We start from the raw sequence: 121,896 nt of genomic DNA, 5'->3' as shown, positions 1-121,896 counted from the left end.
GATTCTACATGCTTTTGTCAGAGTTAATGACCCAGGGGGCTCCCTTGACCAAAGTGTTTTGTAGGTCAGTGAGATATAGAAGACTTGAACTATTAACCAACTTTATGTAATTGACATTCATGGAACACTCAACACAATAATAGTAGAATTACCCACCTCCCCCCCTTTTTCAATGCTCAGGTAACATTTACTAAGATTGACCATATTCTAGGTCACAAAACAAGTCTCAATACCTTTAAGATGATTCAGATCATGATGTTCTCTGACCACAGTGAAATTAAATTAGATATCAATAACAGATATCTGGGAATCTCCAAAATTAGAAAGTTATATAATACCTATCTAAATAATCCATGGATCAAAGAAAAAAAATAAAGGACTCAAAGTATGTTTAACTGAATGAAAATGAAAACACAACAATATCTGTGTGATTCAGCTAAAATAGTACTTATAGGAAAATTCATAGTACCAAATGCTATATCAGAAAAGGAAGATCTCAAGTAACCTCAGTTTTCACCTTAAGTAAGCAGAAAAAGGGCAAATGAAAACCAAAATAATTAGGAAAAAGGGAATAGTAAAGACTAGAGCAGAAATGGGAAACAGAAAGGCAATAGAGAAAATTAATAAAACAAAACACTGTTTCAGAAGACCAGTAAAATTGGTATAGCTAGACTCATCAGAAAAGGATAGAGAGAACACACAAATCACCAATATTAGGAATGAGAGTGATGACATCACTATATGTATAATAAGAATATTAGACGTACAACAAGGGAATATTATAAACAACTTTATGCCAACGAATTTTTAAAAAAGATTTTATTTATTCATGAGAGACAGACAGAGAGAGAGGCAGAGACACAGGCAGAAGGAGAAGCAGGCTCCTCGCAAGGAGCTTGATGTGGGACTAGATCCCCAGACCGGGATCACACCCTGAGCTAAAGGGAGACGCTCAACCGCTGAGCCACTCAGGTATCCCTATGCCAATGAATTTGACAGATTGAAATAAATTCCTTGAAATACAAAAACTGAAGCTCATTCAATAATAAATAGATAACCCGATTAGCTCTATATTATATACCATTAGCTCATATATCAAATAAAGAAATTAATTTGTACTTAAAAACCTTCCCACAAAGAAAATTCAGGCTGCACTGTGAATTTTACCAAATATTTAAGGAGTAAAGATTACTAATTCTATGTAGCCTTTTCTAGAAAATTGAACTTGGGAATTCTTTACAACTTATTCTATGTGGCCAGCATTACTCAAACATGAAAACAAAACAAAGACATCACAAGGAAACAAAGTTTCAGGCTAATTCCTCTCAAATACATATGTAAAAATTCTTAACAATTTTAGCAAATATAATACAAGAATAGGGGCACCTGAGTGGCTCAGTTGGTTAGTTGTCTGCCTTCGGCTGAGGTCATGATCCTAGTTTCCTGGGATTGAGCCCTATGTCAGGCTCCCTGCTCAGGTGGGAGTCTGCTTCTCCCTCTCCCTCTGCTTCTTTCCTTGCTGGTGCTCGTGCTCTCTCTCTCAAATAAATAAAAAAATATTTAAAAAAATATGAGAATATATAAAAAGGAAACACATCATAATCAAGTGGTATAATCCAAGGGATGGAAGCTTGGCTTAACATTTGAAAATTAATTAATGTAATTCATCATATTAACAAACTAAAAAAGAACCACTTGATCACCTCAATAGATGTACACGCATTTCACAAAATTCAAGACACATTCAAGACATTAATTCAAGAAGTAAAGCAATTTCTTCAATCCGATAAAGGCTATTTACTAAAAACTGACAGTTAACATCATACCTAATGCTGAAAGCCAAATGCTTTCCTCCTAAGATTAGGAACTTGGTAAGGATGACTGTCCTCAGCACTTCTATTCCACATAGTGGAGGTTCTAGCCACTGCAATAAAGAAAGATAAATAAAAGATCTGGATAGATTGGAAGGAAAAAGTAAGTCTTTATTTGAATATGACATTATATAGGTAGATAATTCTGTTAAATATATTTTAAAGACTCACTAGAAATAAATGACTTTAGCAAGGGTGCAGAAGATAAGATCAATATGCAAAAATTATATTACTATATACTAACAATAAGACAACTAAAAATTGAAATTAAAATAATACCATTTACAATAGTATAAAAATTGTTAGGGATAAATTAGACAAAAGATGTAAAATAATTTTACATTGAAAAATACAAAACATTGCTCATTTATCTAAATAAATGGGGATATATAGAATGTTCTTAGATCATAAGACTCCATATTAAGATGTCAATTCTCAAACATGTATAAATTCAATGTAATTTCAATAAAAAACTCAGCAGACTTTGTGTATGTAGACATTGACAAGTTAATTCTAAAATTCACATAGAATTGTAAAGCTAAAACAACTTTGAGAAAGAACAAGATTGGAAGGCTTTCAGTACCTATCTTTAAGACTTATTATAAAACTGCTGTAATATAAAATTACTATAAAAGACTTATTATAATCAAGATGATGTGGTATTAGACTAAAGAAAGCAAACAGATCAGTATAACAGAATAGAGAATCCAGAAATAGTCCTACACAAATACAGTCCATTGATTTTTGACACTGACGTCAAGGCAATTCAATGGAAGAATAAAGGTATTTTCAACAAATGGTGCGGGAAAAACTAGACTTCCAAATGTAGAAATACAAACTTCTCATGCTTTGCATCTTATACAGAAAATGAACTCAAAAAGGATTATAGATCTTAAAAAAAAGAGGCTAAATTAAACATATAAAACTTCTAGAAGGAAATATAGAAAACGTTTGTAAATTGGGTTAGCTAGTGATTTCTTAAATACAACACAAAAGTATGCTCCATTAAAGACAAAACATAGATTGGATTTCATCAAAACTAAGAACTTTTGCTCTTTGAAATACCCTTTTTATTTTATTTTATTTTTTTAAAGATTTTAAAAATTTATTTATTCAGGAGAGACACAGAGGGAGAGAGAGGCAGAGACACAGGCAGAGGGAGAAGCAGGCTCCATGCAGGGAGCCCGACGTGCTTGATCCCGTGTCTCCAGGGTCACGCCCTGGGCCGCAGGCGGCGCTAAACCACCGAGCCACCCAGGCTGCCCCAATACCCTTTTTAGAGAATGAAAAGATAAGCTACAAACTGGGAGAAAATATCTGCAAATTTGAAGGTTACCATTAACATCAAATTCTAGAAAATGCAAACTCATGTAGGACGACAGAAAGCAGAACCTGTCACATAGGGTAGGTGCGGGGAGCCACGTACTTTAGAGGCGCATGAGGAAAACTTTGGGGGGCGGGCGAAGGAAATGATTGTTACCTTGTGAGGATGTGTGCACATATGTTCACTTACCAATTGTGCACTGTTAATACCTGCAGCTTACGGAGTGTCAATCACACCTTAATCAAGCCGGAGACAATTTTTAACTGTTGAGCAAGGTTTGCCACGAAGTGTTAAGATCTGCATATAAACCGCAGAGCCAAGCTGTATTAATTTTTGTCCTTTAGTGTCGTGAAAAGGCTGCAGCATGAGAATGATCTGGTGCCAACGTGGGGCTAAGAAATGCTTGTAAAGCCACTAATCTAGAAATCACGTTCTCATTTACCAAACTCACTTTCCATCGTGTAAAATGAATGTTTGGGATACTTCTAATTTGGCTCTTTTAAATTTTTATGATAGTCACAGAGAGAGAGAGAGAGAGAGGCAGAGACACAGGCAGAGGGAGAAGCAGGCTCCATGCACCGGGAGCCCGACGTGGGATTCGATCCCGGGTCTCCAGGATCGCGCCCTGGGCCAAAGGCAGGGGCTAAACCGCTGCGCCACCCAGGGATCCCAATTTGGCCCTTTTAAAATTGAAATCACTGTGAGCAAATTAGCAAAGACTATGGAATCCAAACCACGATCTATCGTCCTTATTTGAAGCCTTGTAGAATGAATCGCCATCAAGACACCCAGCGAGGGGTGCAGAGGCCCAGATACAATCCCAGAGACACGGCCTCGGTGCGCAGCTCCCCGCATGCGCGGCCCCGCCCCCGCGCGCCCCGCCCCAGGCTTGTTGTCACGTGGACGAAGCAGCCACTCCCAGCAAGCTTGGCAGAAGGCGCAGCGTCGTGCGCGCAAGCGCAGTGCGAAGCCGGAGCGGCCTCTGCACGCGCTGTAAGCGTCTGCACGTGCGCGACGGCGGGCTGACGGCTGGCTGCGGTGGCGCGTGGAGGGCCGAGGGCCCAGCATGTGGGGCCAAGGACACTTTTCTAAAACTTCTGTGGCGGAAAGTGTGAGGTCAGTAGTAGATACTTTGGTAGGTTCGGTAGTGGCCACCTACGGGACCGTCTTTTCACCCGTCGTTGCGGTTTCGGTGCCCCACGTATGGGGCGAGGCCCGTTTCCTGGCCTGCCTTCGCCTTGGCATCGCCGCGTACTTCTGAGGGTGAGGACACCCCAGCTTTTGCGGGTGGTGCTGGGCGGCGAACCCGGCTTGCAGGTACTCGGGCCTGAGTGTTCTCGGTGGAGATGGGGTCTCTCGGGCCCGTAGTGGGGTGGAATTTTCCCTGCCCGCAAGTTCTGTGCCATTGAAACTTCAAAATACCTCATAAAGTGAGTGTCCGGGAGCTGCCCATTCCAGATTCTTGCCATGAATTCGAGTTTGGGAAGTGCCGACCCGTAATCCAGTTCCGTCGGAAGCGGGCGCGGCGTCCGTTTCTTCATAGTCGTCGTGGGTGAAGTCTTGACCGCCTTTAAAATAAGGTCTTAAGGATGAACTTGGGATTTCTGACATTTTCAGTTTGGATCGGTGGCTTCTAGAGAAATGAGCCTCTTCAAACAGATTCCAACTTGGTATTACGACTTTTTGCTCAGTTAAAAATTTTATTATTTTTTTACCCATTGGCGGAGAACAGTGCTTGTGAAGATCTATTCATGCCACTTAATGTACGGGAAACGTTTTCAGGTGTAACAAATCAGAAGAAATGAAACTTTTTATTTTATTTTATTTTTTCCCTTGTGACAGCTAATTTATCTCTTTCCAGAGTTGAGAGAGAGCATATGAAACTTTAGTGTTGACTTTTAAAGCTCTTAGAGTCTAAAGTGCAGTAGTCTAGTGCATTAATGATGAAACGATAAACGGGTAGACATTTGTTTTGAAATATTTTGGAGTTGGAAAGTATATTCTGTAATGAAAATTAGTTTTGATGTAATGGGCAAAATTTGATTCATTTTGCAGTCTTTGGCTGCGGGGGGTATCTTCAGAAGTAGAGACCACTGTACCTTTTAAGTAAGATTGATTACCAGTCTGAAGCATTCCTTCTCTGTATATTTGTAGTGTTTCTTTTTGTTTGAACTCTAGAATCCATACTCTCCTTCTGGGAGGGCATCGGTTACTTTGAAACAATATGCACATTGTTCTGAAGTATTGATTTATGTAACTGATCTGAATATGCCTAGATATCCACTACAGTGTAAATTTGTTAACGCTTAGGGGAAGAGAGAATTTCAAAGATAGATTGTATATGGTGAAATGCAGAATACAATATTCTCAGATAAAAGAATTAAATATTGAAGAAAATCCCTGAGGTCTTTTTTGGTAAGAGTTTGAATTTTGATTATTTAGGAAAAAAAAAGATACCTGTATGAATTTGAACATTATATAGTCGTTATTCATTGTAAATGCACAGATTTTTAGGACTAAATTCAAGGTATTGTTTTAGTTTTTCAGGAATTGTCCAGATGGAGGAAGATAAGCATTACAATAAAGGTACTGACCCCAAATTATTTTTCGATGTAAGAGCTACATGGTTTTGATTAACTTCTAATTTTCATTGCATTTTGATTTGGTTTTAGTTGAAGATGTGGTTGGAAGTCATGTGGAAGATGCAGTAACATTTTGGGCCCAGGTAAATAGCCTGATTGATTTCCTCCTCCCTCTCCTTCCTCCGCTAACCCACGTTCTGCCCAACAAAAACAAAAATAAAACCCCCCAAATACAGATATCCTTGTCATTCTCAGTGCCTCATTATTCTTTGCATTAACACAAGAAATTAGAAGACAAGTGGCTACAGCTGAGACTTACTACCTGCCTTATGAGTAGTATGCTTATAATACACTGAGTTAAAAAAGAAAGCAAGATTATAATTGTGGTTTCAGTATTACACTCAATTGAACACCAAAAAGCTAGGCTGCAAAATTACTGAATGTGCTAAGAAACTTGTATTTGTGAAGTTACAGCCCCATCTAGGGGTATTTTATAAAATTGTTTCTTAAAAGATTACGTTTTTAAGTGTCTTTTTTTTTTTTTTTTTTTTTTTTAAATGGCTTGGTTTTGAATTTGAGATAGAATAACTTTTTCATCATCAAATTGGAAGCACTAGTGGAACATTTATAATTTTCTATTGTCAGACTTCAAGTCAGATAAGTTTTCTTAGTTTTAAATATAATAGCACCAAAATGCTTATGTTCCAGAATTTAAGGTAAATCCCCCTAGTGCACATAATTACTTGCTAATTTTTAACTTTGCAAACTGCGTATGATGTGAGAGGGAAGAGAATGACATTTTTCTATACTTCCTGCAGTATGAGAACTCTTTTGTGGAGGGTAGAGTGAATTGGCAATGTGGGAAATAGAATTTATGAGAAGAAAACTTGTAGAAGAATGTGATTAGCCCAGAGTTTTAAAATCAATATAGAAAACATTGTAGAAGGGTGATATTCATAGAAAACTGTGGTAATTTGTGTCTCTTGCTTATGCAGATATTTTCTAAAGGACGCCCATATATTCTATGCCAGTTGTCTCTGTATTAGTAACAGCTGTGTCACTCTCAACAGTGTCCCAGTTTAGGTGATAAATATGCTTAAGCTGATAGCATAAAGAAGATTTTCTAGGAGCACCTGGGTGGCTCAGTCAGTTAAGCATCCAGCTCTTGATTTTGGCCCAGGTCATGATCTTAGGGTTGTGAGATCTAGCCCCACATTGGCTTCTGTACTGGATGTGGAGTCTGCTTAAAATTCTCTCCCTAACCCTTGCCTCCCCAACATCTCTTAAAAAAGTATATAAATAAAGATTTTTAGATCATCACTGCCCAGTGGAAATATGTGAGCCGCATAAATAATTTGAAATTTAGCAGGCACTTTAAAGAGAGAAACAGGTGAAATACATTATATTAAATATATTTTATTTAACTTAGTGTATCTAAAATATTTCAAAATGCAGTCCACACAGATATATTTATAGGTATTTCATTTCCCTTTTTCATATTAAGTTTTGAAATCTGGTATGTATTTTAGACTTAGGGTATATCTCCGATCAGACTAGCTACATTTCAAGTGGGTATTGGCTATTGTATATGGTCAGTGCAGCTGTAGACTTTGATTTCAGTTGACCATTATGTGAAGCTGTTGATTGAATTTGGAGGTATTACTTAAACCAGGAGTCAGCAAATTTATCCTGTAAAAGATAAGATAGTAAATATTTTAAGGATAGTAGACCATATAGTCTATAGAAACTATTCAACCCTATCAGCTCTTCTATAGTGTTTCTGGTCAGTTTAAGTTCAGTTTCCTTTTTTTTCCTTTTTTCCTTTGTAGTAATACTGATACTCATCATGATGTCTTTGGAATGGCTCTTTCCGAGTTTTTTTTCAGTAATCAGAGATAATCATGTTCTTTCTAGCCTTACTGAATATTTTGCTGATGTATTTTTTAAGAACATATGTATATGTTTATTTTGAAATAACACTTATAGGAAGGTCATAAAATTAGTACAGCCTTTTTAAAGAATATTTTAATTTAAATTCATTTTAGTTAACTTATAGTGTATTATTAGTTTCAGAGGTAGAATTCAGTGACTTAATTGCGTAGAACACCCAGGGTTCATAACATAAAGTGCCCTCCTTAATGTCCATCTCCTAGGTACCCCATCTCCCTCAGTTTGTTTCCTATGATTAAGAGTCTCTTATGGTTTGCCTCCCTCTATTTTTTCTTTGTTTTTGTTTTAAAGATGTTATTTATTTGAGAGAGCAAGCACAAGTGGGCTGAGGAGCAGAGGGAGAAGCAGGCTCCCTGCTGAGCAAGGAGCCCGATGTGGCGCTTGATCACAGAATCCCGGGATTGTGATCTGAGTTGAAGGCAGACACTTAACTGACTGAGCCACCCAAGCACCTCCCTCTCTGTTTTTATCTTATTCTGTTTTTCCTTCCCTTCCCCTGTGTTCATCTGTTTTACTTCTTAAAATCCACATATGAGTGAAATCATATGATATTTGTCTTTTTTGACTTATTTGGTTTAGTATAGTATCCTCTGGTTCTATCCACATCATTGCAAATGGCAAGATTTCATGTTTTGATGGCTGAGTAATATTCCGGTGTGTGTGTGTGTGTAGGTATGTGTATGTATGTGTATCACATCATATTAATCCATTCATCTGTTGATGTACGTCTGGGCTCTTTACGTATTTTGGCTTTTGTGACATTGCTTCTATAAACAGGGGTGCATATGTCCCTTTGAATCTGTATTTTTATACCCTTTGGGTAAATACCTAGTAGTGCAATTGCTGGGTCATAGGGTAGTTCTATTTTTAACTTTTTAAGGAACCTCGTTGCTGTTTTTCAGCTTGACTGCACCAGTTTGTATTCCCACCAACAGTGTAGAAGGTTCCCCTTTCTCTGTATCCTTGCCAACGTCTCTTGTTTCCTGACTTGTTAACTTTTGCCATTCTGACTGGCATGAGATGGTATCTTATTGTGGTTTTGATTTATAGTTCTCTAATGCTGAGTAATTTTGAGCATTTTTTCATGGATCTGTTAGCCATTAGTACAGTCTTTCTTTATGCCCTTCATCTAGCTTTGGTTATTGCTAACATTTTACATAACCACAATATAATTATCAAAGCCAGGAAACTAACATTGGTATCATGCTATTAACTGCAGCCCTTACTCAAATTTCAGGAATTTTTTCATTGCGTTTTTTTTCTCTTCCAAGATCCCACATTGTATTTAGTTGTCCTGTATTTTTAGTCTTCTCTGACATTAAGAAAAAAAAATTTTTTTTAGGATTTTATTTATTTATTCATGAGAGATACAGAGAGAAAGGCAGAGACACAGGCAGAGGGAGAAGCAGGCTCCATGCAGGAAGCTGGATACACGACTCGATCCTGGGACTTCAGGGTCACACCCTGGTCCGAAGGCAGGCGCTAAACCGCTGAGCCAAGGGATCCCCTCCTCTGACTTTTGATAGTTCTTTTATTTATTTTTGTCTTTCATGACTGACATTTTTGATGAGTACTGGTTATTTAATAGAATATTCCTCAGTTTAGATTTATTTGATAGTTTTTCATAAATAGATTGGCAATAATATTACAGAAATGATACCGTGTCCTTGTTAGTGTATCATATTGGGGATTCATGGTATTGCTATGTCATTATTGAAAATGAGGTAGCTTCACTTGTTTAAGGTGTTCGTTCACTGCTGAGTTTCTTCACTTTAAAGTTCTTTTTTAATTGATGTTTTAGAGGGAGATGCATTGAAATTATCTAATCTTGTTTTTCTTCCACCTTTTCATCCACAAATTTTATTATTTATTACTGTGGTCTTTGCCTAAAGATTTTCTGTTTCTCCCAGCTGCATTTATTAATTGGAATTTTTCTGTAAGGAAGAACTCTATCTGCTTCAGTCATTTATTCAATTATTTAAAGAAATATGGGCTCATGGTTATTTATTCCATGGGTTATAAACCAATTCTGTCACTATTTTGTTTGAATTGTTCCAGCTTTAGGCATCAAGAGGTTGTTTACATTGGCTGCTATGCCTTTTAAACATGCCTCCATTTCTTTTTTGAGTATTTCTTTACTTTCTGGCACCACCAGAAGTTCCAGGATCATCGTTTACTTTCCTAACTCCTGAAATCTATCACTTTCCAAGGAACCCTGATTCTTTTTATTGGAGAATGATGTTTAGAAATCAAGATCTGGACACTAGGTTTTTGCTTATTGCTACAGGAGTGTCATTGATTTTTAGGCCCTTTCAGCAGAAAGAGCTGGGAAATATATATTTATGAAAACTTACACATATACACATCTATATTTTTGTGTCTTTTCATGTATGCATATACACCTACACAAATACGTATACACATACCGATGCCTACTATGAGTTCATACGAATACCTTCCAGTTTTCATCTAACAGTGCAAGATCATACTAGCCTTCTCCCCTTGTTTGTAATTTCTTCCTCCCTGCTATCATTATGGTATATATACTTATTTGTTCAATTGTAGTATATACTTAAACTATTTTAAAAGAGTTTCAGAATTTTAGCCTATATCCATGAGAAATGAATTTACTACCTAGACTCCAGTATTTGTGTATAGTGAATCATATACATTTTGAAATTTTTAAAAAATTTGTTTATTTGAAAGAGAGCATGAGGCAGAGAGAGCACGACCAGCAGGGGAAGGGGTGTAGAGGGAGAAGCAGGCTCCCTGCTGAACAGGGAGCCCAGTGTGGGACTTGATCCCAGGATGCCGGGATCATGACCTGAGCCAAAGGCAGACACTCAACCGACTGAGCCACCCAGGCACCCCTACATTTTGAAATTTTTTACATTTGTTTCCTTTACCCAGCAACAAATATAAGAGAAAACTCATGTTATTTGACTAAAAAATGCTGTCCATTTTGAGCAATTAGAATTTGATCTGAAGTACAATCCAGAGATAGTTGTTTAAAGTTACCTCTTCTCGGGGATCCCTGGGTGGCTCAGAGGTTTAGCGCCTGCCTTTGGCCCAGGGCGTGATCCTGGAGTCCCGGGATCGAGTCCCATGTGGGGCTCCCAGCATGGAGCCTGCTTCTCACTCCTCCTGTGTCTCTACCCCCCCCCAATCTATCATGAATAAATAAATCTTTAAAAAAATATGAAGTTACCTCTTCTCATGATTTAATAGTATTTGATTTCTTAGTTTGAATTCCAAGTAATTTGAACTCACTGCAAAGTAAAAATTCCTTACCTAGAACCATTTCTTACAAGAATTCATTTGAATTACAAAAAATACTGCTGTAAGAATTTGATTTTTTTTTTTAAGATTTTTATTTTAGAGAGAGAGAGAACATGAATGAGGGGAGGGACAGAGAGGAGAATCAGACTCCCTGCCAAGCAGGGAGTCCCATGCAAGTTCGATCCCAGGACCCCAAGATCACAACCTGAGCTGAAAGTAGACACTTAACCGAGTGAGCCACCTAGACACCCCTAATTTGATTTAATTTCTAATGCTTCAAAATCTTTTAAGTATTAAGCTAATAGAACTCTCAATTATGTAACACTGTCAAATAATAGTTTACCGAATTTTATAATACACTATTCTTCCTTCTAGAGTATTAGTAGAAATAAGGATATTATGAAGATTGGTTGTTCACTCTCTGAAGTTTGTCCCCATGCCAATTCAGTTTTTGGGAATCTTGATCCAAAGAAGGTGAGTCATATTCTTGGATACGATTATTTCATCTCTCTCGATAGCTTTTTTATGTCTTAGATTTTATAATTGTTGGAATTTTTTGAACAGAAAGGGCAGATTTTTAGAACTTATGTCAACTGTAGTCATAGTAAGTTTATTCTTTAAAAAATACTTATGGACTATATGCCATGTACCAGGTAAGCATTGAGTATACAGTGGTGAACAAGATAGAATCCTTGCATTTGTTATGGATTGGCAAAAAAAAAATCTGTAAAAGTTATCTTTATAGAGTAGTTTAATGATTTCTTTTTTTAAATTTGGGTATAACTTAAGACATACAGTAATGTGTTCATGTCTTAGCTGTATAGCTGAATGAATTTTTATGTATCTATGCATCTATATAATCACCCAGATAAATACAGTCCATCGTCCCAGAAAATTCCTGCAGGCACTTTCTCAGTCAATTCTTGGTCAGTAGTCCCTCTGACAAGAGTTAATTATTCTGAATTATGTCATCATAGATTCACTTGACTGTTCTTAAATACAGCATGTACTCTTTTGTGTATGTCTGGCTTCATTCAGCAGTTTCTGAGATTCTTCCATATTGTGCATATTTGTGTCTTGGTAGTTCCTTTTTAAGCTATGCAAATTTCATTGTGTAAATACACCATTATTTATCTGTTCTCCTTTGATGGGCATTTGCATTGTTTGTATTACTGTCAATTAAGCTACTGTGAAATACTTATATAGCTTTTTGTTGGGTGTATTAATTCTTTTGAGTTTATACCTAGGAGTAGAATTGCTAAGTCATACAGTAGGCAAGCCTCACTTTGGTAGATACTAGCCAAATAGTTTGGTGAAATATTGAACTAGTTTTCATTCTTACCAGCAAAGTATGAGAGTGATGAGGAGGTATTTAAATTAAAGGAGGCACTCTAAGGCACAGAGTGAGTGCCTATTTAAATTTTGTGTCATGTGGGATGCCTGGGTGGCTCAGCAGTTGAGTGTCTGCCTTTGGCTCAGGGCATGATCCCGGCATCCCAAGATCGTTCCACATTCGGCTTCATCCATGGAACCTGCTTCTCCCTGTGCCTCTGTCTGTGTGTCTCATGAATAAATAAATAAAATCTTAAAAAAAAAAATTGTGTCATGGATGCCTTGTTTGCATCACCCAGCTCAGAGCTCTGGTTATTTAAATAAGAGGGCTAGACATTATATTTTGATATGGAATTAAGTGTATAGAATAGTGTATGTAAAAGGAGCCCATTTGTGTAAATAAAAAGCATAAACATATTCTAGCACATATGTAAAATTAGTGTAAATGTAAAATTCTTTTCAGGAGGTGCATGGTGAAGAGGGTTGGGAAGGAAGTCTTACTCTTTACCCTTTTTGATGTACTTTGATTTTCTTTTAATAATGTGCTTCTGTTTTATTTTAAAATAATTAACATCCTGATGACATATATAAAAATGTGCAAAAAGAAGAAATTAGAAGGAAAGAATGTAGCTTGGCATGGAACATCAGAATGGATAAGGGAATGCAATTTGTAAATTTTTAGGATTTTTTTGCTTGCTGAAAAATGAAGTAGGATAGTTGGGATAGTGTACCATGCTGCTTGTGCCCTCTCTTGACCTCCAGTTGTTGAATGTTAGCTGAGGGAATCAGAATTAGTGCTTATTGAACACATCTATCATTTGTAACATTTGCTGTTAGATATCTGTTGTGTGTCTGAATTGGTTGTACTTTGTTGCTTTGGGGAGTTAAGGATTTTTGTATTTCATACTGTATATGTCTTTTGCTTCAGAATCTGAGTTTGTCCTACCTCAGAGTGATATACCTAAAAGTAATTTTCTATTTCACTTAAAGCATTGTTCCTCAACTTTTCATTATGCCCTTCTAAGGCATTTTTTCCCCTAATGATTCTCCTTACTTCAAGGAGATTGACATCTTGACAATCATATTGTATGTTTATGTTTTCAGGTAGGTTTGAACTTTGGAACGATATAAACCATTGTAAATTTGAAGACACCCCCTACCCCTGAACCAGTTTTCATTCCCTTGGGAATAAAATTTCCTGCATTGAAAATGTTTGATTTAAAGTGGTTATCAACCTGGACGATTTTGTATTCTTCACTCCCACCCTCAGGTGATACTTGGCAATATCTGGAGACATTTTTGGTTGCTACAACTGGAGGGTATGCTCCTGGCATCTTGTAGGTAGAGGCCAAGGGGGATGCTGCTAATCCTGCAGTGCACAGGACAGAGAGCCTGTGACCCATTTCCTTGCCAAAGAATTATTCTGTTTGAGATGTCAATAGTGCTGAGGTCTTGAAGTATGTAAATTTTCCTTTGTTTTTAAAAATTAAACATAATTAAATTAACATATAAACTTATATGAAAATTCAGTATTAAGGATATCTAATTTAATTTTATTCATTTAATAGCACTAGAGTCTTTTATAAAAAGTAAAAAGTCTAAAAATCTTTCTTGGCTGGTAGGACACATGGATTCCCCACATGGTTGTGAATTAGACTTAAGTGGTATGTACTTGGCATGTTTATATTTTAAGAACAATTAATTGTACCAGTTATGTCTTCAGATATTGAAACAGCATGATTTTAAGACTTTGATGCTTATGCTTCTTTTTGAATTTTGTTTTTATGTCTTTCCTCTTTGTTTTTGGAAGCAGAATAGCATTATGGACTCTGAAGTCAAATTGCCTGACTTTGAATTCTGATTCTGTTGCTTACTGGTTTATGACTTTGGGCCTATAATGGTGAACACAATATATCTGCCTCATACATTTGTGAGAATAAAATAAGTTGTATATAAAGTGCTTATTGCCGTATAGTAAGTACTTAATAAATGCTAACCATTATTCTGATTTATTTAGCATGCTTTGAATCATTAAAATGCCAAGTAATTTCACTTTCTTTTTCTCTTTACAGATTTATGGTGGATTATTTTCTGAAGATAAATGTTGGTACAGATGCAAAGTACTGAAAATCATCAGTGATGAAAAGGCAGGAACAAGTGTTCAGCTTTTTTTTTTTCCCCTGAGTAATGATTATCTTGTTTCAAAATATGCTTATTTAGCCCTTCTTTGCTTATACATAGTAGTAATAAGATCTGGTTCAATTGAACTTATAAATTGATTAAAACATGTTTTTTTTCTAGTGAACAGAAAAGAAATAAATAGCTTAAAAAAAATCCAGGTCAGATTCAGGAATATTCTTCTGAATTTAAATTGTCATATAATCACCACAGATTGTCCAAGAGTAGATTACATAATTTGTAGATGATATTTGCTGACCAGTGGTTCTTAATCATTAATGTTTGATCCTTGCTAAATAACTTTTAAAAGTTCATTCTATTAAGATTGAGTAGGGAAAGAACATTTGATCTATTCTTAAGAAGTTCTTTTTATCTTTTGCTTAGTTGATTTGCATATTATTAATGAAGATTTGCTTGCTGCTTTCTCATGCTTTGGTTGAATGTAATGATTTTTCCTTGTGTATTTGAGTTTTTTACATTATGAACTCAAGGGAGATTTTAAGATTTGTGGAGATGAGATTCAGAATAGCTGGTGGCAGTTGCACATTGCAGCCTGTGTAAAAACATCTCTGTAGGCTTCCCTTTACTGTTTTTTTTTTTTTTTCTTGTATTGCTTTACTGGATTTAAAAATATTTTCTCGTGTATATATTTTATAAATTGTTTTAAGTGTAATAAGGAGATAAGATGAAACAATTTGAATAATGCTCAGAATAACTTTAAAAAAGTTTCTTGATTTATTACCATCCTAGCTAATGGTTTATCTTAGTGAAATAGACCTAATTAGACGTTTTCCTCACTGTTTGACAACTGGAGATATATTGTGTTTGTTTTTGCCTGGGCTTTAACTTTTTTAAAGTAAGGGGCAAGATGGCTTTTGACCTTGTGATATAAACTCTTTTTCTTTTGTTACTTTCTAAATTACATACAGAACTGGAGGTGAGGGTGAATTTGATTCATTTCCTAGGTCTGACACCTGGGGTGGGTTTAATTTTATCCAAGGAAGTTTGATAGTTTGGCCTTTCTTTTCAGATTTTACTGTTTCCAACTTGAATTTAGGAATGTTGATTGATTTTAACATTCGAGTTAGGAGAGTCCATAAGCATCACAGATTTATGTTTATTGAAATACTAGCTGTTTAAAAAAAAAAAGCCAAAATAAGAAATGGTACTGTTGGAAATAGTACTGTTTGGCATTTGTTAACTAGTTAAACAGAAGTTACTGGGATCTCATAGACTATTGATTTTCTTATTTTGAGGATATTGTTGGAGCTCTTGTTTTTGTCAATTTGAGGTAAAATGCTGTTTTGATTTATAGGTAATTAACAGAAAGCAAATTCGTAGTTTCTTTGGAGATGTTTAATCTAAGTTTTGTGTTAGTATTTGTCTCATTTTTTTCCTAGTGTCTGGTGAGATACATTGACTATGGAAATACTGAAATTCTAAATCGATCTGATATAGTTGAGATTCCTTTGGATCTGCAATTTTCTAGTGTTGCCAAAAAATACAGGCTTTGGGGACTGCAGATTCCTTCTGGCCAAGAAGTTACCCAGTTTGATCAGGCAAGTCACAGATTTTAAATATTTTTGTTAATGGAAGTAAAGCTGTATGCTTGAAACAAAATATAAATGTAGTTAAATTTTGCTGATTTTCTTTAAAAAGCTTGTATAAATTAGTGAAAATATGAATTATAGGATAATTCAAAAGTAATTATGTAATAATTATAAAATATGAATTATAGAATAATTCAAAGCAATTATTTGTGTTCCTCTTTGCTAGGTGAATGTTTGTGATTATCAGAGTGATATGTATGTGTATATATTTACATAGTAAGTGTAGATAGTTTCTTCTCTTGTGACTGTTTAAGAGAGTCAATGATGGAGGAAATGATGAATATAATTATTGTTATCTCTTGCTTTTGAGAAAGTATTTATTAAATAAAAGTGATCTTTAACTTAGCCCTGGCCATAAATAACACAAAACTGAAATTAGTGGAGTTGTGAATTAGTCAAATTTTTATCACTTTGGCAAGGGCTCATACTGTTTGGTGTAGTAGTTTTCAGTGGTGTTTTATATAGATTTCAGTTTGTATCCATTTCAATTAAATTTGGGTTAGTAACCTAATTCTGGCAGCCACCTGATAATTTTAGAGGTAGTCTTCTGGGAATTCTTCCTCCTTTCAAATCTCTGGTGCAATAATGATACTCTTTTGGTGGGTATTACTGCTGTTGAGATACTATTGCTAAATAATCAGATTTGTATTTTTTTTTTAGCAGCTCAAATAACTTATGTAAAAATGTTTTAACCAGTACTATATGGAATAGTAAGATTCAGAAACCTTTTTGTTTCCATTTTGTTTTGTTTTGTTTTGAGAATCTTAGGGGTTGTTGGGTATAGTTTTGTCTGCAGTATAGCTACTTATAAGAAACGTTTCTGTTCTTGGAACTCAGACGTTCATAAATACAGAGTAAAGCTTAGATATTACTGTAAAATTATACCCCTGAGTTTATGGTTTAAAAATCTGAAGTTTTTTATGTTTTCCTTTAATATAGATGTTCTGACCAAGGAGAGGTTTGTTTTGAATTTCTTGTATGCCTAAAACCCTAGAATCTTAAATTTGCTGACCTTAGAAATTATCTGCTCTCACTTTGTTATTTTACAAATAAAGAAATTGGGTCTAGAACAATTAGATGACTTTTTTAAAGTCATAAAGCTAATTATAGCTGGATGAGAGCTGGAAATCAAGTCTGTTGCTATTCTTATAGTAAGATGATGTAAAATTTATGTTGATTGAAACAAACCTAAATCAAGGATAAGTCATTTTTAAAAGTTAGTTTTGGGACTGAGGAGTAAACTTTAATTATTGGGAATGTTTTGTATGCTTTATAGATTCTTTACAGTTGATACTATTTGTATTTGCATGGTTAAGTTAGTAAAAAGAGTACTGATTGGAGTTCAGCTGATTAGCAAACTGGACGTTTTCTGGAAAACAAAAAACATGTTTAACCATTCTCAGCTCAAGGCTCAAATATAATTTCCTATATAAAGTCCTTTGCTAATACCCACCATCCATTCCCCTGCATCTGTTTCAGTCACTCAGTAGTAAGGCATGTAGAATTGCATTTTTCCCCTCCCCAAGATAAGTGGGTTTACAGCGATAAGACTTTTTTTTTTTTTTTTAAAGATTTATTTATTTATTCAGAGAGAGTGAGAGAGAGGCAGAGGGAGAAGCAGGCTCCACACAGGAAGCCCGACGTGGGACTTGATCCCAGATCTCCAGGATCACACCTCGGGCTGCAGGCGGCGCTAAACCGCTGCGCCACTGGGGCTACCCAAGACTGTCTTAATAGAGACAATATTTTATTCATTTTTCTATGCCCGTTCTCCTTGCTCTTGCGTGTTGGATGTTAGGTGAGCGTCCAACTTAACCTAGCATTTGAACAAATAAATGAATAGTAGGGAGTTAGTTTAAATAAAAAGAAAGTGAGTGAGAGAAAAGAGAGACTTCCAGAGGGTGACCTAGGCACTGGAATACCTTCAGTATTTTTAAACCAACACTGTCTTTCTTATGTTATAGCACAGTTGAAATTGATAACTCATAATAGTGGTTATAACTGCTGTAGATCAAATGAAGATTTACGTCCTAAATGCCTTCCTTATTTTAAAAAATTTATGTAGAACCAGGGAATGAGATTTAAAGATGGAATTTGGGTTTAACAGATTAAAGGCTTTTTAGTCTTTTTTCTAATATATCCAGACAAGATTAGGTAGACTAAAGTAGCAAGCAAGGGATGCTTTTTTTGTTTCTGAATAAAGCTTACCAGTTTAGAAACACAATGAAATATATCTTAGAAAAATGACATCATTCATCCTTTTTTTAATCGTTGAAAGCTGTGTGTGTGTGTGTGTGTGTGTGTGTGTGTGTGTTTAAAGACTGTTTTATTCATTCATGAGAGACAGAGAGGCAGAGACACAGGCAGAGGGAGAATCAGGCTCTCTGCAAGGAGTGCGATGCTGGACTCAATCCCAGATCCCAGAGATCACGCCCTGATCCAGGCATCCCAAAGGCTTTGTGTTCTAAAACAATCGCCAGGTTTTTTAAAAAGATAAATCTTAGAACTTTTAAGTACCTAAGTGTGTTTTAAAAATAGATAAATATATTTCTTTTTCTTGCAGGATTTAATGGAACTCTAACACATTTCTCACTATAAAAACTAAATATTTGACATTTAAAAAAAGAATATGTAGAATATGTATGGCAAAGTATAATATTAAAAAACCTGTGTAATCCTCTATTTGGTTATTTTTTTTTTTTTGTTAGATTTTAGGAGGAGAAGTTAGATTTTATTCCAAGTTTAGGGTGTTCTGTCTTTGTAGATTGTATATGATTTGGGAAGAATTTTGTTGAAGAACTAAATGTGATTGGCGACATAATGGAATTTGACCTCAGAGAAAAGTCTAAAAATCAGATTTTTGCATAAAATATTTAAAGTAGGAGGGATCCCTGGGTGGCGCAGCGGTTTGGCACCTGCCTTTGGCCCAGGGCGCGATCCTGGAGACCCGGGATCGAATCCCACGTCGGGCTCCTGGTGCATGGAGCCTGCTTCTCCCTCTGCCCCGTCTCTGCCTCTCTCTCTCTCTGTGTGACTATCATAAATAAATAAAAATTAAAAAAAAAAAAAAAGTAGGAGTAGTATACCTTTAGAGCATTCAGCTTTATGTGATTGGAACTCTTGTAGAAAATAGATTATTTGCATTTAAATCTGTTGCCCAAAGACAGAGTTTCTTGAAGTATTAAGAATTTTGCATATTCCAATAATAATTCTCAGACACTGTCACTCCCATTATAACATTGGTTAGGAATGGAAGTCATACTTGATTTTACATAGACCTCCAGCATAAAGGTGATGATGTGAACAAAAGCAAAAGAAAAAAAATTAAATTTCCTTAAAATTTACAGCCATTGACAAGTCCTTGAGACAGGCAGAGTGACCTTCCTCTAGGAACTTAACTGTCTCCTTGTTAATACTTTGCTAAAAGCAAAAGGCAGCCTTAGCTTCATATTAGCTCGACCTCCAAGATCCTCTAAGTCTCCTTTAACATGTAAAAATTCCTTTGGAGATTTCCTTTATCTCTGCTCACCTCTCACCCCCAAGATATATGCTAGCAGTCATCCTCAAAGCAAATGGCCCACTGATAAACACCTGAAGGATCTCATGACTAAGGTTTTACTAGACAGTAGTAAGTTACCTTTTCCTAACAACAGCTAGCCCCTCAAGGCCCTGGAAACCTTGCTTCCGAATTCCTTAGGGACTTAATGCTGTCATGCTATCCCTGACCTCCTCCCAACCTGAAAGTCTGTAATGGGCCACTCCTCCTGACCCCAGTGCAGCATTCTGCCCACGGATCCTGTCCCCGTGCTTTAATAAAACCACCTTTTTGCACCCAAGATGTCTCAGGAATTCTTTCTTGATCATTCCTGAACCCCAGCATTTTCACATCAGTTGAAACCAAAGTTTCTGTGTGAAAGAGATTAACCAAAACCACATTCTGATTGATCGGAATCTTAATCTGATACATTTTTATGAATTATATTTTGAGTTTGTTAATTTTGCTTGCTTGATCTCATTTGTTGGTGATGCCTTCTGAATCATCTTTGCTATCTATATTAGTATTCTTGGAAAATTCAAGCCTCTCAGGATGTATGTATTTTAAAATTTTATGATTGGAAAATTTGTAAAACCCATGTTTTTGTAAACCTAAAATACTTTTGTCATTTTGGTTTGTGGATTAAAAAAACTTTTTTTTTTTTTTTTTTTTGGATGGTTGATGATCCTTGAGCATTTACAGTTTGCTGCCTTCTCCCTTCCAGGTGCACCCTTCCAGATCCAGGGGTTCTTAAATTGGGGTTAAAATGTATCATAGATAATTTTTTCTGTAATGCTATGTTTTTTATTTTATGCATTTAAAAACATTTTTCTGTGTGAGATTCCAAAGATTTCACCAGCCTGATAAGGGAGCCCATGGCATAGAAAAGCTTAAGAACTCTTACATAGGTCTCATTTCTACTCTTTATAATATTGTGTAGTTAAAAAAGAGAATATAGTAGTTACTCCATACCAATGTTTTTTAGTTTTTTAGACTTTGAAATTTTTTTTCTTTCTGTTCTTCCTTCTCCTCCACGGACTTTGAAATTTTTTCTTTACTCTCTCTTCTTCATCTTCTTCCTTCTCTTCCTCTTTAGTTTAAATGTGGCCAGCTTGTATTTTCTAGTTTTTAGTTTGGTCTGTCTCTCTTTTTTTTTTTTTTTTTTAAGATTTTATTTATTTGAGACAGAGCATGTGTGTACAGGATGTGACAGAGTTTGAGCAGGGGTGGGGAGGGCCAGAGGGAGAGGGAGAAGCAGGCTCCCCCCTGAGCAGGGAGCCTGACTCAGACTCAGTCCCAAGACCTCCCCCACTCCATTATGACCTGAGTGGAAGGCAAGGCAGAGACACCCAGGTGCTGTTAGTTTGGTCTTTATGCTCTTTTTACTTGGATTATCGTTGGTATGATTTCCTTTTTTTTTTTTTTTTTCTCTCTCCTACCCTTGTCTTACTTTAAAGCCAGAGTACCTAACTCTTTTTTTCCTTTTCATTTTTTAAAAAAATGTATTTTTAAGTAATCTCCACACCCATCATGGGGCTCAAACCCAGAACCCCAGGATCAAGAGCCAGCCAGGCACCCCTATCCGGAGTACATAATTCTGCCTATAAAACTATTTTTAAAGCTTTCTTGACTTTGAGTACCTTTTCTAGATACTAGAATTCATTTTTATGTGCTGTACTCCTCAGGGCCATTTTATTTCATTGGGCCAAAATGGTCAACACAATCTGCTTGGTTTAAAACAATTATTCTAGGAAAAAACCCCAAACAGTTATTCTAGGATGTTTAATTGGTACACATTTAAGAATTTGTAAATATGGCTGCCTATACAAGTATTAGCTCTACTTCTGGAAAGAAAGATTTTAGTAAATGTGTAATGAAAATATATTCATGCAAGTGGAGAAGTATATTTGTATATAACCAACAACAAGGTAAGACTACTTTTATAGAGTTTTCAGAATGAAGAAGTATGACTATTTAAAAAACTGGGTAGAAACAAAATAAATGAAGAAAAATATGTTGGTGTAGTTGGTTTACATCTCTTTTCCCCCTATCTTTCTTAGGGCAGAACCTTTTTGGGGAGCTTGATTTTTGAAAAGGAGATAAAAATGAGAACTAAAGCAACCTATCAAGATGGAACAGTTATTGCTCAGGCTGAGTATGGCAGTGTGGATATAGGGGAGGAGGTGGCTAAGAAAGGATTTGCAGAAAAATGCAAACTCACTTCCAGCACTAATGCCTGTGAGGAAAAAAAATCAGATCCTGGTCAGCTTGTCCTCAAGAACCTCAAAAGCCCCATTCCCTCATGGGGGCATAGATCAAACCAGTCAGCCTTCACCCGACCAAAGGGGCGCTTAAGTGGGAGGATGACTCTTGACTTGAAGAATGAGAATGATGCAGGAAATCATGTGACATTTCCAAAGTAAGACTGTTGTGGGGTTTTTAGTCTTAACTAGTTTCTAATTCATGGTTAGAAGCTCTTGTCATAGTAGAGGTCAAGGCTTACGGTTTTGGAGTCCTCACCTGTGTCAGTGATTTTGAGAGATGATACTCATTTCTGCTTGTCTCAAACATGTATTCCTTTCTGCTTTAGCAGGAAAATTTTCATTAAAAGCCATTTTGTAAGAAAAATCGTTCCTCAATGGTCTAAAGTTCATATATCAGCTCTTCATAGTAATTCTTTTGAATATGTTTATCAAAAATAAAAATATACCCCTAAATCTGAAATATTCAGGCAGAACCAGAATTTCAAATAAACTCTGAAGTTTTCCCATGGCTTTAAGACTATTTTAATGAATGTCAGGGAATCACCTTTTCTTTGTAACGAAAGAGAAAGTCTTTGTTGTTCCTCCTGTGATGACTTATTATGATGAAATTTGATTATTAAAAAGGGAATTCACTTTTTAGATAATTTTGAATTATAAAGTTGAAGCAGAAACCCAGGTTTAATAAGTACCAAACCTAAGTACCAAACCATTTATAAGCTTCTGTATCATGATCCAAGCCATGATGCCATGTCTTGGGTGATGTAGTTTTTTTTGGGATCTTGGAAACAAAACTAACAACTGTCAAATGGAGTGGGGTTGATGGGGAGGGGGAGGAGGAACTGGAAGAAACTGATAAAGGTCGCTTTTTACTCTATGTGCTGGAGTTGATTTTGCTGCAGTTTGGATTATATTTGAGCGTTGGTAGCATTGTTTTTGAAATATGACTTCAGTTATAAAATTTAGCTTGCATTAAAATATTTTTTAGTGTTAGATAAAGGCTTTAGATTAGTTTTCAAAATAAACTTAAGATATATTACGGTATAAAAAGCTCCAAATGATTTAGTTTAGATTTATGATCTCTGTCAGCCTTATACAGTTTGGTTTTTAAAATGAGTGAATTTGTTTTTAATAGGGAAAATTTGGCTGTTGGAGACTTTAATTTAGGGTCTAATGTCAGCCTGGCAAAAATTAAGCAGGACCAGAAACTGATTGAAGAAAATGAAAGACTTAAAACAGAGAAGGAAGTTCTTCTTGAAAGTTACAAAGCTTTAGAGTCCAAAGTAGAACAGACTGCCCAGGAACTGCAGGTATAGTATGTTTGCTGGTATAAAGTAAAGAATGGCCATCTGGGAAATCTGTACACTCATCTGCTCTTTTTTGTTTAATTTGCTATCACTTTTTGTTTTCTTCCCTTTCTTTCCCCCTTTTCTCATTTTCTCCTTTCTTTATATTTGTTTACAGATGAAGTTTTTTCTTATACTTCCAATTTACCATCGTTGGATTTCACTTAATGTTTGCAAGATTAGTAATTTCTCATTTACGTTTCCTTTTATGTTCTTTTAACAACTTTTAACTGTGGGAAATGTCAAACATTCTAGAAGGAGAGTTGAATAATTAATCCTTATTTACTCATCACTTGATTTTTGCAATTGTTAGATACATGGTCAGTCTTTCTAAAAAAATTACACCTCCTGAGTTACTTTTTTTTTTTTTCCTGAGTTAAAGATTTTTTATCCATTTGTTAGAGTGAGTGAGAGAGAGAGCAAGCGAGTGAGTAGGGGCAGAGGGATAGGGAAAAGCTGACTTCCTACTGTGAGGCTGGATCCTAGGACCGAGGATCATGACCTGAGCTGAAGGGCAGACACTCAACTGATTTAAGCTAGCCCGGTGCCCCAGAATGATTTTAAAACAAATCCCATTCATAATATTCTACTGTATATGTTTTAGTGTGTGCCTCTAGTAGAAAATAACTTCAAAAAAGACAACCATAATACTGTTTATACTTAAAAATTAACAATAGTCCCTTAATATCTTGTTCAGATTTCTGGATTGTTCTATGAATGTCCTTTCATTTCTTCCAGTTGGGATCCCAGTTAGACCTGTGCGTTGCATTTTGCATGATAAATCTCTTAAATTGTTTAATCTGTGAACCTCTGTTGCTTAAGAAGGTCCTTTAACTCCGTATGTTTGCTTTTATGGTAGTTAGGTCTCAAGGTTTGCTCAGATTCAGGGCATTTTTCCCCCCAAGAATACTGTGTATTTTTCAGTTGTGTAAGTTTTGTCTGACACTAATTTGCCATCCCATCACTGTTCTCCAATTCATCATCACCAACTGGATGTCCTACAATTCACTTGTGATACTAAATACCAGCTAGGATTTGCCACAGACCCCACAAGTTAAGGATTCAGTCCCATAAAACTTCTTCCACTTCAGATACCAGCCACAATCAAGTTCCCGGACTACCTATACTTCTGTAAATTTGAGGGTTCCTATGATCCCTACTTCCCTTGTTTAGTAATTCACTAAAACAACTCACAGAACTCAGGGAAGTGCTATAATTATGATTACAGTTTTATTATGAAGGATATAACTCAAGAACAACCAAATAAAAGGAGGTGCATGGAGGAAGTTATGATGGGGGTGGAAGGTCGGTTAGGGGACCTGGGAGAATCTTAGCCACACGTTCTCCCAGTACATAGGTTTGTTCACCAATCTGGAAGCTCCCTAGAACCTAATTATTTGGAGTTGTGGTTTTTTTTTTTAGATGAGAGTTTCATTAGGTCTGATTGATTAAATCATTGACCATTGGTAATTGAACTCAATTGTCAGCCATTAAATCCATATGTGGTATTTTCCAGAGCACATTACCAAAAATGAAGTGGCTTGTTCTATCAGTACCCAGAGAGGAGTGTTGAAATCTCCAGATACTATTATTTTTGTCTGATTCTTCCTTTTTTCTGTTAAGTTTTACTTTGTGAATTTGAAACTTTGTTATTGCGTATACATTTAGAATTTTGTCTTTCTGATGAATTGACTCATCCTTATGTAATAACCCTATTTATTACTGGGGCTCCCTGTATTAAAGCCCACATTGCCTGATATTATTATAACAAGGTTATATCTTTTCCATCCTTTAATTTTTATCTGTTTCTTTGTATCTATGAGCAGCATATAGCTGAATCTAAGCTTTTTCATCCAAAGTGATAATCTCCTAGGCTTTAATTGGAGCATTTAGCTAATTTTTATTTAATGTAATTATTGATTTTCCCACTCCTGTTTCTTAGATTTATGTAATTTTGGAGTAATTATAATAACAATTCCATGTAATATAAACAGAGTTAAGAACAGTCATTACTGATTCTTCATGGTCATCCTGTTCAATGAATGGGAGCAGAATGACATGCGCATACCTGAGTGTAGCATACTAGTAATAAGCATTCAGCTTGTGCTGGTTCTGTCTTATTATTTAACTAAAGAATTGGAGAGAATGTGAGTACTAAAGAGTGTGTTCAAATACTGAGTAAAATTTCTTTTTTTTTTTTTTTAAATACTGAGTAAAATTTCAATGTTTATGTAATAGCTGGTTTGTAGTATGATTAGAATAAAACTGCCAGGTGTTTTTCCATATTACTGCTTGATACGTTATTTTGGGTAATCATGGTACACTTGTATTTGGGATAATACTCAGAATCAGGGAATTTATTCTAGGTTGAGTCAGTGAAGTGATGTTTTTGATTCTTTTGTAATGTAGAATGACACAGGACTTTATAAAAAATAGTCATTAATCTTTTGGTGTCTGTAGGGATCTTTTACTTATCTTTTTAAAATTTAAGTATTAAGAGAGAAAATATGTGAAATTTATTTCTATTTGGCTTCTTTTTAGGATGAAATATAAGTCATCTGTGTGGAGACAGAAAACTAGAATAGACTATCTTTTTCAGATCCCAGCTACTAGGGAAATCAGTTGTCCTGTGGCTTAACATTAAAAAAAGTTTGTTTCAAAGATTTTAAAATTTATTTTAGAGCATGAGTGAGAGAGAGTATGAGTAGAGGGAGTAGTAGGGGGAAGAGGAGGATCTCAGACTCCACACTGAGTGTAGAGCCTGGTGTGGGGCTTGATCTCATAATCTTGAGATCATGACCTGAGCCAAAGACAAGAGTAAAATGCATAACTGACTGAGCTACCCAGGTGCCCCCCAATTTTTTTAAAGTAATCTCTATGCCAAACATGGAGCTTGAACCCATGATCCTGAGATCAAGAGTTGCATGTTTCACCAACTGAGCCAGCCAGGCAACTCTGGTGTTCTTTAACCTTTAAAATTTTAGTTATGGCTTAAGATCATTTAAGTGACAGAAATATAGTTTCTTGTTTGAGACTCACTAGGATGTGCTTGTTTTTTGTTGCAGCAAGAGAAAGCGACCACCATGGATTTGACTAAACATTTAGAAAGCACTCTGAAGACTTGTGTCGGTACCAGAATGGAAAATCTGGCAGTTAAGGTTGAAATATTGAAAGAAATTAGGTAGGTAAAAACATATTTTTGAGAAGGATAATTTGTTTAATTTTGATTTTTTTAACGGTTTTATTTATTTACTTAGAGAGCACAAGAGTAAGGAAAGGGGCAGAGGGAAAAGAGGAGAGAGTCTCAAGCAGACTTCATGTTGAGCATGGAGCTGGACTAGGGCTCTATCTCACAACCCTGAGATCATGACCCTGAGCTGAAACTAGATGCAGGTGCTTAACTGACTGAGACACCCAGGCGCCCCAAGAAGGAGAATTTAAAATAATTGCTAATTAGTACTTTGTTTAAATTATAAGCCCACCATTTTTTGACATTTAATCTATATATTTTTATGCCTTTAAGGAAAGAGACTAAAAACCGTTACTCCTGAGATGAATTTTACAGTGTTTTTGTTAGCATTCCTTTGTCACTACATGGAGTTAGATTGTTCAGTGTCCTATATGAGAGTGAAATTAAAATCAACGCAAGTTCTAAGTAGTAGTTTGATGTGAAACTATTATGCCCAGTTTTGTTGCTTGGTGTTATTTTTAGGCTTATACCCAAACTGAAGACTTCAGTAATTTAAATTACCAACTAATACACTATTTAAAGAAAAAAGTGGTTTTCATACAGTCAGAAGGAAAATGGTCTTCATGGAGTCAGAAAAGAGGAAATTGGTTAGCTAAAGTCTTGTGCAGAGTATATTTAGCATTTCTCTGTATATGGGTTATGTAGATATTTTATATTAATAGATGATTGCCTTATTGTTGGTTAGGGATAATTTGTACCCCTTTCTGGAATGTGGAAAAAAAATAGTTGTCAAGACAGCCTAGTTCTCTTTGCATGCTACACTAAGAACTGAAATCAGGAATTCATTTTTTCAAGTACTTTGAAACAGTTAGAAGATGTTATCTGAATTAATACTGTGTGTTGGTGTTTTATCCAGTGGAAATTTATATTCTCCATTATAAATCTATCAGTTGGCATCTGGTTTATAAGCCTCTAGATTGACTCATTTTATTCTCTAGAGGCTAATTAACTTTTGATGCATTACCAAAAATGAAGTGGCTACACTGGAACAGCTATGAGACAGACTTAGGACCAAAATAATCCAATACATTTTGGTACATCTTTGAGGAAATGATGTGTTATTAGAATGGTGGCAGTCTAGTTGGAAAGTAGAGAAACGAATATGGATGGACCTTGTTGGTTTTGCTAGCTGTCCTGCTTATCCGATTGCTTTTTTTCTTTTCCTTTTCCTTTTTCTTTTTTCTTTTTTCTTTTTTCTTTTTTTTTTTTTTTTTTTTTTAAGATTCTATTTATCTATTCATGAGAGACACACAGAAAGAGAGAGGCAGAGGGAGAAGCAGGCTCCATACAGGGAGCCCAATGTGGGACTCGATCCTGGGTCTCCAGGATCACACCCTGGACCCAAGGCAGTGCTGAACCGCTGAGCCACCGGGGCTGCCCTTCTTTTCCTTTTTCTTTTCTTTCTTTTTTAAGATTTTATTTATTTATTCATGATAGAGAGAGAGAGAGAGAGAGGCAGAGACACAGGCAGAGGGAGAAGCAGGCTCCATACCAGGAGCCCGATGTGGGACTCGATCCCGGGACTGCAGGATCACGTCCTGGGCTGAAGGCAGGTGCTAAACCGCTGAGCCACCCAGGGATCTCCTTTTCCTTTTTCAATGCCACAAAAGCTAGTCTGTGTATTAGGGCTACATAATCTGTACCTGTAGTCTTGGTAAACAAGATTGGCTAAATCTAACATTTTTAAAGAATTGTCCAGAAATCTAACTGTAGACCAAAATTGAAGGTTTATTTGACATCATTTAAAGTTCTGCAGACTTTTGAAATTCTCCTTTACGTAAAAGTTTTTTAATAAAAGTTTTATTTGATTTTTTTTCTTAAATGTATATTTATTTTTAAGAGCACGTGCACGTAAGCATGAGCAGGGGGGGCAGGAGCAGGAGCAGAAGAAGAGAGGGAATAAGAATCTCAAGCATACTTCCTACCTGCATGGGACCCAAAGCAGGGCTTGATTTCATAACCCCAATCTGATGGCCTGAGCTGAAATCGAGTCAAACTTTGACCAACTGAGCCACCCAGGTGCCCATCAATCAAATATATTTTAAATTACAAGTTATACCAGTTAATTTATGATTTTATATAAGGTTTTAACAAGTATCTCTTCATAGCTGTGTTAAAAATAGTAACTTTAGACGATTATTATTTAAGGGTAACTTTTTCTCACATCAACTTACAAATTTCTTGATCTTTTCGTTTTCACTTCTGTTTTTAAATAGACGTGTCAACATCAATGTTCGTTTTGGAAATGACCTTTCAGATGCTATGCAAGTGCTAGAAGAAGAGTCCTTTACCATCCCAGCGTCTTTGACTGAATTAGAGAGAATTTGGGCAGAATACAGTCTTGCTCAGGAGAACATACAAACTTGTCAAAATGTGGTGGGTCAAGACTTTTTCTCTATTATGGTTTTATTTGTTGGACATAAGGGGATATCATTTGGGAAAGCAGAAGGATTGTAGATATTGTAGCAATACTTTGCATGAAATATTTAATTTTTATAGCATATTCATATTAATAATTTGATTCTAATTTTATTACCTTGTTAAAGGTAGAATAGATAAATGGTGATTGTGGATAAAGTGTTAACAAGATCTTTTCCCCTTTTGCATTTGACCATTGGTCAGTTCCTTCTCTCTCCCCTTGGTTATTTGATAAAATGATATTTTAGTCATATTACTAGGCAACAATAGTTAGGTAAATAAAAAGTCCTAGCAAGTAATTTATATCTAGACTTGAGGAACTGTAAACTACAAATACTTGGTGGGGGCTTTTGTAACTGGACATACCATCCTTGAGGAACCTTGGAAACTGTGCCTGTAAAGATGGTGGCTTTTGAGGGGGTTGAACCTTGTAAGCGAGGATGGCTCTGACACCTAATGTATCTTGTTTTTGAATTTGAGTGGTGTGTTTTATGTTGCAGTATTGGACTGGGCCTTACTATTAAGTGCTATTTAAGCTACCCATTACTGAGAGGTGGTTATTTGTGGGTAGGGGAATGTATGAAGAACAGATTATTTCCTATGAAATCTTTATTAGCATAGGTACAAGTATATTGCCTATCACAACTTTCTTTAGATTATTATATTAAGCTGAACAGAACTCCTTATTTTTCAGATAAAGATACCACAATCATAGCTTTCCATAGCGTCTGTGAGTTCTGTACTTGTGTTTGGAGTTGCCCCATCTGAATTATTGGTGGCTTCTGCCCCTGGGGATTATACTCTGAAATTCTTATTGCCAGTTCATGCCTAGGTTGCCCAGTTGGCAACCTTGCTGGCTTTAAGTGAGAAGTGAAACAGAATAACTAGGCCTTTGGAAATGGCAGGAATGTTAAATTTGGAGAAGAGATTATATTTGTGTCATTTTACATGTTAGACCCTAACCATTTACTTCTGATTATGGAAGAAAACAATGTGACAGAAGCAATAAATTTTGTATCTGTATGAAGTACAGGTGATGGGTACTTTATAATCTTTTTCTTATACTTTTAAAATGTTTACAAGAAATTAATAAAAAATTGAGGAAATTGAGACCTACAGGGTTTAAGGAAATTGCTTACATAAGATTACATAGTTCTAAATGTTAATACAGAATTTGAACTCCGGTATGTCTGACTGCAAAGTGTATTCTTTTTCCTTAATTAAACTATGTTGTCAATATTAAAATAATTCATGATGTATTTTTATGTAATAAGATGAAAAAGAACTACATTTTAATTTTTGTTTTTGTGGTTTGATTCAGGAGAAAGAGAAAGAGGGCTTAATGTAGCTGTAAGACTTGGTATTCTAGTAGATTTTAAAAAAATTACTTAAGTAATCTCTACACCCAGTGTGGAGCTCGAACTCATGATCCTTGAGATCAAGAGTCATATCCTTTCCAGACTGAGCCAGCCAGGTGCCTCTGATTTTTATTTTTTAAAGCATTTACTTGTTTCTGCTTACTGCTGACATTTCAGGACTTACTTTTTTTTTTAAAGATTTTATTTATTCATGAGAGAGACACAGAGGCAGAGATGTAGGCAGAGACATAGGCAGAGGGAGAAGCAGGCTCCCATGGGGATCCTATGCGGGACTTGATCCCAGGACCCTAGGATTACAACCGAGCCAAAGGCAGACACTCAACCACTGAGCTAGCCAAGTACCCTGATTTTTAGGCTTCATTGCCCTGATGTTCATTTGATAGATGGAAGACTGGTTTATTGAATTAAATACAGAGTTAGAACTGCTGCTTAAAGTTGCCTTTATTTTTTTAAGAAGGGGTAAAGAGGGGGCAGAGGGAGAGGGAGAATCTTAGGCTCCATGCCAAATGCAAAGCCTGATCTCACAACCAACCCTGAGATCATGACCTGAGGTGAAATCAGGAGTTGGATACTTAATTGAGCCACCCAGGTGCCCCGCCATTTTATATCCCTTACTGAACTTAACTTGTGTCTTAATAATATTATTTTCATTTGTGTATTTTGCACAGTACCTTAAATTGATTGCCATGTATATTTTCGGTGAAGAGATTATTTTTTTTTCCCTGTATACTTATAAAATGGTCTGGTTCAGCTTACACAAAGAATATTCTAAAATTCAAGCTTTTAAGTGTATGTGTCAGAAACTATTATAGTAGCAGAGACACAAATTGATTTAAGACATGATCCTTTCTCTTGAATATGGGATATACATACAGTTTCAATACAGTTTGGTAAGTACTATCTAGAGTTAATGCATAGATTCTTAGATGTCTGTCATATGCTTGTTTCCAAACATAGCCTCTTAGACCTAAAATTGGAGTTTTTACCATGGTGGAGATTAACTGAATCTTGAAGGATAAGTAGATGAAGGAATTGGAGGTGGAATGGGAACAGGAGGGAGTTAGTGTGTAATTAATAATAGGACTTGTATAATTTTTTAAGAAAAAATTCATTGCATATATAATGGGAAAAATTAGAGCAGGATTATTAAAAGTCATTTCTAATTAAGGGAAAGAAAGCTCGGTGAGTTAGGTGATCTCAGGAGAGAGATAACTTGTCTTAAAAGCTACTGTTTGGAGAACGTAATGTTAAATTTTACTCTAAGACATCAGGTTTTTTTTTGTTTTTGTTTTTTAAATAGGTCAATGTATTAAAAAGAAAAAAACACCACAGCCCACTTGATATACTATTAATGATGGTTATTCTTTGTTTTCTTTCTTCAGGATGAAGGGAGTATTTTGATTGCCAAAAGAAACGAAGTGCAACAGAAGCTGAACATGGCAATAGAAGTTTTTATTCTGGAAGTAGATGAGTTACCTCTTAATAAGCGCTTGAAAACATTGCAGGTTAGAATTCAAAAAGATATATTTACATTAAAATGTTTATCATTTGATGGTGAAATTAGCATTTACCTTGAGACTTCACATAGTAATGATGGATGCAAGAATTTTTCTTTGATGAATTCTAATTTCTTAATAGAATTAAAATTTTACATAATTTAATGTTTATGTACGTATGTGTGTCTATCCTGCAAATAAGGCAAAATAGACCTATCAGGCTTGCTAGAGCAGCATTCACTGGGAAAATTCATGAAGATAGAAGTAGTAGCAGGCATGTGAGTCCCTGTTGTCTTTTGGATTCTAGCAGAAAATCTAGTAGGGTCACATGCCAAGAGTTGAGGAGAGGAGTCCTGATCCAGGATCAGGGGCTAGAGTACCATAGCTATAGGATGTTACGGAACCTTTCTTCAGCCTTCTCCTGCCATCTCAGCAATGACTTTAATTTGGCGTGAACAGGCATGACAGTGTTCCATTCCACCTATTAACATAATTTTTCTCTTCACTTATTCAGATATTTTTTTAATGTCCTTTAATGATGTTTAAAATAATTCTCTAAAAGGCCTCGGCATTTCTTCACTTAACTCCAAGATATATATGCTTTTGGTTACTTTTGTGGATACTATCTTACTTTCCATTCCTTAGTTATTTTTAATGGTTGGCAGAATACTGTTGAGATATATATGTGTGTATGTATGTATTTATTTTTACTGTTGATTTTTATATATTGATGTCTCTGGCAACTCTCCTGAACTTTTTAGTTCTCATTTCTCTAATATTCTTTGAGCTTTCTTTGTGGACATACCATTTGAAAGCAGTAACCCTCTTCTCCATTTCCTTTTGATGTATCTTTGAACTTTTACTGCTTTGGTCAATATTTTTAGGACGATGTTAAATAGTGGCTGTGCTAGTTGACAGTCTTGTCTTATTTTGGACTGCAGGGAATGAGCTTGCTAGAGAGTTGGAAAAAAGGATATTTAGGGACATCTGGGCACTCTCTCTGTCTGCCTGGAAGAAGATATAGTTTAGATCATACCATGTAATAGTATAAGTTCTTCAAGAATAGCGAAGTAAACTTTGCAAACAAAAGGGCAGTGAGAATGTACCTATCTACAGTACAATTTTTACTTTACCCTGTGAAGATTTATTTCTTCTCATGAACTGTTAGTAAACATAGGTTTGCAACCAATATCGTTTTAAAAACTCTTTTCTTCTTAAAGTTTAATCTTATGGGACTTTTTGCTATATCTGGTTTGTTTCCCTTCCTACTGTTCACCTAGATCACCAGAATATTCTTTAAACTTCTCTCTGTTTTGGTGAGAAGTTGTTTAATATTTACTTGTATTCTTCAAATACTTAAGAAATAAAACTTAAACTTCAATAATGGAAGTCAAAGAAATTAAAGTTCATGATTTCTGATTTCCTCAACATTTATTGAGACTTCCTTTGTGGTCTAAAATATATGGTTGGTTGTTTATGACTGTTCTTGTAACTTAAAAAAGAAAGTATATTCTGGTTATTCTTGGTGTGAAGTTCCTAATGTATAGCCTTTATTTTTATTTTTTTTATTTTTTATTTTTTTAAATTTTTTTTTTAGGCTTTATTTTTAACCTTTAATCTTCTATATCTTGGGCAGCCCCAGTGGCGCAGCGGTTTGGTGCCGCCTGCAGCCTGAGGTGTGATCCTGGAGACCCAGGATCGAGTCCCACATCGGGCTCCCTGCATGAAGCCTGCGTCTCCCTCTCCCTCTACCTGTGTCTCTGCCTCTCTCTCTGTGTCTATCAATCAATAAATAAAATCTTAAAAAAAAAATCTTCTGTATCTTTGGTTTTGGGTCTGATCAGTTTATCAATTTGAGATATTTTTGTTATATATTCTAGTTAATATATTTTGTGGTATGTTCTAATTCTTTAAATTGTTAAAATTTCACTGTTTTATTGTTGGGTATTAATGTATTTATGATTGTTATGTATCTTAAACTTTTTAACCATTATGTAACCTATTTTTCTTTTATGGTGTTAAAATATTGTTTCCTTTTAAAATTATTTTTCCACCTATTTATTTTCTTTTTGATGGATGACTTGATTAATGTATTTATAATTACTGTTTTATTAGAACTTATTTCTGTAATTATTTCATGTTTCTGTTTATCATGGTTTCTTTTCTTCCCCTTTTTCTACTGTCTACCCCTAGTATCTTAGAACATTTTTTTATAAATTTATTTTTTATTGTTCAATTTACCAACATATAGCATAACACCCAGTGCTCATCCCGTCAAGTGCCCCCCTCAGTGCCCGTCATCCAGTCACCCCCGCCCCCCCCGCCCACCTCCCCTCCCACCACCCCTAGTTTGTTTCCCAGAGTTAAGAGTCTTCCTATGTTCTGTCTCCCTTTCTGATATTTTCCACTAATTTTTTTCTCCTTTCCCCTTTATTCCCTTTCACTATTTTTTATATTCCCCAAATGAATGAGACCATATAATGTTTGTCCTTCTCTGATTGACTTATTTCACTCAGCATCATACCCTCCAGTTCCATCCATGTCGAAGCAAATGGTGGGTATTTGTCGTTTCTAATGGCTGAGTCATATTTCACTGTATACATAAACCACATCGTCTTTATCCACTCATCTTTCGATGGACACCGAGGCTCCTTCCACAGTTTGGCTATTATGGACATTGCTGCTATAAACATCGGGGTGCAGGTGTCCTGGTGTTTCATTGCATCTGTATCTTTGGGGTAAATCCCCAGCAGTGCAGTTGCTGGGTCGTAGGGCAGATCTATTTTTAACTCTTTGAGGAACCTCCACACAGTTTTCCAGAGTGGCTGCACCAGTTCACATTCCCACCAACAGTGTAAGAGGGTTCCCTTTTCTCCGCATCCTCTCCAACATTTGTGGTTTCCTGCCTTGTTAATTTGCCCCATTCTCACTACTGTGAGGTGGTAATCTCATTGTGGTTTTGATTTGTATTTCCCTGATGGCAAGTGATGCGGAGCATTTTCTCATGCACTTGTTGGCCATGTCTATGTCTTCTTTGGTGAAATTTCTGCTCATTTCTTTTGCCCATTTCATGATTGGATTGTTTGTTTCTTGGCTGTTGAGTTTAATAAGTTCTTTATAGATCTTGGAAACTAGCCCTTTATCTGATATATCATTTGCAAATATCTTCTCCCGTTCTGTAGGTTGTCTTTTAGTTTTGTTGACTGTATCCTTTGCTGTGCAAAAGCTTCTTATCTTGATGAAGTCCCAATAGTTCATTTTTGCTTTTGTTTCTTTTGCCTTAGTGGATGTATCTTGCAAGAAGTTACTGTGGCCAAGTTCAAAAAGGGTGTTGCCTGTGTTCTCTTCTAGGATATTGATGGACTCTTGTCTCACATTTAGATCTTCCATCCATTTTGAGTTTATCTTTGTGTATGGTGCAAGAGAGTGGTCTAGTTTCATTCTTCTGCATGTGGATGTCCAATTTTCCCAGCACCATTCTTAGAACATTTTCACTTGCTTTGGGTGTGTTTGTCACCTTTGTATTTCCCATCCCAAAATCAGCTGATCAGACAAGTACAATTGTTTAGGTTTTAGTCACGGAGTGTTATGAATATTGTATATGATAACTCAGATAATAAACTTTAGAGTTATTTGCTCATTCTTCATAAGTTTTTGGATATCTTTTGGTTTTCTCTGTGTATTGGAGTATTTTTTCTAAGAGTATTTTTTTTTTTAAGATTTATTTATTTATCTGAGAGAGCACAAGTATGTGTGAATAGGGAGAGGAGCAGAGGGAGAGAAACTTCAAGCAGACTCTCCACTGAGTGTGGAGCCCAGTGCAAGACTCTGTCTCATGAAATTATGACCTGAACTGAAATTAAGAGTTGGATACTTAACTGACTGAGCCACCTAGGTGCCTCTCTCTAAGCGTACTTTCATTTTTTTTAAAAGATCTTATTTATTCGAGAGAAAGAGAGAGAGAGAGAGAGAGAGAGAGGCAGAGAAGCAGACTCCACATGGGGAACCCCACGTGGGACTTGATCCCGGGACCCCAGGACCATGCCCTGGGCCGAAGGCAGGTGCTAAACTGCTGAGCCACCCAGGGATCCCTTCTAGTAGTACTTTCAAAGAGGTCTTTGTGTGGTTGATTTCATAAAATATTAAATGTCTCAGGTTATCTTTTTTTTAAGATTTTATTTATTTATTTGAGAAAGAGAGCATGACGGGTGGGGGTGGGGTGGAGGAGCGATGAGGAGCAGAGGGAAAAGGAGAAGCAGACTCCTGCTGAGCTGGCCTGATTTGGGGCTCCATCCCAGGATCCTGGGATCATAATCTGCGCCAAAGGCAGACACCTCGCCGACTGAGAAACCCAGGTGCTCTTGTCTCGGGATATTTAAACATTTCGAGGTTTAAACAAATGCTTGCATTTAAGTACTTTTAAACAGTTGTTTAATTGGCTATAAAATAGTAGGTTCAAAGTCCATATTTCTTTCAAACTTTTGACAATAATCCATTGTTTTCTTATTCCCAAAGTTGTTGTCAGTTTGATTTTTACTCATCTGTGACCTTCCCAAAGCCACTGGAAACTTCAGTGTTTTGACTTTGTTCCTAAATTGCACTAACCATATTTAAGTTTAGATTTAATATGAGTTAATTCAGTCTGAAATTTTATATCTTTCATTAACTCTAGAGAATGTTTGATAATTATTTCTTACGATACTATCTTTCTTTTCTCCATCTCCCCACCCCCCCATTTACCTTTTCTCTTATCCTGGGACTTCTATTAGAAGGACATTTAAATTTGTTATATCCTCTTCATGCATATTTTAATTGTTCACCCATTTTTTTCTTTTTTATCCCTTTCTGTGTCTTTTTGGAGGGATCTGAGGCATCCTTGACTTAACCATCTAGTTCACTAATTGATTCTCTAGCTGTATTCTTTTTGCCATTTAGTCAACGTATTGTGTTATTTCAAAGATTATTTCTTTTGTACCAGTTAATTTCAGTTGGTTATTGTTTGTAACTACTTGGTTTTGCTTTGTGTTTTTAATATTCTTTTCGTTGAGAATGTTTGTTATGCTTATTTTGAGTTTTTGATTTTGCTTTTTTTTATAAGTTATATTCATTTCAGAGTTCTTGTATTAGTCATACATTTTATCCTCCTCTGTACCTCCGCTTAAAGATCTCCTATTTCCCTTGGAGAACTCTAAGCTTAGTCCTGTGCTATTATGTAGGTATGAAGTAGGGTGGTAGAGGGGTTCTAGGGAGGGGTGGAAGCTTGGAACGTAACTTCAAAGAGTTCAGGTGGGTTTAGGGAATAGGATGGGGTTGTTTCTCAGAGCTTCTAGGGTTATAGTCTGGACTCAACTACTTCTCCTTGGCTTTTCTTCTAGATGATCTTATTCTTCAGTGGACTTCTCAGTTCCTCTGCCTAAGCTCCTCTTTTCTAGGAGCTACTACCCTTGGGTGTAAATGCTACCAGGTATTCAGGGGAAAAGGGAAGGAAAGAAAATGCTTAGTGGATGGCCAGCATTTTTGTAATGGTTATCAGTTTTTGCCTCATTGAGGTTCCTATACTCTACTTGTATAAACCCTTTGCTGCTTGCTTTGTGCTACTGCTTTCCAATGTGTGAGAGAAGGGCATCTGAAGAAGGTTCTCTTTTCCCACATGATATTTTCTGCTGTGGTGGCAGGCCTTCTGCTTTGCAGTGACTTGCTTATTGCTGAGCATCAACTATCTTCTGTCTTTCCAAGGGTTTCTCAGAGTTTTGTAATAAAAATTTCTGGGATCTTTTAAGTTTTCCTCTTGTCTTGGCAACATTTCTAGACTTTAATTCCTAGGGAGAGCTAGTAGGCTCTCTTGTCTCTTTTAGTTCTCTTCTCTTCTCTTCTCTTCTCTTCTCTTCTCTTCTCTTCTCTTCTCTTCTCTTCTCTTCTCTTCTCTTCTCTTCTCTTCTCTTCTCTTCTCTTCTCTTTCTTCTTTTTTTTTTTCCCCCAAAGACTTTATTTGTTCATGAGAGACACAGAGACAGGGGCAAAGACATCAGGCCACAGGGAGCCTGATGTGGAACTTGATCCCGGGAACACGACCTGAGCCAAAGGTAGATGCCCAACCACTGAGCCACCTAGTCCTTTCCAAAATCCTTATTAAGTACATACATATTTTCAGGGTCTTCCTTAATTGGAATTTTTTGTCTAACTTTTACTGTTGTAACCCAAATAAATCCCCTTCTGGGTAGTTTTATATTTTCATATCTAATTTTTCTAAGTTTTATTTATAAGATGCTTAAGTATAGGGATTCAACGTACTACTTTTTTTGTTTCAGATTTTAGTAAGTGCTTGAATCCTAATATGAAGTTAATAAACTTTAATAAAGAGAAATATATTTCTATAGGATTTGTCAACCTCTTTAGAGGCAGTGTATGGACAGGCCAAAGAAGGGACAAAGTCTGAAGAAATACTTAAGAAGTTTTATGACTGGAAGTGTGATAAAAGAGAGGAATTCATCAGTGTTAGAAGTGAAACAGAAGTTTCTCTACAACGTCTTGTAGCATGGTTCCAGAACACTGTAAAGGTAATAAGAGCTCTTGCCCAGTGGTGGTTTTGGTGTTGTAGTGTAAACCAGGGGATATGGGTTTTTTAAGAATAATTTTCCAAATATAATTTACTTCTTTTCTGAAGGGAAGAAAGGAAGAGGAAGAGAGGGATTAAGGGGAACAGGGCTTGGATGGAGGTGTGGGGGATTTACATAATTGTATTCTCTAGGAACTTAAATGAAAAACAGCTTCATAAACCATTGTAGGTATAAGATAGTATCACTGGAATTTATTACAAGTGTAATGTATATTATTCTGTAGTTAATGGTGTAGAGATAAGGGTCTGTATATACATACAGATAGTAGAGCTTTCCTCTAATTTCTTTTTTAGTAAAACATGTGTTTTAGTATTAGTTGGCTAACTGGTTGTGCTAAAAATATATTAATTATTTGGCAGTGTTTAAGGTTTAAAGTGTTAGGTATCTTAAATATTTCCAACATAAATGGAGAATACTAGTCTCGGTTGATACTAGATATTAGATACAGTGTTTTGTTTATTATTCTTTTTTAGTTCTTAAGAACTAAAAAATTTTCCAAAAGCTCTTGAGGCATGTGGTTTTGCATTAATGTATTTGGAATTCTAATTAAATTTCAGCCTCACTTTATTACTGATTCTGTGTTTTCTCTGTTCTTCTGTCTGCTGTGTGACCTTCTCAGCAAGGGCAAGGACACCCAAGTTGTCATTTATCTGTGTGAATGATTTACATCTATGCATTTCTAGCTTTGTCTTGGGGTGGGGTGGGGGAGTCTTTAATCTCCAGCTACCTCCAGAACTCTTCATTTTGGTAATTTTTAATGGATATATTAACTAATTATTTCTTTGTTGTCTTTTGTTATTGATCAGAATGTCTTTCTGCTTAGGTTAACTATAATGTATCCTTTTCTTTCATTTCCATAGCTTTTCCTAAAAACAAATCTCCGTAATCACATATCTAATGTCTGACATCAAGGTGACTGCTTATGACTTTTATGTTCTATGTTATAATTTGGGCCCTTGATTTTATTCTAATAACATTTGATTATAAAGTCTGTTTCCTGATAGAAAATACCTTTGTTTTCCCAATGAGATGGAAGTCATCTGGGTTAATCTTTAATTTTTAATCTCCAGATTCCTAAATACTTAGCATATCATCACTAAGTAACAGATATAATCATATGCCTCTTTTTTTTTTTTTTTTTTTTTTATTAAAGAGCTGACATCGTCTGCCTACTACCTATCAGATTTAAATTTTTTACCTGAGCGTTTATGGTTCTTACCAGCTTTTAATCAGAGTGCTGCTTTTACTATTCCTCACGGAATCTTGGTCTTATTTCTGTTTTTTTCTTTTCCATACTTTTCCTCTTATGTCTCTTACCCACAGATTATGTTAAAAAAAATCTGTTTTATGTATGTAATATGTGTGTGCCTTTTCTTTTTTGATGTGTAAGTTTCGTGAGGGCAGTACCTTATTGTTTCCTATTTCCTCCACATTGCCCATTGCATAGGCTAATGCTCTGCTCTAGGTCTAAGGATACAATACTAATTGGAATAATTAAATGAATTCCTTTCATGTTTTAATTTTTTTTGCACATGAGGCTTTTGATCTCTCTGTGGAAGAAACACAAACTTCTAAAGACACAATCAATAATGTTGATGAAATCCTAGAGAAGACTGAGTCAAGTGTCTGCAAAGAACTGGAGATATCTCTGATTGTGAGTGTTGATATTCTTTATTACTGTTTCCTTTGAAGCAATATGATTTTTCTTGTTAATTAGAAAGGATGAAGACTGATCTTAGTTCTCCTCTACTGTTTGAAATAGTAACACTGTCAAATTCTAATCCAAACACAATACAAACTCTTACCCTTCCACAGTGATAATTTCAGTTTTTTAAAGTTTTTATTTTAATGCTAGTTAACATACAATGTTTTATTAGTTTCAGGAATACAATACAGCTAATTCAACACTTCCATACGTCATCCTGTGCTCATCTGACAAGTACACTCCTTAATCCCCATCACCTATATATCCCACCCCCTTAGCCCCTTCCCCTCTGATAACCATCACTTTTTTACATATGTACTTTTTTTTCTTCCAAATTTTAATTTAAATTCTGTTTAGTTAACATATAATGTAATACCAGTTTCAGGAGTAGAATTTAGTGATTCATCACTTATATATACCACGCAGTGCTCATCATAAGTGCCCTTCTTAATACTCATCACCTATGTTTTCATTTTAATAGTACATTTCACATTAAAAAAAATAAAACCTAATGTTTAATTCTAGGAAAACTCCTCTTAATCTGAATACATCAGCTTTCTATGTCATTTGATTCTTGAGTCCATCGTACCTAATGACTGTAAGAAAAGACTCTTTAGAATTTGTGAAAAATTAAAATCTGAGAAACCTCTGGAAGTGTGTATGCAAGACTGATTAGTAGCTCCTTTCTGTACCATGTATATTCTCTATTGTACCAAGTTAAAAATTAATGTAGCTCCTCAAAAGCATTTTGTAATATTATTATTGCTCACTGAGATTCTTTCCCAGTCTTTTGGGCTGCTTACCAAAGTCTCATTGATTATATTGTTCATTTTACTCGTTTCTTTTTACTTTTTGCAGTTTTATTCAGGTTAGCATTGAAAAATAAATATATGTTACTATATTTCTCTATTTTTAAATAATATATCTTTAATAGTATTTATATGGTTTATTCAGGCTTTATTTTTCTATTGTTGAAGTATGATTAACATACAGTATTACATTAGTTTCAGGTGTACAGCATAGTAATTTAACAGTTCTCTACATTACTCAGCGCTCGCCAGGATAAGCTTCATCACTGTCACTTTGCAACACTATTAAAATATTATTGACTAGGTTCTCTATGCTGTACTTTTCATCTTCATGACTTATTTTATAGCTGGAAGTTTGTATTTTTTTGTCAGATTTAATTTTATAAGTGGTGTTAATAGATGATTTCTAAAAATAAAGTGTTGGAGTTGTATTTGTTGTTTAGTTCTTAAATTTAGTGTAGTGATATCCCTGATTTCCTTTAACACTGCTCTAGAAATTTGTAGGGATAATGTGTAATGGGAGCAAAATTTTCTATATGAACATCTTTAACATCAGTCTCTCTTCTGTCTAGAAAAAGATATGTTTAAGAAATATTTTGAAATGGAAATAGAATTTTGTTAAAGGCATCATTTTAAAGTTTATTCATTGTTATTGAAAGTTTAAGTTATTTTGGATACTCCATTTTGAATAATTCCATGTGTATGATTTATTTCACTTAGGAGCACGGTGATGCAGACAAGGAGATCATTTTAAATACATACAGTCAAATACTACAGAAGATCCATTCAGAGGAAAGGCTTATTGCTACAGTACAATCCAAGTATAAGGACAGTATTGAGGTTGGATTATGCTTTATTTTTTTGGTCTTCCATATTGATGCCTTGAGTTTTTTAATGCTTAAATTTTTCTCAAGGAGTTTAATACCCATTGTGTAAGTAATTAATTATTATTACTAGAAAAACAGCATAACTATTATTAGGTGGTGTGTAATCAAATTCACCCTATAGTGAAAATAGTGATTTAGTTGATAAAAATATATTGATTTTTTGGATTGTCTTAAATCTTTGCTTTCCTTGTATACTTCAAAACCTAACCTTGACTGGGGCACCTGAGTGGCACAATCTGTTGAGCATCTGACTCTTGGTTTCAGCTCTGGTTATGATTTTGGGGTTGTGGGATGGAGCCTTGCATTGAGCTCCACTCTCAGTGTCGAGTCTGCTTGGAATACTCTCTTAGTTTCTTTCTGACCCTCCTGCTCGTGCTCCCTCTCAAATAAGTCCTTAAAAAAATTATAAAACCTAACCTTTACCATCATTATCTTTATGCCTGTACAGATGTATAGTAGAAAATTTGCTTAATACAGAAAGCTAAGAAGAAATAAAAACATTGATTATAATCTCCTTAGCCTAAGAGGTACTCAGAGCTAACTTCAGAGTGTTTTCTTTATGGATAGTGACTTTTGTATGCATACATATATCATGTACATTGCATTATTTTGTAAACTGTTTTGAAAATGTTTCTTCATTTAATGGTATATTATGAAAACTGCCCCATATGATTCATGATTCCTCTACACTGTCATTTTGAGCAACTAAAGCATCATCACTGCATAGATGTACAACATTATTTAACCTTTCATCTGTGTTAGATGTTTAGGTTACTTCCAGTCATTTTTAACCATAATCAACACTGTACGTAATCTTTGTACTAATCTTCAGATAGTTTCCTAAAAATTCTTAATTACTAAGTCAGAAGGAATCAACATTCTTAAAAATTGATACGTATTGTCACACGACTTTGGGGAAAAGTAATTTTAGTTTATATTCTTACTAGAAGATTCACTTTGCATCATATCTAGCAAAGGTGTCTCATAGTAGTTCTCAGCTTGAAAATATTTCTTTTAACTTTGCTACTCTGATTGCTGGGACTCATGTTCTCCTGAATAGAAATGTGGATAACTAAGAAATCAGTTAGTAGATTATCTTTTTGAAAATTGTGGAATTTATTTCAATCTGAACTCAGTAAATAGTAGTTGAATCTTGATAGAGAAATAAATGGTCAGTAAGTGACTTCAATAAATATTTTTGTCGCTTTTGAAAATAAAATAACTCCTTTTCTTTCTTAGTTTAAGAAGCAGATTACTGAATGTTTAAATAAGAGCTCCAATGTGGATCACTTGCTGTCCATTAAAAAGACACTGAAAAACTTAAAAGCTCGACTGAGATGGAAATTGGTTGAAAAGAATAATTTGGAAGAAGTAAGGAAACACTTGGTTTTTACAAAATTCTGTGTGTACCTTATTTTACTCTGCTATCTGAAAGTCATGCACAAATACATTCCTTAAAATAGAACCATTACTTACATTTTGTTTTATGTATTTTATCTTTTTTCTGTATATGTAAATAAGATTATTACATTAATGATGTCAACATTGTACCATGTCATTAACTGTTCTTTGAAAACATTTTACATGGCTGCCTTTGTTTTTAGTAACAACTATTTTAGAACAATTTAAAAATTATTTTGGTTTAGACTACTATAATACCTATTATAATATAAACCTATTACCTGCAAGGTACTCTCCTACAGGTAGAATTTAAGATCATGATATTTTTGTTGGCTCTGTTTTTAATGGCTGGACATACCATTCCTCGAAAATGCTCTATGTCGTTTTCATATAATAGAACTGGAAGAATTCAGACACTCTAATCTGGACTCACCTTTTGGTTTGAAACTGAATAAGCTGGTAATTATTTGTGTCCCTTCAGGACTGATTTGTGAACTAAAGGGATCTATATTATGTCTTAATCCAACTTGATCTATCTCTTCCTCTTTGGAGAACTTAATTGGACTTGGAGTGAGACTGATTTAATGGTTTAAGATTTTTCTAGTTTTTTGTTCTATTCTGGACTGGGGAGTGGGGGTCTTTTTTAGTTTAATTTTTTTAACTTTTGGAGAAATACGACATTTTTAAGGTGGCTTATTTATTATCATTGGAGTTTTATGGAGTCTTTGTGAGTCCTACATTGTCTTTCCTCTAATAGACACATTTACTTTTTTTTTTTTTTTTTTTAAATAGATCTCATGTAGAAAACAATTCCAGGGAATTTAGTTGTATTCTGGTTCCTCTTCTTGACATTTACTATATGATGGCAGTTGGTCATCTTCTTAGAGAAAATCTACAGCAAATTAAGAGACAAGTAAAATCTGTGTTGATCTTTTTATCCCCCTTTTTGTAGGTTTGGGAAAAGTCTCACTGTTAGAGTAATATATAGTCAGCAAGTGATATGAAGGTCTGTTAGGTGCTAGATACGGAAAGAAACATATAAATCAGTGATTTGCTGTAGAAATTACATTCTTACTAGGAAGATTTGTTTTCAGTCTACTTTAATAAGCTCAAAAGGTCACTTTTTTCTTTTTGATTAAAGTCTGATGACCATGATGGATCTGAAATTGAGAAAATAAAACAAGAAATAACTCAGTTGCGTAATAGTGTCTTTCACGAAATTTATCGTGAGCAGGAGGAATATGTAAGTATTCTTCGAAGTTCTGAATTTTTGTAGAAATTGAATTCACATAGCCATTTTATGAAGTGGACTATAATGACAAGGCTGTGGATTATATTGGCATAGTTATGTTTGCATAGTAATGTTTATGTGAATTTAGAAATTCATTTCTGATGATAATTCACAACCACTGTACCAAATGTGGAAATTACGGAAAATTATAGAGAAGAAAAAATATCACCTGTAATCAGCTGTTCCATTCAGTTATAACAGTAGTAATCACTGTTAACATTTCACTTGTTTTTAGTCATCTTTCTGCCTATTTTTACAAGAGTGGAGATTAGAGCACAAATATATTTTTACATGCTGCTTGATTTCTGTTTCACATAAAGATTTTTTTCCTTTAGTAAAATCTAAGTCAGCACTCTTTTAACCTAATGCTGCAATGAAAACATTAATGGAGCAATGTAATTTAGTTGAAGAATATAGCAATGCAACTGCCTGAATTTTGGGAGTTACATCTTTAAGTCTCCACTCTTATAACTAGTATTTTGTGGCCTTGGGAGAGTCTGTCAGTGTATTTTCTCTTTAAAATGGAAAAAATATGGGGCTCCTGGGTTGCTCAGTCTGTTGAACATTAATTGGACTTATGACTTCAACTTAGGTCATGATCTCAGGGTTGTGAGAATGAGCTCTGTGTCAAGCTCCATACTGGGTGTGGAGCCTGCTTGGGATTCTCTGTCCCTCTCTCCCTCTGCCTTTCCCCTCCTGCTTGAGTGCGTGCTTGTTTCCTTGCTTGCTCGCTCACTCACTTTCATAAATGAATGATGAATGAATGAATAAATAAAAAATAAAATTTTTATGTTTCAGGGATGTAATGGTGGAATAAAGGTAGACACTACTTTGAACAATAAAAATACAATGAAAATAATATTGTATTCCAATATCTATATTAATCAGAGAGGGAGAAAAACCGTTAAGAGACTTTGAACTATAGGAAACAAACTGAGGGTTGCTGGAGGGAAGGTGGGAGGAGGGATGGGGTAACTGGGTGATGGGCATTAAGAAAGGCACTTGGTGTAATGAGCACTGGGTGTTACATTCAACTGATGAATCACTGAATTCTGTGGCTGAAACTAAATACACTATGTTAATGGAGTTTAAATAAAATAAAAAAGAATAATAGACATTTTAAGTGTTATTATGCTTTATTTAGCAAACTCATCTATGTGTGTTTAATTATTCAGCTTATGAACCTTGAATAAAATAGCCATATTCCAGTCATATCACAAGTGCCTAGAAGTTTTACTTAATAAATGTGACAAATGACTTTTCTAAGGAGCCTCAATTTTCATATTTGCTTCAAAGTGGCTTTTGTAGAGCCTCATATTTGTTTCTTCTTTCAAGGCTTTTATGATTTTTTTCCCTTCTAAATAGCTATTATTTTAAAAAGTGTGGTCTTAATATTTTGAGAAATGACAATTTTATGATGCAAATTGGTATTATTAAACACATATTTTCATGTTAGCTTGGAAGTGAATATGTACTTTGATCTTAGGCAAAATACTGTGCCCATATACGTATACCAAGCTTAAAATTGATAATTAAATTTTTCTTCTGTTAGTAAGATGGTAACTTTGACCCAAGATGGCTCTTGGTTTTTATTGGATATTTCTTGTAGTAGAAGGCAAAATCAGTGATTATATATCATTTTAGGTTATACATCTTATTAGGTTGTGTATCTTGTTAGATTTATAATAAAGGAGATGCTTTATTAGATTTTTTTGTTATTTTGTGTTATTTTTTCCTGAAGGGCAACATGTCACAATTAAATATATATTGATTCTTAATAAAAAATATTTTTTGAATTTAGGAGAAGCTGAATTGCTTGGTGCAGAAATGGTTCCCTGAGTTGCCTCTGCTTTATCCTGAAATAGGATTACTTAAGTACATGGTAAGCTTTGTTGCCCCTGAGAATTATTATTCTATAGAAGGTTGAAAAGTGATGATATTAAAATCGTGTGTCAATTATTAAGTTTATGATATCCTTACTATGAAGATGTTCCTGATGAATAACTTCTGGGCATGGTTAGAACTTTTCTTTAAGACTGTCTTTAGTATTGGGGCACCTGGGTGGCTCAGTCTGTTAAGCATCAGCCTTTGGCTCAAATCATGATCTCACGGTCCTGGGATTGAGCCCCACATCAGGCTCCCAGCTCAGCAGGGAGTCTGCTTCTTCCTCTCTGTCTCCTCCCTCCCATGGATGTTCTCTCTCTCTCTCAAATAAGTAAGTCTTAAGAAAAAAAAGGTTAAAAAAAAAAAAAAACAATAGTATTGGCATACTGTATTCTAATGTTTGTATTAATTTGCGTGTTTTTCTCTGTTTCCTCTTTTCCTTGTATCTGTTCAGTACATTGCATGTGTACATTGCATTCAGTACATTGCACTTGTTTGAATTACAGGTGTTTATTTTTTGAGGTGATAAAGCAATTTTAGCTGTTGTTTCAATAGTTAGACTAAAAGGAGGATGCTGACAGTCATGAGGAATTTAAGCAGAATATATCTTTTCAGTTAGAGCAGGTGGGAAAGAATTCTAGAGAATTGGTTAAGTAGAGATGTTGACATGGCCATAGTTTTCTAGGCAGGCAGGATTCAAAGCCTGGATAATCAACATATTTGACAGAAGAGCTGTATGGAGCAGGATTGGTAAACTGGCTCTCAGAGTAGAATCTGTTACCTCTGTGTCTTATATTACCTGCTAAGGATGAGGGACTAGATGGAAACTCTATTCTTTAAGATTGTCATTAAATTCATGATAATAGCTTGACTATAGTATAGAAATGGTTATATAGAGTTTATGAAGTCATGAATATGTAAGATTAAAGTCCCCTTAAATTGTTAAAGCAATTATTGTAAGATTTTTCCAGACTAGACATTAAAATAATGTGAGATTTTCTTCACAGTTATTTAATTTTAGCTTAGACACTCTCTCATGTAGGATAGATGAGTATGTGGTGCTGTGTAGGATTTGACAATTAGTTTTTAAAAGTATGCTAATCTCTTTACTGTGGAAGATTATAAAACTTTTTAGTCGTAGCTGATAGGCTCCTTTAATGATTTTAAGATGTTTGACTGTGATGTTTGTGCAGGAAACTCCTGTAAGTTGATTGTATTTTGTGGTTTACTTAAAAATATTGACAACACATAAAACTAAAAACCAGAAAACAATTTCACAACCCCTTACTAAAACTATACCACAATAATGCTTACCTTGATCTAAAATGTTGATAGATTTTATCCAAAAAAATTATTCCTTTTAAAAAGTGGCAGAAATATCTAATAGAATTAAAATATTTGAAAGCCATTTTCACTTTTGAGAATTCTACTTCAGAGGTAGAAGTGTTAGAATTCATAGTAGTCATAATTTTTAGACTTCTCATTCTACAACTATTTTTGTATCTATCATTTTAATATTTTTAAGAAACACGTGAAGTCTTCCAAGTAAACATCAGGGTTTTCTTGGGTGCATATCTGGTTAATCCCAGTCATATTTGAAATTTGTTCTAGAACAGTAGCAGTCATTAAATGTATTTTGATTACACATAAAGTGAGAGGAGTTCAAGAGCCAGCAACTAGAAAAACTAGGAAGCTTTCAGTATTTTTATTTTATTGGTTTCTCCAGTACAGTTGATGATGTCCAAATCATCTCCTAGCGCGTAGCTAATTATGTTGATGATTTAAAAGTACTGGGATGGTTTGCATTCTTTAACTGTAATACAACTTTGTGCCTAGAACTCTGGTGGTCTTCTTACTATGAGTTTGGAACGGGATCTTCTTGATGCTGAGCCCATGAAGGAACTTAGCAGCAAGCGCCCTTTGGTTTGTTCTGAGGTTAATGGGCAAATAATTCTTTTAAAGGTAAGTTTAAGTTCTGATCTATGGAAGATTCAGAAGTATAACGGGGAGTGGTGGTTATTACTTTTCAGGAAAGTGAAAACCCACTGCTTGTTTTCTAAATTGTATAAGTTGAGGGGCGCCTGACTGGCTCAGTTGATTAAGCATAAGACTCTTGATTTCTGCTCAGATCATGATTGCAGGGTCATGAGATTGAGCCCCATGTCAGGCTCCACTCTGGGCATGGAGCTGGCTTGAGATTCTTTCTCTTTCTCCTCCCCCACATCTCTCTCCTTCCCCCTCTCAAAAAAAAATTATATGTTTTGACTGGCACTATGATGATGTTTCCAGTTTGGCTGCCAGAACTAATTTTGAATTCAGTTTCCCTCATTTCCCTCAATAATACATACCTTTAATAGGATATAGTTGGCTTTTCTTTTTTGGATGAACCCACTACATTCTATAGAAAGGCTTTTTAAAATTCTTCCTTTACTTACACTCTCTTTGAAATTTTAGCTGTTTTACCAATACAGTTTTCTGTTCTTTGATTTCTTTATTGATCTGAGGAAACTTGATCATAGTAGGATAATTAATTTTGCTCAAGTGTCAATGCATTATAGAATGTATATTAAGGTACAGGTAGAATTGTTTTTTCCTTTCTAAATTATAGCATTCAAAGCAGAACAGGTACTTATACAATTAAAAAATAAAATTAGATGTAATTTAACTTCTATAAAAATACTATGTTTAAATTGAAATGGTATATAATTAGAGTAAGATTTTTAATGTTGGAATTACAGTTGCCTCTCTTTTTGGTACCAGGGCTATTCTGTGGATGTGGACACAGAAGCTAGGGTGATTCAGAGAGCAGCCGCCTACCACAGAGCTTGGAGAGAAGCTAAAGAAGGGTCTGGGTTACTACCGTTGATATTCCTATTTTTGTGTAAGGTAAAGTTCTTATGCTTGTGTGTTGCAGAAAACATTTTATTTACAATAAGTTTTAGCTCCAAGCTTTAGAGAGGTGGTTTATTCCTTTTAATGTAAAGAAAAAGTTATCTTGTATAATCAGTGTATACTAAAAATACATTGAAGAATTTTCACTTTGAGTTTTGTTCTGTTTTGCTTTTAGTCTGATCCTATGGTTTATCTGATGGTCCCATACTATCCTAGGGCAAACCTGAGTGCTGTTCAAGCCAGTGTGCCTTTAACTTCAGAAGTAAGTAAAAAACACTATTTTCATGGATATATTAAATGGGAAAGTAACACCGAATGTTAAAGGACATGCTATATGCTTTATGTACTATGTAAAATTTTGACTGGTATTATGCTGTGTAATTGCCACATCAGCCCTGTGATATGACTTATCCCATTATATACAGATGAGAAAAATAAGGCTCACAGAGATTAAGGGACTTGTACATGGTCCTCAACAAAGAGGCAGATATGGGGATTGAAATTACCAAAGCGCTTGCTTATAACCATTAAACTGTGCTGTGTGTAAATTGTGTAGTATGGTGCTTAGTATTATAAATGCTTAACTGGCAGCTTTAATTTGCATTGTAAATTTGGATTAATAGTAAAAATAGAGGATGCCCTGATTCTTCTTACAAACACTAAATTTAGTATTTTCTAGATGCTAATTTTATGCTCATTATTTGTATAAGTCGTCTTCATAGGGACTGCAGTGTTTTAAGTTATATGTATATGATGTTACATAATCTGGGCTTCTGGCCTTTTATTCTTTTTCTATTCTGTATTCTTATTAAAGGTTGATTTGGAAGAAGGTTTACTCACTTCTGGAAAAGTCTTTTAATTAAAAAAAGTTCAAGTATTAAAATGATTTGCCTACTTCCTGACTTCTTTTGTGTGTACTTATCTGTAGGAAGCTTTAAAGGTCATGAAAGGTGTTGCCCAGGGCCTACATACATTGCACAAGGCTGACATAATTCATGGATCACTTCATCAGAACAATGTATTTGCTTTAAATCGTGAACAAGGAATTGTTGGAGATTTTGACTTCACCAAATCTGTGGTAATATATTGTGGTTTTACAAATAGGTTCTAGACTTCATTTAATATTATTAGACATTAATTCAGCTTTTTACATAGTATGGTAATTTATTATAAGATCTTTGTCATGGTTAAGGCATGTAGTGTCATGTAGGGTAAGCAGTTAACTGTTACCAGCTAGGGATTATAATAAGAGTCTCTAAATTTGTGCCTTATATTTTTTAACTTTTTAAATATGAGGAGTAACCTAACATTACAGTCAATGGCACTGACAGCAACAGTTGTTACTTTCTTTTATCATCATCAATAAATATTTAATTGCTTGGAAATACACAAGGAAAACTAGATGGACATTTGTCTCTGCTGGTGCCCTCCCCCACCAGTAGATTAAATATAGATATACATACTTTGCTAATTTTTGATTAATGGAATATTTTTAGAAACTTAGGAACCTTGAATTTTTCCTTTTTTATTCATTCATTCATGATACAGAGAGAGGCAGAGACACAGGAGGAGGGAGAAGCAGGCTCCATGCCGGGAGCCTGACTTTGGACTTGATCCCGGGACTCCAGGATCGCTTCCTGGGCCAAAGGCAGGCAGGCGTTAAACCACTGAGCCACCCAGGGATCCCCCCACCATTTTTTTTTTTTTTTTTAAAAGATTGGAACCTTGAACTTTTCCACTTAGTTTAAGTGATGATTCAATTATGTTAGCTGTTAATTTGGTGTCATAATATTTAGTGCCTCAGAAGAGGAACTTTTTGACGTAGGAGATATCAGACAATGAAAGAGCATATTGTGCTTTTTTTTTTTTTTTTAAATAGAATGGGAAGGCTCAAAATATACACGATCACATGGGAGCAGTTTTCTTTTTCAAAATAACTTTATTGAAATACAATTCACATAATATAAATGTTCACAGTTCAGTACTAGCTTTTAGTGTAGTCACAAAGTTGTATATTGATCACCACTATTTAATTCCAGAACATTTTTAACATCTCCAAAAAGAAACTCTATACAAATTTATAGTCATTCCCCATTTCCTCCTTTACTCAGCCCCTTGGAAAAAACTAATCTTTCTGTCTCTGTAATTTGATATTCTGGATATTTCCTATAAATGGAATCATACAATATATAGTCTTATGAAAAGCTTATTTCATTAACGTAACATTTTCAAGGTTCATGTGTCTTGTAGTATGTATCTGAACTTCATTTCTTTTTAAAAATGCCCAAATAATATTTTGTTGTATGGATGTACCATATTTTGTTTTTATGTGCTTTAGTTGGTGGATATTTGGATAGTTTCTTTTTTTGATCATTATGAATAATGCTGTTGTGAACATTATTATACAAACTTTTGTGTGGACATATGTTTTCATTCCTATTGGGACTGAGATTGTTTTGCTATATGGTAACTCTTTCACTTTTTGAGGAATCAAACTATTTTCCAAAGTGGCTCCATCTTTTTATGTTCTCATCAGCAATGTATGAGGATTTTAATTTCTCTACATTCTTGCTAACATTTTATTGTCTGAGCAGATCCCTTTTGACTAGTAGTAAGTCTTAATGTTTTATATTTTCGTTGTCTGCAAGTCATAGGGTAATGCCACCTGTGTATATGTAGTCTTAATGGTTTTCATATGGTAGCTCAAAAAATGAGAAAATGGAAATGTAAAACTGTAACGAAATGTTGGATTTTAAAAGACTTATACAGAGTAGATGTATTGAAATATTTTTATTAATTTTTCTGAAAATTAAGGTAATGTCCTAAGAAAAATAACTGAATTAGGAGTTTAAAAAAGTTCTCAACTCTTAAGGATCTTGGTTAGTTTACCTTTTGAGCATGCCATTTGAACAACTGTGTATATATATCATGACTACTCCAAGAATTATTCTTCCTCTTTTACTAATCTGTCAACTGTTATTATCTCCCCATTGTTTTAATCTTCATTTAAAATTACTTTTCTGAGATACTGATTAAACTCACCTTTGCTCTACTCTTTTCATACTACTCTCAGATTGAAGTATTAATCAGGAAGAAAAATTTGAAAAGTAGTCTATTGTCAAGATCATTGCTTTTATGGTGCATATGAATCACCTAGGATCTTGTTAATATGCACATTTTTATTCAGCATTTCTAGGATGGAAATTCTGCATTTCTAACAAGATCTCAGGTGATGCCTTAGCTCTAGGTCTTTTTGACCACACTGTGAGAAGGAAAGATAAAGATAGTGGAAGAAGAGATAATTAACACTTAGTGGTATGTACTAGGTATTTATTGTGCTAATTACTTTTATCTTTTTTCAGTATTTTTGTAAGATAGGTATTATTTCCATTTTACAGTTAATTTAGGTTCAAGGGGTTAAAGCCCAAGGTCACACAGCAAGTAAGTGGGAGAGTGGGAATTGCAGCCAAGGTCTGTCTGAATCCAGGGTTCACGTTCTTACCACTCATCATCTTTTGACACATAAGAAATAGTATACTTAGAATATAATCAGTAAGGAAGGAAAGTACTTTGTAGACTTCTAGTTTTTAAAAACGCTGTTTAGAATTTTCAGAATTAAAAAATAGCACTCCTTCTTGCACTTATGTACCTTATATTTAAAAGAAGTTCTAAATGTTTAGGTAATCGGTGTTTCTTTTTTTTTTTTAAAGATTCATTTATTTATTTATGATAGACATAGAAAGAGAGAGAGGCAGAGACACAGGAGGAGGGAGAAGCAGGCTCCATGCAGGGAGCCCAAAGTGGGACTCGATCCCGGGACTCTAGGGTCACGTCCTGGGCCAAAGGCAGGCGCCAAACTGCTGAGCCACCCAGGGATCCCCTGTTTCTTGGTTTTGAATCTACTTGAGTCTGTAATGTGAAATGTAACCAGTGTCTCACTGTTAATTTTATGAAACTGATTTTAAGAGTAATTTACAATAGCAGATATTGAGTAAAAATATTTGAAAGCAAGAGAGAATGAAATATTTCAAATGAATTAGTTTTTTGTGTTGATTAAATGCAGAGGACTTCACAGAAGGCTACCTCATCTGTGTTGCCTCTAAAATATTTAACCTATTGTTTTTATAGAGTCAGCGAACTTCAGTGAACATGATGGTTGGTGACTTGAGTTTGATATCACCTGAACTGAAAATGGGAAAGCCTGCTTCTCCAAGTTCTGACTTGTATGCTTATGGTTGCCTTTTATTATGGGTATGTTATTTTTTATTGAAATAGATCAGTCATATATATAAAAATATATATAAATATGTGCAAATATATTTATATATATTTAAATATGTAAAGTGATGATTTTATAGTGGTTTTCCTCAACATATTGCTCTGGGTAAAAAGCAGTGGTAGATTTTTAGTAGAAAAAGTAGTAGAAAAATTTAGTAGAAAACTTTTTTCCTTTTTTTTTTTTTTATTTAAGATTTTATTTATTTATTCATGAGAGATACAGAGAGAGGGGCAGAGACACAAGCAGAGGGAGAAGCAGGCTCCATGGAGCCCGACGTCAGACTTGATCCAGGGATTCCAGGATCATGCCCTGGGCTGAAGGCAGGTGCTAAACTGCTGAGCCACCCAGGGATTCCGTTTTTTCCCTTTTTAAAAAAATTTTATCGTAAACTATACTTCCTATCTCCTGTTGTGTACTTACTACAAATTAGCTTGATATGTATTTTACATATGCTATTGTTTTAGTTTTATTAAAGTCAAGATTAACAGTAAAGATTTTAGTTTTATTAAAGTCAAGATTAACAGTAAAGATTTTGTCCTATATAAATCTATAAACAGTTCATGCATATGTGGAAAATAAATGAGCCCTGAGTAAGTGTTCTGTTTTCACTATAAACCACGTAGCTGCTTTTTTATCCATGGCTTAAATTTACTCTTCCTACAGATTATGAGGGATTAAGTATTAACAAGGGAAGGATGTCTGTTTTTACTTCTTTTGCTTAACATTGTACTGAAGATTCTAGCCCAGGGGTCCAAAGTTTTTTTTATAAAGGGCCAGATGGTAAATATTTTAGGCTTTGTGAGCCATATGTTCTTTCTTGCTGTAGAAAGTAGCCCTAAACACACACATGTAAATGAATGGCTCTGTTCTATTAAAATTTTATTTATGGACATTGAAATTTGAATTTCATGTAATTTTCATGTGTCATGAAATAGTATGCTTTAATTTTCTTTTAAACATTTAAAAATGTAAAAACCATTCTTGGCTTTTTTTTTTTTTTTTTTTTTTTTGCTGATCCTGGTTTTAGCCAGTATAATAAGGCAACAAAAAGAAATAAAATGCATACAGTTTAAAAGTGAGGAAGAAAAACTGATGATGAGATGACTAATTATATGCCGTCTTTAGGAATGTACTTAAGAGCTACTGGAATTAGTAAGTTTATAAAGGTTGTAAGACGCAAAATTAATAATTAACTATGTTTCTATATACTAGCAACAAATAATAGGGAATTGAGATTAAAAAGTCATTTACATGAGTATCAAAAATACGAAAATAAAATTTTTAGGGATAAATATGACAAAAAATTTGCAAGACCTATACCCTGAAAACTATGATGTATTGTTGAGAGAAACTAAAGAAGACATAAATAAATGGAGAGCCGTATCAGGGTTATGGACTGGAAGACTTAGTATTGTGTGGATGTGAATTACTAAATAGGTCTATGGGGTCAATACAATTTCAACAAAATCCTTCTAGGCCTTTTTTTTTTAAACAGTAATTGACAATCAGATATAATTTATATGAAAATACATAGAACTGAGTTAGCTAAAATAATTTTGAAAATTTAAACTACCTGATTTTAAGACTTAATAAAGTTATAATAAATCAAGATATTGTGGTGTTGGTTTAAAGTTAGATATATAGAGATCAATGGAACAGAATAAAGGCAGTTGAAATAGTAAAAATATATGATTTGATTTTTGACAAAGATTTCAAGGCAATTCTGTGAGGAAAAGGATCATCTTCAAATTGTACTCTAACAGTTGAATATCTGTATATAAAAAAGAAATTTTGATTTAATCCTTGCACAATTTATAAAAATTAAGTCTAAATGTGTTTTAGACCTAAATGTAAAACTGAAGCCTTTATTTTATTTAAAATGAATTAGCATATAGTGTATTATTAGTTTCAGAGGTAGAGTTTAGTGATTCATCAGTTGCATATTCCAGTGCTCATTATATCATGTGCCCTCCTTAATGTCTAACACCCACCTACCTCACCCTCCACCCCCTTCTACTCCAGTAACTCTCAGGAGTCTCTTGTGATTTGTCTTCCACTCTGATTTCATCTTATTTTTCCATCCCCTCTCCAGTGTTCTACTGGTTTGTTTCTTAAGTTCTACATATAAGTGAAATTATATATTTGTCTTTCTCTGGTAGACTTTGTTTAGCACATAATACCCTCTAGTACATCCACGTCATTGTAAATGGTAAGATTTCATCTTTTTGATGGCTGAGTAATACTCCATTTTGTGTATGTATATATACACACACACACCACATCTGCTTTATGCATTCATCTGTTGATGGACATCTGGGCTCTTTCCATATTTTGGCTTTTGTGGACATTGCTGCTATAAACATTGGGGTACATGTGCCCCTTTGAATCATTATTAAAACTGAAGTCTTTAAAATTGGAATAAAACATAGGAGTAAATTTTATTGACTTTGAGTTTGGCAAAGATTTCCTGTAAGAGGATATTTAAAAACGTCAAGTATAAAAGAAAATCAGTAATTTGGATTTGATCAAAATTCAAAACTTTGATTTTCAGAAGACATTGTTACAAAAATGAAAGGCAAGTCACACACAGACTGGGAGAAATATTTGCAAAAGACTTATATTCAGTTTACAAAAAACTTAAAACTCAGTAATAAGACAACTCAGTTTAAAAATGGGCAGAATTGTTTAAATAGACATCTTACCAAATAAGATACCTAGATGGTAAATAAACATGGGAAAAGATGCTCTCAGTATCTTTAATTATTAGACAAAAGCAAATTAAAACCAAAATGATCTACTACTATGCCTCTGCTAGGAAGCCTAAAATTAAAAAGATTGACCATACCAAGTACTGACTAACATGTATAGCAGCTATAACTCTCATATATTGCTGAGAGAAATGTAAGTGGAGCAACCATTCTGGACAACAAAATTTGACAGTTTGTTAAAAGGTTAAACATGTACCTACCATGTGACTCAGCCATTTTTACTCCCAGGTAGTTAGCTAAGAGAAATGAAAGCATATGTCCACACAGAATTGGACACAGATACTCAAAGACATTTTATTTGTAATAGCCCAAAACTGGGATTAAACTGAAATATCTATCTAACTGAATGGTTAAACAGTGCTGTATATCTATTGGAATACTACTAGCAATAAAAAGAAAAGAACTATTAATATAACCAATAATATGGAAGAATCTTGAAGTAATCCTGCCAAGCTAAAGAAGCCAGGGGAAAGAAAAAGTACGTATTTTATGGTTCTATTTATATAAACTTCTAAAAAATATATACTTATCTATAATGACATAAAGGAGATCATTAATGCCCTGGAGTCTTGAGGGTAGAGGGGAAAGGAGGGATGGATTACAAAAGTGGCATGAGGAAATTTCTTGGCATAATCACTATGTTCCATTAGCTTGATTGTGATTTAGTAGATCTGTACATATATCAAAACTAATCATATTACTTTAAATATATGTAGTTTGTTTAACAGCAATTATATCTCAATAAAGCTGTTACCAAAAGAGTGTTTATACCTATGCATGTGGTAATCATTGGGCATCTTGCCTCCCCATTTAATTATTCACAAGTTTTAGCCTTTTGCTGGCTTAGTATTTACACATCATAGTCATAGAAATGATTAAACTGGCATCATTTTAATCTTTGCTTTAGTAATCTATTTCTTCTTCATATCAGAGGGATGGAAATAAAAGTCTTGCATATTTTTATGTTCCTCAGAGCTGTCGTAAAATATCATTTGAGTATGGTAATAGTCTTTATTTCATCTATTTTCTTTCTTCATCGAATGGTAGTAAAGAACTATATGAGTCAGTATACTGTTGTGCTGAATTTCTGCTCTTTATTGTTAAGGTCTTTTTAAAACTTAATTTTATTTTTCTTAAGTAATCCCTTTGCCCAATGTGGGCCTTAAACTCACAACCCTGAGATCAAGAGTTGGATGTTCTACCAACTGAGCCAGCCAGGTGCCCCTAAAACTTTATTTTTTAATTAACGTGTGTAGTACAGTTCACTGTTTTTTGGCATACAGTCCTATGAATTTTAACATGCGTATAGATTAGTGTAACCATCACAATTAGGATACAGAGCGCTTCCATAATTCAAAAAAATCCTATATGCTGTGCCTTTGTAGTCCCTCCCCGTAACTCTTAAGCCTTGGCAACTACTGATGTTTTCTCTATCTCTGTAGTAGTAGTTGGTTTTTTTTTTTTTTTTTTTTTTAAAGAATGTCCTATAAAGGACTCTGGGTGGCTGGGTGGCTCAGTTGGTTGGGTGTCTGCCTTCAGCTTGGGTCATGGTCTCAGGGTGCTGAGATCGAGCCCTGTATCTGCTCCCTGCTTGGCTTCTCTCTCTCCCTCTCCTCACCTTGTGCTCCCTCTCTCTCAAATCTTTTTTTTTTTTTTTTAAAGAATGTCCTATAAATGGTCATTATGGATCTTTTAAGACTAATTTCTTCACTCAGCATGATGCCTTTGAGATTCATCCAAGTTTTTCAGTGTATCAGTAGTCCATTCCTTTTTTATTGCTGAATAGTATTTTATCAATGTACCAAGTTTTATCTGTTTACCTATTAAAGGACATTGGGTTGTTTCCAGTTTTTGGCTATTATAAATATAGCTGCTGTGAACATTTATGTATAGGTTTTATGTGAACATGTATTTTACTTTCTTTAGGATTGAATACCCAAGAGAGAGCTAGTTGGGTGAATTGTAATTATATGTATAACTTTATAAGGATCTACCAGACATTTTCCTATACACAGCAGTGAATGAGAGTTTTAAATGCTCTTCATCATTGTTAACATTATTGCCATTATTTTCTTTTAGCCATTTCTCATAGGTCTATAGTAGTCTCATTGTGGTTTTAATTTACATTTCTCTAATGGATAATGATGCTGAATATCTTATTTGCCTTCACATATCCTCTGTGGTGATGTGTCCATTCAAGTATATTGCCCATTTTCAAATTGGATTTCTTACTATTGAGTGATGAGCATTTAAAAATATATTCTAGATGAGGTGCCTAGGTGGCTCAGTTGGTTAAATGTCTGCCTTTGGGGACACCTGGGTGGCTCAGTGATTGAGCATCTGCCTTTGGCTCAGGGCATGATCCTGGAGTACCAGGATCGAGTCCCACATCAGGCTCTGTGTATGGAGCCTGCTTCTCCCTCTGCCTGTGCCTCTGCCTCTCTCTCTCTCTGTCTCTCTCATGAATAAATACAGAAAATCTTAAAAAAAAAAAAAAAAAAACTGCCTTTGGCTCAGGTCATGATCCCAGGGATTGAGCTCTGCAGTGGGCTCCCTGCTCAGCAGGAAATCTGCTTCTCCTCTGCCCCTCTTCCCACTTGTGTGTGCGCGCAGTCCTCCCCCCCCCGTCTCTCTTTCATAAATAAATAAAATCTTTATAAAAAAATACATTCTAGATGCAAATCCTGTGTATCATTTACAAACATTTTTCCTAGTCTACAGCTTATTTTCATTCTCCTAACAGTGTCTTTTGCAGAGAAAAAGGTTTTAATTTTTTTTAAAGGTTTTAATTTTGATGAAGCTCAATTTGTTATTGTTTTTCTTCTATGGGAGTGTATTTTAGTATTCTAAGAAGTTTTTGCCTAACCCAAGGTCATGATGATTTTCTCTTGTATTTACCTCTGAAAGCTTTGCAGTTACATGCTTTACATTTAGATCTAGGAAAAGTTTTGATGTAATTTTTTTGTAAGGAGTGAGATTTATGTCAATGTGTGTTTTGCATATGGATGTCCAATTGTTCCAACACCATTTGTTAAAAAGACTTATTTTCTACTGACTTTCTTTTACATCTTTGTAAAATATTAATTGGTCATGTTTGTGTTAAGTCTGTTTCTGGACTCTTTATTTGTTCCATTAATACCACACTGTCTTGATTACGGTATCTTTATGGTAAGCCATAAGTACTGGGTAGTAGGTACAGGGTCAGTGGACTGGGACAAGGCCCAATGAAGGCAAGTGTTTGTGGTGCCCTGGCCCAGCCATGGTGCAGACCTGGTAAATGGATGTGTCTGCCAGTGACTCAAGATGGCCCCATCATGCTGAGCCCAGCCACCTGATCAGCCTGGAGCAGCTACATCAGCTTAGGGTTTTTTTTTACTGAAAGCTGGCTGCTGACAAATAGAATGATCTAGAATTAGAGAAAATCTGAAGAGAGAGAAACTACTCCTGAATTGACATAATAACCATATGTGAAGATAAACTACCAAATTATGAAGAAAAGATTAAGATGTTCTATGAGGAGCATTTGCACCTATATGATGAGATCTGGTACATCTTAGATAGCAGTGGGTACTTTGATGTGAGAGATAAAGAGTACCAGTGGATCCGCATTTTCATGGAAAAAGGAAACATGATAAGTCTTCCTGCATGGATTTATCACTGCTTTACCCTGGAGGAAAAGAACTATGTGAAGGCCATAGGGCTATTTGTGGGAGAACCAGTGTGCATGGTGTACAACTGGCCAGCTGACCATTGTGAGGCTCGGGGGAAGAGCAGTACATGGAAATTTTGGCACAGTGTAGAGATGCTTCTGGGCCCAGCTCACCCTTTGCCCTTGTCAATGTTCTGAACATGATCAAAGCAGTGAACCTGTCCTTACTCATTGTTTCTATATTGAAGACTTGAGGCTAGGTGAGCTTTCCTTTACATTATATGGTCAGAGTATGTTTTCATGAAAGGAGCTTTAACATAGAAGTGATTTTTACATGGGAGGAACTGGGAATGTGGACAAATCCATTCATCTTACCTAATGTAAGATCAGTGGTCAGTCACCGTGTGTCAGCACATCTGCTCATCTTCAACTGAATGAAAGTCCCTCTCTCTAAATGTAAGTTCCAAGCTATTCCATCTGGACCTGTTTTTTTTTTTTTTTTTTTACTGTAAGCAGATGTTGGTTGATGACATGCCTGCTTTGTAAGAAGGTATCATAGTAGATGATAGTACTGGCCTGATAGAAGACACTTTTCTCCCAAAACTGGGTAGGGAGTGCTGTTGGGCGTAAGCTCCCATGTTGGTGGGAGGGGAGCAGGATACTCAGAGTTGCTTATGCCACTTTCTTGTTCAAAACAAAATAGCTGCCTTGATTTTATATTCTTAGCTTGGAGTCCTTTATATTCAGGTATGTATTCATTAAAATCCCCTCATTTAGAAAAAAAAAATTGGGCAGTATAGTTAGTGTGAATTCCTTTGTCAGATTTTACATATTTGGATATGTTTGCCTTTCCATATACATTTCAGAAACAGCTTATCTATGAGTACCAAAAACCCTGCTTTGATTTTAGTTGGAATTACATTAACTGTAGGTCAGTTTGGGGGAGAATTGACATCTTTACCAGACTGATCCATGAACTCCATTTATTTAGGTCGTCTTTGATTTTTTTAATCAGCATTTGTTATTTTGAGCTTACAGATTCTATATATGTGTTGTTTCCTTTTTTGGAGCTATTGTGATATTTTAAAAAAAGTTTTTTAGTTCAAGTTCTTTTTTTATTTTTATTTAATTTATTTTTTCAAGTTCTTTTTTTTTTATATTATTTTATTGATAGGAAACTTAGTTTAGCACCAAAGATCACGTATACTTTTATCTTCCTTCTTAAAGAATTAGGCAAGTTACAACAAAAGCACATAGTGCAAAATTTATAAAATGACAGAAAGCCAAGACCCAAGGGCTATGTTTGAAAAGGCAGTATTCAGAGTTCAACTGGAACATCCAGTTCATTATCAAAGGATCTTATTCCAGGGGCATGAATGGATGACTGTCACTCTATGGCTTTAAAAAGTTTTAGAATTAGCAAAATTAAAATAAGTTTATTTGATATTAAAACTCTAAAATAGACTCTGGAATAGATTAGGTATTTTGATGATCATAATAAGATATTTTGGTTTTGTGTAATTTTTTGCTTTATGATACCCCCATTAAATGATAAGAATATTATGAAGACTGCTTTTAACTATAGAAAACTATGTTTGAGTATGCAGGACCCTTTTACCTCCAGTAAACCATAACTTTTCACTGGTACATTTGAAAGGTAATGTTTTATCTTAAAATCATTTATATTCTTCAGATATTTTTTAGGTTATAATGAAATTCTTTTTTTAAAGGTTTTATTTAAGAGAGCATCTGTGCACACGAGTAGGGGGAGGAGAGGTAGAGGGAGAGAATGAATCTTAGGCAGACTTGGAGCTGAGGGTGGAGCCCATCACTGGCGCTCTCTCATAACCCTGAGATCATGGCTTGAGCTGAAACCAGGAGTCAAATGTTTAACTCACTGAGCCACCCAAGTGCCCTGGTTATAATGAAATCTTTAAAGGCTTTGCTGGAAGCCAGTTTTAAAAATTAGAGCAATTTTGACATTGTTATATTGAAAAAAAGTTTTCAAAACACAAAAGTTGGGGCTGCCTGGGTGGCTCAGTTGGTTAAGCATCTGCCTTTGGCTCAGGTCATGATTCTCAGGGTCCTGGGATCAAGCCCTGTATCGATCGGGCTCCTTGTGCAGCATAGAATCTGCTTCTCCCTCTCCCTCTGCCCCTGCCCTGCATGTGCACGCATGTGTGCTCTCTCTCAAATAAATAAAACCACAAAAATTGTGTTTTTGTGTGGGTACTGCTGGGAGGAAACAATAAAAAGAGGTGAATGATATTTTTCTTTTATTCAAATGACACTTTTTCAGCCTTATCTAGCCTTAATCTAAAATGCAGTCCTTTTCTCTGCTTTAGTTTTCTCTTAACATTCTGTGTATTTCTTTTATTTGTGGTTATTATTGTCTGCTTTTGCCAATAGAATGTAAGCTGCTTGGGGGCAGCTTGTGTGTCTTATTTGCTGCTATAACCACAATATGCTGGTGTAGAAGAGGCACTCCTATTAATGAGTGAATGCATGTCTTTATAGTATCAGAATGAATGTTTAAATTTTAGTCACAATTATGTACTGAAATAGTACTCCCTTTTTTTTTTTTAAGTATACCATGTGTTTTGTTGAGCTCATCTACAGATTTCTTATTTATGGCTCCTTGTACATTTCTTTAGAACCTTGTTTGAAGATTTTTAAAAATTCCAACTCCTAACGTAATTCTGGGAGATGTTAGTAGTCATTCGGATCACCCATTGCACAACTAACCTTGGATTTTCTGGACCTTCTTAACTTGAGATGCATACTTTCTTGCAATTTAAGTTATCTTCTAAAACCAGGGTTTTGTGATCCCCTTTAACTTTTTTAATAGAAGTAGTAGAATCCAGTCCAGTGCGTTTTTATCCTGGCAGGATTCTCTAACCTCTTATTTTACAATAACTGCTTTTATATCTCCAATATGTTTTGCCCACTGTCTTTCTTTTCTCCCAGTGTATCAGCAACCTCTTAGCTTTTCTTCTTTCCTTCCTCCGCTTTGAACTCCATCACAGAACATCCAGACTACCCTGAATTCTCTTTTATTCTTTTTCTTCTATGTAAACCTCTTTAAGACCTTAATTCTAGGTATGTTTTATGGCCTACTATATATGCTTAAAATAAAAAGTTTTTGCCCATTTTATTTTTTTTGTTTTTGACCATTTTAAAAGAAGTTTTAGTTTCATGTGAATACATGTTTTATAAAAATCATATATTTGATTTTTTCCCATAGTATGGCCAAATATTATTAAATTAAGGATATTATTATATCTGTTTATAATATGATAACATCCTCACTTGTTAGGAGCACATACTGCATGTTTGGCATTTAACTAAAGTGCTTTAAGAAACTATCTCATTGCATCATCCTAAATAGTCATGTGGTGGAACACATGGTTATCCCAAGTGTGGACATGAGGATTGTGTGACTTAAGAAGTGAAGTCCCATCACAGAATTTCAGTCTTTTGAGGCTCTGTGCAGACCACCTCTTCCTTCACTAAACATATTAAGTCTTGAAGGCATAGTCTCCACTGAAGCCAGTGATAAACAGTTGCAGAAGGGGGTCCAGGGCTTAGAAATAAGTTACCAATAAATGTCATCATACTGATTACTGTGGAGTCCCTTACATTATATAATCTGTTTATCAAGGTATCTCTAACCTTATCTTCTGTGAATGGTTTGGTGAGAAGTCCTCTTCTTAGAAAGTCTTGCGAGGATGTGTTTAACACTTCTTTTTAGAATTTGGATATACTTTTCACACATTATGCATTGTTTTGAGTCTTAATCCAAAAATCAGTGGGGGAAAAATAGTATTCCTTGTTCTATTATTTCTTTAGACCTAGGTCATGTGGCCTGTGATGTGTGCCTCTCAAGAATATTCCAATAAAGAAGAAATCTTACAAAAGGAAAAGGGATGGCAGCCCCCTAAATTCTGGAAGTGATTTTTTAAAAAGTTTGCTGTTGTGATTCCTTCAATTTTGAGCTTTCTTTTTTCTTTTTTTTTCCCTATTCATTTATTTATGTATTTTAAAAGATTCCATCTGTTTGAGAGATAGAGCAGAGCAAGAGAGAGCAGGAACAGTGGGAGGAGCAGAGAGAGGGAGAAGCAGACTCCCCACTGAGCAGAGAGCCTGACTCTGGGCTCTATCCCAAGACCCTGAGGTCATGATCTGAGCTGAAGGCAGATGCTTAATCAACTGAGCCATCCAGGTACCCCTGGAAATGATTCTAGCATCATAAGCAGACTGAGTGGAATTGATCTTACTGTTGTAGAGTTGGATGCAAGAGAATTACGGGTTCTAGACTGAATGGATCCACTGACATTTCTAGTGTTCTCTGTACAGGAATTTCTTGTTTCTGAACCTGCTTTGAGGACCCAATCAAGAGCCTGAGACTCATTATTCTTTTTTTCTTATTAGATCCAAGTGCAGAGAGCTTGGAGGAGTTTCTCAAAATGTTAATTTTGAGGATAGTTTATTCTCTTTACCCATATTTTTACTCTTGTAATCTTTTTTCCTTCCTGATATTTCAGTATTTCTTGTTTTGTCATTTGCTTTGCTTGAATTTCTTTTCACCATTCCTTTAAGATAAATCTGCCAATGACAGATTCTTAGTTTTCCTTCATCTGGGAGCACGTTGATTTCATCTTCATTTCTGAAGAATACTTTTTGATGTGTGTAGAATCCTGGGTTTATATTTCTTTTTGTACTTGAAAAATGTTGTGCCACCTTCTTTGAGCCTTCATGGTTTCTCTCATGAGAAATCCACTGTCATTTGAATCATTATTTGTCTCAGGTAATGTGATGTTTTTCTCTAGTACTTTAACAGTTTTCCTTTGTCTTTAGTTTTCTACAATTTGATTATGATGTGTCTTTGAATGTGTTTTTTGAGTTTACTCTCTTTGAGGCTTGAATTTACAGGTTTATGCTTTTCACCAGATTTGTGAAATTTGGTTCAGCAGTTATTTCTTTACATATTTTGTTGGCCTTGCACTCTTTTTTTCTTTTCTTTCTGAAACTCTGATGACATAAGTTCTGGGTTTTTTTGTTACTATTCCACAGGTCCCTGAGGTTCTGTCCAGTTTTTGGCTGCTGTTCAAGTGAGTGTTTTCTATTTTTTTTTCTTTAATTTCATTGGTGCTTTGCTCTGTCATACTCCTTATGCCATTGACCCAGTCCAGTGAGTTAAAAAATTTACGTTTTTTTTTCAGTTCTAATGTTTTCTTTTGGTTTTCTCTTTTTTCTTTGCTGAGTCTATTATTTTGTTTGTTCCATATGTGTTTGTAATTTGTCTCTAAGCATTGTTATGATGGCTTCTTTAAAATCTTTGTCAGATAATCTCTACATCTGTGTCACCTTGGTATCTGTCGATTGTCTTTTTCTTATGCAGGTTGGGAATTTTTTTTTTTTTTTTTTTTGGATCTTAGTTGACATGTGGTTTTTGATTGTACCCTGAACATTTGGGTATTATGTTTTGAGACTCTGCATCCTATTGAACCTTTATTTTTTGCAGACTGGTCCTCATTTAGGTGTAGTGTTCAGTTTCAGATATGGTTCGATCTTCATCTCCCCAGTGGTCTCTGCTGATCCCAGCAAAAGCAGAATGCTGATTTGCAGTGAGTTCTTGCTGCTTCTCATTGCTGATTGTGGTGGAAATTCATCTCTCCATTGAGTTTTGTTGGCACTGGGGAGCAAGAGCCATACTGAAATAACTGCTTTACCACCACCACCTTATTTTACTTCCTTGTGCTGCCTGGTAAGCATGGAAGTTCTAGTTCCACTGGGTCCTGCTGACACTTGGGGAGTAGAGAAGGAAAAATAGAGTCTCACTAACACTATCACATTGCTTTGTTCCACTTTGTTGCTGCTGAGTAAGGTTAGAAGTTAGCTTCCTTGCTAGGTCCCACTGACAGTATCAGTTGGGTAGAGTGCCAGCTAATGCAGTGTCACATTGCCTTGTTCTGTCTCTTTGTTGATGGTGGGAGTGGATGTCCAGCTTCCCACTCAGCCCTGCTGACACTGTGAGTAGGATGGGATAGTTTTTCATTTGTTACTTGGGTGGAGTAGGGAATGTTACCAAAATTTTTTTCTGCTGCTGGACCACCCTCTTCCCAATTCTTTGGGTAGAGGGAGTTGGCTTTCCCAGGGGCTTTTTTTTTTTTTGGATATATGGCTCTTAGTGTTTCTGAGTTACAGGTTTTTCTGTACTCCCTCTGGGATATAGGAGGATCGAAAGAAAACCCAGGAAATTCACCAATATGTCATTCCTCAAGTTCCAAGGTCCCTAGCGACTTCACCTTCTTTCCGCTTTTCAGAGTCGTCTTATGTTTGTGTGTTGTACTATATCCACACTTTCTTTTTTAAGACTAATGCTAGGGGCATCTGGGTGACTCAGTTGGTTTAGCCTCTGACTCTTGACGTCGGCTCAGGTTATAATCTCAGGATCTTGAGATTGAGTCCCGCATTAGGCTCTACAGTCAGTGTGGAGTCTACTTAAGAATCTTCCTTTCCCTCTGCTCGCTCTCTCCTCCTTTCCTCCTCTCTTGCTCTTTAAGTAAATAAATAAATACATAAATCTAAAAACAACAAGATCACACCTGTTTTCAGAGGTGCTAATATACAATTCATATGTTGTCATTCTTCTTTGTAACAGACACTGCAAAATGATTGTGGTCATGTTTATTGAGCTCAGATATGACCTCAAAATAGCACCTATAAGGAATAGTATTGATTGAAGAACAAGCCTGTTTCCCATCCTGGATGAATATATTTTTTGTGAATAAACCGCTACGATATCTCTAATCTTCTAGCAATTACAGGAAAGGAAATCTAGTCTGTCATGTAAACCATTATCTCTAAGATAAAAGTGGGCCACTTAGGACAAGCAAAACTATTATCTTAATTTTTGTTTTCTTGTGGAAAGTTTTACACAAAAACAAAGAATAAATGATGAAACCCTTTATACTACTCGTCAGCCAGATTCAACTATTGTCAATGTTTAATTACCAAGCTCTTCATAGTGATAAGACTAGGGGCCCTCATAAAGACAGCATTTCATATTGCTAACCCAGATGTCCCAAGTTACCTGAAATTTAAAAAACAAAAATAGGTAATACTTAATTGACTGCTTACTATGTATCAGTTACTTTGCAGGTATTTATCCAACTTAATTCTTTTTTTTTTTTTTTTAAGATTTTATTTACTTAATCATGATAGACATGGTGAGAGAGGCAGAGACACAGGCAGAGGGAGAAGCAGGCCCCATGCATGGAGCCTGATGTGGGACTCGATCCCAAGACTCCAGGATCATGTCCTGGGCCAAAGGCAGGCGCTAAACCCTGAGCCACCCAGGGATCCCTATATTCATCTTAATTCTTGTAGTGGGCTTATAAGTGAGGCAACTGAGGCAAAAAGAAATTAGGTGATTTGTCCAGACCCCATGGCTGCTAAGTGGTGGAAACTAAACCTATCGAGTCTGGCTTCAGAATGTGCACTCTCTACCCCTATCCCATTTCTCCTAGCTTCCTCCAAACAGTCTGGTCATCTGAACCGACAATTTACAGTCATCTTCTGTTCTGCCATTTCTATCGCACCCTTCTAGTTAATCATACTTTAGCATTTTTATTATCTTATGAATTCTTAAGTTCCCTTATATCTCTTAAACCAGTGTGCTGGTTCACTATCTCATTTTTTACGGCTTATTAGTAAGAGGCTTGTTAGAAAAGTAAGAGGCTTATTATTAGGAAGCATGTACTGTGCTCCCTCTGCCTTGGAGAAAACAATCAATTGCCTCAGAATTAATGGAAAGACAGGCATTGGATATAATGAGGTAGAATCACGCACAAAACAAAGTGAAAAGGAATTAAGACTCAATGTGGGCATATGAGAGAAAGAATGAACAGAAAGATAAGCATTATTAGAAGGTAAGACATTGTTAAATTACTAAAAGTCAACTTTAAGTAAATTTTAAAGATCTAATTAGCTTTATTAATCAGTTCACGAATCTGGCAGCATCCCATCTAGTAAGTAGAAGGGAGCTCCAGAGTGTTACAGAATAGGAAAGGTTTTTAAAGGTAAAGAGGGAGTAGAAAAAATTATTTGCAAATAATCCATTGTTTTAGGCAAGATCATCCTATAGGTAATGGAAGAATCTGTCAGTAAATTTCCTGGTGCTGACCAGGAAATTCCTATGTTGGTTATGTGGAGATTACATTTCAGGGAAGGTGATGGGGAGGTTGAAACTGCAGTTAGGTAGTAAGTCTTGGTTTACTGATGTGGGACCTTTACCAAGTGACACCATTTTTGAGCCTGTGGTTTTCTTTTAATGCTTTCTAATTTATAATCTGCAGTTTGCTTTGCTTTGATGCAGGATATGACATAGTTGTGAGGACTCTGTTAGAGTTCAGTCAGGAAAACCGAAGTCACCCTTTACATATTTCAGTTATAAAGGGTTTTAATACAAGACCTTAAAGCTTTCATATACTTTGGAAGTGTAGGATAACAGAGATAAGGGAAATTGTAATCTATTTTGGCATGCAGTGCTCTTTTGTCTGTTTTGTTTTTTAGATTCCACATATAAATGAAATTATATGGTACTTGTCTTTCTCTGACTTATTTCTTATAGTATAATATTTTCTAGGTCCATCCATGTTGTTGCAACACTTAAGGTGATTATTGATATATTGGGGGTAAATCTACCACTTTCTTGTGTTTGTTTCTTGTATTTCTTACTCATTAATTTCTCTTTTCTTGCCTTTCTTTGGGTTGCTTGAATATTTTTTAAGAGTTCATCTTGATTTATTTATGGTGCTTTGAGTGTATTGCCTTTTATAGTTTTCTTAGGTTGTTATGGTTATTACAATATATGTATGTGTCTTACTGGATTCTACTGGTATCAGTGTTCTAACACTTTGAGTAGTGTAGAGGCCTTTTGTTTAGGTTCCTTCACCCAACCCACTTTTAGCTATCATTGTTTTGAGTGTCACATGGTGTGATTGAATTACTTTTGTTTCAGACATTGTATATGATTTAGGAAACTTACGATGAGAGGGATGGTCTTTGGCATTCCCTCATATTTCTGTTCTTTCCATTGTTATTCCTTCCTGATGCTCCATTATATTTTTTTTTTAAAGATTTTTAAAAAATCTATTCATGAGAGACACACAGGCAGAGGCACAGGCAGAGGGAGAAGCAGGCTCCACGCAGGGAACCCAATGTGGGACTCAATCCTGGGACCCTAGGATCACACCCTGGGCTGAAGGCGGTGCTAAACCGCCGAGCCACTGGGGCTACCCTCCATTATATTTTTTAAAATTTATTTCCTTTTTTTTTTTTTTTAAAAGATTTTATTTATTCATCAGAGACAGGCAGAGGGAGAAGCAGGCTCCATGTAGGAAGCCCAATGTGGGACTCAATACCAGGGTCCCCTGGATCACACCCTGAACCAAAGGCAGACACTCAACCGCTGAGCCACCCAGGCGTCCCTCATTTCCTTTTTTTAAAAAATATTTATTTGAGAGAGCCTGTACACAAACAGGGGGAGGGGCAGAGGAGACTGCTGAGAGGGGAGCCTGATGTGGAGCTCAATCTCAGGACCCTAAGATCATGACCGGAGCAGAAAGCAGATACTTAATCAACTAGGCCACCCAGGTGCCCCAAAAATTCATTTTCTTTTTGATTGAAGTACTTCCTTTAGTCTTTAAGAATGTATTGTCTAGTGACATATTCTTTTCTCCTTCTTGAGAACATATGATTTTACCTTTTTTCTTGATGGATAGTTTCACTGGATATAGAATTTGTGGTTGAAAGTTCTCGTCTCTTAACAGTTGAAAATGTTCTGCCACTTCCATCTGGTTTCCATGTTTTCACATAAGAAATCCTCTGTTCAAATAGGTAATGTTTTTCTTTGGTTGCTTTCAAGATTTGTTTTGTTTTTAGTTTTCAGAAATTTCATTGATTTGAGTTTATCCTAGTTGAGTCACTTTCTGTTTTTTTTTGGATGTAGGGCGGTGGGTCATAAGACACCCTTTCACTGTTGTTCCTCCAGTCCTGGGGTCTTTAGCCAGTTTTCTTCTTTAACCTTTCAGAGACCTCCTTTAGCTATGTTTTTTACTTCCAACATAGTTTTACTTAGTGGTGAAGAGCAGAAAGAAACCATAAGTCCTTTTGCTCATTTTTAAATTACAATGTATGGAACTTATTTGGATCTGGATTTAAATAAACTATATACAAGTAAAATAATTTCTGATGTTTATGAGATGATTAAAAATTTGAAAACTTGGGGTACCTGACTAGTTCAGTCTCTGGAGTATGTGACTTGACCTCGGGGATTGTAAGTTTAAGTCTCACATTGGGTATAGAGATAACTCAGAAATAAAATCTTTTTTTATTTTTTTATTTTTTAAAATTTATTTATGATAGTCACAGAGAGAGAGAGAGAGAGAGGCAGAGACACAGGCAGAGGGAGAAGCAGGCTCCATGCACCGGGAGCCCGACGTGGGATTCGATCCCGGGTCTCCAGGATCGCGCCCTGGGCCAAAGGCAGGAGCCAAACCGCTGTGCCACCCAGGGATCCCTCAGAAATAAAATCTTAAAAAAATTTGAAAACTGGATATTTTATACAGGCATATATTGTTTCATTGTGCTTCACTTCATTCCATTTTGCAGATGCTGCATTTTTTACAAATTGAAGGTACAGAATTCTGTGTCAGGCAGGTTTGTTGATGTCAGGTTTTCAATAGCATTAGCTCACATAGTGTCTCTGTCATATTTTGGTAATCTTGCACTGCTTCAGACTTCTTTATTATTATTATATTTATTATGGTGGTCTGTGATTAGTGATTATGACTTACTCAAAGTTAGATGATGGTTAGCATCTTTTTAGCAATAAAGTATTTTTAAATTAAGATATGTATATAGGTTTTTTAGGCATAATGTTACTACACACTTAAATGTTATTACAGCTTTTACATGCACTGGGAAACTAAAAGATTCATTTGACTTGCTTTATTGTGATAGTTGTTTTATTATGGTAGTCTAGAATCAAACCCCCAATATTTCTGATGTATGCCTGTATTGAAGAATTACTAAAAAAAAAAAATAAGAAAAAGAAAAAAATTACTTTTTGGTGTGATGATATCGTTGTGTCAAAATAAAGACTTTATCTTTTAGAAATATGTACTAAAATATGTACAAATGAAATTATGAGATGTATAGGATTTACCTCAAGAATAACATGTAGGTTTATACATAAGGCTGATGGTTTTGGGGGCTGGGTGATGAGTATATAGGATTCAGAAAATTTGGGTATATAAGAAATCTCCACATGTAATAGTTTTAAAAGTTTAATATGTATTTCTTGAACATAGGTTAAGTATTAGGAAGGAAAGAAACGTGCTTGATTTACTTTATTTGTACTTAATGTATGAAACCAACATGGTATAAGCCACAAAGTTTCGATGTTTTTACTTGAAATGTGAGGAAGTATTGCAGTTTCTTATACTATATTCATCAACTCTGTTAATACTTGAGGAGCCCCGGGAACTGTTTAGTTACTTGGAACAAGTGGTTATTAACATGAAAGTTTTTTTTTTTTTATCCTGTAAGAGCTAATGTATGTCCTTTGAATGAGTTGTTCTCTCTTCTCCAGAATATGAACAGTTCCAGAATTGACTGCTTATAAGATTGGTATTTTGCTAGACTGGGGATTTATCCATTTTCGTTTTCTTTAACAGCTTTCTGTTCAAAATCAGAAATTTGAGACAAATGAAGATGGAATTCCAAAAGTGGATCAGTTTCGTTTGGTATGCGACCTTTTTGTCATTTACTGGTTGGAAACGTATGCTGTAGTTGTACCAGTAACGTAAACATAAATATTGGACTGAAAATGTCCTCTACTTTTTTTAAGAATGCAAAATAGCGTTCATAATAAATAAGAAAAATTCAAATGCCTTGCTTACACCACTGCCAGAGAATTGTTGCTAGAGAATACTGCTGGATTGTACATTTTTCACACAAATTATGTAATATAAGTAATAAAGAAAAAATAGTCTTTGCTGTATCTTCCAAGATCATATTATTTAAAATATTAAAAACATTAGTTTAAAATATTAATATTTTACTAGTTTTTATAAGTATCTAGCTGTGTCTTTTCTTTGTCATATATCTGTCATTCATATTGCTTTGCCAAATATAAACATACATTTATATATGTATTCAGTCAACATATTTTGAGTATCTAGTCCATACTAGGAATTGAACTAGATGCTGGATTACCAGGATTGCAGTTTTGAATAAATGAATAATTTAGAAATATGAACAGGTAAACAACCACGATCCCTAAGTAGGGTATTAAGAAAGTACTTTGGAGAGAGCTAATTTTTAACTCTGCAGAGAAAGGGGGAGGGAAGAGAGAGGTAGAAGATGCCAGCAAGTAGCTTGAGGTGAATCTTCAAGATTGAAGTAGGAGTTTACAAGAGAGAGAATGAGGTGCTGGTATACTAGGTAAAGGCGGTAATACATGAAAATATTAAATTCTTTTGAAATGGAGTAGCCCTGTATGACTAGATATTAAGAGGTTATAAATATGGCAGTAAATAAGTTTATGGAAGTATAATCTCTAAAAATTTCTCATGCAATTTTTTTAAGAAAGAAAATATTTTAAAATATCTTACAAATGTTTTTATGACTTTATTTTTTTTAAGAGCAGTTTTAGGTTCATAGCAAAATGAAGAGAGAGGTACAGAGATTTCCTGTATCCTTCCTTCTCTCACATATGTATAGTCTGTCCATTAATATCCCCCACCATAGTGGTCCATTTATTACAATTGATAACCTGTATTGACACATCATTATCACCTAAAGTCGGTCATTTACATTAGGGTTTCCTCTAATGTAATTGAGGAAAGGCACAACCCATTGAAAGCGTGGTGCCTTCCTATGAGTTTGGACAAATATATAATGGCATGTGTTCACCACTATAGTATCATACAGAGTATCTACATTGCCCTAAAAATCCTTTGTGTTCTGCCTGTTTATCTCTGCCTTCCCCAGACCACTGGTTACCGTTGGCCCTTTTACTGTCTCCATAGTTTTGCGTTTACCAGAGTGTCATGTAGTTAGAATCACACAGTATGTCACCTTTTCAGACTGACTTTTTTGCACTTAGTAATGTACATTTAAAGTTCTTCTAGGGCAGCCTGGGTGGCTCTGCAGTTTAGTGCTGCCTTTGGCCCTGGTCGTGATCTTGGAGACCTAGGATCAAGTCCCATGTCGGGCTCCCTGCATGGAACCTGCTTCTCCCTCTGCCTGTGTCTCTGCCTCTTTCTCTGTGTCTCATGAGTAAATAAATAAAATCTTAAAAAAAAAAAAGTTCTTCTAGATCTTTTCAAGGCTTAATAGCTCATTTCTGTTTAGTGCTAAATAATAATCCATTTTCTGAATATACCACAGTTTATTTACCTGTTCACCTGCTGAAGGTCATCTAGGTTGCTTGTAGGTTTTGGTAGGTATGAATAAACATCCATGTGCAAGTTTTTGTGTAGACATAAATTTTCATTTTAATAGGTCAATACCAAGGAGCATAGTCACTGGCTTGTATGGTAAGAGTATGTTTAGTTTTGTTAGTGTCTAAAGGACTGTACCATTTTGTATTACCATTCCTGTTGCTTCACGTCCTTGCTAGCATTTGGTATTTATCAGTATTCTAGATGTATAGCGGTATCTTGTTTTAATTTACATTTCCTTGAGAGATGATGTGTGGAGCATTTTTCATATGCTGATTTGCCATTCATGTATCTTTGGTGAGGTGTCTGGCAAGGTCTTTGGCCCATTTTTTACTGTTTTCTTACTGTTGAGTTTTTTTGTGTGTGTGTTACTGTTTTAAGAATTCTTGTGTATTTTGAAAAACAGTCCTTTATCAGAAAATCTTTTGCATATATTGTCTCATAATCTGTGGCTTGTCTTTTAATTTTCCTGATAGTGTCTTTTACAGAGCAGACATTTTTAATTTTAATTTTATATTCTTATATTCTTTTTTTTAAAATTTTTTATTGGTGTTCAGTTTACTAACATACAGAATAACCCCCAGTGCCCGTCACCCATTCACTCCCACCCCCCACCCCCCTCCCCTTCCACCACCCCTAGTTCGTTTCCCAGAGTTAGCAGTCTTTACGTTCTGTCTCCCTTTCTGATATTTCCCACACATTTCTTCTCCCTTCCCTTATATTCCCTTTCACTATTATTTATATTCCCCAAATGAATGAGAACATATAATGTTTGTCCTTCTCCGACTGACTTACTTCACTCAGCATAATACCCTCCAGTTCCATCCACGTTGACGCAAATGGTGGGTATTTGTCATTTCTAATAGCTGAGTAATATTCCATTGTATACATAAACCACATTTTCTTTATCCATTCATCTTTCGTTGGACACCGAGGCTCCTTCCACAGTTTGGCTATCTCTGATTTATCAGTTTTTTCTTTCATGGCATTTGGTGTAGTATTTAGAAAGTCATCACCAAACCCAATTTCATCTAGGTTTTCTCCTATGTTATCTTCTAGGAATTTTATTGTTTTGCATTTCACTTTTATTTTATTTTAATTAATTTTTAAAGATTTTATTTATTCATAAGAGACAGAAGGGTGGGGCAGAGACACAGGCAGAGAGAGGGAGAAGCAGGCTTCATGCAGGAACCCTGGCATGGGACTTGATCCCCGGTCTCCAGGATCACGACCTGGACTGAAGGCGGCGCTAAACCGCTGAGCCACCTGGGCTGCCTGCATTTCACATTTAGATCCATGACCCATTTTGTGTTACTTTTTGTGAAAAGCATAAGGTCTATATTTAGATTCATTTTTTTGTGGATTCCAGTTCCAGTGCCATTTGTTGAAAAGACCCATCTCCACTGTATTGCCTTTTCCTTTTTGTCATATTATTAGTTGAGTATATTTTATGGGTTTATTGTATGCCATTAATTTATTGGTTTATTCTTTAATACCACACACTTTTTTTTTAAGCTTTTATTTATTTATTCATGAGAGAGACAGAGAGGTAGAGACATAAGTTGAGGGAGAAGCAGGCTCCCCATGGGGAACCTAATAGAGGACTTGATCCCAGGACCCTGGGAACACACCCTGATCCCAAGGCAGATGCTCAACCACTGAGCCACCCAGGCATCCCTATACCACAAGTCTTGATTACTGTAACTTTATAGCAAGTCTTGAAGGTGGGTCGTGTCAGCCTACAACTTCATTCTTGAATATTTGTTTATTATTCTGGGTCTTACTGCCTCTCCATGTAAACTTTTAGAATTAGTTTGTTCATATCCACAAAATAACGTGCTAGGAGCTTGGTTGGAAATATACTGGATCTATAGATCAAGTTGTGGAGAATTGATTCCTTGACAATATTGAGTCTTTATCCATAAATATGGAATATCTTTCCTTTTATGTAGTTCTTCTTTAATATCTTTCATCAGAGATTTGCAATTTTCCTCAGGTAGATTTTCTACCTATTTTGTTAGATATATACCTAAGTATTTTGTTTTTGGTGTTCAAATTCCACTTGCTCATTGCTGTATATAGGAAGGTGATTGAGTTTTGTATGTTAACTTTATATGTGGCAAGCTTGCTATTATAATCAATTACTAATTTCAGGAGTTTTTTTTTCTGATCTTTCAGATTTTCTATATAGACAATCCTGTCATTTGTCTATGAACCAAACAGTTTTATTTCTTCCTTTCAGATAACATGGTCTCATGCCCTTTTGATTATTTGGACTGTAATGAAGGAACACATATAGTTTTATTTAACTCTGTAGTCCTTTAACTTATTTGACCACAGAAATCCTGTGTTTTATAACATCCAGTATCCCATGAAATTAGCTTTTCATAAACACACATTAGAAATGATTCCTAAGGAGCTTTGCTATACTTCTTGGATATGAATAAAAAACATTGGAGACAAGTTTTGGGAGACTGAAATTATTTATTACACTTACTGGCTGTAGTGTAGAATGGGATAACAAAAAAGGTGATAATACTTTGTACTTTAAAAGCTTAGGATATGGATTTCTTGCCATTAGAAAAATACAGGTATTGCTGTTAGAGGTTGTATCTTCACACAAAGTGACCACTTGAAATTCCTGCTCTTTCAGACTTGATATAAAAACTATACTTTAACAAATTTTCCTGAAATTTAGCGATTTAACACACATTTACTGTTTTACTCCTTGTGAGTCAGGAATCTGGGCTTAGCTTATTTGGGTTCTTTGCTTCAAGGTCTTTCATAGGCTGGGTCAAGTTGTTGACTGGGCTGTCATAGTCATCTTAATTCTTGACTGAGGAAGCTCTGCTTTCTTTTTTATTTTTTATTGGAGTTCGATTTGCCAACATATAGTATAACACCCAGTGCTCATCCCGTCAAGTGCCTCCCTCAGCACCCATCACCCATTTACCCCATCCCCCTACCCACCTCCCCTTCCACTACCCCTAGTTCGTTTCCCAGAGTTAGGAATTTCTCATGTTCTGTCACCCTCTCTGATATTTCTCACTCATTTTCCCTCCTTTCCCCTTTAATCCCTTTCACTATTTTTTATATTCCACGAGTAAATGAGACAATATGTTTGTCCTTCTCCGATTGACGTACTTCACTCAGCATAGTACCCTCCAGTTCTAACCACATTGAAGCAAATCGTGGGTATTTGTCATTTCTAATGGCTGAGTAATATTCCATTGTGTATATAGACCACATCTTCTTTATCCATCCATCTTTTGATGAGCGCCAAGGCTCCTTCCACAGTTTGGCTATTGTGGATATTGCTGCTATACACATGGGGTGCGGGTGTCCTGCCATTTCACTGCCTCTGTATCTTTGGGGTTAATCCCCAGCAGTGCAATTGCTGGGTCGTAGGGCAATTCTATTTTTATCTCTTTGAGGAACCTCCACAGTTTTTCAGAGTGGCTGTACCAGTTCACATTCCCACCAACAGTGCAAGAGGGTTCCCCTTTCTCCACATCCTCTCCAGCATTTGTGGATTCCTGTGTTGTTAATGTTCCCCATTCTCACTGGTGTGAGGTGGGATCTCATTGTGGTTTTGATTTGTATTTCCCTGATGGCAAGTGATGTGGAGCATTTTTGCATGTGCTTGTTGACCATGTCTGTGTCTTCCTCTGTGAGATTTCTGTTCATGTCTTTTGCCCAATTCATGATTGGATTGTTTTTTTTTTTTTTTTTTTGATTGGATTGTTTCTTTGCTGTTGAGTTTAATAAGTTCTTTACAGATCTTGGATACTAGCCCTTTATCTGATATGTCATTTGCAATTATCTTTTCCCATTCTGTAGGTTGTCTTTTAGTTTTGTTGACTGTTTCTTTTGCTGTACAGAAGCTTTTTATCTTAAGTCCCAATAATTCATTTTTGCTTTTGTTTCTCTTGCCTTCATAGATGTATTTTGTAAGAAGTTACTGTGGCAACTTCAAAAAGGGTGTTGGTGTTGCCTGTATTCTCCTCTAGGATTTTGATGGAATTTTGTCTCACATTTAGATCTTTCATCCATTTTGAGTTCATCTTTGTGTATGGTGTAAGGGAATGGTCTAGTTTCATTCTTCATGTGGCTGTCCGATTTTCCCAGCACCATTTATTGAAGAGACTGTCCTTTTTCCAGTGGATGGTCTTCCTACTTTGTCAAATATTAGCTGACCATAGAGTTGAGGGCCCATTTCTGGGTTCTCTATTCTGTTCCACTGATCTATGTGTCTGTTTCTGTACCACACTGCCTTGATGATCACAGCTTTGTTTTTTTTGTTTTGTTTTAATTTATTTTTTATTGGTGTTCAATTTACCAACATACAGAATAACCCCTAGTGCCTGTCACCCATTCACTCCCACCCCCGCCCTCCTCCCCATCAACCACCACTGGTTTGTTTCCCAGAGTTAGGAGTCTTTATGTTCTGTCTCCCTTTCTGATATTTCCCACACATTTCTTCTCCTTTCCCTTATATTCCCTTTCACTATTATTTATATTCCCCAAATGAATGAGAACATATAATGTTTGTCCTTCTCCGATTAACTTACTTCACTCAGCATAATACCCTCCAGTTCCATCCATGTTGAAGCAAATGGTGGGTATTTGTCATTTCTAATGGCTGAGTAATATTCCATTGTGTACATAAACCACATTTTCTTTATCCACTCATCTTTCGATGGACACCGAGGCTCCTTCCACAGTTTGGCTATTGTGGCCATTGCTGCTATAAACATCGGGGTGCAGGTGTCCCGGTGTTTCATTGCATCTGTATCTTTGGGGTAAATCCCCAACAGTGAAATTGCTGGGTCGTAGGGCAGGTCTATTTTTAACTCTTTGAGGAACCTCCACACAGTTTTCCAGAGTGGCTGCACCAGTTCACATTCCCACCAACAGTGCAAGAGGGTTCCCCTTTCTCCACATCCTCTCTAACATTTGTGGTTTCCTGCCTTGTTAATTTTCCCCTTTCTCACTGGTGTGAGGTGGGATCTCATTGTGGTTTTGATTTGTATTTCCCTGATGGCAAGTGATGCAGAGCATTTTCTCAGGTGCATGTTGGCCATGTCTATGTCTTCCTCTGTGAGATTTCTGTTCATGTCTTTTGTCCATTTCATGATTGGATTGTTTGTTTCTTTGGTGTTGAGTTTAATAAGTTCTTTATAGATCTTGGAAACTAGCCCTTTATCTGATATGTCATTTGCAAATATCTTTTCCCATTCTGTAGGTTGTCTTTTAGTTTTGTTGACTGTATCCTTTGCTGTGCAAAAGCTTCTTATCTTGATGAAGTCCCAATAGTTCATTTTTGCTTTTGTTTCTTTTGCCTTCGTGGATGTATCTTGCAAGAAGTTACTGTGGCCAAGTTCAAAAGGGGTGTTGCCTGTGTTCTCCTCTAGGATTTTGATGGATTCTTGTCTCACATTTAGATCTTTCATCCATTTTGAGTTCATCTTTGTGTATGGTGTAAGGGAATGGTCTAGTTTCATTCTTCATGTGGCTGTCCGATTTTCCCAGCACCATTTATTGAAGAGACTGTCCTTTTTCCAGTGGATGGTCTTCCTGCTTTGTCAAATATTAGCTGACCATAGAGTTGAGGGCCCATTTCTGGGTTCTCTATTCTGTTCCACTGATCTATGTGTCTGTTTCTGTGCCAGTACCACACTGTCTTGATGATCACAGCTTTGTAGTACAATTGAAATCCGGCATTGTGATGCCCCTGGCTCTGGTTTTCTTTTTCAATACTTCCCTGGCTATTCAACGTCTTTCTGATTCCACACAAATCCTAAGATTATTTGTTCCAACTCTCTGAAAAAAGTCCGTAGTATTTTGATAGGGATTGCATTAAATGTGTAAATTGCCCTGGGTAACATTGGCATTTTCACAATATTAATTCTTCCAATCCATGAGCATGGAATATTTTTCCATCTCTTTGTGTCTTCTCACTTTCCTTCAGAGGTGTTCTGTAATTTTTAGGGTAGAGATCCTTTACCTCTTTGGTAAGGTTTATTCCTAGGTATCTTATGCTTTTGGGTGCAATTGTAAATGGGATTGACTATAGAAATGTCAATGATTTCTGGGCATTGATTTTGTATTCCTGCCACACTGCCGAATTGCTGTATGAGTTCTAACAATCTTGAGGTGGAGTCTTTTGTTTTTTCTAGGTACAGTATCATGTCATCTGCAAAGCGGGAGAGTTTGACTTCTTCTTTGCCAATTTGAATGCCTTTTATTTCTTTTTGTTGGCTAATTGCTGAGGCTGGGACTTCTAGTACTATGTCGAATAGCAGTGGTGAGAGTGGACATCCCTGTCGGGTTCCTGGTCTTAGGGGAAAGACTCCCAGTGTTTCCCCATTGAGAATGGTATTTGCTGTGGGCTTTCTGTAGATGGCTTTTAAGGTGCTAAGGAATGTTCCCTCTATCCCTACATTCTGAAGAGTTTTGATCAGGAATGGATGCTGTATTTTGTCAAATGCTTTCTCTGCATCTATTGTGAGGATCGTACGGTTCTTATTTTTTCTCTTGTTGATATGATGTATCATGTTGATTGCTTTATGAGTGTTGAACCAGCCTTGCATCCCGGGGATAAATCCCACTTGGTCATGGTGAATAATCTTATTAATGTATTGTTGGATCCTACTGGTTAGTATCTTACTGAGAATTTTTGCATCTGTGTTCATCAGGGATATTGGTATATAATTCTCCTTTTTGGTGAGGTCTTTGTCTGGTTTTGGAATTAAGGTGATGCTGGCCTCATAGAACGAGTTTGGAAGTATTCCATCCCTTTCTATCTTTTGGAACAGCTTTAGTAGAATAGGTATTGTTTCTTCTTTCTAGAATTCCCCTGGGAAGCCATCTGGCCCTGGACTTTTGTGTCTTGTGAGGTTGTTGATGACTGCTTTAATTTCCTCCCTGGTTATTGGCCTGTTCAGGTGTTCTGTTTCTCCTGTTCCAGTTTTGGTAGTTTGTGGTTTTCCAGAGATGCGTCCATTTCTTCTAGTTCACCTAATTTATTGGCGTACAGCTGCTCATAGTATGTTTTTAAATCATTTGTATTTCCTTGGTATTGGTGGTGATCTCTCCTTTTTCATTCGTGATTTTGTTCATTAGTCTTTTTTCTTTTTAATAGGGCTGGCTAATGGTTTATCTATCTTATTAAGTCTTTCAAAGAACCAACTCCTGGTTTTGTTGATCTGTTCTACAGTTCTTCTGGTCTCTGTTTCATTGAGTTCTGCTCGAATCTTTATTACCTCTCTCCTTCTGCTGGGTGTAGGTTTTATTTGCTTTTTTTCTCCAGTTCCTTTAGGTGCGAGGTTAGCTTGTGTATTTGAGTTTTTTCCAATTTTTTGAGGGATGCTTGTATTGCGATGTATTTCCCTCTTAGGACTGTTTTTGCTGTATCCCAAAGATTCTGAATGGTTGTATCTTCTTTTTTTTTTTTTTTTTTTTTGTATCTTCATTTTCATTAGTCCATGAATCTTTCTAATTCTTCTCTGATTTCCTGGTTGACCCTTTCATCTTTTATCAGGATGCTCTTTAACCTCCACGTGTTTGAGTTTCTTCCAAATTTCTTCTTGTGATTGAGTTCAAGTTTCAAAGCATTATGGTCTGAAAATATGCAGGGGACAATCCCTATCTTTTAGTATCAGTTGAGACCTGATTTGTGACCCAGTATGTGGTCTATTCTGGAGAAAGTTCCATGTGCACTTGAGAAGAATGTGTATTCATTTGCATTTGGGATGCAAAGTTCTATAAGTATCTGAAATCCATCTGGTCCGGTGTATCATTTAGAGCTTTTGTTTCTTTGGAGATGTTGTGCTTAGAAGATCTCTCATTTGCAGAAAGTGCTGTGTTGAAGTCTCCTACTATTAGTGTATTATTATCTAAATATGTCTTTTCTTTAGTTATTAATTGATTGATATACTTGGCAGCTCCCACAATAGGGGCATAAATATTCATGATTGTTAGGTCTTCTTGTTGGATAGGACCCTTTGAGTATGATATAGTGTCCCTCTTCATCTCTTACTACTGTCTTTGGGATAAACTTTATCTGATGTGAGGATTGCTGCCCCAGCTTTCTTTTGAGGACCATTTGAAAGGTAAATGGTTCTCCAACCTTTCATTTTCAGGCTATAGGTGTCCTCAGGTCTAAAATGAGTCTCTTGTAGACAACAAATAGATGGGTCTTGCTTTTTTATCTGGTCTGAAACCCTGCTTCTTTGGATGGGATCATTTAGCCCCCACCCCCTGCCCCCCGTTCAGAGTTACTATTGAAAGATATTAATTTAGTGTCGTCGTAATTCCTGTTCAGTCCCCGTTTTTGTGGGTTATTTCTTCGGGCTTCCTCTTTCTTTTACAGGGTGCCCTTTAATATTTCTTGCCAGAGCTAGTTTGGTGGTCACCTATTCTTTCAGTTTCTTCTGCCTATCTTGGAAGCTCTTTATCTCTCCTTCTATTCTGAATGAGAACCTTGCTGGATAAAGTATTCTTGGCTGCATGTTCTTCTCATTTAGGACCCTGAATATATCCTGCCAGCTCTTTCTGGCCTTCAGGTCTCTGTGGAGAGGTTTGCTGTTAATCTAGTATTTCTCCCCATATAAGTTAGGGATCTCTTGTCTCTTGCTGCTTTAAGGATTCTCTCTCTATCTTTGGAATTTGCAAGTTTCACTATTAAATGTTGAGGTGTTGAACTGTTTTTATTGATTTGGGGGGGGGGTGAGGAATCTCTCTATCTCCTGGATCTGAATGCCTGTTTCCCTCCCCAAATTAGGGAAGTCCTCAGCTATGATTTGTTCAAATATGCTTTCTGGCCCTGTGGCCCTTCTGGCGACCTCTGGAACCTCAATTAAATGTAGATTTTTTCCTTCTGAGGCTGTCAATTATTTCCCTTAACCTTTCCTCATGCTCTTTTAATTGTTTTTCTCTTTTTTCCTCAGCTTCCTTTCTTGCCATCAGCTTGTCTTCTATGTCAGTCACTCTTTCTTCTACCTCATTAACCCTTTTTGTTAGGACCTCCAGTTTGGATTGCATCTCATTTAATTGATTCTTAATTTTGTCCTGATCTAAATTCTGCAGTCATGAAGTCTTTTGATTTCTTTATTGCTTTTCCCCGGAGCCACCAGTAGCTTTATAATTGTGCTTCTGAATGGCTTTCTGAGATTGAATTGTAATCCAAATTCTGTAACTCTGTGGCAGAGAGTACTGTTTCTGATTCTTGCTTTTGTGGTGAGTTCCTCTTTCTAGTCATTTTGCTAGTGCTGAGTGGCTGTATGAGTTGGGTGAGTCAAGAATATCAACCATGACCTAAATATATTTCACCCTAGATGATTCTGCTGAGTTTAGAGACCAGAAATTGAAAACAAAGTTCAGAACTTAATAAAACAAAAGTACCACTAAAGTGAAAAACAAATTTTAAAACAAAGTAGTAAAAATTAAAAGGCCAAGAATCCCAAAGAAGAGAAAAAAAAAAAGAAGAAAAAAAAGGGGGGGGGATACTGAGACATGGTGGTGGTGACAAAGTTGTAGTGGAGGGGTTCTAGAAGGTGATCCTCTTGTTTCTGAGTATATTAAGTTTTGTATGTTAGAAGATGCTCAATATAAATTTATATAAACCAGAAATACTTGTAGAAGGCCCCAACATTGACAACCAATACATAAATGAGATAAAAGAGGGGGGCAGATAGGAAATGAAGAATCTCATGGAATGAACCAGCATGGTATACCACTTGGTTCTGGGTGCGTGCTGTTCATGTTTTAGAAGGTATTAACTTCTGCCATTGTAGAACAAAATGAGGCAGAGAAAACAAAAATCACAAAACATAAAAAACATATCTTGAATATCTCCCAAAATTAAGTTGAATATGTTGAAGGGAATCTAGAAGTAGAAAATATATCTAGGAGCTGTAATTGTAGAAATATGAAGGTCAAAAGGAAGAATCTTAAAAATGAAGAGGTGGTAAAATACTGTAGTTAAGGTGGGAAAAGAAAAAAATAGGAAATTTACAGTCTGATATAAAAACAAGTTGTACTGGAAAAAGGAAGAAAAAAATAGGGGTACCCTCTGATAATATATACTGTAAATCCCTCGACTTCCCCTGGAGCTTTCCAGCGGTGCTGGGTCAAGAACTTGCTCTTCCCTTGTGCTTCCAGCTGGTCTTCTGGGGGCAGGGGCTGCTGTGCTGATTCTCAGGTGTGTGTACCAGGAGATGCCCCACCCCCTGCTGGCTACGGGCTCAGTGGAGCTGTTTACCCTGTGAGGCCCCTGTTCCCTGGTGGCCCTGGACACAGCTCCCCCAGTAACTACTACAGTCTCCCAGTCCACACTGGCCTAAATGGTCTCAGGGCAGTGTGGGTGAGCTGATCTGCACAGCTTGGGGGCGGGCGCCTGGCAACAGGAGAGTCCTCGCTGTCCTGTGTCCTCCCCACCTCCCCCTGTTCCAAGGAGAATGCAGGATCGTGGATTGTGTCTCCTTGGCACCTTGGGATTCGGGGCCCTGTGCTGCTGGAATTGCGCTTGGGACGCAGCTCCCAAAGGCAGTAGGGCACGCAGATCCCTCCGTTGGGAGCTGCCGCCTGACTGACCGGCTTCTCCCTAGTAGGAAGATCTGCTTTCAAGCCCACGTGATTGTTGGTAGAATTCAGTTCCTCTTCAGTTTACAAGAAATTGCACTCCATTCTTTGCTGTATTTCCATCATGGTAGCTTGTTTCATCAAAGTGTAGTAGAGTAAGGATAGAAAGTCTGTTAGCTAGACCAAAGTCACAGTTTTTCATAACTAACTCTGTAGGTAATCATACACAAAAGGAAGGGATTACATGATGACATGAATACCAGGAATTAGGGATCAGTGGGGAACATCTTAGAAGTTTGCCTGCTACGGTTCTATTCTGTTAGCTGAGTGCTAGGCACTCTGCTAGGTGTATGTATAAAGAAGGTGAATAAATATAAGAAGTTTTTATTTAATGTGTTTGATATAACTGCTAATGGAGATCAAATTAGAGTACTTGGCTGTGTAGTATTTGCTTGGGTAATTTTTTAAAAAAGATTTTATTTATTCATGAGAGACACAGAGAAAGAGAGAAAGGCAGAGACAGAGGCAGAGGGAGAAGCAGGCTCCACGCAGGATACCTGATATGGGACTTGATCCCAGGACTCCAGGATCATGCCCCGGGCCGAAGGCAGGCACTAAACCATTGAGCCACCCAGAGATCCCTTGCTTGGGTGATCTGAGGCAGCTGTTAGTGCTAGAAATGGGGTTGTCTTTATCTATATTCTATAATCACATGTAGTTATCAAACAAATGAGGGAACTATAATTTAGACAATACAGGGGCCATATTACAGGTGGAGAGAAATCATAGAATTATGCAATTATTAGATATTATTCGATATTAGAAGATAATTCACTAATTCTCAGTCCCCAGAAGAATTTCTTTAGCAGTAGGTCCAATCAGATGGCCTTCAGTCTTTGCTTAATTACTTTTAAGTTCAGACAGCTTCATTCTATTCTCTATTGTACAACCTTATGTTTATTTGAAGGTAGTTCCTTTAAATAGATGTTCCTTTATATACATGTGTGTGATAAGATATTCACAAAAAGAAGCACATCCCTATTGATATGTCCCTCAGCTACCCAGGTCTCTTTTCTGGAAACCCCAGTGGTGTTGCTAGTTTCTTGTGAATCTTGCCAGAAAGATTCTATGTATGTATCATAGATAGGTATATGTATGTGTCCTTTTAAAAAAAGATTATTGTTTCATTAAGTTTTTTTAAAAAAATATTTTGTATGCTCAGTAAGGGCCTACTAGGGTGGGGTTTTGCGTGTGCATCATTGTATCCCCAATGTCAGTAGTTGATACATAATAAGACTTAAGTAAATATATTTTGAATGAATGGATGAATGAATGAATCTTTACTGTATTTTTTCTGATAAATGTTCTTCATGTGCCATTTTTTGGACCTGCCTTTTTCCTCTATTTCTCTCCTGTATTTTTAATCTATCTGAAGTCCATTTTTTGTATATATGAAGTAAGGTTCAATTTTTTTATATATATATATATGTGGACAGATAGTTGACCCAGCACCATGTACTCAATAGTCAGTCTATCCCTACTGATTAGTAATACCACTCTATGCTGTGCCAAGTTTCCACGTACTCATGAATCTGGGGCTCCATTTTGTTCTTTGGATTATTTATTGATCCCTATGCCAACAGTCTGCAGTTACACATTTTAAAATATTGTGTCTTTATAGAGTGGACTTTGTTTGACATTCCTTTCTTAGGTTTTTCTTCAACGTTGTCTTGGTTATTCTTGCCCTTTTATTTTTCCTTATGAATTTTGGCACCAACTTGTTAAGTCCTCTGAAAAACATTATTGAGACTTTGTAAGTATTTTGAATTAATGGGTTAATTTGAGAATGAGAATTGAATATCAATAGTATCTTGATATTCTGTTGTAGTTGGGAAAATAATACCTCCATTTTTTTGGACATTATTATTATTTTACTCTTTTTTATATTGCATGGACTATAAGAGATTTTATTTTAAAAACAATTTCAAGAGTGGTTTAATTATATTCAGAAGTACATATATCATGTAGCAGAACTTGATTATATTGAGAGGTAATTGACAGATAATATTAGTTAACATATAACATTAGTTTTATAATGATTTGATATTTGTACACAGTGGGAAATAATGACCACAATAACATCTAGTTAACATCCATCAGCATACATTGTTATAAATATTTTTTTTCTTGGAGTGAGAACTTTTAAGATTTACTCTCTTAGCAATTTTCATTTTTTTAATAAATTTATTTTTTATTGGTGTTCAATTTGTCAACATACAGAATAACACCCAATGCTCATCCTGTCAAGTGCCCACCTTAGTGCCCACCACCCAGTCATCCCCACCCCCCGCCCACCTCCCCTTCCACCACCCCTAGTTCATTTCCCAGAGTTAAGAGTCTTTCATGTTCTGTCTCCCTTTCTGATATTTCCCACTTATTTTTTCTCCTTTCTCCTTTATTCCCTTTCACTATTTTTTATATTCCTCAAATGAATGAGACCATATAATGTTTGTCCTTCTCCGATAGACTTATTTCACTCAGCATAATACCCTCCAGTTCCATCTACGTTGAAGCAAATGGTGGGTATTTGTCATTTCTAATGGCTGAGTCATATTCCACTGTATACATAAACCACATCATTATCCATTCATCTGTCGATGGACACCAAGGCTCCTTCCACAGTTTGGCTATTGTGGACATTGCTGCTAGAAATAGAAACATTGGGGTGCAGGTGTCTCGGTGTTTCACTGCATCTGTAACTTTGGGGTAAATCCCCAGCAGTGCAATTGCTGGGGGGTAGGGCAGTTCTATTTTTAACTCTTTGAGGAACCTCCACACAGTTTTTCAGAGTGGCCGTACCAGTTCACATTCCCACCAACAGTGTAAGAGGGTTCCCCTTTCTCCACATCCTCTCCAGCATTTGTGGTTTTCTGCCTTTTTAATTTTCCCCATTCTCACTGGTGTGAGGTGGTATCTCATTGTGGTTTTGATTTGTATTTCCCTGATGGCAAGTGATGCAGAGCATTTTTGCATGTGCTTGTTGGCCATGTCTATGTCTTCCTCTGTGAGATTTCTGTTCATGTCTTTTGCCCATTTCATGATTGGATTGTTTCTTTGCTGTTGAGTTTAATAAGTTCTTTATAGATCTTGGAAACTAGCCCTTTATCTGATACGTCATTTGCAAATATCTTCTCCCATTCTGTAGGTTGTCTTTTAGTTTTGTTGACTGTATCCTTTGCTGTGCAAAAGTTTCTTATCTTGATGAAGTCCCAATAGTTCATTTTTGCTTTTGTTTCTTTTGCCTTCATGGATGTATCTTGCAAGAAGTTACTGTGGTGGCCAAGTTCAAAAAGAGTGTTGGTGTTGCCTGTATTCTCCTCTAGGATTTTGATGGAATTTTGTCTCACATTTAGATCTTTCATCCATTTTGAGTTTATCTTTGTGTATGGTGCAAGAGAGTGGTCTAGTTTCATTCTTCTGCGTGTGGTTGTCCAATTTTCCCAGCACCATTTATTGAAGAGACTGTCTTTTTTCCAGTGGATAGTCTTTCCTCCTTTGTTGAATATTAGTTGACCATAAAGTTGAGGGTCCACTTCTGTATTCTCTATTCTGTTCCATTGATCTATGTGTCTGTTTTTGTTCTTAGCAATTTTCAAATAGGCAACACAGTATTATTAAGTAGTCACCATGCTGCTGTACATAATATTCTCATGATTTACATGTAAAATAAATATTTATAGTTTGTACTTTTTGACCCCTTCACCAGTTTTGCCCACCAACTTCTCACCACATTGCCTCTGGCAGCTTCTAATCTGGTCTCTGTATCTGTGATCTTGGTAGTTGTTTTTATCTTTTTCTGACTTAGTTCACTTAGTATATTGTGCTTAAGATCCATCTATGTTATCACAGATTGCAAGATTTCGTTCTTTTTTTATGGTTGAACGATAACTTCCATTTTGTGTGTGTGTGTGTGTGTGTGTATCATTCCCCCCCCCCCCTTTTTTTGGCTACAGAATAGCACTTTATTCTTTCAAAATTCCAAATTGCTTAACATACAGTGTTATATTAGTTTTGGGTATACAATATAGTGATTCAACAATTCCATACATAACCCAGTGCTCATCATGACAAATGAACTCCTTAATACCCATCCCCCATTTCAACCATTGCCCTACCCACATTACCCTCTGGTAACCATCAGTTTGTTCTCTCTGGTTAAGAGTCTCTTTCTTGGTTTGTCTTTTCCTTTTCCTTTTCATTTTCCTCTCCTCTCTCCCCTCTCTCCCCTCTCCCCATTTTGATTTATTCATGAGAGGCAGAGATACTGGCGGAGGAAGAAGTAGGTTCCATGCAGGGAGCCTGATGTGAGACTTGATCCTGGGACCCCAGGATCACACCCTGAGCTGAAGGCAGGCGCTAAACTGCTGAGTCACCCAGGGATCCCATCTTTTTTTTCTTTCTTTTGCTTATTTGTTTTGTTTCTTAAATTCCACATGAGTGAAATCATTCGGTATTTGTCTTTCTTTGACTTATTTCACTTAGCATTATACTCTCTAGGTCCATCCATGTCATTGCAAATGGTGAGATTTCATTTTTTATGCCTAAATAGTATTCCTGTGTTTGTGTGCATACTACATCTTCTATATCTGTTCATCTACGGGTGGACACTTGGGCTACTTCTATAATTTACACCATCTTTTCATCCCTTCATCTGTTGATGGACATGTAGGTTGTTTCCATATCCTCGCCCTTATAAATAATACTACAGTGAACATGGGGGATGCATATATCTTTTTGGGTTAGTGTTTTTTCCTTCAGAGAAATGCCCAGATGTGGAATTGCTGCATCATATGCAGCAATTTTAAATTTTAAATTTAAAATTTAAATTTTAAATTTTTAAATTTTAAATTTTTAAATTTTAAATTTTAAATTTTAAATTTTTAAATTTTTTTGTGGACCTTCCATACTGTTTTCCACAATGGCAGTACCAGGTTACCTTCTCAGCAAATAATTTTTTTATTTTTAGAGGGAGAAAGAGAATTGTATGCAGGTGTGGAGGTGCAGAGGGAAAGGGTAGAAAATATCAAGCAGGCTGTGTGCCCATTGTGGAGCCTGATGGGCTTGATCTCATGACCCTGAGATCATGACCTGAGCCAAAATCAAGAGTTGTATGCTTAAGCGACTAAGCCACTAGATTTTGTAATTTTTAGTTTATACTTGCTGAAGGTGCTGTCCTTAAATATGTTTAGAAACATATTCTATAGAGTGCACTATGGCATTAATTTAAAAGTATTTAATATTTGTTATATTACTGCCACTGTGCTAGTTGTTGAGGATGAAGTGATAAACTAAAATTCCCAGTCTTAAGGATCTTAGAGTCCAGGGAGAACATTAGCAATAAACAGGTGATTTTTATTCAGTGTAGAATATGTTTGTTTCAGGTGCCCGTGTGGCTCAGTTAGTTAACCAGCTGCCTTTAGCTCTGGTCATGATCCCAGGATTCTGGGATATAGGCCCACATTGGGCTCCTGGCCCAGCGGGGAGCCTGCTTCTTCATTTCCCAATTGTTCATGCTCTCTGTCTCTTGAATAAATGAAATCTTCAAAAAAGGAAAGAAATGTATTCTGTTTGGAGTCATCATACAGGGGCAAAAAAAAAAAAACATATCCAGGTGCTTTGTCAGACAGGTGGAAATAATAGAGCAGTTATTACAGTGTGATAGTACAAATAACTTTTAAAAAGTTCTTTGAAATAGTGGTACCTAATAAATTCTGGCTCCCCATAATGATGATAATGGTAGTGGTGGTAGAGGAAGTTCCTGGAGAACACTTCAAAACTGATCCATAGGCAGTTGACCAGTAGAAGAGGTTTCCCTTCTAAAGAAGCTTTAGTGTAAAATTTTCAGTGTCAAACTCTGACCAGTGCCATAAAAAAAGAGGAAGAAGAAGAGGGTAGCCTTAAAATGTTCTTTTTAAAGTTTCCCTTCTTTTTGAGATATTTCACCTACGATCTTATTACAGGTTTTCCCTGTGATTTAATTCCATTGTTTATTATTGGAGTATTGCTTATTGCTTTCCAATAAGTAGTTGAATTTTATAGAAATCTTAAAAAATCTAAATAGGAAAAATTGATGTTACCTCTGTTTATTGATTAAAAGTATTTTTGAGTTGGATCCTTCTTCCTTATTTCAGATTTGTCCTTTTGTTTTGATTTTACTTTTGTTCTGTAACCTTTTTCCTTGCAGGGTGATAATGTCAAATCCCTCCTCTATAGCTTGATATATTGTAGAAGTTCAATGACTGCTGAGCAAGTTTTGAATGCAGAATGTTTCTTGGTGCCAAAGGGGAAATCAACTCCAAACCCAGAAAAAGATACTGAATATACACAATATAAAGAAAAAGAAGAATTAAAGATGGAGAACTTGGACCAATATAAGGAAAAGACAAGAAATGGTGAAGCCAGCTTTGATTGATGGATTAGTATTTTTTTTGTTGTTGCAGATGTTCCTTTTAAAACTTTTTTTCAGTTGGCTAAGTAAACAAAAAAATTCGGAAGTGTTCTGGAGCTGGTTGGGTTGTGTCTTTGGTATTCCATTTGTGAAAAATAAAAGATGTTTGGCTGTGCAAAAAATTATGTACTTTGAAATCTCATTTAACTGGAGTTGTTAAGGAATGATTTTCTGTGTATGGTACATTTTGAATTTGCATAGACAATGATACTTGTAATAGAAAAGGTTTTTAGATATTTGGACAAATCCTATACAGATTTTCAGTTACATGAGCCAGCCGATGGTGAAGGGTGATACATTCAACAAATAATTGGCCATATACCCAGTTCTGGGGATATAAAGGTAATTAAAACATTGTCCTTACATTTACAAAGCACACAATCTATTGAGAAAGTCAGAGATATAAACAAATCTTACTAATACAATGTGGAGTATCCAGTGGTAGCTCTGTACAGAGCTTTACGGGAGTACACTCAAACTGTGGAAGAGGGATGTCATGGTAGGCTTTTCTGGAAGAGTACGTTAGTTAGATTTGATAGAATGAGTAATAAAGTTGAAGGAGGGGCAAGAGTATCTTAATTGGCAGGGAAATACGATTAAGGCACCGAAGGGAAAAACTTTTTGTTGTGCTTAATAGTATAAAATAGGCAGGGAGTAGTTATATAGTAGGTGACTAAAGGCTTTGTACAAAACAAAATCATACCTACCTAATCATTTTATAGAAAATGTGGAGTCATTGAAGAATTTTAAACAGCTTAAGTTCCTTCAAAATCCATCTATGTACCACCAAGATAGGAGGTAGGGAGACTGTTTAGAGGGCTAATATAATAAAGTAGATGAGAAGTGATGAAAACAAGGTCTAGGGAAATAGAGATAGTGATGAAACTTATGGGACAAATTTATGAAATAATTAGAAGGCAGACCGGTTAAACTTGGTGATTGAAGTGTATGTGGACTAAAGTAGTATGGTAGTCTCCAGTTGTCTAATTAAAACCCAGCCTTCCTTTCTTCCTTGATAATAGATTCCAGTTTCATTTGGGATGGCAGTGTGTTTGTCTGAAAGACTGTATTTACCATTTCCTACATTAGTTGAGGCCTTTTTGAATAAGTTCTTGCAAATAAGGCTTCTTAAAAGGAGCTGACTTAGCTACGAGATGTGCCCTTTTGCCCTTATTTCTTTTTTATTGCCGAGAAGTGAATATGGTGGTTAGAATTTAAGCAGTCTTGTTGGGTCATGAGGTGACCTTGAGGATGAAACCCATGACTGGGATGATGGAGCAGCAAATTAGAAGGAACTGATATCCTTAATTATTCTGGAGCCTCTGGACTAGCCTCAAGTTTTAATACTAGTTGGGAGAATAAATTCTTATATCAAAGTATGGTTCCTGTACCAGCAGCCTCAGCATCACCTGGGAACTTAATAGATAAGCAAATTCTTGGCTTCATTCCGATATACAAAATGAGAATCCAGGGGTAGAACCTGAATATCTGTGTTTTGGCAAGCGCTTTAAGTCATTCTAATGCATGCTAAAGAGAACTATTGCCACATGTTCAAGCCATTGCTACTTTTTGGGTTTCCTATTTTATAGTAGACCTTAATTTTAGCTTATTCAGTTATAAAGATACTGTAGTTAGATTTATTTTTAAAAATTACTTATTTATTCATGATAGAGGCAGAGACACGGCAGAGGGAGAAGCAGGCTCCATGCAGGGAGCCTGATGTGGGACTCGATCCCAGGTCTCCAGGATGAGGCCCTGGGCTGAAGGTGGCGCTAAACCACTGAGCCACCGGGGCTGCCCTGTAGTTAGATTTAAAGTAAAGTTGAATTAAAGAGAACAAAAAATACATAACTTTATACCAGTGTTTAAAATAAAGAATTAGGGATCCCTGGGTGGCGCAGCGGTTTGGCGCCTGCCTTTGGCCCAGGGCGCGATCCTGGAGACCCGGGATCGAATCCCACATCGGGCTCCCTGCATGGAGCCTGCTTCTCCCTCTGCCTATGTCTCTGCCTCTCTCTCTCTCTCTCTCTCTCTCTCTGTGTGACTATCATGAATAAATAAATAAAATCTAAAAAAAAAAATAAAATAAAATAAAGAATTAGACTAGCATTTTCCAAATGTGTTTTGCTGAACCCTTGTCCCTTGGGATGTCCAGCACAAAAAGTTCTGTGATTAGTTGTTTGGAAAATAACAAATGGTAAATTGGAGATTGATTATGCATATTAGATGGTAATGTTTCTAAAAAGTTGTCTAGAAAAAATTCCTGTTTAGTTTTTTAAAAGATTTTATTTATTTGAGAGAGAGAGCACAATCTAGGGGAGCAGGAGAGGGAGAAGCAGACTCCCTGTTCAGCAGGGCCCAATGTGGGGCTCAGTCCCAGGACCCTGGGATCATGACCTGAACCAAAGGGAGACATTTAACTGAGCCACCCTGGTGCCCCTGAAGCCTGTTTCGTTTTATTTAGCCCAGTGTTTGCCAAAATTGATGAGATCCCCTTTTTCACATAATGCCTAGCAACTTCTCTCTTGTGAAAGTAGGGTAAGAATCAGATTTTTTTGGCATACTAAGGTAGTGTTTTTATTTATAAGTATTAAAATAACAAATGATGTGTGATGGAAAGAGACAAATTTGTAAGTATCTCTTCAATGCCACAAATATTTCTTGAAATATGGGTGTATATATATGTAAAAGCAATGCAAAGCCAAGCAGAAATGTTCACTGCTGTAGGGGCAGTTTGAGAATGATGCAGTATGTAATAAGTTCTAAGAAAAGCAATAATGGGCAGCCTGGGTGGCTCAGTGGTTTAGCTCTGCCTTCGGCCCAGGGCGTGATCCTGGAGACCTGGGATCAAGTCCCACGTCAGGCTCCCTGCATGGAGCCTGCTTCTCCCTGTGCCTGTGTCTCTGCCTCTCTCTCTCTCTCTCTCTTTCTGTGTATCTCTCATGAATAAATAAATAAAATCTTAAAAAAAAAAGCAATAATGTATGTCAGTACAAGAAAGGAAGGCAAGAGAAGAATGATGAGATTGAGGAATAGACATTTGAACCATTGTAGAGGAGCTTTTGGATTTTACTTGTTTGGAACTGTAGAAGGTATTTCAGGCCAAGGGAATTAAGAGAACTCAAAGAGTAGATTTGGGAAAAGGCAAGAATTTGGCCAGAGTATAGGACATTAATGGAGGAGCTGAGAAATAGGCTTGGAAAAGTATTTTGGGGATGGATCACAGAGGGTTGTAAGTTGCTTTATAAGAGATGAGGCTATTATAAACTTATGAGCAGCTGAATCACACAATCCTGTTTACTTTTGAGTAAAACAGCTAACCAGAGAGGCAGGGAAATAAAGGAGATGAGGAAGGAGTCGGATGACACATTTCACCAAAGTAAATGAGGAAAAATGTCCTGTTTTAGATCAAGATACTGAAGAGGAAAGAATTAAGAGTACAAACTTTTTCTCAAAAGAAATTAGTGGGAAGCCTCTGGTCCATTTCATAATGCCAAGTCATTTCAGGCTGTATTTAAATGTCAACATTTGTTAAATTCTTAGCATCTTTCTTTTAACTCAGAAAATGACATGCTTTGTCATTTCTTCATTGTTGTATAACCATATCTTCTGCTATTTAAACTACATGTGGAAGCAGTTCTGGATTGGCCATAGTAAGGACTGCTCCATAAAAGCAGTAAGAACACTGACAGAACATTGTCAAAATCAACTTTTTCAGAACTCTGGGGACTATCAAGGACTTGGAACAATTTGAAGAGTATACTTAAGGAAAAACAGCTGAATCTTGGTAAGAATTGCAAGTTTTGTCGTGTTTTAACTTGCCCTATTTGGATCTCCCTGTCCCCAGCCCTGCGGTAGCCTTGTAAACCAGCAGCCTCACAATTATGTTAGCTGTGAAAAACCAGTGGCTTAATAGCCAGTGGAAGTGGCAGGATGTTTTGAGCTCCTCAAGACGCACCATTGCCAGAGAATTGTCACTATTTGACTTGTTTGGCAACTTTCTGGGAAAATTCCTTGCATAGTGCTTGTCCTTATTTGACTTGATTTAGACTTTATTCAATGGAAAAACTCTTCTTCCAGGGTATTTGTTGGAAAAAAAAATCATGGCAGTTTAACATCACAGCTGCCTGAGGTGGTAACACCTGGTGAGGGAAAACAGTGTAATAGGAAAAATCTGAGAGTGATATTCATAGGCTGCACTGAAAAGCTCTAATGAACTCTTGGGGTTCTAAAAGGCTATGGACATGTTCAAGGCTATGAGCATGTCCTGCAAAGGCTCGATCTTTCATCTCTGGTTGACCTTGAGATTCTGGAAAACAGGATGTGAAGGCAAAGGCAGACTTAAACTGCCAGGGTGTTGAAGGTGTGGTCCAAAATATAACCTCTCAGCAAAAGTTGGGAAACTTACTGGTTTCAGGCATTTTAAGGAAACGTCTGTCCAATTATTAGCTGACTACTAAGCTAAGCTGAACATGGAAAGAATATAGATTTCATAGACTTAGTCCAGGAAAGTAAACATCATCATCATTGTCAATAAAAATCACAGTAACAATAAACTGGATCGAGAGGGGGAAGTCTGATTTCTAAAGTTGGAAATTATTACATGTAAAATTTCCAGTTTTGAGCAAAAAAAAAAAACGCGAAGAAACAGGAAAATATGTGCAAGAAAAAAATAATAAAAACTGTCTAAGAGCAAGCTTGGATGTTGGACTTAGTACACAAAGAGTTTTTATCATCTATTCTAAATATGTTCAAAGAACTTTAGGAAACTGTATCTCAAGAATTAAAGGAGGGGTGCTTGGATGGCTGAGCTGGTTAAGTGTCTATCTCTTGATTTTGGTTCAGGTCATGATCTCAGGGTTGTGAAGTCAAGCCCCGTGTCAGGCTCTGTGCTGGGTGTGGAGCCTGTTTAAGATTCTCTGCTTCTCCTCCCCACTCCCTCACTGAAAAAAGAAGGAAAGTGTGAGAACAATATCTCACCAAATAAAGAATATCAACAAGGAGAAACTATAAAAAATAAATAGAAAAGTAGGTATCTTAAAAGTATAATAGTGAAAAATTCATTAGGCTTGAGCAGATTTGGATTGATAAAAGATCAGTGAATTTAAAGATGGGTCAACTGAGATTATTATTTTTTTTCTGAGATTATTTTGAATGAGGAAGAAAGAAAGAAAGAATGAAAAGGACTGAAAAGACTAAGAGGCTTGTGGGACTTCAAGGATACCCATAGCCTAGTGGGAATCCAGGTAGAGAGGTCAGAAAGGGGTAGAAAGAATATTTGAAGAAATAATGGCTGAAAATTTTCCAAATTTGATGAAAAACATGAATCTGCATATTCAAGAAATTTAGAAAACTCCAAGTAAGATAAAGAGATTTACAAAGTCATCATAATCACACTACTAAAAATTAGAGCTAAAGAAGGAATCTTGAAAGTAGCAAGACTAATGACTCCTTGAATACGAGGTATCTTAATGAGAATAACACCTGATTTTCATTAGAAGTAATAAAGGCTAAAATTCTGTTGGATGATGTATTTAAAGTGCTGAAAGAAAAACCTCTCAACCAAAATTTTATATCTAGGAAAAATAAAGGCAAGGCATGTCTAGGTGGCACTCTAGACGGTAACTTCAATCCATACACAAAAATAAAGACACTGGTAAAGATAACTACATAGGTAAATATAGATGACAGTATATTTTTGTTTGTAACTCTTCTATCTGAAGAGTCTGTAAACTATCTGATTTGGAAGAAAACTGTATAAAGCATTAATTATAAAAATGTATTAAGGGGCTTACCATGTGTAAAGATACAGTTTGTATGACAATCAGCACAAAGAAGAGAGGAACAAATGGTGGTATATTTGTTTGCTGTTGGACATTGAGATTTTTGGTATTGAAATAAGTTGGTATTAATCCAAACTAGATTGCTTTAAGGTTTTAATTGTAATTATCAGGTAAACCATTAAGAAAATAAAAAATGTGGTAAAGAGGAAACAGGGAATGGTATAATAGAAATACCTAACACTAAAGAAGATAGTGATGGAGATACAGAGAGATAGGAAAGATAACTGAAAACAAAAAGCGAAATGAAAGATGTAAAATGCACCATAGTTACTATATTAAATACAAATGTATTAAGTTTTCCAATAAAAATATAGAAACTAAAAGAATATATTTAAAAATAATAAGGGGCATTTGGGTCACCCAGTTGGTTACATGTCTGCCTTTGACTCAGGTCATGATCCCAGGGTCCTGGGATTGAGCTCCCCAACACCCCCGCCCCCCACATTGGGCTCCCTGCTCAGTGGGGAGCCTACTTCTTCCTCTCCCTCTGCCACCCTCTCTGCTTGTATTCTCTCACTCTTTCTTTGTCAAATAAATAAACAGAATCTTACAGAAAAATAAAAAAATAAAAAAATTTAATTATGTACTGTCTGTATGAGACACAATTTAGAATCACTACCAGAGGGCAGTGTTGACACCTTCAGATCAGCATGAGGAAATGCCTCTTTTTTCTTTTCTTTTTCTTTTCTTTTCTTTTCTTTTCTTTTTTTTTCTTTTCTTTCTTTTCTTTTTTCTTTTCTTTTCTTTTCTTTTTTCTTTTCTTTTCCTTTTCTTTTCTTTCTTTCTTTTTTTCTTTTCTTTTCTTTCTTTCTTTCTTTCTTTCTTTCTTTCTTTCTTTCTTTCTTTCTTTCTTTCTTCTTTCTTCTTCTTTTCTTCTTTCTCTCTCTCTTCTCTCCTCTTCTCTTTTCTTTTCTTTCTAGATTTTGTTTATTCATGAGAGAGACACAGAGAGAGGCAGAGACATAGGCAAAGGGAGAAGCAGGCTCCATGCAGAGAGCCCAGTGCAGGACTCCAGGATCATACCCTGAGCCAAAGGCAGACGTTTAACCACTGAGCCACCCAGGTGTCCCAAGAAATGCCTTTCTGTTAACATTGGCAAAGCTGGCATTCAGATTGGGAGCACTTTCTGGGCACACTGTTGCCTGGAATGTGGAATCTAGCCAGATGACATCATTCTGGACAATAAAAAGGATCAATTGGAAAATACTAAAATGGAGACTATGAATGCCTTTTGATATCTCTTGTGAGACAAGAGCTGGGATGTGTGTGCCTAGAGAACTCTTCCCAGACCCGGAACCAACTATTATAGTTGGAATTCTTACATGGAAGTACCATTCACTCTTCCACCCAGAGCAGCTTCTTAGCATAAAGGAAGACACTGCCAACAACCATGCCTGAATTCACAACTTTGTGGGGTCAGAGATTGTCCACCTTGAACTAGAGTGGATCCAAAAGCTGGCATAACATTGCAGTGAACTTAGAGGATTTTTAATTTTCTGAAGCTTTGAAGGAGGTATTCAATCAGGGTTTACATCACTCTTAGTGCTGTGGCTTTTTTTTTTTTAAAGTAGGCTTCATGCCCAGTGTGAATCCCATTGTGCAGCTTGAACTCATGACCCTGAGATCAAGACTTGAACTGAGATCAAGAGTCAGGCTCTTAACCAATTGAGCCACCCAGGTGCCCCAGTGGTGTGGCTTTTGTTAGAGTTCTTTGTATATCCAGCCCTCAGGGTCTCCACTGCTGTGGCAGAGCCTTACAACTCTATCCTCACCGTCTAAGGTATGTGCCATCATATACTTGTAGATGTAGAACACTCCTCTTATTCCCTCATAAATAGGCTGATAGGTCTTCTGTTACTGTTTCCCTTTGATTTGAAGGGCTCTTGAATGTAGACCTAATAATTGAGTTCCAGGCCAACATTGTACCTTATCTGAGAATACATTTCCCCATGACGACCTTTGCCCTCATCATCTCTGCTGACAAAACTTACCACGAGTAGCTCTCTGTGTCAGACACACCACTGCTTTCTTTAAGTTCTCTAACCAGCTAGTCTAGTGTGATTTTCAACTTGGCAAGTATATGACCTGCTGCTTACTGTATAGTGGGAATATGGTCCCTAAGGATGTAAATGCTGGAATTGCAGCCATAAAGTCAAGGAATTCTGTTTAGTGTATAGATTGGTTTTCAGCTAGTTTCAACACCATCCAGCCATGATGCCAGAGGCAGCCTGGCCAGAATGCAATGTACTATTTGCTTGCTGAGCGACGCCATGGCAATTGTGGAGGCCTGAGACTTACTGGACCACGGCTTACTGAAAAGGAAGTAAGATGTCAATCAATAATCTAACCTAACCTAACCTTAATTTCTATCTAGTTAGGAAAGAGATGGGAAAAGTAAAGCCAAAACAAGTAGAAGGAAAGAAATAATGAAGATGAGAACAGAAATAAAGAATAGAAAAACAATAAAGAAAATCAGTGAGACCAAAGTTGGTTCTTTGTAAACATCAGCAAAATTGAGAAAACTTCAGCTAGACCGAAAAATAACACTCCAGTTATTAAAATCAGAAATGAAAAAACTTCATTACAGATATTAAAGAATTAAAAAGGATTATAAGGGAATACTATTAACTATATGCCAATAAGTTAGATAACCTAGTTGAAATGGACAAAGTCCTAGAAAGATGCAAATCTGACACTGATGCAAGGAGCAGAAAATCCCAGTAGATCGATAATGAGGAAAGAAAGAGAATTAGTAATTAGAAAATTCTTACAGGCATGCCTGGGTGGCTTGGTCAGTTGAGTGTCCATCTCTTGATTTTAGCTCAGGTGATGATCTCAGGGTTGTGAAACTGCTGCATTGGGTTCTGTACTCAGCAGGGAGTCTGCTTGAGATTCTTTCCCTCTCACTCTGTTCTCTCTTTCTCTCTCTCTCACAATGGATGAATCAATCTTTAAAAAAAAAAAAGAAAGGAAAGAAAAAAAAATCCTTACACAGGAAAGCCTAGGCTAAGATGACTTCTTGGTGAATTGACCAAATGTTTAAAGAAGAGGTTTTAGTTTTAATTAATTTCCTTTTAATTAATTTCTAGTTTCATTGCATTGTGGTTAGAAAGATAATACAATATCAATTTTCTTAAATTTATTAAAGCTTGTTTTGTGACCTAAGGTGATCTATCTTGGAGAAGTTTCATGTACACTTGAAACAAATATGTACTCTTTACTCTTTTTTTTTTGGATGGAATGTTCTGTATTTATCTGTTAGGTCCATTTGGTCTAATGTATTATTCAAAGACACTTGTTTCCTTATTGATATTCTGTGTGGGTGATCTATTCATTGATGTAAGTGGAGTGTTAAAGTTTTGTCCTATTGTATTAGTGTCAATTTCTCCCTTTATGTCTGGTAATACTTTTAGGTATTTAGGTACTTCTATGTTGGGTACATAGATCTTTACAATTGTTACATCCTCTTATTGGATTGATATTTTATCATTGGGTAATACCTGAAGTCTCTTGCTACAGTTTTGTTTTAAAGTCTATTTTGGGGATGTCTGGGTGGCTCAGTTGGTTAAGCGTCTGACTCTTGGTTTTGGCTTGAGTCATAATCTCACCATGCGGCGCTCTGTGCTTAGTGTGGAGTCTGCTGGAGATTCTCCCTCCTTCTCTCTCTGCTCTTCCACTCCCCTCATTTGTGCTCTCTCTCTCAAATAAATAAAAAATCTTTAAAAAATAAAGTCTATTTTGTCTGAGAAGTATTGCTATCCTGGCTTTTTTTTCTTCCATTTGGCTGAAATACATTTTTTAATACTTTCACTTTTAGTCTGTGTTTGTCCTTAGGCCTGAAGTGAGATTCTTGCAGGGAGCATATAGATGGGTCTTGCTCTTTTTTTTTTTTTTTTTTTTTTTTTTAACCATTCTGCCATCCTTTGTTTTTTGATTAAAGTATTTAGATCATTTACATTTAAAGTAGTTAAAAACAGGTATGTACTCATTGCCATTTTGTTAATTGTTTTTTTGGTTGTTTTGTAGATCTTTTCTGTTCCTTTCTTCTCTTGCTCTCTCTACAAAGACTGTAGCAAGAGAAGAAAGGTTAAATGGCACAAGGTTAGATGGCTTCCTTTAGTGTTATTCTGGCTTTTATACTCTTTATTTTTTATCTATCTATTATAGGTTTTGGTTTATGGTTACTGTGAAGTTCATATATAACATCTGAAGTATATAGCAGTCTATATTAAGTTGATGGTTGATTAAATTTGAACACATTCTAAAAGTAGTACATTTTTAATTTACCTTCCACATTTTATGTACATATTGTCATATGTCTTTTCATTTTGTGAATCCATTAACTAATATTTTAGATATAATTGATTTTACCATTTCTGTCTTTTAGCCATATTAGCTTTATAATAGTGATTGATCCTTTAAAAGTGATTACCTTTTCTTTTACCCATTAATTTTTTTTCTTGTACAATTTTCTTCTAGTTATGCCCTTTTCTTCTTCACTTAAAGGATTCTCTTTAGCCCCAGTAGTTCAGTTGGCCATTTGACTTGAGGGATAAACATTAGTAGTTTTCCTGCTTCATGGGTTAAATGTTTGGTTGCCTGCTCTACTGCTGAGATATTTCATGGATGATCCAGGGGAAACAAAATATGGGACAGGTAAATATCAGATCCTTTGCTGTTCTCCTGGATACAAGGTATTGTAAAGAAAGCTTCAGGGTGCAAGGCAACAAAACACCAAAGAAGTCTCTTGTGTTCTGTAGTGTGCCTCATGATATGAGGAATAATAATGTGACATATAGAACCTAATCTTTTATGTTCCAGGTGGCAGCAAGGGAAGGACTTATGACTTTAAACATAATAATGTGGAGAAGGACCATAGTCTAAAGAAGGGAGGTTATCTGCCTCTGGGTGTGCTCCTGGGGAGAGAAAGAGCTTAAGAATATTTTCTATCTGAAAGCTATAGATGTTAAGCTAAAATTTTAATATCTTCAATTAAAAAATTGTTTTCTAAGTATGCAAAGATGTAAAAAGCCCCAAAACAAAACAATGATCGTGTGTATATTTATTTACTCTCAACTGAAAAAATAAAAATAAAGTATTATCAGTACAAGTAAAAATCCTCTTTATCATTTTTATAAGACTGGTTTAGTGGTGATGAATTCCTTTAATACTTGTTTATTTGGGGGAGGACTGGGCAAGATGGCAGAGGAGTAGGGTCCCCAAATCACCTGTCCCCACCAACTTACCTAGATAACTTTCAAATCATCCTGAAAACCTATGAATTTGACCTGAGATTTAAAGAGAACAGCTGCCATGCTACAGAGAGAAGAGTTTGCACTAACAACAGCTCATTTTTAGCCACTCTGCACTGAGCAAAATGACTAGAAAGAAGAACTCACCACAAAAGAAAGAAATCAGAAATAGTACTCTCTGCCACAAGTTACAGAATTTGGATTGCAATTTAATGTCAGAAAGCCATTCAGAAGCACAATTAAAAAGCTACTGGTGGCTCTGGAGAAAAGCAATAAAGAAATCAAGAGACTTCATGACTGCAGAATTTAGATCTAATCAGGCCAAAATTAAAAATCAATTAAATGAGACGCAATCCAAACTGGAGGTCCTAACAAAAAGGGTTAATGAGGTAGAAGAAAGAGTGACTGACATAGAAGACAAGTTGATGGCAAGGAAGGAAGCTGAGGAAAAAAGAGAAAAACAATTAAAAGAGCATGAGGAAAGGTTAAGGGAAATAATTGACAGCCTCAGAAGGAAAAAATCTACATTTAATTGAGGTTCCAGAGGTCGCCAGAAGGGCCACAGGGCCAGAAAGCATATTTGAACATATCATAGCTGAGGACTTCCCTAATTTGGGGAGGGAAACAGGCATTCAGATCCAGGAGAGAGAGAGATTCCTCACCCCCCCCCACCCAAATCAATAAAAACAGCTCCACACCTCAACATTTAATAGTGAAACTTGCAAATTCCAAAGATAGAGAATCCTTAAAGCAGCAAGAGACAAGAGATCCCTAACTTATATGGGGAGAAATACTAGATTAACAGCAAACCTCTCCATAGAGACCTGGCAGGCCAGAAAGAGCTGGCAGGATATATTCAGGGTCCTAAATGAGAAGAACATGCAGCCAAGAATACTTTATCCAGCAAGGCTCTCATTCAGAATAGAAGAAGAGATAAAGAGCTTCCAAGATAGGCAGAAGAAACTGAAAGAATAGGTGACCACCAAACTAGCTCTGGCAAGAAATATTAAAGGGCACCCTGTAAAAGAAAGAGGAAGCCCGAAGAAATAACCCACAAAAACGGGGACTGAACAGGAATTACGACGACACTAAATTAATATCTTTCAATAGTAACTCTGAACGGGGGGCAGGGGGGGGGGGCTAAATGATCCCATCCAAAGAAGCAGGGTTTCAGACCAGATAAAAAAGCAAGACCCATCTATTTGTTGTCTACAAGAGACTCATTTTAGACCTGAGGACACCTATAGCCTGAAAATGAAAGGTTGGAGAACCATTTACCTTTCAAATGGTCCTCAAAAGAAAGCTGGGGCAGCAATCCTCACATCAGATAAAGTTTATCCCAAAGACTGTAGTAAGAGATGAAGAGGGACACTATATCATACTCAAAGGGTCCTATCCAACAAGAAGACCTAACAATCATGAATATTTATGCCCCTATTGTGGGAGCTGCCAAGTATATCAATCAATAACTAAAGAAAAGACATATTTAGATAATAATACACTAATAGTAGGAGACTTCAACACAGCACTTTCTGCAAATGAGAGATCTTCTAAGCACAACATCTCCAAAGAAACAAAAGCTCTAAATGATACACCGGACCAGATGGATTTCAGATACTTATAGAACTTTGCATCCCAAATGCAAATGAATACACATTCTTCTCAAGTGCACATGGAACTTTCTCCAGAATAGACCACATACTGGGTCACAAATCAGGTCTCAACTGATACTAAAAGATAGGGATTGTCCCCTGCATATTTTCAGACCATAATGCTTTGAAACTTGAACTCAATCACAAGAAGAAATTTGGAAGAAACTCAAACACGTGGAGGTTAAAGAGCATCCTGATAAAAGATGAAAGGGTCAACCAGGAAATCAGAGAAGAATTAGAAAGATTCATGGACTAATGAAAATGAAGATACAAAAAAAAAAAAAAAAATAGAAGATACAACCATTCAGAATCTTTGGGATACAGCAAAAACAGTCCTAAGAGGGAAATACATCGCAATACAAGCATCCCTCAAAAAATTGGAAAAAACTCAAATACACAAGCTAACCTCGCACCTAAAGGAACTGGAGAAAAAAAGCAAATAAAACCTACACCCAGCAGAAGGAGAGAGGTAATAAAGATTCGAGCAGAACTCAATGAAACAGAGACCAGAAGAACTGTAGAACAGATCAACAAAACCAGGAGTTGGTTCTTTGAAAGACTTAATAAGATAGATAAACCGGGATCCGTGGGTGGTGCAGCGGTTTATCGCCTGCCTTTGGCCCAGGGCGCGATCCTGGAGACCCGGGATCGAGTCCCACGTCGGGCTCCCGGTGCATGGAGCCTGCTTCTCCCTCTGCCTGTGTCTCTGCCTCTCTCTCTGTGTGACTATCATAAATAAATAAAAAATTAAAAAAAAAAAAAAAAGATAGATAAACCATTAGCCAGCCCTATTAAAAAGAAAAAAGACTAATGAACAAAATCACGAATGAAAAAGGAGAGATCACCACCAATACCAAGGAAATACAAACGATTTAAAAACATACTATGAGCAGCTGTACGCCAATAAATTAGGTGAACTAGAAGAAATGGACGCATCTCTGGAAAACCACAAACTACCAAAACTGGAACAGGAAGAAATAGAACACCTGAACAGGCCAATAACCAGGGAGGAAATTAAAGCAGTCATCAACAACCTCACAAGACACAAAAGTCCAGGGCCAGATGGCTTCCCAGGGGAATTCTAGAAAGAAGAAACAATACCTATTCTACTAAAGCTGTTCCAAAAGATAGAAAGGGATGGAATACTTCCAAACTCGTTCTATGAGGCCAGCATCACCTTAATTCCAAAACCAGACAAAGACCTCACCAAAAAGGAGAATTATATACCAATATCCCTGATGAACACAGATGCAAAAATTCTCAGTAAGATACTAACCAGTAGGATCCAACAATACATTAATAAGATTATTCACCATGACCAAGTGGGATTTATCCCCGGGATGCAAGGCTGGTTCAACACTCATAAAGCAATCAACATGATACATCATATCAACAAGAGAAAAAATAAGAACCGTACGATCCTCACAATAGATGCAGAGAAAGCATTTGACAAAATACAGCATCCATTCCTGATCAAAACTCTTCAGAATGTAGGGATAGAGGGAACATTCCTTAGCACCTTAAAAGCCATCTACAGAAAGCCCACAGCAAATACCATTCTCAATGGGGAAACACTGGGAGTCTTTCCCCTAAGACCAGGAACCCGACAGGGATGTCCACTCTCACCGCTGCTATTTGACATAGTACTAGAAGTCCTAGCCTCAGCAATTAGCCAACAAAAAGAAATAAAAGGCATTCAAATCGGCAAAGAAGAAGTCAAACTCTCCCGCTTTGCAGATGACATGATACTGTACCTAGAAAAACCAAAAGACTCCACCTCAAGATTGTTAGAACTCATACAGCAATTCGGCAGTGTGGCAGGAATACAAAATCAATGCCCAGAAATCATTGACATTTCTATACACTAACAACGAGACAGAAGAAAGAGAAATTAAGGAGTCAATCCCTTTTACAATTGCACCCAAAAGCATAAGATACCTAGGAATAAACCTAACCAAAGAGGTAAAGGATCTCTACCCTAAAAATTACAGAACACCTCTGAAAGAAAGTGAGGAAGACACAAAGAGATGGAAAAATATTCCATGTTCATGGATTGGAAGAATTAATATTGTGAAAATGCCAATGTTACCCAGGGCAATTTACACATTTAATGCAATCCCTATCAAAATACTACGGACTTTTTTCAGAGAGTTGGAACAAATAATCTTAGGATTTGTGTGGAATCAGAAAAGACGTTGAATAGCCAGGGAACTATTGAAAAAGAAAACCAGAGCCAGGGGCATCATAGTGCCGGATTTCAAGTTGTACTACAAAGCTGTGATCATCAAGACAGTGTGGTACTGGCACAGAAACAGACACATAGATCAGTGGAACAGAATAGAGAACCCAGAAATGGGCCCTCAACTCTATGGTCAGCTAATATTTGACAAAGCAGGAAAGACTATCCACTGGAAAAAGGACAGTCTCTTCAATAAATGGTGCTGGGAAAATCGGACAGCCACATGAAGAATGAAACTAGACCATTCCCTTACACCATACACAAAGATGAACTCAAAATGGATGAAAGATCTAAATGTGAGACAAGAATCCATCAAAATCCTAGAGGAGAACACAGGCAACACCCCTTTTGAACTTGGCCACAGTAACTTCTTGCAAGATACATCCACGAAGGCAAAAGAAACAAAAGCAAAAATGAACTATTGGGACTTCATCAAGATAAGAAGCTTTTGCACAGCAAAGGATACAGTCAACAAAACTAAAAGACAACCTACAGAATGGGAAAAGATATTTGCAAATGACATATCAGATAAAGGGCTAGTTTCCAAGATCTATAAAGAACTTATTAAACTCAACACCAAAGAAACAAACAATCCAATCATGAAATGGGCAAAAGACATGAACAGAAATCTCACAGAGGAAGACATAGACATGGCCAACATGCACCTGAGAAAATGCTCTGCATCACTTGCCATCAGGGAAATACAAATCAAAACCACAATGAGATCCCACCTCACACCAGTGAGAATGGGGCAAATTAACAAGGCAGGAAACAACAAGTGTTGGAGAGGATGTGGAGAAAGGGGAACCCTCTTACACTGTTGGTGGGAATGTGAACTGGTTCAGTCACTCTGGAAAACTGTGTGGAGGTTGCTCAAAGAGTTAAAAATAGATCTACCCTAGGACCCAGCAATTGCACTGCTGAGGATTTACCCCAAAGATTCAGATGCAATGAAACGCCGGGACACCTGCACCCCGATGTTTATAGCAGCAATGGCCACGATAGCCAAACTGTGGAAGGAGCCTCGGTGTCCATCAAAAGATGAATGGATAAAGAAGATGTGGTTTATGTATACAGTGGAATATTGCTCAGCCATTAGAAATGACAAATACCCACCATTTGCTTCGACATGGATGGAACTGGAGGGTATTATGCTGAGTGTAGTAAGTCAATTGGAGGACAAACATTATATGGTCTCATTCATTTGGGGAATGTAAAAAAATAATGAAAGGGAATAAAGGGGAAAGGAGGGGAAATGAGTGGGAAATATCAGGGTGACAGAACATGAAAGACACCTAACTCTGGGAAAAGAATAAGAGGTGGTGGAAGGGGAGGTGGGTGGGGGGTTGTGTTGACTGGGTGACGGGCACTGAGCGGGGCATTTGACGGGATGAGCACTGGTTGTTTTGCTATATGTTGGCAAATCGAACTGCAAGGAAAAAATATACAAAAAAATACTTGTTTATTTGGGAAACTCTTGTCATCTCTTTCTAATTTGAATGGAAATCTTGCTGGGTAGAGTATCCTTGGTGGTAGGTTTTTCCCTTTCAGCAGTTTGAATGTATCATACCACTCTCTTCTGGCCTGCAATATTTCTGCTGAAAAATGGCGTTATACCCTTATATGGTTTCCCTTACATGTGAGTAGTTGCTTTCCTCTTGCTGCTTTTATAATTCTCTCCTTATCTTTAATCTTTGGCATTTTAATTATTATGTGTATTGATGTGGACCTCTTTGGGTTTATCTTGCTTGGGGTTCTTTGTGTTTCCTGGACCTGGATGACTGTTTTTTATCCTCAGATTAGGGAAGTCTTCAGGTTTTATTTCTTCATACGTCTTCTTCCCTGTTCTCTTTTCCTTCTGGGATCCTGATAATGTGAATGTTACTATTCTTTATGATGCCACAGATTTCCTTCAACCTATTCTCATGTTTTATTATTATTATTTTTTGCTGCTCAGCCTTGTTGCTTTCCCCTATCCTGTCTACCACTTCACTGTTCTATTCTGCATTGTCTACTCTGCTTTTGAGTCCTTCTAGCATATTTTTCTTTGCAGCTATTGAATTCTTTAGGTCTCACTGGTTCTTTTTTCTTTTTCTTTTCTTTTTTACATTTTTTATTTCTTTGTTGAAGTTCTCATTGAATTCATCTACTCTTTTCTAAAATCTGATGAATATCTTTACTTTGAATTTTTTTTAATCAGGCAATTTCTTATCTCCGTTTCATTTAGTTCTTTTACTATTGATTTTGTCTTGTTCTTTCATTTGGGACATAATCTTTTGTCTCCTCATTTTGTCTACTTTCTGCATTTGTTTTATGTATTTGGTAGGTCAGCAACATTTCCTGGTCTTGAAAGTATTGGCCTTGTATAGAAGAGGTCTTGTACCTCTTCTACAATAGGTACCCCATTATGCAGTCTCTCCAGCCACCAGAATCAAACACTCCAGATTTGTCCGATGTATGGGCGCATAGGCCCCCCTGTTGTGTCTAAACAGTGATTGTTTGTAGGCCTGCTGGCTGAAATGGACTGCTTTGCCTGCTGTAGGTGCATGGAGTATGATTTGTACCCTGTACTATTTTTTTCCTGTATATATTTTTTATTTGAGTTTGATTTGCCAACATATAACACCCAGTGTGCATCCTGTCAAGTGCCCCCCTCAGTGCCTGTCACCCAGTCACCCTGTCCCCCCACCCACCTCCCCTTCCACTACCCCTTGTTTGTTTCCCAGAGTTAGGAGTCTCTCGTGTTCTGTCACCCTCTCTGATATTTCCCACTCATTTTCTCTCCTTTCCCCTATAATCCCTTTCACTATTTTTTATATTCCCTGTATGAATGAAACCATTTAATGTTTGTCCTTCTCTGATTGATTAACTTCACTCAGTATAGTACCCTCCAGTTCTATCCACATTGAAGCAAATGGTGTGTATCCTGTACTATTAAATGGCCTGGTGGAAGCTACTGCAGCTTTATTGGTAGGTGAAGCCAGCAGTCAGCATAGCCATCTATAGTTAGCCTTTCTGCCATAGCTGCAGACCTACAGAAAGACAGGGCTTGCTCCCTGCACAGCCAGCTAAGAGGCTTGCTGCATGAACTGAGTACACTGGTATGTGTAGTTATCCCCTCTGCTTTCCTAAGGGAGGAGTCACTTTGGAGGGGCACTGGTCCTGGCTGAGGCTTCTTACTGAGTGTGGTGGAGTAGAAGCCACTTTGGAGAGATTCTTGCTGAGGTGGGTGGGTTGGGGTGGAGCCACAGGGGAACATTGGGGCAGGGTATGAGGTGCTAGTAAGGTAGATGGAGAGTGTTGGAGAGAGGAGGAGAAATGGTGTCCACTAGCACTTCTGTTCCTGTAGAAATCTGCAGATGTTCCCCCCATGGCACACATTCTAATATTAATCAGTAAATTTCCTTTATGTATACTCTAGGTGCTGTTTCTGTGCTGTGTCTTGGGCTGAGTTATTTAGTATGCTGGCTATTAAGGGCGAGAACTTGGTTTCCTATTGCTCTCCAGCTCTCCTGGAGTTAAGCCCACTGATTTTTAAATCTCACAGAAGTAAGCCCTGCTGCTTTTCAAAGCTAAACATTATGAGGGCTTGTCTTCCTAGTGCATTTCTCCATTGCTGGATATACCTAGTGTGGAGTCTGATTTTCTTGGTTCTTTTTGCTTGTGTTGGCCCTCACATTTGTGGTTGGTCACTCTGGGGGTCTGATTCCCAACAGCATCTCTGCCCTTCTTACCCTTTTTAATGTGGCATTTTCTCTGAGATAGCTATGGAAGGTCTGTTCTGCCTGCCAGGCTTCAAGTGATTTTCAGAGTTAGTTGCATAAAGGTAGCTGTTACCTTCGTGTGTCTTTGGGACAAGGTAAGCTCAGGATCCTTCTCCTTTGCCATTTTCCTTCCTTCCAAATTTAGCAACATTTAAAGAGGATTATACCCATGAACAGCCGGAATTTTTCTCAAGAATGCAGGCTTAATGTTTGAAAATTGATCAATAGAACATACTGTATCAACAAAATAAAGACAAAACTTGACCACGTTAATAAATATAAAAAAGCATTTGACAAAATCCAGTACCTTTTCATGATAAAAACACTTTACAAACTAAGAATAGTAAGGAACATCCTCAACTTGATAAATAATATTTATAAAATAGCCCACAGTTAACATTATACTTAATGATAAAACACTATGCATGCTTTCCTGTAACAAGACAGAGATGTCCACTCCTGCTACTTCTATTCAACATTGGACTGTTTTGTTCTAGCCAGGGCAATTAGACAAGAAAAGGATATAAAAGGAATATAAATTGAAAAAAAAAGATGTAAAACTGTCCCTATTTGCAGATGACATGATCTTATACATAGATAATCTTAACGAGGCCATTAAAAAACTTTTAGTAGTAATAAGTTCACCACGGTTACAGATACAAGATCATTACATGAAAATTAATTGCATTTCTATACCCTGGAAATTTCTGTAACTGAAAGTGAAATTAAGAAAACAATTCCATTTACAACAACATCAGAAAGAATAAAATAATTAGGAATAAATTTAACAAAAGAAGAGTAAGACTTGTTTGTAACATTGGTGAAAGAAAGTAAAGAAGACCAAAATAAAGTAATGTTAATGGATTGGAAGGCAATATTGGCAAGTTGGTAATACTCCCCAATCACTTAAATATTCAAAATCTCTATCAAAATCTCTGCATCTATTTTTACAGAAATTGACAAACTGATCCTAAAATTCATATGAAATGGACCCAGAATAGCGAAAACAATACTGAAAAGAAAGAGAAATCTGATTTTTCTGGGAACACACTCCTAATTTCAAAACTTACTATAAAGTAACAGTAATCAAGATGTGTGGGTGGCATAAGGATAGACATATAGATCCATGGAATAGGATTGATAGTTTCTATTATAAATTTCAAAATGGTCAGCTGATTTTTGACAAGTGTATTAGGACAATTCATTAAGGAAAGAAGTCTTTTCAACAAATGATACTGAGACAACTGGGTATATAAAAGATTGAAGTTGGACCCCTTTCTTATACTACATGCAAAAATTAACTCAAAATCGTTCACAGACGTAATGTAAAGCTATAAAACTTTAAAACTCTTAGAAGAAAACATAGGTGTATATGTCTGTGATCTTGGGTTAAAGTTTTCTGAGATATGATACCAAAAACACAAGTGAAGAAAAATTAGATACATTGGAATTTATTAAATTACGAAGTTTTATGCTTCAAAATATACTATTAAGAAATTAAAAAGACTATCCACATAATGGGAAAAGTAGTTTCAATTCCTATGTTTGCTAGAGGACTTGTATTTAGTATAAAGAACTCTTATAACTCAATAATAAACAACAAACCAATGGGCAAAGTTTCTGAATAGACATTTCTCCAAAGAAGATACACAAATCACCAGTAAGCACATGAGAAAATAGTCAACAATATTAGTCATTAGAGAAATGCAAATGAAACTACAATGAGATTCCACTTCATATCCCTAACTAGGAGGGCTACAATTGAATAGTCAGATGACAACTGTTAGGGAAGACTGGTAGAAACTTGAATGCTGGTGGAAATGTATAATGGCACAGCTTTGAGAAACAATTTGACAATTTCCCTAAATATTACACATGGGGTTACCTGATAGCCTGGTGAGTAACTCTAGCTAATTACCCAATAGTCATGAAACTTACGTTCACACAAAAACCTCGTACATGAACATTCATGGCAGCATATTTATATAATAGCCAAAGAGTGGAAACAACACAAATATCCATCTACTGATGAAAAGATAAACATAACGTTGTGTGTCATATGGTGGAAGTTACCTTGCAATAAAAAGGAATGAAATACTAATACATGCCACAATATGGATGAATCTTAAAGACATTACAGTAAGTGTAATGTCAGAAGTTAGTCACAAAAGACTGCATACTGTATAATTTATCTGAACATTTCATATCTGGGTATTATGCAATGTTCAGAAAAAGAAATTTATCAAGACAGAAAGTAAATTAGTGATTTCCTGGAGATAAGGAATGGTAGGGAGAAGATATGACTGCTGATGGATGTGGGATGTCTTTTTTTTTTGGTGTGATGGAAATGTTCTCTAAATAGTGGTTCAAAATTCTGGTTATATGAAAACCCCTGAATTATTTGCTTTTTTAAAAGGGTGAATTTTGTGGTGTGTGAATTATAGCTCAAAAAAGCTATCCTATAAGAAAAAAAATGCATATATGTGTTCATTCAGAATGTATTTGATTGTCTCCTGACTGTCCGGCATCTTAATAATCCCACTGTGTGTGACTCACCTAAAATCTTTCTCCTCGTTTGTAATTTTAACCTAAATCTGCATGAGAATCATCTAGTTTTCTTTTTTAAAAATGAAAGTTTCCCAGTGTCCATACCCAGAGATGAGATGGGGACTTGAGGATCTATGTTTATAACAAGTGCCCTTAAGTATCTCTGATGCAGCTACTCGGGAGGACTACATTTAAAAACTGCTCTGGGAGAATGAAGTCTCAGTTTTACTGGCCATGTTTTAAAATTTTCCTTCTCATCTTCTTAAAGGGAATTTTACTTTCTGAATTGAATGTGTATAGATAAAAATAAAAATATTTATTTTTTCATGTTTCTCACTGCTTTTGATCAAGCTTTTTTTTTTCTAAATTAGCTGCCCATAACAATTTGACATTTATGGAGAGAACAAATTAAAGCTTATTCAGCAGGTTCTTTTCTTCTGTGGTGGATTTCTTTCTGTAGGCTTCTTCTCAGCTGCTGGTTTTTTGGTAGCTGGCGGCCTTTTCTCCCACCAAACATTTCTTTTGCTTCTGAACATGAACAGCCTTTTTTCCTTTCTTTACTCCCACAATTTCTTGCCTGGAACCCCCTTTTTATTTGATTTGGCTTCTAAGGCTGCTGCTGCCTTATCCATCTGGAGCTTGTGATTCTTGGCTTGGCAAAGAGTGGTGTTCCAGTGCATGGTCTTTGCTTATGGGTTTAGCTTCAATATTTTTGCCTGGTTTTTCAGTGGATTCTTCTTTAAGACTCTGTGATGACTTCTTGCATGGTACTCAGAGGGCTCTTTGGATCTCTGGGCTTTTCAAGATTCTATTAAGGTCTGTATTAAGCATATTGTGCATGGGAATGTTGTAGTTACTCTTGAGGGACGCAGCCTTACACCAAGTGCCATATAAGTCATCTAACTTGCAGAAAGGTCTTTTCAGTCAAAACTCAGAAATGTTCCACTTGCCCACCAGGAGCAAGTTTCAAAATGTTCGGTTTGCTTACATCAAGTAGATCGATTCCAGGGATGTTTCTGAAGACCTTGGTGGTACTATTACCCTCATTACAGATGATGCAGGGTCCCCTTTGCTGGACATGAGGTCTGTTTCTCTTTTTGCCCTTGTCAGCCTTCATTTGCAGAGAGGCATAGACCTTTTTGATATTATTTCAGGCTTTAAGCCTCTTCTCTTTTCTCTTTTTCTTTCTTTCCTTTCTTTCTTTCTTTCTTTCTTTCTTTCTTTCTTTCTTTCTTTCTTTTCTTTCTTTTCTTTCTTTTCTTTCTTCTTCCTTTTTTTTTGTGGTTTAACAAAAGTTTATTTCTCATTCCTACAAAGTCCATCACAGGACTGTGGGACTCTACAGAACAGCTGCTTTCCATGTAGAGGGCTCAGCATTCCAAACTACTTTGAGTTTCTGACCCCTTTTTCTGTATGGGCTTCCATGATGGAGGCAGGAAAAACACTAGAGTCCTGAACCAACAAATAAAGGCTTCAGCCTAGCAGGCTTTAAGTTTCTTAAGAAACAAAATAGCCTTGATCTTTGTCGTCGTCGTCGTCGTCGTCGTCGTCTTCCTCCTCCTCCTCCTCCTCCTCCTCCTCCTCCTCCTCCTCCTCCTCCTCCTCCTCCTCCTCCTCCTCCTCCTCCTCCTCCTCTTCTTCTTCTTCTTCTTCTTCTTCTTCTTCTTCTTCTTCTTCTTCTTCTTCTTCTTCTTCAGATTTATTTATTTTTTTAGAGACAGAGGGAGTGCTTATATGGTGAGAGGAAGGGGCAGAGGGATAGGAGAGAGAGAAAAATCTCAAGTAGACTCCCACTGAGCATGGAGCCTGACACAGGACCTGATCCAATGACCCTAAGATCATGACTTGAGCCCAAATCAAGAGTCGGATGCTCAACTGACTGAGCCACCCAGGCACCCCCCTCCCTTTTCTTCTTGTAGCCTTCAACTTTATCTTCAACCACCAAAGGAAGTTCAGGAACTTCCTCAGTGTGATGACTTTTAGACATGACCTGTGGTGGTACGGTTGAGGCAGCCAAGGTAGAGCTGATGGTATATCACTTGTGTTGTGTTCACTCTGCAGTGCTAGTGGTTCCAGGTTTTGGTTGGTGCAAACATGCAGCCCCCACAATACATATTTCCAAAAGCACCCTGTCCAGAACAGTGAGTTGTACTACCTTGAACTCTGGGAATTCAAGCCACAGCTCTGCCAATACCCCAAGACTCAGCACTGGTTTGATGACTGGCTAATTCATTAACAGCATAGGGCTGTCTGTCATTTTTGCACAAGTTGGTGAACAAAGTTCACAATAGGGAACAATACCTAAAACAATACCTAAAAAGTCGTTTGTGTTAAAAAATAATGGTGATGGGATATTTTTTAAAATCCTTAATTTTTTTGACATTTTATTTTGAAAATTTCTCAACATATAGCAAAGTTAAAATAATTGTCCAGTGAGTATCCATATATCATCACTTAAATTCTGCCTTGTTAGAATATTAGTACATGTTGTTATACTTTACCATATTTTTATTTTTCATGAAAAATTTAAAATTTCCCTCAGTTATCGTAACAGTTTCTTGAGAGATGCTTATTTTTGGTTAATGGAGGCATAGCTTCTAAATTTCCATTGTTTACAACAGTTTCCTGCAAGTTTGTGTATGGCCACCAGGTGTAGCTCTGAACCCACAGCATCCTGGGAGGAAAGGTTTTAGCAAAGGTAACTTCCAAATGGAATCATTATTATTTTGTTTATTCGGTAAGGGTACAGTAAATCTCTTTTTCATTAAGATCTAAAGTAATTTAGGTTATATATTTATTTTCTTGGTTAGAAAGTCTTTGCCACAATTTCTTTCACCTGGAGTTTGACTTTCTGACTCCACAGCGTCCAGGTCAAAACTTTTGGTTATACTACAAGTATGTTTACATTATCACCTATTTGAAATGGTTATTTTAAGAAGGTTAAATTAGTTATGGAAATGGAAATGTTCGTATTTTTTGTACAATGAAAACTCATCACAACTATAATTTTTCTTTAGTGTGATTTACATCTTTATCTCTTTAACAGAAACTCTATAAGGTATGGGACTATACCTAGCACAATGGCAGGCATTCAGTGAATATTTGTTAAATACACATAAAGAATAATTTGAAGCATTTTTCTGAAGGCTGTTTTGTAGGAATTGATAAATCCATTTTTTAAGAAGTGTGATTGTTCCATTTTTATTTTCTTTTAATAAAGGTTAAAAGATTAAATATTCTTCATAGTTTAAAAATAGCTCGTGGATAGAAATGTTTTTCTGTTTTTTTTTTTTAAAGATTTAATTTATTCATTTGACAGAGAGAGAGAGAGAGAGAGAGAGAGAGAGAAAGCACAAGCAAGGAGAGCAGGAAAGGGAGAAGCAGGCTCCCCCCACTGAGCAGGGAGCCTGACTCAGGGTTGGATCCCAGGATTCTGGGATCATGACCTGAGCCGAAGGCAGATGCTTAACCCACCAAGCCACCCAAGTGCCCTTCTTTTTCTTTTCTTTTTCTTTTTTTTTTTCTTTTTTAAGATTTTATTTATTTATTCATGAGAGACACACAAAGAGAGAGAAGCAGAGACACAGGCAGAGGGAGAAGCAGGCTCCTCGCAGGGAGCCCGATGTGGTACTCGATGTGGGACTCGATCCCTGGTCTCCAGGATCATGCCCTGGGCCAAAGGCAGGCGCTCAACTGCTGAGCCACCCAGGGATCCCTATTTTTCTATTTTTAATTGCAAAAAAAGAATATTGTCATTTTTAAAAGACAATAGAGCCTAACTATGTTGAAAGCCCTTTTAATCAAAAATACTCTCTCTTCTTTTTCTTCTCCTTAAAGGAATCATCAAATCTTTGCTATGTTAGATGTCACCAACTATCAATTTGTTTCTACATATCAGAGAATAAAATCATTGAGGCAAGACTCTAATAGCATAGTCAAATAAATTAAACTGTCTACTGGAATAACCAGGGGGAAGGATTTTTCAATTTAAAATCTTTTTTTTTTTAAAGAAGACATATGAAACATAGTAGTTTTTTTTAGTAAAATGAAGCTATTCAGAATAAAAGGTGTTGGGAGAATTTTTGTGTAAGTAGAGATGTCTTTCTCAAAGAATTTAATGTTATGTTTTGGAATTTTTGATAGTAAGATGAAAAGATTCATCAAGAATAAATGTTACAGTTGTTTTTAGAAGGATTTTTCTTTTACAGAAAGAGAATATTTCAGAGAAATAAGACCACAAAATTACTTAGCTCAAGAATTAAATTATTGGCAAGCTTTATGTTTTATCACTGTATTCTGCTTTTACATGTTTTCTTCCAATTGTACTTGACAAGGAAGGGTCATTATATATATATCTCCTTATATATATAAATCTCCTTATATATATATATATATATATGTATCTCTCTCTCTCTATATATATATATATATACATACATATATACATATATACATACATATATACATATCTCTATATATACATATCCTTATATATACAGCCTGGAGAGCTGGAAGTTTGAAGATCTTTACTGTTCTTCATTTCCTTGAAAGGTAAGTAATGTATGTATTGCATACCTGTCTTACATACCTTCTCTCCCTTCCTTTGTCTTCTCTCGCCTCTTTCTCCTCTTTTCTCCTCACTGAACCTACACTCCACGCCTTTTTTTTTTTTTTTTTACCATTGCAGGTTTGTTTAGAGAAAAATTAGTAACTGCTGAAGGAATTTTACAACAGATATTTGGAGAATGTAAAATATTTTTTGAACAACTTTTAAAAAAGTTTTTATTTATTTATTCATGAGAGACACACACATACACACAGAGGCAGAGACAGGTAGAGGGAGAAGCACGTTCCCTGCAGGGAGTCCCATGAGGGACTTGATCCTAGGACTCTAGGATCATGCCCTGAGCCAAAGGCAGATGCTAAAGTGCTGAGTCACCCAGACGTTCCTCTTGAAGAACTTTGTACTAAAGTACAGACTTAGGTCATTATCATCATGTTTTTATTACTGTCCAAAAATATTATATAGATTAATATTTTAACATCTATTTGCTTTTACTTGAACATCATGATTTATTTTTATCTAACATTAGCTCCACTCATGATAATCAGCTGATACTACAAATTACAATTGCTATGACAAAAAATATATTTTTAAAATAATATAATATAATATAATATATTATATTAATATATATTAGTTTAATATATTAAATATTATATTAACATATAATATATTAGTTTAATATAGTAAATATTATATTAATATAAATATTTAACTTAATATATTAATATATGTTTAATATAAATATAATATAATATAAATATATATTGAAAAATGCAAGCATAATTTTGATCATCACTATTGTACTTGCCTGAGTCATGAGTTGCATCATCTTCTGCAATCTGATTTATGATTCTGCAGATTTTATTTCCACTATATCTTTTCAGTCCCCATATAAGCATCAGTCATAGCAGATAAATATGCGATTACAGTTTGCTATAGTAGGAAAATGTGGATAATTTCTTTTGGGCTAATTTAAGAATTTTCACCTTTTTCTTTGAACAATAAGTTTTATGCTCTGCTAAATAACATTTTTTTCTGTTTCATAGTGCTTAGAGGTTATTTTAAATTAGATTTTTTATTAATTACTGAGTTTAGCAAAATTATTTCATTTTATTTTTGGGAAGTTGGAAAGCATGTGGTTTGTTCTAATATGACTGTAGCACATTCATAGTAAAGCTCTGAGCCAGAGTAGCCATTGATAACTTTAATATTGTAGGGGAGGAAAACTTTCCCCTTCTTTTCTTCTAGAATCTTTGGCTGGTCTAATAATTACATTGAAATAAGACAGATTAACTAAACAGCAAATTTAATTTTGTATGTATGTATGAGAGCTTGACAGAGGCATGAGAGTGTCAAAGGCAGTTAGACAATTGAGGCTTAAATGCCACCCTGGGCTAAAGAGAGAAGGATAGGCATCTGGGGCTCCAAAGGGAAGCAAGACATTTCACAGGAAGATGGGAAGAGCAAATGTTTGGTAAACAAATGTTTGCCATGTCATGTGGATAAGTCTTTCTGATTAAAAGTTTCTCTCTGGTGATAGCTTTCTTCCTGGTACGGACCTCAAATCTAGATTTTTTTAGGTAGTTAAGGGAGGAGGTAAAAAGCTCTTCTTGAGTCTGTTAGGCCTTGATTGCCTTTTGCTCAAATAATCCATATGCCTAAGTGGCACATTCTGGGGTTGCCTGCCGGAACCCCATCAATATAATTAAGTAAACCTTCAAACCCCAATATAGCATATGATTTTAAAATATACTTTGGTTGTTAGTTTGATCTACTGGTTTCAATTTTCACTTCTTTTTGTGTTAAAAATTCATGAAGTGTGGAAACATTACTTTGTTTTATCATGAAAGCCTATGTACAATCAATTCATAATGTACAAGGTGAGGTGGATGCTAGGCATTATGTTGCCATTATATTAATCTTCATAACAACCCTATAAGGTATATTTAATATTCTTCTTTTACAGAGGAGGAAGGAAAGTGAGGTATGAAAGGCCCAGTTGTTGGTAAGGATCACATTTATCATCGTTGAAATTATGTGTGGGGCATCAGGATAGATGCTGAAGACACTAAGAGGTGGGAGTCTTTATTCTAGAAAGTCTTCAGTATGGTTGTTGAGACAAGGTATATCTACAAAAGAAAGAGAGAAAGGGAAGCCTGGGTGGCTCAGCAGTTTAGTGCAGCCTTCAGCCCAGGGCTTGATCCTGGGGTCCTGGGATCGAGTCTTGTGTCGGGCTCCCTGCGTGGAGTCTGCTTCTCCCTCTGTCTGTGTCTCTGCCTCTCCCTCTCTCTCTGCGTTTCTCATGAGTAAATAAATAAAATCTTAAAAAAGAGAGAGAGAGATAAGAAATGCTTTGTAAGTGCCATTAATCCTACAGTAATATCTCCAAGAGGAAGTTTGGGGTCAGCAAACTTACCTGAGATTCTATTCTGGAGACCAAAATGAAGTGCATATCCACTATTTTTGCATGAATCGTTTACTGTCCTTATGTTCTTGAGAGTTGAAATCTATGTCCCCTTATTTTTAAAAAGTGAAATGGAGGTATAACTTCTGTGTGGAAATGAAATGTGTTTAGGTAACAAGCCATATGTTATTTCACTACTTTGGTAAATTAGGAGCTTGTTAGTTTCATGTGTAGAGATTTTCTTGAATGGCTGACAGAAAGATTCACTATACATGTAAAGATAAATTTTAATTTCTGTGCAAGTTTAATTTTTTAATCAAAATACTCTAGGAGATACACTTCTTTTAATAGAAACAGTTTGTAATTGGAGCTCATTTTTCAGGCCAAAGTCAGTGCCAGGAACCATCTATGTAGAACAAATAAATAATGTAATACGGAATACAAAACTGTCAGTTCTGATTTGAGTAAGAGATTAAAGTGAGTTTATTAACTCTCACACCAGTTTTAGGGAAATGTCTCTCAATTTTAGTAGGGAAATCAGACACAAGCTAAATAGTTTTTGCTTTCATTTTTTATTATCAGTGTTTGAGAGAAAGGGAACAGAGGCATTACATGTAGAGAGAATAGAAAGAAGTGTTACCTACCTCAATGTTCTCAAACTTTTTGTGTTCATTATACATTTTTGAAGAGTAGAAATTGTAGCAGGCCATTTGAGGGATTTAGAAGATAGATGTTTTCTTTCTTTCTTTCTTTCTTTCTTTCTTTCTTTCTTTCTTTCTTTCTTCTTTCTTTCTTTCTTTCTTTCTTTCTTTCTTTCTCTCTCTCTCTTTCTTTTCTTTTCTTTTCTTTCTTTCTTTCTTTCTTTCTTTCTTTCTTTCTTTCTTTCTTTCTTTCTTTCTTTCTTCTTTCTTTCAGATTTTATTTGTTTATTTGTGAGAGACAGACAGAGGGAGGCAGAAACAGATGGAGAAGCAGGCTCCCCATGGAGCAAGGAACCCAATGTGGTACTCAATCCCAGGACCCTGGGATCACGACCTGAGCAGAAGGCAGATACTCAACCGACTGAGTAACCCAAGGCACCTTCCTCTTTTTTTCTTAAAAAAATTTTCGGAAATAGGGGATCCCTGGCTGGCTCAGCGGTTGAGCGTCTGCCTTCAGCCCAAGGGATGATCCTGGGGTCCCAGGATCAAGTCCCTCATCGGGCTTCCTGCATGGAGCCTGCTTCTCCCTCTTCTAGTGTCTCTGCCTCTCTCTCTTGCTCTGTCATGAATAAATAAATAAAATATTAAAATTTTTTTTGGGGGGAAATAGAAAATACATTTCATGGTTATTGTATTCTTCACTGTTACTGTTTTAAGACTGTTGATTCTTTTGACTATATTCTCCTGCATACTCAGAGCATTCGGTTCTTAATGTTCTAGCAAATCAGGAAAATTTTTTTTTTTGGCATTGGCCAAATGCTCCATCAGGTGTCTTATAGCTAATTTATGACAAGTTGTATCTTCTCTGTATCTAATCTTTCACATAACCTATAAGTCTAATACACATTTATCAGTATTTATCTTTATATTCTTATTTGTAACAAAAATAAGTTTTGTATGCATGAAGTGTTTGTAGTCCACTAATGAGCAGTGACCTACATTAAGATAAGCCTACACAGCAAAGGTGCTGGGATGGAAAAGACAACAGGCATCTAGGAATTAAGAAATTGGGACCTTTGAAATATGACAGTCTAGAAGTTGAGAATCAACTCCTGGGTAGAACTTCTGACAATTTTAGGATTCTGGTTGAGTTGACAAAGGAAAATTTGATTATTTGTGTATTGCTTTTTAAAAATTAATAAATGAGAGGTATTAAACTATACTTTAGACTTTTTATTGCTTCTTAAAGTTGTATTTTTCATATTTATTTATTCTTACTAAATGCAGAATAGAAATAAAAGAAATAGAAGGGGCTCCTGGGTGGCTTAGTTGGTTAAGTGTCTTGATTTCCACTTGGGTCATGATCTCAGTGTCTTGGGATCAAGGTCTGTGTTGGACTTCAGGCTGGGCATGGAGCCTGCTTGAGAGCGCTCTCTCTCGAAAACAAACAAACAAACAAACAAAACAACCAGGCAGAAATAAAATAGCACATTTCAACCACTTAAAAAATAATTTTTAAAATGTTAATGTTTTCCATTCTATTTTTCCTGCAGAGGTTAAAAAAATCTGTTATTTTCGTGTTTTATATGTATAATAATTTGTTCAGGTTAAAATTGTATCATAGTTTTTCCATATTATTATAAAGTTTGCATAAGCCTTTTAAAAATGGCTTTAGAAAGTATTTTTTAAGTAAAATAGGTCACTTCATTTCATGTGGGGTTTTATTTTATTTTTTCTTCAGTTTATTCTGGGAGGTAAAAGGAGATAGGGTTAAGTTAGTTAGGTGAACTGGACTTAGAGGGTGGAACAGAAGTCTGGATTCTGAACCATTAAGTTAATGATTAAAATTACCCAAATTAGGAGCAACTTAAAGATCAAGGTCCTGGACAAGATTAACAAAAACTATAATGCTACCCTCTGTCTCCATGGTTGATCATTTTGTAGATCATGGCATTCTTTCCCATGAGCCCAGGTACTTTTGCCATCACAGTCTAGATATTTAAGATATTCAGTTTCTAGGTGTAAACCAAGAAAGGATCTGAAATTAGGGACTGTAATGACCAAGTCTAATTTGTCAAAGAGAAAATACAAAGATCAGGAAACAGGAGCAGAAAAAGACAGGTAGTATCAGTAATCAGAATATAGGAATTTGAATTGGGGGTAAAGGTAATTTTCCTACTGATTGTCTTATACTTATTTGCTAAATGTATTTTCTCTAACTATATTCAAGAAGTTTCTGCATTATGGTACACTCTTAAAGGGAAAATAATAAGGTTGTATGTTAGAATAATAGTAATTTTTTCCTTAAGTTTCTAAATTTTCTGTAGTCTGATTATATTTACTGTTATAATTAAAATAATTTAAAAAATATTTAAATAATTTAAGGAC

At 36.0% G+C, this 121,896-nt stretch overlaps 1 protein-coding gene, 1 long non-coding RNA gene and 2 pseudogenes across 7 annotated transcripts; 2 read left to right on the top strand and 2 right to left on the bottom strand.

Moving 5' to 3' along the window:
* Window positions 1-804: 804 nt before the first annotated feature.
* On the bottom strand, window positions 805-4,567 carry LOC144288749 (uncharacterized). The gene is made up of 2 exons (XR_013356732.1): window positions 3,385-4,567; window positions 805-1,924 (listed from the first exon to the last, which is right to left on the bottom strand). It is a non-coding gene; the product is annotated as an uncharacterized LOC144288749 (long non-coding RNA).
* STK31 (serine/threonine kinase 31) lies at window positions 4,159-90,721 on the top strand. Of its 6 annotated transcripts, none has more exons than XM_077856505.1 (25): window positions 4,159-4,311; window positions 5,735-5,781; window positions 5,868-5,920; window positions 11,382-11,480; window positions 14,411-14,485; window positions 15,917-16,075; window positions 21,722-22,080; window positions 23,058-23,232; window positions 26,334-26,449; window positions 28,735-28,894; window positions 31,698-31,820; window positions 38,189-38,368; window positions 39,966-40,082; window positions 41,663-41,782; window positions 43,069-43,200; window positions 44,372-44,473; window positions 46,323-46,403; window positions 48,242-48,367; window positions 49,166-49,291; window positions 49,473-49,559; window positions 50,226-50,375; window positions 53,426-53,548; window positions 65,067-65,104; window positions 71,738-71,806; window positions 90,365-90,721. In XM_077856505.1, exons 1-25 carry the CDS (start codon window positions 4,262-4,264, stop codon window positions 90,561-90,563), a joined length of 3,066 nt encoding a protein of 1,021 aa, XP_077712631.1. In that variant the 5' UTR covers window positions 4,159-4,261; the 3' UTR covers window positions 90,564-90,721. The 6 variants fall into 6 exon arrangements, with proteins under 6 accessions (XP_077712631.1, XP_077712635.1, XP_077712637.1 ...); XM_077856509.1 differs by having other exon boundaries at window positions 90,336-90,508; XM_077856507.1 differs by lacking the exon at window positions 4,159-4,311 and adding an exon at window positions 4,680-4,865.
* LOC144288439 (acireductone dioxygenase pseudogene) lies at window positions 59,604-60,247 on the top strand (annotated as a pseudogene).
* A 21,594-nt stretch (window positions 90,722-112,315) lies between the features above and the next one.
* On the bottom strand, window positions 112,316-114,172 carry LOC144289156 (large ribosomal subunit protein uL4 pseudogene; annotated as a pseudogene).
* Window positions 114,173-121,896: the final 7,724 nt, after the last annotated feature.

The sequence above is a fragment of the Canis aureus genome, chromosome 18 (genome assembly GCF_053574225.1).
Source record: "Canis aureus isolate CA01 chromosome 18, VMU_Caureus_v.1.0, whole genome shotgun sequence".
NCBI classification, from domain to species: domain Eukaryota; kingdom Metazoa; phylum Chordata; class Mammalia; order Carnivora; family Canidae; genus Canis; species Canis aureus.
Note: the sequence above shows the minus strand (reverse complement) of the source record. Positions and strands in the feature narration are given on the sequence as shown.

Bases quoted from the DNA above. Each gene is read 5' to 3' on its own strand.
- STK31 (XM_077856505.1), top strand. From the start codon at position 4,262: ATGTGGGGCCAAGGACACTTTTCTAAAACTTCTGTGGCGGAAAGTGTG. The intron at 14,486-15,916 runs GCAGGAACAAGT...TTTTTTTCCTAG, and splicing joins AAATCATCAGTGATGAAAAG to TGTCTGGTGAGATACATTGA. The intron at 46,404-48,241 runs GTAAGCTTTGTT...CTTTGTGCCTAG, and splicing joins TAGGATTACTTAAGTACATG to AACTCTGGTGGTCTTCTTAC.